Genomic DNA, 142,995 nt, shown 5'->3' with positions numbered 1-142,995 from the left:
GTGCCGCAGCCGTAATGAGTAAAACCTCGTATTAGTTCTTAGATCAACAACAAATAACTTTATCAGAAACTCTGGAAACAAGGCCGTCAGACTTCCTGCTGCTGCACTCGTTTTCTTTTTCTTCTTTCTTTATCTGTCTGCCCTGATGACTTGGGTTCAGTGGGAAGTTTTAGTCTTTTTCTGTGCGTGAATATACAAAATAATCTTAACTTTTAACTGCATCCAGTGCAGTTGAAAGCTCGGGAAGAAGGCTATTGAGTGAACTGGATCATTCCGTCAAGATACAAAGTGGTAAACAGAAAATGAAGCGTGGAGTGAAATAAAATACAAACACAACTGAGCTGTATTAAAATTTTAACGTAAGGATGCAACAAGATAAAGATAAAGCTGAAACAAGAAACGATTAATTGACAGAAAATTAATTGGCCAACATTTTGATAATCAATTAATTGCTGTTTTTAAGCAAAAATGCCAAAAACTTAACCAGTTCCACTTTCTCAAATGTGAATATTTGTTGGATTTTTTTAATATAATTTGAATTTTTCTGGGTTTTATACTGTCGGTCGACATCACCTCAGTATTTCCTGACGTGTTAAAGACTATATGATAGAAAATAAAACAATTTTAGAGAAGAGAAGTCACAAATAATGTGTTTTTAAAGATATTGATATGAAGGTAAAGAGGCGGTTTACGGGTTTTTGGCATGAAATTGTCCAGATTCAGCAGAAAATGCCCCCACCCCATGAGCCTTATCACCACTCAAGTGTACTGCAGGGTGGAGGGACACACCCACTTCCCTTCAGCGTGAAAGTGTGCTGACCAACACTTTGCAGACCAGACTGAAGCCTTCCTTCATTCCTTTGCTGTTATTAACCGGCCTTAAATCTCTTCCACAGACGTATCCCGCCCGGCAACAGGAAACGACCAAGCTCAACAGGAAGTACAGCCTGACGGAGAGGTGAGCCACTTCCTTTCTCAACCGCAGAGTGCAAACGCAGACGCACACATTCATATAAACGTCTCGTTTCTGACTTGATGATCTTCTAGATTTGCGACTCTGCCTCTCTGACATGTCAGCGCTGACACACACTCGCTCCATCTCTGTCTGATTGTCTCTAAGTGAGTCTCCGGAGACGCTAGGTGGGGTCGGCCCATTGTGCACTGGCAGGCGGAAACCCCGCTCAGTCATGCCTGGCTGTGATTTGACTATAATGAGGTCTAAGTGTGCAGAGCAATCATCCATGCTTAAAATGTGACCATAATGATATGTGGTTGGGTGGTGATTCCTGTACGTTAGCATGCAGGGGGGCTTACGGGACATGCATGGCTCGTAAAGGGGGCCTCCACTCATATTTGACCTGAGACAGAAACAGTTGACTGAACCTGGGATGCAATAAGGGAAACACAGACTGTAATTTAACCACTTTCTCTAAAGGAAATGTTCTGCCACTCATCCATCAAGGCCCTGAAAACCCAGCTGTGTCCTGTGAGCGGTGGGGTCCTACGTGAATACACAGTCACCGGCCAAAATTAAGAACAGTTTTCTTTACTTTGAATGAGAATTCTGGGTATTTTGTTATTTTTCTGTGCTCAAAAGGTGATTGCCAGTTTTTGACTTGTTTTAAACCATTTTGACTCTGTCGCTCCATCACAGGGACTACCCAAGCTGGAGACGGGAGTCCAGACCACCAGAGAGTGTCAGTCAGCACCAGCAACCCCCCCACCAGAGCCGATGGGGCAGCGGCGACCGCAACGGCCACGCGTTCGCTCCGCCGCCGGCTCCTCTTGCGCTCCGGGGGCGAGCCATGTCCGAAAATGACCTCCGCTTCGACAGCAGCCACCGCTGGTCGCCGTCGATTTCCGTAGCGACCAGTCAGACCCTGAGCGAGGTGGAGGAGGGAGCGGGCGGGGTCAGGGGAGGAGAAGCAGCAAGCACTGCCAAGCAAAATAGGAAGAAGACGCCGCCTCCCCCGAGACCGCCGCCCCCGAAGTGGGAGCAGTTCCACCGCAGGCGCGCATCTCACCACACCCTGTTCCCCTCCTCTCCCTCCTCCACCTCCTCCTCCTCTTCATCTACTGCTCCTCACGCCATCCCGCCCTCCTTCGGCGCCGCAGACGGACACTATCCGACTCACTCCTCCTCATACATCCCTCCTGCTGATACGTCCAGGCAGAGGTCGTACAGTCTTCCCCCGGAGCGGCAGGAAGTGGCGGAGGGTTGCCCCCGCTGCAACTGCCACCAAACCCAAACCCAAACCCAAACCCAGGAACACCCCTTCCCCCACGCCCCGTCCAATCAGGGCGAGGCTCAGTTTCAGGAGCCGTCCTTTACTGTTGCTCCACCCAGTCCTATGTTCTCCAGACGGTCCTTCAGACCGGTGGCCCCACCCCAGAGAGAGAGGGAGGGGAACCCGAGGAGCTCGTACGGAGGACAGCAGGAGAGGGTGGAGTTTATTTCATCCTTACCGCCACCAACAGACACGAGCAGGTGAGACGGGAGGAAAATTTCAACAGTTTGTCAATTGACACGTGTTATTTTTGTACTTAATCAATTGATCGTCTGTGTCTCTGCAGTTTCTCGGAGGTTTGCGTCGGCCACGGTCCAGACCAGGACCGGATAACAGTGAAACCTCACAAGCAGCAGCACAACGTGAGACCTGGGGCCAAGTGGGAGAGATCCTCATCTCCCAGAGTTCATAGTGACACAGCACTTCCTCCTGAACTACAAAACGGAGGTGTTGGTGGGGTTTTCCCTCCTGAGTCCTACTTCTCCATGGACTATGAGCAGCAGCAACAGCTCCGTATGAGCAGAGGCTTCCAGACCGAAGAGCGGCAGAAGATCCCAGAACCAGGAACCGAATCCGAGACGACCCTCAGCCCGAGTCCCGTGCACAGCCTGGAGGCCGACCTGGACGTCCCGATGGAGACTGACATTGACGATTTCCAGGAGGAGGATCTCCCGGCAGAGGCCGAGCCGATCACCAGCGAGCTCCCGTGCTTCGCGCTGCCGGTCACCGTCCTGGAGACGGACATCGACACCTTACCGGATTCTGAGGCCTCGCCGTCGCGCCGGACCAGGGCGGAGAGCGGCTCCCTGGAGGAGGAGCTGGAGACCGGGGAGAGCGGCAGAGAGAGGCTGAGCCTGGAGGAGCTGTTCCCCCAAAGCAGTGAAGGAGAGTCGGGCACGGAGAGCTGGAGAGGAGCCTACCAAACCATGGAGCACAACACGGACAGCTTGGACAGGTGAGGAGGAGGAGGAGGAGGAGTGTGTGTGTGTGTGTGTGTGTGTGTGTGTGTGTGTGTGTGTGTGTGTGTGTGTGTGTGTATGTGTGTGTGTGTGTGTGTGTGTGTGTGTGTGCCGTGCATTAATTACACACACCATTTGATTTGTACAAGACCTAACTGTTCTTGTCACTAATCTCATTCCTTCTTTCCCACAACCTTTCCAGAGCACCTCACTGCAGCCAGTTCTCTTTTCTTTTTTTGTTCTCTTTCGGATAACTTTACAAATATTTTTTTTCTTTCTGCAGACACAGGTGCCAGATATGTAGCTGCTGCCAAACAGGACAAAAAGACGGGGCTCAGTTTAGATGATCAGTGGAAAACGACTTTATATTCTTTGTGTCTTCACAGATGTTTTTTGTTTTTCTCCTGATCATCTTCACTGTAAACTCCCGCAGTTTCATCACGTCTTTGTCTTTCCTCTCGGCTTCTCGTCTTATTTATTTCCTTGTTTGGAGTTGAGATGTTTCCCACATGCCCCTTTGTTTTTCTTTTCACACTCACTTCACGTCACACTTTGCCCGGATAATTGATTGCATCTCTTATTTATGTACTTTTGTAATCGCTGTATTTTACAGCCGTGTGTCTTGTTTTTTGTGTTTTTATCGTTGTGTAAATAAAATAAACTCCCCCCCCCAGGCGGTCTGGTGCGAGCTCCAGCTGTTCGTCCTACTACAGCACATCTGCAGCCAAGGCTCAGCTCCTGTCGCAGATGAAGGACTTCACCGATAACAGAGAGAGGGACGACGACGAGCTCACGTACAAGGTAGCGCCGGCGGCCGCTGTCTCACCGCTTTGTCAGAGTTACCGTGACACTTTCTCAGACATGTGCTGCGTGTTGTTTTTCATTTTGCGGCGTTGAAACAATTCTCCGTTTGTGTCGCGCAGAGACAGCTGATGGAGAGCCTCCGCAAGAAGCTGGGCGTGCTGAGAGAAGCTCAGAGGGGGCTGCAGGAAGACATCAGAGCCAACGCTCAGCTGGGGGAGGAGGTGGGGAGACACTTGCCGTGACAGACACACCTCACATACCGGCTCTATTGCTTCCTCATTAGTCTATTTTAAGAGCTACAGCTGATGTTTGTTTACTAAATGAGTATAATTCTTATAGATGAACAACATTCATCATTTATTCTATGAAATATGAGAAAATAGAAAAACTCTGAGAAAAGATCTTCACATTTTACAAGTTGATATTTCTGCTTGATAAACAACTTGAATGTTGAAAATTGTGACCAACACGTCGTACTGAACTGTGTCCCTGTCGGCGTCCTCAGGTGGAGAGCATGGTGGTGTCGGTGTGTAAGCCCAACGAGGTGGACAAGTTCCGCATGTTCATCGGCGACCTGGACAAGGTGGTCAGCCTGCTGCTGTCGCTGTCCGGGAGGCTGCTGAGAGTGGAGACCACGCTGGACACGCTGGACCCCGAGACGGAGCACCACGAGAGGGTGAGGAGGCGAGGGACAGAGGGAGAGTTAATACACAACGTTTGAAATTATCGTGAGCTTCATCTAATCTTGATGAAGACTTGCAGTCGCCACATCAACTAGGACTGAAATATTTATGATGTCAAGGGATCAAAGGGGGCAGAAGCTGGCACTTTATATAATACTAAGAATACCAACATAGTAAGAATGGTTGTGATGATCAATAATAGGAGGGATTGAAAGTTAAGAGACAAAAAAAAAGGGAAGATTAAAAGGTCTTTCAAGAAGAGTCAACAAACTCTCTCTCTCTCTCTCTCTCCCTCTCTCTGCGCTCTAGCTCCCCCTGCTGGAGAAGAAGCGTCAGCTCATGAGGCAGCTGTCGGAGGCCCAGGACCTGAAGGACCATGTTGACCGCAGAGAGCAGGCCGTCAGCCGGGTGCTGGCCCGCTGCCTGTCCCCCGAACAGCACAGAGACTACAGGTAGAAAAAACACCACAACGCCATCGTGCACTGAAGTGGAAGAAGAGACGCACGTTTTCTAATGTGTATCTCTTCTCTTCTTTCCTCCGTAGTCACTTTGTGAAGATGAAGGCCGCTCTGCTGGTGGAGCAGAGGCAGCTGGAGGACAAGATCCGGCTGGGGGAGGAGCAGCTGAGGGGGCTGAGGGAGAGTCTGGGGCTGGGGCTGGGAATGGGTATGGGGATGTCGATGGGATACGGACATTATTGACTTAAGATATGAAGAAGAAAGGTCCCGTTTACCGTGTTCTGAATCAGTTTCACTGACCAACTTTTGATGTGATCCCACTCTCATATCTGAAGCTACAGCAAGCAGCTGATTAGCTTAGCTTAGCACAAAGCATGAAAACCAGGGGAAACAGCTAGCATGGCTCAGTCCAAAAGCTAAGAAAATCAGCCCAGGAGCGCCTATAAATGCTCAGTTTAACGTGTGTATTTGCCAGACTCTTTGTTGGCTGGTCACAGTGACATCCTGGAGTCCTTATGCTAAGCTAAGCTAACCATCTCCTGGCTTTAGCTTCATATTTAGCATCCCCAAAATGTCCAAAACAGTTCCTCTTTAGGATTAGCAAAGATAACGGAGACCAAAAGAAGCACAAGTCCAGCGCTGGACACTAAGAAGAAGAAGAAGAAGAAAGTTGAATCCGAGCTCTAATCTGAGGAGCAGAACATGCTGTCTTCATCAACTTGAGACTTGAGCAATCAGATAAATCACCAGCTACAACAGAAACATATCGACGGCTCGTCTGCGGAGCTGTGATCAGAGAGCAGAGAGGACGTTTGACGGACGGAGAATGGCGACGATCGGATCGCGGAGATCTTTGTTTGTGAGAAACCCCGAGTTAAAGACTGAAGCGATGTTTCCACACTACACCTTTCACCCTTTGCTTCACATTGTGTGCCTGAAACACGTACTGTAAAACTGTGCTCATGCCTTACCACACACTATGTTGCCAAAGACATTTTCGCTTGATGAATGTGTCAGTAAGACGCTGCTTATTTTTTTTTAAATTTTTTTGTTGTTGTTGTTTTCTTTTGTATTTAAATCTCCTGATTCAGAGAATCGAAGGAGAGCTCTTTTTGTTTTTCTCGGTGCTTCACACTAAGAAAGAGTTTCCGTTAACAACACTAAAGTTTAACGACATGCCGTTTGCAGCATTATTAACTGTCACTGGGAAGTTAGCTACATGTATAAAGTCTCTCGCTGACACCTGCATTCAGAAACACATATACTGTATTATCTAGCATCATATCACTTTGTATTCCTTGTTACTGTAACGTCTACGGCTGTAACATGTCTTACTGTGTGGAGTTTGACACTCCACCAACTCGTTATACTGTCACGTAATGATTGTTATGTACAGAAGACACTTGTGTTTATAATGTATACGATGTGTATATAAGGAGTTTTCCTTTTTGAAGTGACTGGAATCGGTTGTAAAAGATGAACGAAAAGACCGGGGAGAGTCGAAGTTTACTGTATATTTAGATCGGGAATGAATCCTGAGGAGTTGCAGTTTTTTGTTTTTGAGCTTGTTCCAGTGTCCGGTGAAATTTAAAAAATGTTGTTTTGTTTTGTTTGTTTTTTTTAACAGTTTTTGCCCCGAACTCTGTCTGACATTTAAATCCTGAAGTTCATATTCACTGAAGACTGATGTTTGAGTTGGACGAGAAGCTGGACATCACGCTCAATATGAAGCTACATCCGGCAGCTGGTTAGCTTAGCTTAGCATAAAGAGTGGAATCAGGGGGAAACAGCTAGCCTGGCTCTGTTTAAGGGTTAAATCTAAAGCTCACTAATTAACATGATATATTTCGCTTTAAAGCTGCAACTAAAAATCATTTTTGTTTTTGATTAATCTGCTGATTATTTTCTTAATTTATTCGATTAATCATTTGCTCTTTAAAACATCAGAAAAGATAAAATTGGAAATACGTTTTCTTTACATCAGCTCATCTATTAATTGTTACAGCTCAATCTTGTTTGTTTAATCCATTCAGAAACCAAAGTGTAAAAATGACAGACAGGCTAGCTGTTTCCCTCTGTTTCCAGTCTTTATGCTAAGCTAAGCTAACTGGCTGCTTCTCGTCCAACTCTCAGCAAGATAGTGAATAAATTTTTATCCCAAAGTGCCAAACTGTTCCTTTAAAACTTGAGTTAAATAGTTTTTTGAAACTTGATCATTAACTTTACTGAAAAGGAATTTAAACACAAGGGCAGATTCCTGTCATTCGGGTTAATTATCCACCATCACACCCGTTCCATTAAACTTTAAATAACCGCTATCTGCTCTTACCTCCCATGACGTCTTGTGATTTGTGACCTTGCCAAAGTCTCCCGAGCTTTAACCGCTATCCTAAACCGTGGGGCCGGGACAGAGTTCAGCTCTGCCTGTCTGAGTAAATCAAGTTTAAAAACACTGCAGCTCAACGAGTGATGGGAGGGATTTGGAAGAGGAAACGTGTATATTTTGGCTGTTGAAAGGTGAAGTTAAGTGAAAAAACAGACACCTTTTGTCATTTTCTGCATTATCAGTGTCACTGGTTAACCGCTATGTTCAGAAGCAACACATCTCCCGCTTTGAAGTTCATTAAAAGTTACAGTTTCACACTTGGTTTTTGTTCATTCCCTCAGTTTGTTCGTGAGGTGATTCCTGCTGTTCTAATACCAAACGACCCTGAACATGAGATACCTGTTAATTTTTGTTTTGTTTTGTACATACTATGTGTATTCTTGTATTATAACAGCCGTTTTCTAAACCGACTGGAAACTTATTGACTTGAGAGAGAGAAGAAGTTGCTTGTTGGACCAGTAACTGTAACTTTTTGTAACTGCAAAAACACTCATGTGAGAAAAAAGTACCATAAATAATAATAATAGTATTTTAAACTAGCTTTTCGTCTCCTGTTGTGATTTACACTCTCCTGGGTGAACGGTCTCTTTATGCTGCTTCAGTGTCCGGTGCTGAAATGTATTCCCTTCAGGGTGGGGGGGGGGCTGTTGTTTGGATGTGGTGGCGCGGTTAAATAAATATGGCTGAGGGGTAAATGGAGGTTGACATGATGAGTGTTGTTGCTGAGAGTCGTTGAGCAGCTCTGCGGGAGCTGGGGAGCTGTGGCGAACACTGACTAATTTAAGGCAAGTTAATGCTTGTGTCATTAATATGGATGGTGGTCTGCGTGGAGAGGGGGGGGGTTCACTCGAGCTGTAGAGGCAGGGGACATTAAAACATATTGATGTTCTTGCGGCGTGGGGATGATTAGGAGGAGGCCGGAGACGTTTAAAGCCTCAGATCAGAGATTAGAAGTCAACAAAGTAAAATGGATGGAAAGGTTTGATTTCAGTGGAGGTGCTTGAGTAAAAGTCGCCACCAGACTAGTTTCAGGTTACATCCCTTTTTATCCAGAGTCAGAAAATATGAACCAACTGTTGTGTGAAATCTTGAGTAATGGCTAAAAACTCTCACCGTGACCTTGAGCTTTGATTTCTAGTCTTTTTACACACAGAAGAGCCATAACAACGTCTCACATTTAAATACAGGTTAATTTACAATATTTACATATATGACAGTTTTCTGAGACTTGTAACAGATGTTGGAGGGAGAGACTCAGGTCTTGACCCGATGCTCTGACTCATTCTGACAGACTTGAGGGTCCCGTTAGTCCTGATGGATCTGATCCAGCATCGGCCCCCTCTCTCTGTTGGCATGAAGACAGTGAGAGAGGTGAAAGGTCAGAGGTCAGACAGGGTGTGCTGGGGAAAACAGCCTCATGGCTCATGGCTCTTTGACAAACAGAGCATTTACACTGTTAAAGAAAGGTTTACCGTGTCATCGGATTCAGCTGACGACTATAGGCACAGCGGAGTTTGACGAGTAGAACTGCTATTGCTGCTCCTGCTGCTCCTGCTCCTGCTGCTGCTGCTGCTGCTCCCGCCGCCAGTCCCAGTCCAGTATAGAGGCCGATCCTTCCCCGACTCTCTGGTTTTGGTCTCACAGTTAAACTCTGATGTTTGGGCTCAGAGTATGTGTCAGCAGCTGCTGTAAAGGACATAAATATGTTGTTTTTTCTCTGTTTAACATCAATGTAAATGGAATATTTTTGTGTTTAATGTTTGAGGATTCTAGGAGTTGTAACAACACCCGAGCTTCACTTATTCAACTTACCAGAAACGCTGAGTTGACATTTGCCAATGTTTGCACCATAATATGTGTTGACCTCACACAGGTACAGTCCTGAATCCTCAGTCCTCAGTCTGGACACATGAAGTCTGATTCGTCCTTCTCTGAGGACGTCTTTGTCACACTGGACTCGTCCTGAAAACTGTTCATCCTGAGACTCTGGGACCTCAACACCCTCATGTAGATGATACAGGACTTTTGAATCTTTATGGTCATCAGTTAACAGCTCACATATGATAAAAAGGGAGTCAGGTGGAGTGTGAGGTTTGGTTGTGAAGCTCCACTCCAGTGTGATGTTGTGGTTCTCCTCTGCCTGATAGGAGCTCTGTGCCACATTCACTACAAATGTTCCTGTTGAGGAGACAGAGAGGGAAAGTGAGGAGCAGACTAACTGAGGACTTGTATCAGTTTCTAGATAATAAAGTGAAGGAGTAAACTAACCACAGACACAGGAGGTCAGTGTGAGGAGCAGCAGGATGCAGCAGATCATCTTCTCCCTGTGAGAGGAGACAGAGCTGAAGAGTCACAAACACATGAGACCAAAGAAGGAAAATCTACAGTCTGACTTCATTCAGTCAGTACGATGCTGCTTCCTCTTTATGATCCTGCTCATTACAAACAGCTGATCAGAGGACAGGACACCAAGCCTCCATGATGATGTCAGAGACAATGTGAGCTACAGTCACTGTGATGTCACCTTTGTTTTGATGTCTCACATTTAGAGAGAGAAAAAGCTGCAGTCATGTGTTTCTGTCACAAGATGGCGCCAGAGTTAAACAGTCCTACTGTGCAGGACTCACTGTGGTGCTCACACTAGTGTTATACTGTATAGTTATAGTTTTATCAGCTTTTATCATAATCTGTCTCTCACTGCACTAATCACGTATGTTCAAAACTGTAATAAGTGACTTCTTCACTGTTACACGTCATTCAAAATCCAATTTATATTATCCTTGACTGTCTCATATCGTGAGCAGACACCTGTCAGTTCTCTGCACAGTCACCGCTCTCTGCTGGGTGCATTACCAGCTTTGCATACCTGTGGGTTTTGGGGGAGTTTTGGACAATTAAAGCGAAACTAACCGAGACATGCCTCATCGTCTTTTGTAAGTCTCATCAATGATGATAAATGATCTGAGGTCTGTTGGTGTATGAAGGTTTAGAGTCAGCAGTGTTTCGTCAGACTCAGCACAGCAGCTTTCTCTGCTTAGAACTGATCTGGAATCTGCAAAGTTTCACGAGTTACATGACTTTTTCAAATGTGAAACACTGAATGTGTCAGATCCTCCTTGTTCAGTCAAAGTCTATACAATAAAGATCGATATGAATATTAATTATTGAACTCTTGAAGAATCATGAAGCGACACAGAATCATTTAGTTCAGCATTTAGATTAATTCACTATAACACAAACAGTCTGATGACATCACTCCTGGAAAATAAACCAAAAAAAAGGTTTCCTTACCAACAAGTATTAACACACCGTATCTCAAATAGTCCACAAAAACCTTAACGCCGTGCAGGTCGTGCCTTTTCTCATGTCGGAGAGATGGTGTTGTTTATTCACATGTTTACAGTCTGACGCGTCAAGAAGGATGAGGCTGGTTTTTACTCCTCCTGCAGCTGTTTTCTGAGCTGGCAGGAAAAATTGTATTCAAGGTGTGAACAGTCTGACAGGTTAGAGCAGGAAATTAATCTTAATTACTCTACACCAGATGAGTGGATTTACATGTGATATTTGAAAAGCCCCAACAAAACAAAACAGGAAGTTTGCAAAACGTTTGCAGGTCTAAATTAAGGCTATTTTTCCTTGTTTCCCGGACAGTGAACCAAATATTGCCAAACCTAGACTTCTATCATCTTACTGTGATGGATCTTGAAGAATCAGGGGGGGAAATCTGTTAGTTACCTCATAACGCACCAACATTATACATGAAACATCTTTCACCCGAATGAGTTATCATGAACATATGCAGCAAGTAACTGGATCAATCCGTTTGCAGCAATCCAATAAAACTGTAGAACTGGGTGGAGATATGTGTGTTTTAGGTGGTGATGTTCAGCGAGAGGTGGGGGTGGTGGTCTGTGGATATAATAAAGAAAACAGCTGTCATAAAAGTGAAGCATCTGCATTTTTAGGGAAGCGAGGGAGTGCATTCTTCTTCCCTGACCCAGTTTGAAAAACAGAGGACTTAGGGGAATGAAAGGAAGAAAAAAAGGAAAAAAGATGGACGACAAAACATGGAGGTGTGAATGAGTGCAGAGGACAAAGTGATAAAGCAACTAAGTGCATAGAAAAGCAGGAAAGGGAGGATACAAACGAGTTAAAAATGATGGTGGGATCAGTTAGAAAGACAGTTTTAATTATTGCTCTGTCGCTTCAACAAACAAAGAACTTGAATGAATGAGTTTATATTAGGGGAAGAAAGGAAGTGAAGAGAAACAGAACCACTCAAACAGAAAACACCATGGGAGGCAGGGTGGAGGGATGTTTATGTTGGGCTGCAGAGAGCGGAGTGGTGGAGTGGAGGAAGAGAAGAAGACGAATGAGTGGGAGGTGTGCAGACAGAAACAAGATATCAGGGGAAGTAATGAAGTAAGAAGCTGTAATTAATCAGAGCTATACAGACATAAACCATGTTGCCTGCACACACACACACACACAAACTGCAACACTGGTGGTTCCTGTCCTCATTAAATGCCCTCATTTATTTTTACAAGTGACCACAAGGTGTCGCCCTTTAGCTGCTTGACGACCATTAAAATGGGACACACAGGAACTTCTGGCTGTTATGTTGCAACAAAAACAAACATGGTTCTTCCACTTCAGCGAATAAAGTAAAACATGTTTCTACACAGAAAAACACAACAGAATGGAAACATCTTACAATAAAAGAAGTTTATACAACACATTGTTTCTCGGTGACCAGGCATCGTCCAGCTCTCCAGATGCTCCCCTCATACAAAACATCTAATTCTTTCATTATTTAAGCTTCCCCCAACAGAAAGTATATTTTTCCAATTCTACCGACTAACTTCTTTCCTGATATTAATGACAGTTCAAAACAAAACGCAGTTCATTTTATGTTTTATCTCCATCACATAACTGCCAAAGCCCACTGTGCTCATTAATACCAACATAACATCTGGTTTCCAGATGGAGACAATCTGCTCTGGCTTGGATTGCACCTCATTCACCTGATTAATAAATGGGTAACACTAAACTGTAAGAGGCCCTATCATTTATAAACGGTATATAAACATGTAGATTATAAGGCAGTTGTAAGTGTTTATTACTCCTCCTGTTGTATAAACTTGAAGAATAACAATACAGTAAAACACAGCATGAACAATATAAAAATATTAATATAGTCTTCATACAAGTTATAGTTGCTGATAAATAATTTATATTAATAAACTATTAAAATATCCTTACAAATTATTTACAACTACATTATAAATCATCAGACTTTTATTCCAACCAATATTAACTTTTTCATATATATATATATATATATATATATATATATATATATATATATATTTATTACAGCCCCATAATTGATAATAACATTGCAGTCAATGGACAGATATTAATATTGATAACCGATTAATCGAACTGCTCCACTGACCCAGTTGGAGAAGCGATAGCTCTTGAATCGACTTGTTTTTCTGGCTTGCAGCTGCTCTTGTCAAGGCAGCTTAGATGAGGCAGCTAAACCGGAACTCAAGCACTTTGGCCTTCAAATTAAAACAACCCAATTTGTTGTATCACAAAAAAACATTTAATCGCCTATTAACAAATTATATAGATGTGGTTGTATTTAAATGAAGACGTAATTAAGCTCTGACTTTGAAATCGTAAAATGTGTCAAGGTAATGATTTGGCACTCTGGCTTTAGTAAGTTCGTAAACGGAAGTCGCCGCTAATTTTAGCTTGACGCTCGCTTTGCGTCTTCTGTTTAAGTAACAAAAACAAGGCATAACTGTGGTCGGTTTTACTGCATTTCTCCAAATCTTGCATCCAATTAAGATAATTTCCTATTGTGGCTTTCTTTAGTATGCCTCCCGGGCTTTTTAAAACCGTCGTTTGTGTTACGGAGAATGACGCAGGATTTTCTCGGAGCAGCCGCTGCGGAGCTTTAAGTTTACCTAGGCTACTGTTGACATAAGCAGCCCACGGTAGTAGGAGACGGCGGCGGCGGCGGCGGGGCAAATCCGAGTCATAAGACTTCTTCACTGAGCTGCACGGCCGCTCTTCTTCCCTCACAGGTAAAGTTGGCGGTTTTGCCTTCTTTATTAGTAAAACTCCGCATAAATGGTAACGGTTGACTAAGTTAGCACAGCGGGGGTTGTGCTGTAATTTGACATTTTAGTTTGACAGGTCGGTGCTGGTCTCGAGAGCCGTTAACGGCTAAACGCTTACGCTAGGCTAATAATCTGCTTTACGTCGGCCGCTAGTTTTTTTGTTCTGCTGTTTTCGTCTCGTAACCACAGAGTTATAGGAAGAGTAGAAGTATAGAGAAGGGGCGGAAATGGTTGCAAAAAAAAAAAAACTTCCCTGTAACTGGAGATGTGTCATTGCTGTGTATCGCGATGAAGCGGGCGATAGGACCAGCTGTGGGGTGTCCCAGTTTGGGCTGAACACTTCACAGAATTACAAATACATTACAAGGGTGGGGGGATAAGTAGACCGGTGCTTTGGCTTTGCTGTGTTTCTTTGACAATGTTTCAGTACAGGAAGAGCTGGTTTAGAAAATATGCAGGTGGCAGAGGTAACGTCAACTCAAGCTGAATTTCACCCTGCAGCTTGTGGCGGTGGCTGATTTTATTTATTTATTTATTTATTTATTTTTAATGAACGGATGCTCTCCTCTTGTTGTGCTGTAAACAGGATTTGGAGGAATGGAAAACCCCGGCTACTGCACCGGGAGCTTTGACGGCCTTCATCACCCCAGTGACGATGATGATGACGAGATGGTGGACATTGCAGGAGCGACACTGGACTTCTCCACCACGGACGACGTCCCTCCTCTCAGCACAGGTAAGCCTCATTTACAGCTGGATAATGGGATGCACTTCATTCAGATGTTGTAAAGGATCAAATTAAGCTTTTGGCACGAGAGGATTTGTCCTTTTAAGCCAATACATCATAGCATGCAAAAATAGATTAAATACACTTCTGTTATTTTATAAGTGTTGCAGGAAAACCATGGCGGATACCATCAAAAGCACCATGTCGCAATCTTATGTGTTCAGTTTAGGGCTGCAACTTGCAATAATTTTCATTATTGATTATTCTGCTGATTAGTTTGACTTTTAAAAATGCCAGAAAACAGTAAAAACTGCTCGTTATAACTTCCCACAGATCAAGGTTGCATCTTCACATCTCTCGTTTTGTCAGAGCAACCATCTAAAATCCAAATATGTTCAATTTACCATCATGCATGATCATGCAAATCCTCACTGACCACGCACTGACCATGTAATCACAACATCCCTGATTCAACTCCAGCTGGAAAACTCGGTTGCATGTCCTACCTCATCTTTTTGTCCCCTCATTTCCTGTCAGCTCCCAACTATCCACTGTCTGAAAATGGCATTAAATGCCCCAGTTTGAGCTGAAAAGGATTTAAACTCAACCCCTTTCTTTCCTCTGGTAAGCTTTTTGGCAATAAACAGTCGGCCATAGTTCTTCATTGTACCAGAGTTTGTTGTTTAAAAAAAAAGAAAAAGAAAGAAAGAAGCTGTTCCACAAATGCTGGTGTGGTTAAACAGCTAATGTCATATTTGGAGCCATGGCACCGGAAATAATGAATTGTAGGATTGCTACAGAGTTGGCAGCCTTGCCTTGCTATTATCATCTCAAAGTATTGTTGTAAAATATTGTCAAAGCAGAAACTTCATTGACATGTGACTGCGTGTGAGATGAGATCATTTCCACAGTCCAGTGTGTGTCTGTTAGTGCCCTGAGGCAGTTGTCTACTGATAAGATATATCTGTAATTGCAGAGTTGTGTGTGTGTATGTGTGTGTGTGTGTGTGTCACATGCTTTTACTAAGTCATGGTCACACATCTGAATAATCCGTTAATACACGCTCTCTCTAGCCCCTTCTACATTGAGCTCTGGCTACACTGCCGCTCCCGTGTGTGATTTTTAGATAACATGTCAGCGTTCCAGAATCAGAGGCGTGACGTGTAATTCGGCAGCATGTGCGTCTGTCCCGCCATGCCCGCTCTCCCTTTTACACAGACGTCCGTTTGGCTCTGTGTAACACACACACACACACACACACACACACACACACACACACACACACACACACACACACACACACAAACCTGATTTACTGTATTTTGTTATGGTGCCCCACCAGAGCAGAAAAACAACTATTAAAGTGAGTTATAGTATTAGCCGTGTTTGTGGTAGTAGCTGGGCGACTTCCTCTAATCTGTGACATTTGTACCCACTGTTTCTACACCACAGTTTCCCGGTTACTGATGATGTCATCTCCAACGTCAAACGCTCTCTCTGATTCAAAAAAACTCCTCGTGGCCTCATGTAACTTAACACATGTAACACAACATGCGGCGCCCAGAGAGGAGTTAGATATCTGAAATGAATTATTACTGATGACTGCTCTGCTGTCATCTTTGACGTCATGTAAGACCTCAGATAGTCGCTGTGGAGAAGCCTCAAGTTACGTTAGTGCAGCAGAAATCCAACAGCAGCATCTAGTGAAGGGAGAAATATATTAACATGTAGATGAGAGAGATAAAGGCTGGTTTCTGATTTGCATTTTTGGCCTGAGAAAAGAGGTTTTTTTAGCTTTTGTTTGCAAAGCCCATAGTTCTTGGCAAAGTTATTGCTGAGTCACTGGTATCGATTAACAACCTTATTAACCTCCTCCTACTGCAGATGTAAGTTTAAATCCTACTTTAGTTCCCCAGAAAGTGAGTCTGGTTCCATATGTGTTTTTTTGGGCAGACTAATAACATCACAGAGAGCCAGTGCAAAGAATGGGACTGATTTTGTCAGCTTTCTTAGAGTTAGGTAACGGCGCAGCAGCAGCTTTTCTGATGAGCTCGGAGGCCAACAACCGTCCTCAGCTGAAGGAAGCATGATCGTACCACCCTGGATACCTGATAAATGATAGGTTTGAGTCAAATTTAACCCTTACATCATGAAGAGATTCCTTTTTTTTTAATAATAAATGATAAGCAACCAAGATTGAAAAGTAGAGGAGCTGATAGAGAAGGTGGAACAAATAAAAGCACTTCTGATTTTAGTTGCAGAAAGTTCTAGAGGTCAGAAAGAAAGAACTAACACTAAACAATAAAGCGTATTTGAATTTATCCCATGTTGCCATAGAAATAAATGGAGTAGTAGCTGCTCAAATGTTTTCCTTCCCTTGTCCAAACAGAAAAAAACCACTGCCTCTTCCTGTAGTTTTGATACAAACACCCTGACAGTCTCAATTATTTCTTATGTGGAAAAGCTGCTTCAGTTGTAACGTATACCTGTGGCCTTATTTGTAAAAATGCAAGTGTAAACATTGTAGTGTTTCCTCTTCGCTAATGTAATTCCAAGACTCTTCCTGATTTTTTTCTCTGCAGACAGAGTATCATGATTTTTTTTCCAGCACATTGAAAGTAATTTGAAATGGAAAATGCGGTGTCGGTTATCGAACCAGTTATTGCTGATGTCGTTGTGACGTGGGTTAAAAGTCGGTCTTTTTCTTCTGTTAAAATGAAACGCAATGAAATGCAAAGAATAAGTCTCCATCTGTGCTTAATGTTAAGACAAGGTTTTATGAGCATTGTCAGCCAGTGATCTCAGCTCTGACTGGTTACTAGTGATGTCACTGTTACTTCACCAACATTATATCCTCCCCACTAATTGAAACTGAGAGATAAGACTGTGCCAATAGGAAGGAAGTCTGGAGACGAGATTTTCTCTCAGTGGATGTAACTGCTGCTGCTGCTGCTGCTGCTGCTGGGCTGAACCACTGTTTGAACCACTGTGTCAGCCTTTTAAGGGGAGAAGAAATGCAGCCTTGTTTTCAAACTGTCAACCATGTATTTTCAAAAATTACACAGCGGGTTGTGAAAGAAAATCATAAGCCAGAGAGCGAGTCTTGTTGTGATTCAGCTCAGGCAGAAACTCAAGAATCAGCAAAACCGGAGTAGTAATGTTTCCGTCAGACAGTAGTGCTTCGCTTCGCGGCCTCAGTCTGATTATATAATTATGTGTCAGGCTCTGGGGAAATCAGGAGGTTTTCGGTTGGGAAGGCTGCTTAATTTCACCCACCACGGCGCAGAATTGATCATTAAAAGTTACTCTGCAGCCGTTTTTATCTCTGATGCCAGACATCGGCTCACGCAGACACCCGAAATTTAGACAATTATTTGTGTCTTGAATAGCATAAAGCCTTTTGTGACCATTCAGATTAACATCGACTGAACTTGCATTTTATTTCCTGCCATTTTTTTTTTTTTTTAGCAATTCAGCTCACACTTCCTCCTTTTCTTTTTCCTCTTGAGGCGAGTGTTGTTGAGTTCCCTAACTGCTCATTAGCGTGCACTTCAACTTGTTGCCAAGCAAGTCTTCTTAAAAGCCATTCTCGGTGCAGCCGTAATCATTTAGCCGTGTGCAACCTGTCACTCAGGGACTCATTAGCCTCCGGTGTTTGTGGAGAGGAGAGTTTGGGCCAGAGAGGGATTAATATCAAGGTCCTCTGATCCCTCGGTTAACCACTAGTGTACAAAGATGGTTCTGGAAAAAACTTACCAACAAGTTCAACAGTAGATGCTGTACCCAGTGAGGGAAAGAAGCATTTTGGTTAACCAGAAGGTTTCGACCTTGATGCCACATGTGGATAAATGTGGGTTCCAGGTCCGGCCTCCCCCACTCCAGCAACGTCTTGTCTTAAGGAAGTGAGCGTGTTGCTGCTTGTCCCTGCCGAAGAACACAAAGATAGAATCTATGTGATAACAGCAAAAATGCATGAAGACCAGACTCGGGAATGGGGGGAACGGGAACAAACGTGTGTTTTGTATTTATGGCCGTTAACTGATGGACCATAATTACCGTAGTAATTTATTGGGCTTAAACTGCTAAACACTTCACCTCCTAGTTATCCATGCTGATTTCCTCCAGTTCAATACTGCACCATAATTTTCCGATAATATCTGAGCAGTTAACATTTACAAGTGTTGATTGTTGCCACCACTTGACCCCCGTCATCTGCGTAATGTTTTATTGACGAGCGGGAACAGATGGAGAGATAAATGAAGAACTGCAGCCTGGAAGAAACAGTGACACACACATCTTGTTACGCTTTCCTGTGTTTTATTTGAAGGTTTGAAGATATGTTTGTGGTTTTTATGAACCAGAAACCATCCCAGTGTAGTTTTATATCTCCTCTCTGAGGCTTTTCTCTGGCGCTCTAGGAACAACAGGTCAGTGAGCCAATCAGAAGAGAGGAGGCTCTGAGCCTCTCTTCTGATTGGCTGCCTGGTTTCTGGGTAATCGAATAAAAATAGAGCAGATTTCAGGTAAAGACTCAGATAAACCTAATCCTTAAAGGTTGGCTGGTGGGTCCAGGTGGGCAGGGCTTGGGGCATGACTGAGAGCGAGCGATGATTGGTTCGTTGTGACATCAGCTCAGTTTCTGAATATAGGCTGTGTGCATTTATCTGTGGACTGAGCGCTTTGACACTCTCACAGTATAAATATAGAACCTAAACCTGCTTTATAATCAAAAAAGACATGGGAATTTCACTTTATACAATATGGGACTTTTAATAATGGCTTCACAAAATCATTATCAAGGGGAAAAAATTGTTTATAGATGAAACTGGACCTCATCCAGCCTTGAGTAGGAGGAAACGTTCACCCAAAAACCACATCAGGAAGAAGACTGGAAGAAATTATGGGTGCAGGGAATTCCCTACCAAGATGACAAAGCAAAAAGCAACCTGAGGTGAAGAACACTTGTACTACAGTATATGTTTTATACTTAAGCTTCATTCACTGAGTCGAATCTGGCTTCCATGTTAAAGTTCATCTACTTTTTCTTGTTTTTGTGCCGTGAATTTGTTTGTATCTACTCCTTTGGTTTATCACAGGAGTTGTACAACTCAGGATTATTATTATTATTGCCAATAATGTTTCTATTGCTTGGTATATTGACATCACATCCTCTCAGTGTTGCTGTTGTAGGCAGCTTTGTGAATCAGGCTGTCAGCGCTTTAGCTGGTGTTGACAACAGGATATAATGATTGACAGGGCATGAGTCACAGCTCTGGGTACAGTGTGTCTAACTGTGTGGAAAGGGTGGAGCAGGAAATAGGGAAGGTGGAAATAATAGAAAAGAGATGAGTGAATGGTGAGATGAATAAAAGGAAAGGCGGCCATTTTTGACGTGAGGAATGTCGAACAGATTTTTTTTTTTTTTTATAGACCAACAAGCTGTAAAATTAAACATTGACCTGTGGTTATCCCGGCTCTTTTCTGATGGGATGTTTCAAAACTCCGCCTACAGCACTGGTTTCTGCAGAACGTGGGTCGACTGGAGGTCACCCGGGGACATTTTGAAAGCCGTGAATTTGATAGCAGCTGTCAATCGGTCACGGCTCTGCCTCTTACATCCACGCAACGAAGAAGGGATTTGCTGAGTCCACATAGTCTTCCTTTTTACTGCAGTACCCTCCTTCTCATTCATACAGTTGGGAGCTACCAGTGCAACCACAGAGCTACTCGTAAACCTCAAGATGCTCCACCGGTTCAGTTAGAGGTGAAGTGCTAAATTCAAACGCTTAGTCACAGCCATCACCATTGAAAAGAGCCTTGAGAACTAATGATTGTTTTAGTCTCACATTATGCTCAACAGGTTTTGTTTGAGATAAAACATCATGCATCAACCTAAATATTTTCAACCCAGTCTTGTAGAGCTGGGTATCCCGTGGGATAGGGCTTCAAATAATCAATACTTTTGGTATCAATTAATCGACGAATTGTTTTCTAGATTAATAGATTGTTTACTGTATAAAAGTCCATTAAATTCAAGGTAATCTCATCAAATTTCTGCTTTTATGTAACCTAACCCCAACCGTCTGAAAGCTGAAGATTCTCAATTCACATAACATCAGACTTTTGAGAAGCTGGAAGCAAAAAATATTAATTAATTTTGTGCTTAAAAAATTATTTTAATCATCCAAACAGTTGCTGACCCGAATTTTCTTTGACTCATGGATTAATTAACTACTGATTAGAACGTGATCAACATCAGTGGTAATATGAGACATTACCACGGCTAACCAAAGCTACAACAATACCAAAGCTAGTTCCTTGACACCTGAATTTATATCTAATATTATGTATAAACACATAAAATATATGTATATATCATCAACATTGCCTGTAAATCCAACTTTCAGGACCTAAAACATTTGATACTTAATGCTGCAGTCACGTTTCGACTGGTATTCAAAATGTATTTAGGTTAAGTACCCGGCCTTAAACGTATGTTGCTAAACCGTTTTTTAGAAGCTGCTTTGTACTGATAAAAAGCCATTCGGCTCTTGGCTGTACAAAACGCTGCAGACTCTCTCGTTCAGTTTATTCTGTACTGCAGTTTTTCGCATTAGTTCAGGCTGTATTATCGGCTCGGTCCAACAAAACACCAGTTACAAAATTTCCTCAGAAGTGTTTCCTTTGCTTCCTTTCCTGTAACATCTGAGCCAGATTTCTTGTGAAGTCGTTCCCTGTAGTCTTCCAGCACGACAGTTGTGTCATATGATATTTTAAAGTTTCTTTTCCCAGCATGTGGAAACCTTTATGAAAATTAATCGAATCAACTGCAGAGACACACATTCCATCTTTATTCAATTTCCTCCGACCCAGTAAATATGATTTAAAATCTTCCACTTTTCAAACCGACATCAGGCCGCGATACCAACATGTTCCAGAGATGCTTGTTTGTAGTCGCCAAAGCGTCACGGGGGTCACATGAGATGCCACTTCCCATGGCAACCAGCCCTCAGGAGTTCAAAGTTCAAACCTTCGCTGGAGACTGTGTGTGTGTGTGTGTCTGTGACTGTCTTGCCTTTTTTACTCTGTGTGTGTGTGTGTGCGCGTAAATCACTGCCACAGATAACATACTGTGTAGGTTTTGGCAGACAGCGCCGCGGTCATATGACAAAGAGTGTGTGTTGAATTTTCTCGAGTTTTCTGTAAGGAATTAAGGATGTGTGTGTTTGTGTGTGTGTGTGTGTGTGTGTTGCTTCTTCTGTAAAAATGTAAGATTATAGTCATGTTCAGCCCCTCAGGACAAACACACACACACACACACACACACACTCCCACACACATAGACACAAAGTGAGTGCTGAGCTCGGCACGGCACCTCTTGCTGTGTTGCTGACGCATTTTATAAGAGGTGCGGACACCCGATCGGCTCACACAGTGAAATCTTGTTTTTCTTTCTGCAGTTGAAGTTGTGGACATGATTCTTGTGTGTTTGTGCCGCAGGTTTCACGGCACAAAACACAAGGAAAATCCAGTCTTATTTTGTTAAGTCTCGCTACTAGAAGTCAGAGCTCTCTTCCTTTACTTGACGTTACATTATTCACATATTATACAGGACGGTGGGGCAACAGTAATGCAGGGGTTTGCTCTGCTGCTGGGAAGAAGACGGCTCTTGTTTTCCCTTCTTTCTCTGACATGATCTTCTCTTCAGTTACTGACTGTTGTGGGCTTCTTGTACAGTCCGTGCGTGCGCATAATGCAGCTTGTTCAAGCGTAGTAAGAGTTGACGTTGGCCTGGCACGGCTTAATTGTGTTAATGGAACATAAGTAAGTCAAATTTTGTCTTGAGCTCTTTTTATTTGTTTCTTAAAGTGGCAGCACGGTGGCTCAGTAGTTAACACTTTTTTATCAGTGTGTGTGGTTTGTCTGTGAACTTCCTGATGGGCTGGTAACCTGCGAATGAATGAAATTGGTACATGCCTCTCACGCTGTGCATTCTGGGTTGTCCTCCTCAACTCCCTGCATGGTCAAGTGCATATAAAGAGGATGGAATAACATTTTCTTTTTCTTTTTTTTCTTCTTGCTTGATTGACATTTTAAAGGAAACTCTGTGTAGCACAACTGCCTGTTTGGCACCGGCTCACCACTTCTATTTCCTGTTAATTTGTCATGTTGAGAAAAACACATTTGGGCTGGTGGCTTTTCATCAGGTGTCTCCAGGACCACAAACTGAAACATGCCACAGTGAAGTTTACTCTCAATATTACAAGTTGTGACTCTCTCAGGCTGTTTCCTCTCTTTGTGCTCCTTTCAAGTAGGTGAAGCTGTGCCAGAAACGCCTCCACTACTTTCATTTCATTCATTGTCTTGTCTCAAAGGGCCGAGTAGACGCGCTGTTGTGTCCGGTCTGAAATTACAAGTCGAGTCACATCGTTCTTTCTTTTCATTTTTGCTGTAAAACATTACAACTTTGTCTTTGGCTTTTTCTTTTTTTCCCCAGACAGAAAGTAAAGAGTAGAAAAACTGCCACAGTCCAGTCCCAACTTTTCAATGTAAGCAGTCACCACGGTCCAAGGAATTTGACTGTGGTTCAGCTCTATCTACTTTAGATATACAGTTTTGTATATCTCACGTAGACCTTTTTGTGTGAGAGGATGTAAAGTAACAGTTCTCCTGAGGTCACAGCAGAATAAGTGTTACTGAAGTCTGAATTTAGGTTCATCGTTTCGGGATCTCTGAAATATTAAAGACCCAGACGGTAAACAAAGGTTCATGGTTTTTATCCACAGAGTTTAGTTTGTTCAAACTGTGCTCTTCTGTGCTATTCATTTTGTGAACTATATATATATATATCAAAAAAATATTACATCTGATTTCTTTCACAGCTTTCCTGATCAGAACAAGAGCTTGTCAGTGTTTGAAATGTAAAAAGGTTTCACTCCCTGAATGGGCTGAATGGAAAGAAAATGAACCCACAACCTGACCCTGTCACGAAGCACTGTGTATCACACAATCTCTCTTCCTGACAGCCGTCAGATTCCCACAGGATTCAAAAGGTTTAAAGACCTTATAAACACGTTACCTCATTTTTTTACACAGTGACCCACCGTGGCCAATCAGGGAGGGCTCACAAACGCTCTCAGCCTATTAAAACCAGTTCCCACCAGCTCAGCAAGTCATCATCTACTTCCCAGACACATTAGCCAATCAGTACTCATCTTCAGAGCTTCGTGGGAGTGCTCTGGTGGAGTCCACTTCCTAGAGGAGTCCAGAGGAGGGAAGAGGTTCCCAGTTTGAGTTGTGTCATTGACTGTGGATACTGGGGGGTGGGTTACTGGTTTGGGTCCAGGAATGAAAGATGGTCTGGGAGTTCTGGACTAAGCAGCTGGATGAGGAGGAGCTGGTTGAAGATGGTGAGTTTGGGACTGAGTTTGTAGCTCTGGACTTTTTTTTTTCAGCTGTCTGATAAAGTCTGCACTCTGCTTGCATGCTGTCATAAATGAGAAGCAAGTGTTAAATACGCCAAGGATTCAAGGAAAGACTGTTTTCATCTCTTGGCAGACACACTTGCTGAGTTACTGATTATATTTCTGCAGCGCCTTCACTGCAGCTACCTGTATGTATGTATGTATGTATGTGTGTGTGTGTGTGTGTGTGTGTGTGTGTGTGTCGTGCGTCTGCTTTAATGTGCATTTAAATTGTGATAAGTTTTATAACAGAAAGTGGCTTTATTGTGTTTTTGCTGATCAGTTGAACTCTAACACAGTGGAGTTTAATCATTACGATCATTTACAACCCATCAAGCTCTGAGTCATATGGTTAATGTTAGTGTGCTGCAGCTTGCATGAAGGAAACAGAGCTGTTTGGTGCTTGCCTGTGTGTGTGTGTGTGTGTGTGTGTGTGTGTGTGTTTGTGTGTTTACAGCTGTTTTAGTCGCTGGATTTGACACACAGTTCAACAGCAACGGATACATGATGAATTCCAAACACTCTTATCTGTGTGTGTGTGTGTGTGTGTGTTGCTGTATTTCCCATTTCATTCATGTTAGAGGTCACAGACTGTTTCGTCTCTTTATATTCAGTCGTGACCTCACAGCTGAGGTCAAACTCATAACCTTACCACTTGTTTTCTTTTGTTGCCTTTGCTGCTTTTTTTATGGCAGTGCACGCAGTGAATATTAACAGCTTTAGTCTGAAGTCCCCTCTGTGTATTAGGGCTGTGAATATTTTAATTCCTGGATGTGATCCTGTAAGACTCGGAAATGACAAATTCCTGTTGGTGTTATTCTCTTCAAGTGTGTTTGGGTTATTTCTCGAGGTTTTGTTTTGGCTGTCGCGAATAAGTTGAAAGGGTCAGTCACAGTTGTTGTGTTTTTAATGGGGCAAATCCATCATGAAGAGCACAGACCTCCGCCAAGGCAAATGTCAAACGAGATACACCAGACTTCATAGAGAAAAAGAAAATTCTAATTCATGCTAAATGATTCGGATCTGCCCCAAAATTTAATGGGTTTTTCCTTGTCCCGTGACCCGTCCCTCCAACAAGTTCTGTGCAAATCGGTTCAGTCGCTTTTGACACAGGTGGAAAACATAACCTCCTGGTACACAAATCTTTTAATGATAGCAGTGGCGTTTGGTAAGGCAAATAGTCTCAATAAGATCTCATGTTGTATAATTGCTCTCTCAGAAAAAGTGATTGTGTAGTATTGTTGTTATGCTTAAATGAAACTTTAAACTTTAGATCCAAAGAACAAGTTATTATTGAGTTTACATTGAGCGGTTAAAAGTTTCCATCAGGAAGGAAAGATCAGGAGACATGATGTAAGACATTGATCGAGATAATAGGTTTAAATCTAATTTCTTCTGTTCAAGTTGTCTTACTGTTACTGCTATTCACTCTGCTTAATAACAATATTTATATTATAATGTATATTATTCTATAGTGGATGATTTTGAGGGTTGAGCAATGTATGCCAGATATAACATCAGCCCAGACAAGCTAAAAGTTTTCCATCCATTCATTCTTCAAACTCACAAACAAATTGCTTCTTTTTAATCCAAGCTCTTCTTGTTAAGACCTGGGTCGTGTTACATTGTAGGTTTCCTTATCATCAGCTGACTGCTGTTTTTCTAAAGTTGTTGACGGTGATATGTTGCGTAACTTGAGATGGAGAGTTTTGTAACCTAAAGACCGAATGACCTGGCAAAGATATTAACAATAAACATGTTTTGTCACCTTGAGTCACATGAGATACCATCAGTGTCTCTGTGAGCGAGGCACTTTAACTCCCAGCTCCTCCAGTACACGTCAGGCTCTGGGCATTCTGGGTATGCATGTGTACATATATATATACTGTATATAGTGTTTTGCAGTGACTTTATGAGGAACTGGAACTTTTGTTGGGTTTTTGGTTTTACTCAGACTTCCCTGTCTTTATCTGATTTATAGAAGGAACGCAAAAGTGTGAAAAACTGCAGATTGTGCTTGTCTGTGATCACACATATAATATACTGCTTACGTACAATTCACAGTTGATGTCACGGATTACTTATATCAACCTCATCTGTAGCTGCGACGGAAATAGTCATGGAACATTGTGTTTGTCCAGTTTTCTGCAGAAATCTTTGGGGGAATTTTCTTTAAAGATGCTGTATTTTAAAAGAAACTTTGATATAGGTCAGTTGGACTTGAAACATGTCGATTTCAGGTGACAGGTTTTCTTGTTTCGCTGGTCTCTAACTGACAGAGAGAGAGAGAGCATTTAATTCATTCACTCACGACATTCTTGGAGCAAATTCATGTTTAAAACCAGTCGAACTGGTCGGCTCAGGTGTGTGAACGCTTGTTTCGCGTTAATGCATGGCAACGTTCTCCTCCCTCAGTGTCATGTCGAAAATGTGTGAAGATTTAAAATAGAAAATGTGAAGGAATCCTGAATGTGTGGATGCTTTATGGTCTCCTGCGGCAGCTAGCTTTACTGTGGGACTGCTACAACAAAGACTCCACCTGAGTGACACTTTTCCTTTTTTGAAATATTGTGAAAGTGATCGCTACGTTTTCGTCTATCATCTGGGTTTGCATGTAGATCCCCAGCAGCTCATTAAACGTCTGTTTCTCCACACAGACAGGAAGCACCGCTTCCATCTCCATTATTTACATTCATATTATGACTTCCATTAATGCTCAAATGAAAAGTCTTTATTTCTGCTCAGCCGATTGTTTTTATCCCACAATGAATCATCTCAAGCCTCAACTCTGTTGTTGGTTGTCGTTTCCTGTTTCTGGGGAGCGCTGTTTGTGATTGGTCGCTGCTGTCTGGTATTTGCAGGCTTGACTGCAGCTCAGACGCTGCCACGTACTAAAGCTCCTTTGTTGTGGGCCACATGAGAGAATGCAGCTGGAGACAATCCCATAGCTTTTTTAAAATTTTTTGTGTGTCTTTGCCCTCAAATGCTCATCAATACACTATTGTGAAGAATGGTGTTATCAATATCACATCTACAGGTTACAAATACTCATTTTCCGCTTCTCTTTTGTGCAATGTTCTGCATCAACAGTCAGCAGTAATAGTGGGATTGCTGCTGCTAGCACTTTCTCAAGACTGGTGTGTGTGTGTGTGTGTGTGTGTGTGTGTGTGTGTGTGTGTGTGTGTGTGTGTGTGTGTGTGTGTGTGCATGTTCTTCGTGCATGAGTTGGGGTGTCTGAGAGAAGAAGGCATCCATATTTCTGCAGCTGGAGAACAGTGTCTGCTCTTGTTAAAGACATTTCTGTCACTCTCATAAATGCTCACACTATTAAAGATTTAAATATAGTGTATGAATTTTAGATGCACTGAATTGTGAAACACTTTGATTATTGAAGATCAGTCTTGAAAACAAATGACTGCACAAACTTTTATTTGTCTATGACTCTAAATAAAGTGACAGGCTGTATTTTGTGACTTGCTCTTGGCTATATTTGTACCAATCTTTGATATTAGACTTATTTGAAATGTGTGTTGCAATATGTAGAAACTGTGCCACACTGGGCCTGACTTATACTAAAATAAATTCAATATATGTTCATTATTGTTTTAATGTAGCGTACTGCTCATCTAAAACTATGTGTTCTGACTGCACAAATAAATAAACAAAGTAATATCAAAGTTAAAAAACAAACAAAGTGATTATAAGAGCATTTAAATAACTCTGAAATGACGAGGGAAGAACAGTGTGGCAGCAAACAACAGGCCGGTGTCTGAGTGTGACGATGTTGTTGTGCGTCTAAAACGTATGTCTCTCTTTCTTCCCTCTCTCTCTCTCTCTCTCCCTCCTTCTGACTCCCGCTTCCTCTTTCCCAGGAGGTTACGAGGAGTACGGCAGCGGCAGCAGCAGCGGGAGCAGCAACAGCAGAGCAGCCGGTATGAACGGTAACGGCCCCACTAAGCTGGTGGACCCACTGGAGGACCCGCTGCCCGGAGTGGGCACCTATGAAGACTTCAACACCATCGACTGGGTCAGAGAGAAGAGCAAGGACCGCGATAGACACAGAGAGGTATGAAGAAGAGCGGCTTGTGTGTCGTTTTTTATTTTTAAGGGAACTGCAAACTCCAGTCATATTTGAGTCATAATCATTCAGTTAGTTAGAATCAGTATGACACGATAAAGCTCTTATCGTATGAAACTGTACATGCAGATTAAGATATGACACAGAGATATGAAAAGGTATATGTCGAGTCTGACGACCGGCATGTTTAACCACTGTTTATGCAGAGAGAGATCATCATGCTCTTGCTCCTCTGTCCCACATTTTCACACATGGAAACTGGAGAACTAAAGCGTGCGTGCCGTCCTTTGTAAAGTAGCTGATGAAGAAGTGGATGTGTTTGGACTTTGTGATCCACTTTCACACCCTGATGGATGAGATGCTTTATTAATCCCATTGCGGGGGAATTTAAGTGTTACAGCAGCTACAGGAAACAGGTCAAAATACCTGAGATCAGTGTGCTTAAATGGGACGTTTGTTTTAGCACTGAAGCAGCGACATAGATATAAAGTATCACTGATGATATATATAATGTAATATAATACAGGATAATACATGAACAGAAACAGCAACATGATGACCATGATGATGACGATCACTTTTATAATATTGATCTCTGTCCATGCAGATCACCAATAAGAGCAGACAGTCCACTGTGGCCCTGCTGCACAGCGTCAGTGATGCCTTCTCTGGGTGGCTGCTCATGCTGCTGGTGGGACTCATGTCAGGTAGTCCACACACACGCACACACACGCACACACACACACTATATTTCTTTAACCTTTAAAGCTCGAGACACCACAAACCAAATTCCACTCGTCTCATTTGAATGTGGGCGGTAACTTTCAATAGCATGACATTTAAAACCCACAACAAATAAAACACCAAAACTATCTGTGCAGCCAGATATCATTTTGTCCTAAAAATTTGAGGCACATTGAGTTGCACTGATATTCACGGTGCACATTATGTATGGTGACGAATTTACACTGCAACACTGGCACGGGATGATAAATCTAAACCACATTAAAGCCCATCTCTCTACCAGGTGGTTTATCTCTACATGATCTGTTATGTAACATTCAGACATCTGGTACTGCAAATCCAAAGGCAGTTAGAATCTGGTCATGGAAACATGTCAAACTGTACTATACACTGTTCTGTGTAAAGTACAGAATACAGATTAAATAAGATTTACTTGCATGGCTTCTCAAAGACAAAATGTCAGTGCTGTTTATACCTTTCCTCTCGTTTCTGTGCTGCCTGAATCAGCTGAAAGTTAATTCCCATGTGGTGACAGACGGCAGGTGTAGAGCCACAAAATAGCACAAACATGGCACTGAAAATAGGCAGGGTGACATATTTATAAAGAAGATTAATGTTAATTACATTGGTTAGAAGCCTGGCAGGTAATTTTCTTAGTTTTTTTTACAAGGAAGCCAAAAAGTTCACGTCAGAAATTGGACAGACCACAAGGATGCACATTTAACAGAGGCAGAGTTAACCTAAAAAATCAGCTTCTTACAGTGTTTGAATGGAAAGAAAACCTTCTGTTTTCCTTCCTCCGCCCTCCAGGTGCTCTGGCCGGTGGCATCGACATCGCAGCCCACTGGCTGACAGACATGAAAGGCGGCGTGTGTCTCATCGGCTTCTGGTTCAACCACGAGCACTGCTGCTGGAAGTCCAACGAGACCACGTTCCAGGAGAGGGACCAGTGTCCACAGTGGCAGAGCTGGGCCGAGCTCATAACGGGAACATCAGAGGTAGAAGAGCGTGTTAAAACTCAGCTGGAAAAGCAGATGAATCCATTGTGAAAATGTTTTTTCTGCACAATTAGATCCATGAAATTTACACGTAGTAGCCAAGCCTTCTCATGCAAATCTTTCAGTGGACTGACGGAGCAAAAGTTGGACTTGTAAACTGTGTAAATACACAAACTCCTTGGCTCCAGATGTGTGAATGAAGTATGAGAACTGGGCACTACTGTTGTATCGTGTCTCACTATTTGCAATCAATCAATCAGTCAGACTTTATTTGTATAGCACCTTTCATACAAACAATGCAACACACAAGTGCTTTACAGAATAGAAGCAATAAAAAAAACAACCCCACACACACACACACACACACACACACTAACATACACAGAAAACACAGTATAGAAGAGAATAAAACCAGAAATAAAAGTAGGATATTAAAAGGAAACCAATCCTATCCTTAAAATATAAATAAATAAATAAATGTACTGGCACTGCTGCACACTGAACACACACTCACAGTTCCCATTACTCTAGTAATCGTTGTAATGGTGCTCTGGTTCCGTCTACTGGTTGTTAGCTGTAATGACACAATAACACCAGAGCTCAGTGAGGAAGGAGAAGTTGATGTTTTCTTTATGATTTATAACTTTGGATTTCTGCCTGTTGAGAAATCATATATATATATATATATATATCTACCTACTTCATGTGTGTGTGTTTCCCCCTGCAGGGTGCGTTTGCCTACATAGTGAACTATCTGATGTACATCTTCTGGGCTCTGCTCTTCTCCTTCCTGGCGGTCACGCTGGTCCGGGCCTTCGCTCCATACGCCTGTGGCTCAGGAATACCAGAGGTGAGGCTGCACTTCAAATGATCACGGGTCGTAAAAAGCATGATGATGATGATGATGAACAGGATTTGTAGCTGTATGTAAATTACATGCGATTCTTCTTCTTCTTCTTCTTCTTTTTTTGTCTGTTTTTATGCTGGGGAGTGTTTGTAATCCTGCTCCAGCTCAGTTAGCCTCTGATTGTCTTTAGCTTTGTTTTTCATTAAAACACATTTTGTAGATACTTCTTCCCTGTTCCTATTACAGCGTCTATTTCCGCTGATTGAATAACATCCAACTCTCTGCGATCCCTCTGTCAGTGTTTGTTTTTTCCTCTCCTCTTGTTTCTTTGACTCATTTTCTGAGGAGGTGAAAAGCTGAAGAATTTTTATTTTTTTTACATTTTTCTCCCTCTGGAAATACAAGTGGAAAACCTGACCGAGCACAAACACATCCAAACTGATTCACCCGTTTCATATATACAGCTGAAAGCACACAAACACACACAGCTCCTTCCTGCACACGCAGACGCCGTTCCCTCTCACTCTTCCTTCATTCTCGGGGAACTCGAGTCGCCTTCTCCTAACAAGCCTCATCGCTGTAAGGTCAGACGGCGGTCAGCAGCCTAACGAACACCGGATTAACCGCTAATTAAAGAAAAATATCCAGAACACAAACTTCACTTTTCGCTCCTCCGCTTCCATCGGTGTTTACACTCTCCTTCTCTCGGCTATACGCTCGCATAAAGCATAAACAGACACATGAGTGCAAACACATCCTGATCCGCTCTGCGCACACAAACTAATCCGTGCGCAAACAAACACTTTCTCTTTTTCTTTCCCCCCTCAGATTAAAACCATCCTCAGTGGCTTCATCATCCGCGGCTACCTGGGGAAGTGGACCCTCATCATCAAGACCATCACCCTGGTTTTAGCCGTCTCCTCCGGGCTCAGTTTAGGAAAGGAAGGCCCTCTGGTCCATGTAGCATGCTGCTGCGCTAATATACTGTGTCATCTGTTCACCAAGTACCGCAAGAATGAGGCCAAGCGGCGAGAGGTAGGCCAAATGACGAGGGATGTTATTTTCAGCTCGGGATTTAGTTTTGCATTTTTTGGACAGATGCTGATGAAATGGAGTTGGAACGCTAAGAGACGTTCAAACAGTAGATCAACTTTTTAGTCGTGGTCGTCCGCCTGAAAGGAAAGTGTGATAAGTTATTTATCAGTTTGTTTTTTTCCAATAAGAGAAAGATAATCAACCATGTGTCAAAAAACAAACGACAGGGAGAGAGAAAAGTCAAGAATATTCATAATAAAAATGCCTTTATTTCTCATCTGCAGCTGTGAAGCTGTTTTTCTCTGTTGTTAATGGAATATCTTTGTGTTTTTTTTCTGTTCGTTGGACACAAAAAACAATTTGAAGACGTTACGCTCGGCTCTGGGATCTTATTCTGGCCTTTAGAGAATAAATGATTACACAATTGCACGAATGCACTGCTGCCAAATTTTGCCTTTATCACAAAAAGAACTGGGAACTGCCTATTTCGATGAAACCGGCCTGTTCTGACTCAGCTGTTATCCAGTAAATCTACTGTCTGAAAGAATGAATGTTCAGTTAACAATAAAGACGACGCAGAACAAAAAGTGACTCACACTGATAAAAGGCGAAATGAAACGGTTCCTTCTAAACAGGAGTGAGATAACTTAAATCCTTTACTTGATTAAAGTCGAATTTTTCTACACTGACACACAGAAATCAAATAATAAACTCCTGTCATGTCATGAATTTCATCTTTGTATAAAGTCTCCGTTGAACTTAATTAAGATGCTTTTTCTTTCTTTCTTGCAGGTGTTATCAGCAGCAGCAGCGGTTGGTGTGTCAGTGGCTTTCGGTGCTCCCATAGGAGGAGTCCTGTTCAGCCTGGAAGAAGTGAGCACAGTTATTTACTGACCGATTAACCACTTTTCAACCGGTAATCCCCTGTCTGCATCTGTGTAGACTGATGCTGAGATCTCAGACAACATCAGATGATATCTGCCGCAACACCAGACCGAAAACCTACAGCGGTTAGAGACAAAGTTGATTTGATCGCAGCGAACAAACGGAATCTGATTTTTCTTGTGTCTCCTGCGTCAGAGCAATTCGCTCAAGTGCCAGTTATTTTAATCACTGCCAGATAACAGGGCTAATCTGAATGGGTTTTAATTGCTCTCCAGTTCTTGTTTAGTTTTCCTGTGAACACATGACTCTGTGCTGGAAACCGCACAGCGCTGGCACCTGAGACGAATATAACAAACCATGAAGAAATGTTTGCATCTTGGCAGCTCTGTAATCCGTCTTCAGTAAAACACCCGGGGAGCTGTTGGATGAGGACACTGGGACTTTTTCTGTGGGCACTTTGACCACATAAGTTTGGATCCAAAACCTTTCAGCTTTCGAGAAGTTCAAAAATGAAAGAACTATGCATGTAATTATTTTTTTTTTAAGCGAGTGAATTTATCAGATTTCTTTTTATTTATTCTGGAAAAGAAACATGATAAACGGAAAAAGAGATTGGGAAACCATAAAACATAATAGAAGGACAATTTATGTAGAATTGTCCATTTATACTTAATTTATAATCCAGATTGTTGTTTATACCACTAAGTAATGTTATGAAAAAGATCCTAATCTTAATCTACAGTTTTTCACATGTAACTGTTTATAGTCCTTTGTGAGGTTTTTATGACACTACTCGCAGCTCTTGCCTCCTTTTTCTAATATTATTCGTGTGGTAAATCTTCAGATTGTAAACATTTATATTGTCAAAGAAAAACCAGGTTTCTCTTCTTTATCATGTTAAGGTGTGATGTGCCTCTCTCTCTCTCTCCTCCAGGTGAGTTATTACTTCCCTCTGAAGACTCTGTGGCGCTCGTTCTTCGCCGCTCTGGTCGCAGCCTTCACCCTGCGCTCCATCAACCCGTTTGGAAACAGCCGCCTGGTGCTGTTCTACGTGGAGTTTCACGCCCCGTGGCACCTGGTGGAGCTGGCCCCTTTCATCCTGCTGGGGATATTCGGCGGCCTCTGGGGGGCGCTGTTTATCAAGGCCAACATTGCCTGGTGCAGGAGACGTGAGTGGTGAAGACATGGTGAAGTCAGAACTTTCTTTCTAACCCCACATCACCCTACAAATCAGACAACTCTCTCTCTCTCTCTCTCTCTCTCTTTTCTCCAGGTAAAACCACTCGTCTCGGTCACTACCCCGTCATCGAGGTGCTGGTGGTCGCCGCGCTGACCGCCCTGCTCGCCTACCCGAACAGTTACACCAGGATGAGCGGAGCTGAGCTCATCTCGGAGCTGTTCAACGACTGCTCCCTGCTCGACTCCTCTCAGCTCTGCGGCTACGAACAGGTTGGCTTGTTGTGTGTGTGTGTGTGTGTGTGTGTGTGTGTGTGTGTGTGTAACTATAAATCGAAACATTTCAAATCAACATTTTGCAAACAGATCAGACAGTAAGTGAAACGAGGCAATAGAATATGTAAAAACAATAATTATGGATGAAACAATATAAATAAAACATGTATCAGCCATTACCAAAGACAAAGAAATTTCTTGTTTCTGCCCGTCCTCTTATTTCTCTTTTCTGTTTCTGTCTGTCCGTCCTTCATCTCTCCGCACACCTCCAGCCGGCCAACACGTCAGACACAGGTGTAGGTAACAGCCTCGCAGACCGACCCGCGGGGAAAGGCCTTTACACCGCGCTGTGGCAGCTGGCTCTGGCCTTAGTCTTCAAGATGATGATCACTGTGATTACCTTTGGCATGAAGGTTAGTGGAAACACACTCGCGCACACATGCAAACGTTATAAGTTTTGTGTCCCCGCGGTGCAAAGTGTCAACACTCTCCTCTCCTCCTCTCTGTCTGACGCTGGTTTGAGTTTCTCACAAATGCGGCATTCTCTGTGAAATTACTACACGAGCAGCTGTCTCAGAAACGACTGGAACCAGTTTTGTGGTCCAGTCGTAGTGTAACTGAACCTCCTTTCTGCGAGTCTTCGTGCACTGAGCATCACAGCAACATGACTCATCATCATGTGGCTTGCTGCAGGATGGAGGTATCGGTAGAAATTAAACGCCTGTGGGCTTCACATCCTGATTTTAAGAAAAGACGTATGAACAGAGGTCACATTATAGCACCCAGACAGTTTAAAGTACCCGGAGTTATCTGGAGTTCATCTTGGATTTAATAACATCCACACACTTTCTGAAGCCTGAAAATAGAGGCCCCGCCTTTCTACTTGTTGTAATGAGATTCCCAAAGATTCATGTCCCTAAAAACCCAAAGCATCTTCATCACTTTGTGTCTTATTTTGTGCATGAGAATCAATAAATCTCATTAGATCTCACCACATCAGTGTTTCACTTCCTTAACTTCTTTTACAACAACATTCCTCCCTCCAGGTCCCCTCCGGTCTCTTCATCCCCAGCATGGCCGTCGGAGCCATCGCCGGCAGACTGCTGGGCGTCGGCATGGAGCAGCTGGCCTATTACAACCACGACTCCTTCATCTTTAAAGGGTGGTGCTCGCCGGGAGCAGACTGCATCACTCCGGGGCTCTACGCCATGGTCGGAGCCGCCGCATGTTTAGGTGAGACACGACTAACGCGAAGCTCATGGGTTGAAAGACGCCCTGAGAGGCGTGTCCCCGCTTTCGACTCCCTGTCTGCCAGACCGTTTGCTGCATGTCTTCCTCCTACTCTCTCCCTGAATTTCCTGTTTGTAATAAAATGGGACAAAAACAAACAAAAAAACGAAAGATGGGCGATGCACAATAAAGACACTTGAGCTTGGTCACGATTAGAGGATGAGATCATTTTGCCCGAGTATTTAGACGGAGTTTATCCCGAAGGTAAAGCTCCACAAAGTAACCAGAAATCTACCATCGTACACGCAAACAACCCAAACATGGTGTCATGGCTTCCCGCCTCAGGGGGAGCGTGAGGAGCTCAGAAGCAGCTTGGAATAGATGAAAGGACGCGGCGCGGTTGTTTTTGGGCATTTGATCAGGATATTTTGTGCATGCCTCTCTCCGCGGCGGTATCCTTCACACATACAAACGGGAACATGCCAGAGGGATTGAGATTACATGTTCAGTCTAACTGAGGAATGTCTTGGGATGCCCAGGGAGCAGATGGATGTGGGTGGGGAGAAGAATGGCTGGACCACTCCGCTCACTTTGTTCCCAGACTCAGTTAAATGGTCTCAGATCATTGGATGAAGGGAGACCTTACACTCATTTTGAATTATATTATTAACTTATCCTGCACAAACATATATATATATATATATATATAGAAAAACAGCAACAACGAAAAAAATCTTCTGTAAAACACGTGACAAACAGGTTTCACTTATTTTATAAAATCAGATTTCCTTCTCCTTAATTTCAGTGCAGAGGTATATATTCACTCATTTCTTCAACCTTATAGAAACTAATTCATCTCTATAGGAAACTGGTTGAAATATTCTCACTGCACTGACATTTTTCTTTCCATTTGTTTGAGGAAAATAAGATTTTTAAGAGAGAAATAATTATTTTTCGGAAATTAGTTTTTCTGCCGTGTACAAGAAATTCAAATTATTATTAATCATTTCCTTCTTTATATTCTTTTTTTTTTTTTTTTTAGAGTTAATTCTTAGACATCACATGTCAGAATGAAATGTACACATTGTCTGAAAGTCTGTGTTAAATTAAGTATCGCACCATGCCGACCAAAACAAGAGTTAACTGTTACCATTCCTTGTTATGGGTGTTAAATCCCTGAAGTGTTAATGGATGAGGAGAATAAAGTGTCCACTTCTACTTCTAAGAAAACAGATAGATGGTGTTTTATATAAGAACAGATGACTTTTAAATTCTTACCATGAGGAGAGGCTTTAAATTACTCAGGGTAACAAGCCAGATTGATCCGCCTCGTACATCTGGGACAAAGTTTAGGGAGGATTTTTATTTATTTATTTATTTATTTGTTATTTCTGAAATATGTCGCTGATATGTCTGTCTTAGTTTGTTGCAGTTACAGTACACGCTGTGCTTTACAATAGCCTTTGTGAATCACTTTTAGTGGAAGTGGCCAAAAAAAATCACTTCCAGAAAGGAGCAGATCTCATCTGATTTTAGCAAAGCCCAAATATCTTATCCACTTTCCTACAGTATGTGTCCCTCTGTTTATAATTTCCTTTTAAAAAAAAAAAAAAAAAAAAACTCCCAACAGTATTTAACCAAAGGCCATTTGTGTCCTTGACTCCTAAATTACAAAAGTGCTGTTGCTATTCTGGTCCACGAGACACTGTGATGGTATTTATATAATATATGGTTTGTGGTGCTGAGAGCATCCCGAGGGGAATACTTGCTCTTCTGTTTGTTTATTGCATCATTCATTCACGCTTAAAGGTTTTATTTTTGGCACTTTTGCTTCATGTCAACTCACCAAAGCAAAATCCCGCCTCGGATATTTTCTGTAATAAATTTAATCTCACGTTAGATTCAAGATTTATGACGTTATTGCAGTTTTAATGTAGTTTAATGTCCTCCTCTACAAGCCTTTTAAACAGGCAGCTCTTATTATCCAGTATAAGGGACAAAGATAGATGGAATACTTTTACATGCGGTGAGTAATTTCAGGCTTTGTCTGTATATTTTTCTTTTGCTTTGAAAATGTTGATTCTAAAATAAGAGACAACTCTGTTAGATGCGGTCGGACAAGATCTCCTAAATAATCTTAATTCTCTTGCTGAAAGACATGTGAAGGCAAACAACAAACATCAGGGAACAATTCTGAGGAAACATAATCATCTCCATTTTTGCTTTTTTTTTTTTAGATACAGAGCAACATACAAAAAGGAGTTTGTTTTCCTCCCTTTAAAAAATAAAATGGGTATTTAGCTGTGACGATGAAAGTCTTTCACAGAAGGTCACAGAAGAAGAGAAGCGTGGCATCAAGTTAAAAGTGATCAGTGATCAATAAGAAGAACACAGACTAAGCGTATAACTTTTGAGTCACCTGCGGTTTGTCTCCCTCCAGGTGGAGTGACTCGTATGACGGTGTCGCTGGTAGTCATCATGTTCGAGCTGACTGGCGGGCTGGAGTACATCGTCCCCCTCATGGCCGCCACCATGACCAGCAAATGGGTGGCAGATGCTTTCGGGAGGGAGGGGATCTACGAGGTGAGGCGGACGTGGTTGTTGAAGATGTATAACGATGTGTCCGCTGGAAGGTCTGTAAAGATTGATATTTAATCGTGCGTGATCTGCAGGCTCACATCCGGCTGAACGGTTACCCGTTCCTGGAGCCGAAAGAGGAGTTTGACCACAGCAGCCTCGCCGTGGACGTGATGAGGCCCCGGAGGTCGGACCCCGCGCTCGCCGTTCTCACACAAGAGGGCATGACGGTCGGAGAGGTGGAGGTATGTACACACACACACACACATGCATGCACATAAAAGATCCTAACACGCTGGAACGCAGCAGCAGAAAAGGCATAAAAACACACGGAAAGTACATGTGGTTATGATAAACAGAAAACGTGCAGATATGAATACAGATAAATACACCTGCAAAAACATGTTATCTGCATTTACTGTGAAACGACGCCGTGCCACAGGCCACGTTGTAAACTTAACTGCTGAAGGTCCATCCTTCCTCACTTGTAGTTTGCAAGATCTGAGGGGACGTTTGACGCATATTCCAGTTTTATTTGTAGACGTTGTGTTGCTTATAACGTGTGTATTTGTCCTCAGGCCTTGGTGGACAGCACACACTACAGTGGCTTCCCCGTGGTCGTCTCCCAGGAGTCCCAGAGGCTCGTAGGATTTGTCCTCAGAAGAGACCTGCTCATATCAATCGGTCAGAACTGTGTCTCTATACGCTGCGATGTAATGTTGTTTGCCGTTTGCTTCGCTTTAATCGATGAACGTTACCCGCCTCTCCCCCTCAGACAACGCCCGGAAGCGCCAGGAGGGCGTGGTCAGCGCCTCCCAGGTGGTCTTTACCGAGCACGCTCCTTCCCAGGCTCCCGATGCCCCGCCTCCGCTCCGCCTCAGAGGAATCATGGACCTGAGCCCCTTCACGGTTACCGACCACACACCCATGGATATCACTGTGGATATTTTCAGGAAACTGGGGCTACGCCAATGTCTAGTTACACATAACGGGTGAGAGCAATCACACACACACTTCATTTTTCACCATAGAGGAGAAACCCCTATGTGGTCGACAAAAGGGAAGGCAGGCGGGACTGATGGATGGGAGGAGAGACGGGAGGACCACACTCCCGCTCTCAGGGACATGAAAGCGAGACGTCTTCAGGAAACGGCGCTCGCGGAGGGATAGGAAGGGGTGACGGATGAATGTGTAGGAGAGCCGTGGTCATGCATTAAAGGAAAAGCAAAGGAGGCGGAGAGGAGTCGAGGAGGAAAACATGGACGGTTAATGGAGGGAGGGAGAGTGTGAGAACTTTACTCAGGACATTTTTTTTCCGAGCGCCTTTCAGACGTGGTATCTGTAACGTTGCTGGGTTCATCTGTCTGTTTATGTAACGGCTTTTGGGCTTTTATAGATAGGTCTTCCTAATGGAAAAACTTCCATGTTGACCTGATAGAGACGTTACAGCGGCAAAGCTTGCATCATTTTCAGCAACTGCACAAGACAAACAAGCAAGGAAATCTTCACATTTGCACATTTCTGTAAAATAAAGACGTATTTTGAGTCGTTTCAGCTCCACAAATGTTAACGCAGCGCGGCGTGAGCTGCGCAGTTGGGGAGAAAACCAAAACTAAAGCTCCTGCGTTCACTTAGTCATTCGAAAACAGAGATTAAACTCACATTAAACATTTACCAAAACTTTCTTTTTCCCTCCTTTTGTTTGAAATCATCCTCCATCCACAAAAAGCACCTCCAGCTCCACCAAGGCCAAACATTTCACACACACTCCAGCTGTCTGTCAGACTTTATATTTGTCTCTCCGAGGACAATCAAACAATGTTGGTCGGGGGAATTAAATTCAGACAGAGCAGAACAAAAGATAAAACCCGCTGAGAGCAATCGTAATCAGTGTTTCATTCATTTTTCCACTTTGTTTCCCCGCTGTCTGTTATGCAAACACACACCCGGGGCGTCGCTTGTTTAGATGGGAGCTCTGACATGTTCAAACACTCAGCTTTTAGGGATTTGGAAGTGGAATTATGTATATTTTCACGAGTGCAGAGAAACAGTGTCAGTTACCCGCACTGTCAAACACAAGCCTATAATGATCCAACCTGTGGTTTCTCTTTGTTACTTTCTCTCCCTCGTGTTTACATATACATTTATATATCCATTTTTCAGCAGGAATGTCGCCATTAACTCGAGCGGTGACAGTTGGACGCTGATGTTTCCTGGAAGAAAGAGTGAAATCTGAGAAGAAAAAGAAAACAGTGAAAAAAATTCAGAAATCAAACATTCACCTTATTTAGTTAAATAAGATTATGGGGTTTGGTTTGATCAATAGATCAAATGAAAAGCAGAGAAAGCCTGATGATACATTTTTTTTTATTTACGCTCTTTATCTGATTCCGTGTGCACTGTGTGTTGTGTTAACTACATCAGGGCAGCTGTGTAATCAGAGGGTCGCTGGTTCGATCCCCAGCGCCTCCAGTCCACGTGTTGAAGTGTCTCAAACGGCCTTTGAGTGGTCGATACAAGTAGAAAAGCGATATATATAAGTGCACGCCGTTTATATAAGGAATATGGTCTCCCCCCTGATGACATCACCATGACATCATCAGGGTCATTTGTTCAGACTTAAACAGGCTCCTTCCAGAGCCACAGAAAACATTACGCAGCTGTTTTCACACAACATCTGTAAACCAATCACATTCTCAAAACTGTCGCCCCCTGCCACCAGTTGGAGCTGATGTGTAAAGTTTCCCAGTGCGGCTTTAAAGTGTGTGTGAGTGTGTGTGTGTGTGTGTGTAGCCTCGAGGTGATGTGGACTTGTTGTATCAGCAGTAATTCAAACCAAATCTTTGAAAAAGAAGAAGAAAAAAAAAGAAGAAAATAAGCCGCTGTCAACAAAATCCTCACAAGCGGCCTTCAGTTCTTTTGGGGCGTTTGGATGCTCCTCACCACCAGAGCAAATGAGCGATTTAAGGTTTACTCACTGCCTTGCCTATGGGCACTTGTGACAGTCTACACCACTGCTGAAAGGCTGTTGACAGGCACAGCGACTTCTGCGGGACTCGCACATATTTGCTTCAGCTGGGCGGCTCGTCGGCCAACAATAGATCCCGAGTGAATCCACGTGTGACAGGAAAATACTTTTTGAAGAATCACACTTTCTTTTTCTTTTTTTTTTTAATGGGACAGAGGGTAAATAGGAACAAGGGGAAGGGTTGGAAGGAAGAAGGGATTGAAAATGGCTGAATAAAGTTATTGTCTGTTCTGCAGAGTTTGTGTTTTCACGCGAAGCTTTAAAGCCGGTGAATCACTCACCGTCTGGGAATGAAGATAGTTTCACACACACACACACACACACACACACTCACACACTCAGAAAGGAGAGACCTTGAGGCTACGTGAAGTGCAGCGCGTGACCTCTGCGGTCATCTGTATAAGATGGGTACTGTTAATTTCATCGCTCTGACTGGCAACAAAGGTATTTTCCCAGACTGTGAAGTTAGTATCTTTTAGTTGAAGGTCGACTCGCCGTCTAGATGACATGTCGCTGTTTGTTCTCGGAGCTTGAAAACCCTCCTTGTCTGTTTTTAAAAAAAATTAAGTTACAATTCATTTTGCTTTAGTCAGAAAACCACGACAGACATCACGAACACATCCTCCCTGCCTTGAAAGTTTGTTTTTCTTTTGTTTCCTATTTTCACTCTCTGACTCTTTTGATCCCGCTCACACTTGTCAAACTCTCATTTTTCAGGCTTGCATGTGCGAACAAGTGTCAGTTGATGTGCATTCGCCCGAATTCTTCCCTGTTTCACCAACAAATGCCTGCAGGAGAAACTCTGGGTGTCTTTTTATTTGTCCACCTTGCGGATATATTTCAGAGTTTGTCTTTGTTGAAGGAGGAGGCTGGTGATATTTTACGTTTATGTTATTGCTCAACAAAATCCCATGATAAAAGAACAATGACCTACTCTGTCTTTCAGCAATTTCTGACTTCCTCGCTCTGTCTGCGGTTTTCAGCCCCAAGCGAATTGGCTCCTGTCAGGCTGTAAATCTTTAAAATCATAAATATATACTTTCATTTTTCTGCCTCTGTGCCGGCGACAGCCAAAGCCCTCCGTTCGTCCGTCCGTCTGTCCCTTTCTTGTGGACACGATATCTCAGAAACGGCTTGAAGGAACCTCTTCAGATTTGGCACAAACTTCCACTTGGACTCAAGGATGAACTGATTAGATTTTGGTAGCTGAAGGTCAAAGGTCAAGGTCACGGTGACCTCAGGAAACACACAGCAATTATGTCAAAATTGTATATGACTCTGGCTAAACAGGATGTAATCTGAAACTAGTAAATTCTACAGGGACTATTTTCTGCGGTAGACAGTGATGGTGCAGCAGGACAGAACATGTTGCACTGACTCAAAATGAGCACTGCAGCCTTTAAATTCTTCTTTTACAGCTTTTAACCTAAAACCATATTGCTGTTGCTGAATTACAGCCGCTGTAGCCACAAGTGATAACCGGGTAATTGTTTATGGTAAAATGCGGGTGCTAAGGCTTTAAGGCAGCACCGCTCAGCTGCTCCTTCAGCTCATATCTTCCTGTGTCGAAATATGAACACTTCCTTTTCTTGTCCCCACATTTCTTCTTCTCGGAAGTCCTTGGAACGGCCGGACCGCGTTGAAGCTGTCGCTGTTGTTGAATTGGAATCAAATGCTGCAGGAGTGTTGCGAAATTAATGACTTGCACGTCATAAAGCAGCTTCTACCTCCCGCTCCTCTGGACGTATGAACTCCAGAGGAAATAGATTTGACTTTTATTTAAGTTGACGTAGGTATTTACTTTAGTTCCTGACCCTCCTGGCCGCCGACGTGGACGTGGTTAGCGGTGAGGTGTCAGCTGTGATTGTCTCCGGTGTGATCACGGCCGCTGTGCTTTGCCTCCCTCGCTCTCTTAACTCTTGTGTTTTCATGTTACTCTCCTCTCCTGCTGCGAGCCAGGTTCCCTGTGGGACTGTAATGTAACTTAACGCAGCCAAAGTGTCAGAGACGAGGCCAGACCTTGGCCCGATGTATGTGTTTCTGCTTTCTGTCACTTTGACTTTTCCATGACGAAGCAAACAAAGTATGATATGAAGTAATCTGCCTCCCACCCCTCCTCACGTTTCCTCTCTTTTCTCCCTCTCTCTCCCTCTCTGTGTGTCACCAGGAGGCTGCTGGGAATCATCACTAAGAAGGACATACTGAAACACATGGCGCAGATAGCCAACAGAGACCCCGACTCCATCCTTTTCAACTGAACTTCCTCCCCCCTGCCTCCTCTTCCTCCTCCTCATCCCTCCATCCTCTCCTCTGTAGACCAGAGGAAAAAGAAGACACCAGCTCGAACGGTCGAAAAACAAAAACGCACCTTTTACCTCTTCAACTTTAAAAAGCTGTTTAGAGAAAGCCAAGTAAGTCGAGCTCCATTTGCACAGGTGACGAGAGAACATTGAATTTTTCTTTTTTTTTTTTGAGTTGGAGACGTTTTTTTTGGCTTTCCATACGTGAGTGCACCACTCAGAAACAATGACTCATCCTCACTGACACCACTCGCCCCAATTTCATGCTCCATACACATGAGGAATAAGTCAACGGAATATTTCACATACGCTGCTCTCGGCTTTTTCTCTTTTCAAAAGAGAGAGAGAGAGAGGAAAAATTCTCCCTCCTCCATTTGCCGTCTCGTTTCTCTGCTACACCTGAGAGAGAGAGAGAGAGAGAGAGATAATCCTCTGTTATACACGCTGACACGAGGAGACGAGGTGGTGGAGGAGGAGGAGGAGGAGGAGATAAAGACGTTGGGGAAGATAAAGAGGAGGTTTGGGGAGCTCCGTGCCTGCCCTCCGGCCGTCACAGCGAGCCCAGGCAGAGCACTCCGAGCTGGGCTGATGGATGCTCGGACACCTCCACCCCCACCACCCTCCTCCTCCTCCTCCTCCTGTGAGCTTTCCTGTTGCCCCGGGGGGGTGAAGAAGGATCCAGGAGTGTGAGAAGAGGCTCTAATACACACATACTTACACTCCATAAAGACGTGGTGACAGCCTGGGAACCCTCCACACAAATGTCTTTTTCTTTTTCTTTGTCATAGACGCTTCAGATTTGTGTGATACGGCGTGAGACTGCAGCCTGGGAACTGCGCAGTGTTGTCTTGCCATACAGACTCTCGGACTGGCAACGTGACAACCACGCTCTTCACACATACACATAGACAATGCTGCAAAAAGAAAAAACCATGTCGGGCCTTATGGAAGTATTTCTGGGCTGAGCTGTGGAAGGGCTAAACAAAAAAACAAAAAAAAAACAACAAGAAATGAAAATAAATAAAAAGAGCGAATCATGACACATGAATTAATTTATGTAAATGTAAAATTGTTTGTCCCACTAAATTATTTCACTGACTTAAATGGGTGCTTTGTCTTTGTTTTTGTTCGTCTTGGATCCTCATCATGTGAACTAATCTTTAGTGCTGGGGCGTTTTGGTTCCAAGTAGAGGAAACATCTGGTTTTATAAAGCACTTAATCTCTTATTGAATATTTTATCTTCAGCAACTATTCTAAAAGTTATTTATTCCTTTTCCTTAAGAAAAAAAAACTAAGCCTAAACAGATCCAATGAGGAATCTGGGCTACAGCTGAAACAATTAGGTGATTAATCAATTAGTTAATCTACAGAAAATGAATTTTGCAACTTGTTTAATAGTCACTTAATCAGCTGATTCATTGGTAGATAGTCATTAACTGAATACAGCTGTTTTCAGCTGTTGGTTGGACAATACAAAGGATCTGAATACGTCTTGTTCTGGAGTTTATAATGGGCATTTTAACATTTTCTGACACTTGACGGACAAAATGTCAAACAATGAATCCATAAAGAACATTAAGCGATAATGAAATTGACAAGTCGCAGCCTTAATTTGAGCAGATTTAGAAATTAGTGGTTTCAAAACGGCATCTGGAAAAAACTCCTGTTTACACATGTGTTAAAAACATGTAAGATCAAGGAGGGAAAGAGACAAAATGAATAATAATGTGATACTAAATTAATGAGCTTCAGACTGATGGAGGAATTCAGTGTTTTGCTGCTGATCACGCTGCCACCCTGTTTTAATGATAGAGAGAGAGAGAGAGAGAGAGAGAGAGAGATCGATCTCAGATGTTATATCACAATCCAGTTCCCTGCAGAGGAGAATAATATTATTCTTCTGTATTTGAACACATTAAAGGTTCAGCAGGTCAGCTTGTCTGGGCCTCATCTGGCTACCAGGGGAGCGCTTACATTTTTATTTTTAATATTTTCCCACTCAGGACTCATAAACTTTCACCTCGTCTCTGGAAGCTTTATTTATCTGCTGAACTTATTTTCTTTCCTTTCTTTTTTTTTTTGTTTTTGACTCTGTCACACCTGAGAGCTGCTTTAAAAAAAAGAAACATGTGGGTGATGCTGAAATTTGAGGATCTAGCTTAATTAATTTTGGTGATGTTTGCTGACCCTGGAGAAGAGGGCGTGGTCAGCAAGGGGGTCAAACACCCGGCGCAAATACTGACCTTGCCCGGGTTAAACTCGGCTCTGTTGAGCGCTTTAGCATCTTTAAGCTAAATGTTTTGGTTTTACAGCCCATTATTTACTGTTTTTATGCCTCTGCGCATTGTGGGGGGGTCAAAGGTCACGGTCACGGTGACGTCACTAAACATATTTTTGACCTTATGAATGGAATATCTCCAGAACTCCTCAAGGGAATCCCTTCAGATTTGGCGCAGACGTTCACTTGGACTCGAGGGTGAACTGATTAGACTTTGGTGGTCAAAGGTCAAAGGTCACCGTGACTTCAGAAAAAAACTTTTTAGCCGTTACTCAAGACTTCACAGGGCAATTATGAAAAAAATTTCACACAAATGTTTAATATTTTATGTGATTCTGAAACTCGTCTGAGTGGCGGAGGGATACAACCACGAGCTGGTGATTCCAGTTGTCGGGTGTCGTTTCCAGCAGATGTTTTCAGCCAGAAAAAGCTCTTAAAAGCTCAATGTTCACCAACTGCGTGCAGCCCGCAGACAAAGGTCGTGACTTGCTGGTGAACATGGTGGAGGATTTAGTGGCTGTAAGAGTCGTATGTTTCCCTCAGGAGTTGCTGTAGAACAAAGACAGACAGTATCTTTCTACTTTGATGGATGTAAAAGCTGGTTTTATTTTGACTGTGGCAGCGGCTCGAGGTTTCTGAAGGAGGAAAAGTCAGAGAAGCCGTTTTTCTTTTTCGGTTTGTCCGTTTTCAGCGCAGTGATTGATTCTGATTGAAGATTTATCATCATGGGCCAGCTGGCAGATCGTCACCAGGACGCTCCAGCACTTCAAAGAGGATTTAACCTCCAAAAAATCGAGCCCGATTAATTTGATTCGACTGCATATAATCAAATTGAACGTTATCAGCGTCCTCTCTCTCGGTTGTGTCCCGCCTGACTCTTGTTTTTTTGCACACTGCGCGCCGCCAGCATTTTGTCATGTCTTTATCGATGCATCTGTTTCCAGTTGACAGCCGTTGCGAGACAAACCCACTTTATGAATTAGTTTCAGCTTTCAGTGTGATTTATTATGTTAAGTTGGTGCCAGGGAAGTGATGCCTTCAAAGTTGTTTTCATTCGTTGCAGATAATTGGCCCCAATAGTCACAGAGGATTAGATTCAGTGTACTCTGAACCAGAGTAAACAACGGCCACGTACAGGTAATTTCTCAATAAAAAAAAAACGCTAATTGAAATACCATGTGAATATGATTTGATTTAGTAGATTCTAAACACAGATCCATCAGTCTGTCTTTTCAACTAAACCCAAGACTTTGTCAGCAAATGGCTCCCTCAGTACAGACCTGAAGGATATGACGGGAGAGCGGGTGTAGATAATGGGTGGATTGATGAGCGTGCGGCATGGAGAGCAGGAATATGTAATGTATATATTTTATTTTACTGTTGGAGAATGTTCTCGATGTTATTGATTAATACTGTTAATACACTTGTTGTGACCTGGAGCGCCACAAAAGATCACAACGTCAATCCGAAAGAAAAACGGAAAAATCTCAACGGCTCAATCTTGTAGCTGACAAAAAGAATATCGACTCAAAGTCCACTTACTGGCATGTTCTGGAGCTTTTGACCTATTCACACATGGTCTTTATCAGCTGATGAAGATGATATTTCCCGATGAGGACAGTTGTGATACGGTCGAAAGCTCTTGAACAAACCAATAAATGGGCTCCTGCTCCTCCTGAAGTATCTGAGTCTGATCCAATATTGATTTTATTTATAGATTTAAACCTGAGTAGATGAGGTTTGGTAAATATAATCTGTATATTGAGTCATGCTGTTGGTTTGAGTCGATCAGCAGGAGACAATTAAGCAACTATTTTTATAATCGATTCATTCTTTCTGTCGTTTGTCTTGCAAAGAAAAAAAAAGGCACAAATCCTCAGATGTCAGGTTCTTGAATGTCAACATTTGCTGCTTTTGTCTGTTTTGTATCATTATCAATTAAATATCTTTGGATGAATTGGACAAAATAAGACATTTAAATGTGTCAGCTTGGACTCAAAATGCAAATCTTTTACCAGTTTCTGACATTTTATAGAAGAGGAAAAAAGGTTAACTCTTAATGAATAAGATCATTAGTGGCAGCCTTAATTTCCTGGCACACACTGTCTATGTTTGGGGCGACTGGTCAAGATGACTTCTGGGCGCTTTATCGTGGAAACGGCGCCACACGGCCCTTCTTGACTCACCGTCTCCGTCGGCGAGTCACAGCTTGTTTTCTGGCCACATAATCTCTGTGAGAAGGAATATGGACGAGCGAGGCCGGAGACAAACCAGCGTCTTAATAAGCGTGTGGGTGTTTTTGCATATGGCTTCAGTTTTTGCATGTGGGTGGTTGACATCTCTGTATCACTGAATTAACTTTTTCTGTGTGTGTGTGTGTGTGTGTGTGTGTGTGTGTGTGTGTGGCTGGACTTGATTAAGTGTGTGTGTCAGGGAATGTGAGTGCATTGTTGCTGCTTAGTAATGACTCAGTGTATTCCTGAGCTCAGTTCCTGTGGCTGAGTCTTCACATGGGGCTCGAGTTACCGACCTGCTCGTGGCTTCTGCATTCTCACACTTCAAACACACACACACACACACACACACACAGTATAATATTTTCACAATGTGCACTTGTCTTTGTTTCCTTCTTTTACTAACTTTAGTTTTCTTGTTTGTTTCTTTTTATTGTCCTTCTTCTTCTTCTTCTTCCTCTTCCTCTTCTTCTTCTTCTTCTTCCATACTTTACCTCATTTGCTTCTCTCCCATATCAGTCATCCTGTTCCCAGGCCTGCCATTGTCTCGGTGCACATTACAAAGCAGCAAAAAAATTTGGATGTGGTAATCGGCCGACTCGAGGTGTCATCCTACACCCCGAAGTGTCAAATCTCATTTCTGCAGTGTGTGTGTGTGTTTGTGTGTGTGTGTGTGTTTGTGTAGAGAAAAGAGAAAGCACAAGAACAACATGCAAAGAGATGACGTGTGTGTGCATTTTTCCTGAGGGCGAAGCCAGCAAATATTTTGGAGCAAGCACTGCCCGTGTGTGTGTGTGTGTGTGTGTGTGTGTGTGTGTGTGTGTGTGTGTGTGTGTGTGTTTGTGTTTCAAGCATTGCAATCCAATCTGCTCCACAGTGTTGCGTCTCTGCCCTCTTGGCCTCACCTGAGGTTAGAAGGTGGAGGTTCCCACAGCTCCGGTCGCAGCCGCTCATGTAACACGGAATAATCTCGCTGACCTTTTAACCACCAAACACGTGAATTAGACCGAAAACGCAGCTTCTGAACCTCCCGGGCAATCAACAAAAAACAAACAAGTAGTCTGATAAGATAATGTCATTAATTTATCACAGTAAACATCTGTATTTTTATTCCTCAGAGCTTCAGTTAACCTGAATAAACAACCGGCTCCTGGTTCATGTTAGTTGATCTGTGGCGTCGTGTTGCAGCTGAAGATCTGAAACTACCTTGTTTCCTAAAAATGATGTTTGTATACAACTCATTTTCTACAGCAAATACCTTTTATGAAGGAACATAAATGCAACCAGATTACGTTTTCTATTAACATAACAAGGGTATTTTGTTAGTTTATGTGCAATCGTCAGGTTTGGTAGGAAACAACTCTTCATAATCATAATGTGTATAATTATAATGGATTTTAGTAGCTGTAGGTCATGACTTTAGTCAAGTTTAACTGTGTGACATTTGAAGCCAAGATCGCCTTGACAAGTCGAGGCGATCTAATCTAAAAACTCGACCTTCTACATTTGAAACAAGGTATTTCAGGGAATTGATTTCTCCCAGTCGGCCGCGTCTAACTGGTAATCAAATAGTTTGAACCCTTTCTGAACTCAGCATATTAATGAAAGGTCAAGAAAGGCGTATCTGAAACTTCTTAAGGAACCTTAAAAATATAAAACACCGGTTGGACCCTTTGCAAGAAGATTGCGAACGCCTGATCAAACTCACAGTTTAAAGAGGTGAAAGGAGTGTGATTGAATCCAGAGAGGTAGGAAATGGAAAGAAACCCTCCATAGGGCCGACGCTCACTCTGGGAGTAATCTAGAGTATATCAGTCCCACATGAATCTATATTCTCTGTGGTGGTTTTGGTTTGACCCCAGAAATATATCGCAGCGGGGGTCCGGAGTGCCAGATGCTGAGATCAGACCACCCCTCTGTGTTTACGCCTATCGCTGACCCCCCAACAACACACCCACACAAAAAAAAAAAGAAAAATGATCTGTAGTTGCAATCAGATTGGTTTCCATCCAGCTTGTTGTTCCACTGCTGAAGAAGTGGGTTGTAGCCCCCCCCCCCCCCCCCCCCCCCTCCCCTGTGGATGCTGGAAACTTGCTTGAGGTCAGCAAAAGTGACGCAGCCAATTTACGTCCCTGAGCTCCAATATAATGGTAGTTCTGCACCCGAACCGGCACACTTTCTGTAACTCTGTGGAACACATGCTAGACATTCAACACACTCAACCACATCCATTCTTTCACAGAAGCTTTCATCTTGCCCCCTCATGTGATCTATAATGTTGACTTGTTTTTCTAGCAGCAGCTAAACCCACATAAAGATTTATATTCGTTTATTTGTCACGTTTCAGTGTTTTTCTTCCACTGCTGATAGTTGGTCACGCTGCCGCAAAGAGTTGCAAAACAGCCGGGTCATCGGTGTGATTCAGCGGACGGAGACTTCGTCAGGAACTGGCAACACTAATGTTTTTTCCATGGCATGAAAGTGGTGAAATTAAACTATGTTACATGTTTGTTTTATTTATCTCAGGCGACCTAAAACTGATTGTTTCTAACTGGGGAATCTGAATGAAGCTTTCACCTGCAAACAGTGAAACAGATGTACAGACTGTCACATCCTAACTCCTGGGGCCGGGTCCTCAAACACAGACTTGGACTAGAAAAGGCGCAGGTGTTACTAACGACGTTAACGATGGCTCGTTAACTGCACCAGTGTGTCCTGTGGAGCAGCGTGAACAGGCCTGTGCAACACCAGCACCGTGACGCTGCAGCGGCTCAATGTCAATGATTGATTTTACTACGTGATCTTCCTCGTGACGTTGACAGACACCGAGCTGCGAATCACTGCAGGGTGATGGTGAGCAAATGAGGATTTCTGTTAGGAGTCATGAAATGCTAAAGTTACGTAGCGTACGTGCATTCAGTCAAACTTTATAACTGCAACCAAAATGGTAAATATTACAAGTAAATAAAACTTGAGTTTCTGCAGAGAATAATGCTATGACTTAAATTTAGCAAAGCAAGGCCACATGAGCATTTTAAACTCTGTTGACAGTGATGCTGATTTCAAGGTGATTGTGTGTGTGTGTGTGTGTGTGTGTGTGTGTGTGTGTGTGTACAGTTAATCAAATACTGAACAATTTTATTTTACTTTTACTTTATTTACAGCTTAATACCAACTCCACTTCAATTCAGAGGCAAAAATGATAATAGTAATTATAAAGTTTAAGTCATTTTGCATAGTGAGTACTTTTAGTACTTATATATTTTATACTTATGTATATATATATATATATATATATATATATATATATTACGTATATATTTTGATGGCAGTATATTTTGTATTTAAGTAAAAACTTTTCTTTGTAACTCAATATTTCTAGACTGTGGTGCGACCGCTTTCCCTTGAGACACTCTCCGAGGACTCGACATGTGGACCACGAGAAGTCTTGAGCTCTATTTCAGGTAAGTAAATTATATTTATGTAATTTCAGCTTTTCTTCTTAACATTTAAAAACAGAACGGGAAGATATGAAATGGAAAGTTTCCCACATGGCACAGCTGAACTCTGTTACATAATAAAAATCACAAGGTTTAGCTGAACGTTTGACCGGGGTGATGTGATATGAAGGTGAAGTGATAACATCTCGGCCAAATGTAACACATACATTTTACACACTGCGAGCAGAAAAGCAGAAACACCTGTGCATAGTTTGGACTGGTGGAGAGATGTTGATATATCTTAATACTAAACACCTGTATTAACTTGTGTTGTGTTTATTGTACTACAAATATTCCATATTCCAGTATTAATTCGCGTTAATGTTACCCGGTTGCTCTGTGATTTTATCGCTGCATGAGCTGAAACAACATGTTTTCAAAGTGCGTCTGTATTAATTCATATTTCCATTTTAAGACCCTGCATACCTCCAGGGTGTTTCTGTTATTCTGGCTGATTAGATCAGTCTTCGGGTTGAATTTGGACAGAGCTAAACTGGGTATTGTGTGAGGTGATTGGACTCGATGTACCTACTTGATAAACAATTTGTCTCAATCTAACAGGAGAGTCAAGGAAATGTCAGTTGGGCCACTTCCACACAGACCTGACGGGAGGTTTAACCAGCTGCAATAATTAAAATAACGTGTGGGGGTGTATCATGTGTGTGCAGGACCTTTTTAAAGTTTGTATTTATTTTTATTTAATTTCTTAATATAATTTTTAGATACATAAATTTGCATCTAATAGTTTTTAAAGGAGCTATTTGGGAGTTTTTGCTTTTGCTACGTAGCCAGCGTTAGCGTTAGCATTAGCAGCTGTTTACTTACCAGTCCTGCCAAGAGCTTCATCCATCGTTGTTTACAGTGTAAGAGGTTATGACACGTCCTCTGAGCAGCGCTGCGTCTTCAGGGGGGAGACTGGACGCTACAGTGACTCGGTATCGGAAAGTGACAAGACGGGCCGGGGCTAGCTGGTTAGCATGCTAACTTCAGTAGAAGAAAAGAAGTTGTAGAAATAGAAACAAAACAAGGGGGTTGCTTTCCACCTGGAATGAAATTTGATGCTGAACTCGGACTTTTCTTCTACACTAGTAAGTAAACAGCTGCTAATGCTAACGCTGGCTATGTAGCAACAGCAGAACTTAAGAATAGCTACTATTTTTACAGTGATTAAGGTAATTTGATGACTCCACTGTACTGAACCATGGCGCTGTTAACATATACTGACTAAATCAGCACACCTTTCTTTATGATACGTGCGTGTAAGTTGAATATACTGTGGGTTCATCTCTGATATTCGCTGCCTCTCTCCTCCTCCTCCTCCTCCTCCTCCCAGCTCACTGCTCTCTACTCTATCGCCTGGTTGCATCTTTAGTCCAAACACTGTTTAACTGTCTTGAATTTACTCAGGCTTCCAGTTACAAAAACAACCAGTGGACTTAATTCGTAGCAGAATCGGTCACGCCTGTCACTCATTTAATGAACTGTGCCGCTGTGACCAATCCGCTCGACTACTGTGGCGCTTCGCTGCCCTCAGCACGTTTTCCACATCCATCACATTTGTTTTTTAACACACCCGACATTCATACTGTAACAACCGCCCGTCGAAGTAATGACAAGAATTTTAATTATACTTGATTTGTTCCAATGCAGCTGAAAGTCTACACTTGCATATCTTTCATATTTTTGACTCGGACCGTTTTTTCTCAAACTTTCCATAACGTGGCCCAGGTTGCTATCGCAGTAAACTCCCAGTCAAGTTTATTTTCATACCTAATGCCACGCTGCAGAAAATTTACATGCACCTCGCATATTGATCCCATTCCCAGCCTGGACGTTTCTTAAGCCTTTCCAAAACATCCCGCAGATGTGATGTGGTTTTAGTAACCCCGGAATCCAGTTGATATTTAGAAGAGGTTTATTCTCCTTGTCATTGATTTATTGAGTCTGTGTGACTGGTTAACGGCCATGTCTCAATTCCAAGTCTCCACCTGAACAAAACGTTCCCCAGGTCTCCATCTGTTTCGTCCAACTCATCTGATGTTTGATTTTCAGAAAAATCCCTCACACTTTCTCCCTTTTTTTTATCAGACAGATGACGTGATTTAAAGTCTCTCCACAGGCCGAGCGTCGGTCTGTAGAGCGGGAATTTGAAGCTTCTGTTCACCTAAAAATAACATTACAAAACGTTTCTCTTCCTGTGGCGTGTGTTTCCACTTTTCCATTGTACCAATTTAAGCGTAATAGTTCATCTCACTTCTCTGTATAGCATAACCAATACTGCATTTTTCAGAGTTTAAACCTGTATTAATTCTTAACATTGATTTATTATCACCTTATTAAGCTTATATGATCATGTCGACATTAGCATCCAGCTGAAGCTGTGTTTGGAAACCGGCTTCGTCTCGGATAACTCCTGAAACTTTTGGCTCGTTTCCCAACTGGTGACGTTTGTTTTCTAAAAATGCCTCAAACTAATTTTTAATATTTCTTTCCCGTCACTCACTGTGTGAACAGACCGACACAGAAATATCAGAAATCTCTTCTTCTCATATCACTTCCTTTGTGCTGATAATCTTTGAATAGTTCCTCTCTAAGCTTTTCTCACCACGACCACATGAATCAGCTCCTCCACAGATTGACAGTTCACTGTGTTGTCCTTGGACTGGGAAGCATCCTGTCAACGGAAATGGAGATTTTTCTAAGGGAATATTTGTTTTGAATTGTTCTGCTCCCGATCGATGGATGGACCCTTGGTGCATTCATGCGTTCTCATCCGTTATTTGTTGAAGTTGGGCGCCACCACATCAAATTGGCATGCGACATTTCATTTCTAGGACAAACCTCGACAGCCGTGTGTGAAAAGGCAACGTCTCCGAGGCACACGGCTTTCCATTTTCTCATTCTCCGCGGGCTGTTTCCTTCAGCTTCCTGCGACAAACCCTTTGTGTACCAAGGAGAGCTGCTTTAAAGACCTTATCAAAGGCCTAATAATGTTTGTTGCTTTATTGTAGGAATAACTGTATTGTTTAGGTGCCCTGCAAGGTATTCTGACAAGCACCACTCCCACCGATTCTGAAATTCCCGTTTCCAATGGCCGGTAGTCCGTGCAGCAGGGTTGAAACACGGGTATTGTTCTTCTAAAAAAGCGCGTGTGTGTCAGGTTGAGCGCTTGTCTGGCCCCACTTAGTCTCTTCAGGATGTTTTGGGCTTTCTGTGTGTGTCTGCGTGTGTCTGCGTGCATGCATGAGTGTGTGTTTGTGTGTGAGTGTGTGTGTGTGTGTGTGAGTGTGAGAGTTTGCTTTCCAGCTTTATAAAACTCATTTCCTGGCTGGCTCTTAGGAAAACAGAGAGTATGCTGGGTAATAATGCAGGAGACGAGGGGAGAAACGGCAGCACTGTTGATATGAAGGGTGTGTGGCAGCGCTATGATGGATGTGTGTGTGTTGGTGTGTGTGTGTGTGTGCGTGTGTGTGTGTGAGAAAAGGGAGAGGGAGGGAAAGCGGGTGCAGTATGAGGAGAATGCTGATATGGAGATACTGTAACCGTTGTATGTAGGTGACTGAGTGCTTTGTATGTGAGTGCGTCAGGAAGGGTGGCGCTGTATTGAGGGGGCAGGTTAAAAAAACCAATAGTTCTTTTGTTAACACGCCTATGAAAACACAGTAGGTCAGAGAAAAGTAGATAAAGTGTTAAATATGACCAGTGGCCTCCATAAATCACAGCGCTCGGTCAACCAGCATCTACAGCTTTTATTTGCATTGTTTAAGTCCATTCGCACGGAGATTTCATGTTCTCTTCTGCTCTGATGAAACATTAAAAAGCCGCCCTGACAGCGCCGACCTCTGGGATGGAGAGTTAAAAATGGATCTCCTGTTCTCTGTTGTAACGTCCAAATTAATACGATGAAGGTTTAGTGGTGGCACACACACTATAGGATGTAAATAATAGATTAGATCTGCATTATTGGTTAATGTCACGACAAGGTCACGCAGTGGCCTTCCCCCGGAAACAATGGGGATTTTAAGAAACTCCCCTTCTACGAGTCTTTGCTTCATTTCATCCGGTACCGACTGTTAGCTCGTCAGGCTAACGCCCTTCAGTCAACATGTGCATCTACTTGACCCCAACCCCACCCGACACATGACCCACTGTCCAAACCCATTACAGGTTCTGGCGAGGTTGTAAAACTCAAAAGAGAAGCATATCCCCCTTTTTATTGATTATTTATGCAGATGATTGCTTTGTCAAATCGTAAAATCTCATTTACGAATACAATAAAATATAATAATATTTGACCGCATTCATATAAACACTCTCTCCTCCTTGTGCCACACACATGCTTTCCCTGTTCCACATTATGCTGAATTCGTCTGGGAGTCTGACGGTATCGTGCGTGGATCTACACGCTGTCCGTCAGAGAGGACGCACATGCATTCACACAGTACGCTTAAATTACACACATTCTTCACCCGTCTGTGCACAGGGGTAGTGAAAGTGAACATTCCTGCACACACTGCCCCTTTGTCCACCGAGTCATGAGGGAATCTGCATGACTTCTGCTGCAGCATTATGTAGCTATCGTCTTTATTTTTCATGTTTGGACTCCGCTGAGATGAACATGGAAACAAGTCTCTTCTCAGTCATTGTATGTTGGGAGTTATTCTAATTGTTTTCTCTTTTTCATGTGGCTTTCGCTCCGGTCCCTTCAGTCTGGGAGTGGTCGAAGAGCTGCTTGAAGTGCATGGTTCTGGTTTATGCTAATACCCACTCAAAACATCAGCAAGACATTAAGTTAAGCCAGAGCTTATGTAAACTGAATGTGAATCTCAGATGTTACTGTGTCAACAGAACTGTCCTTGCTTAACCCCGAGGGTCTGCGAGGATCCACGCCGGGCTCTTTATTTATGGAGCTGGGGAGATGTAAAGCAGGTAGACGCCTCTAAACCGCGCATCAGTCATTATAATGGCCTCATTTGACTCTTTTATTTGAAGACAATGAACTGCTGAATGCCGCTGCCCGGGCGGATCACATACATTAATGATGTATTAGCAACAGGTGTTCCAAAGGGCGAACGGCCACCGGTTAATTTATATCTCTGTCACTGTAATGTACATTACATGTGCGTACAATGGAAACCATATTTCACAAAGAGGAAAAAAGCCCCTGCTGTTTTTCAGTTTAAGTTGTAATTTTTCCTTGTCTCTTTTCATTGCAAAACTTAGGTTTATTTAGTCTTATCCTCACTTTTTTCCCCTGATTTATTTGTATTCTCTTGTTCAAATTGACACAAATCTAACTGATCCAAGGTTTGTCAAGTAATTTCACATCTGGCCGAGAGACAGATGTGAAACTAACAATATCGTCTCATGCAAGCTTGCACCTAATCCACCTTTTTTTTTTTTTTTCTTTTTACTTTAGGTTTCCTCAGTTTATTCATGGGACCTGCTCCCTCCCTTCATCGGTCTCCATGTTGAGGTGCAGCAGTTGTGAAGCGTGCACTCCTGCATCCGTATGAAACTAGATGAGGGCTGAAATATGCTGCCAAAAGCAGTTACTGTGAGTTCAGTTTGCACAGGATCAGTATTACCAGGAGACCTCTGTTTCTTAAAAAAGAAAAGGGGAAAAAAAAAAACGGTATGCAATTTGTGCTGGAAATTTTACTGGACAAATTACAGTCACCGTAGATCCACATGGGGTCAAAATCACTGACAGTCTCAGAGCAATTATTGCGAGTAACTGTATGTCCCAAGATAATAAAATTCCTGCATGAATGTGGCGTAAAACGCAGAGCAAAGGTGAGACTCTGACCTTTTGACCAGGCAAATTGATTAAAAGCACCTTTGTTATTATAAAAGCTTGAGGGAGTAGTTGTAGGTGAAGTGAAAACCAAGTTGAGCCGGCGTCTGTGGTCGATCGCAGCTGCGGTCCCAAATGAGTAGATTAGATTTTTAAAGTTGTTTTAGAGCAACTATTAGTCAGTCGATTGTGATGATTTTATGGGGGGGGGCTAAAATTTCACTGGTTACGTGTCATTTACAAAAACACATCTCTCCCTCCATGTCAACAATGAAAATGTTCTTTGAGTTTTATCATTTTACAACCTCTGCATTGCAGAGACATAAAAGAAGCACTTAGATTACATCTGTCAAGCTAAGGAAACTGTCTGATGTCTGAAAGTCTGATGTTAAAGGTCCAATATTTTACACTTTTCTGTGTTTTATTTGAAGGTTTGAAGATATATTTGTGGTTTTATGAACCAAAAACCATCTCGGTGTAGTTTCACATCTCCTCTCTCAGGCTTCTCTCTGGAGCTACAGTTACAACGGGTCGGTGAGCCAATCAGAAGAGAGGAGGCTCTGAGCCTCTCCTCTCTAAAATGACCAATCCCTGGGAAGGATACTGGGGGCATAGCTGAGGGCAGTGACTGCTTTGTTGTGACATCACACAGTTACAGGAAGTCCTGACGGCTGGTTTTAAGGCTCAGTTTCTGAATACAGGCTGTGTGCATTTCTCTGTGGACTGAGGCTTTGATACTTTCACAGTATTAATATAGAAACTAGACCTGATCTATAATCAAACTACACATGCAAATCTCACTTTATACAATATGGGAGAAGTGTGAATCCTGGTGCATTTAACCTCCTGTTTTTCTGCATTTGTTTATCAGAAACTATTGAAACCTCTAACCTCCTCTAACCCTGGTGATAAATCATACGTTGGATTTCAAATAAATGACTCGACACCGACATCCGTCTGACAACAGGCACTTTATTTGAGCACAAAATAAAACAAAAGGAGCATCATCTTTAAAAAGGCACTAGGCAATCAACAAGAGAAAAGATATGTATTGAACAATATCTACATTCATAGACAGTGTTTTAAAGGAGTGGTGCATGTTTGAGACAAAAAACAAAATGAAGTAAAAAAAAAAAAGTAGAAAGATCTGGAAAAATGTAATGCAGGAAACACTATAAAGGCTGTGCTGCAAGTTTAGTGACGAGAAAATAAATTAAGTGTAAATTTAGTGGTAGAAAGTTGAGACAGTTGCTCTTTCAAAATCCCTGGAACAGATGGGAAAGTGTGGAGCTGCTCAGTCTCCAATGATGATCAACTGTTGCTCGGAGGCGTCGGTGTAAAAGGAAAAATCAGCAGCTCGTCTGTGCGTCGTAGTCACTGTGTACTGTACATGAGCTATTTTATTTCTATGGTTTTAGCAGTTACAGTCCCCTAAAGTGTGGACAATTTGCCTGTCCTCACCTTTTTTCAATGGTTATATTTATTCATGCTTGTGACTTTGATTTAAGGTTAAAGTTCAAGTCTTCAAAAGTGGAGCAGTACAATCGTAATTATGTTTTTCTCAAGCCCATTCTGCACTAGAAAGTTCTGGAGGCCGGAAGGTCTGGATTTCATTTACCCTCTTTCAGCTGCTGCATTTGAAAAGTTTACCAAATGCGATTATCCTGCTACAAACATTGTTTTTCATTGTGTCTTGCTCAGATAAAAAAAATTAGAAACAGGAACCCATTATAGTCAATGGAACAATGTCAGTAATCTGGTCCCGATGAGTCGCTATGTTTTTCAATCTCAACGCCAGCAACATGATGTCACAGGGGACGATTTCAAAACAACCATAAATTTCATTTAACAACCATGAATTGTAGATTTTTAAGGCAATTATTTTATAAACCACAGATGTTTCTTGGAGCTGGTGTGGAAGCAGAAGTAGCCTCATTGTTTCAGTCGCACCTCGAAGAGCCACTGAACCATGACGAAAATCAGCTAATGGGCAACAACCAAGCAGGAAGTGTGAATAAATGAGTGAATTTAACTCAGAAAAGGAGAATATTTCTGCCTTTGACTCCTGAGTCTTGAAAAGAACATCCTGCACACTGCTCTGGCTTGGCATCGCAGTTTATTGATCATCCGAACGTTTTGGTCTCTCTCTACGAAGGTCTGGAGAGACTGAAATGTTGGGATGAATCTTGGATATTCTTCTTTTCAAGAACGATATTGACACTTTCCAACGCACCCGCACCGCAGACATCTCAGCTGTGCGAATCTTAATCGAGAAAATTTGCCTTTGACCCCTTTAAATATGTGTAGCACATGCTGCATAGCTAAAACCACAATCTGCAACCACACCAGTGTTATTAAATTAAAGGTACCATGTGGAACTGTGATGATGCTTTTTAAGAGTCGGTTCCTCTTTTGTTAGTATATTGTTTATGTGCTTTTTCGAGAAGGTTGCGTTCAAGATGTTTTCTTATGGCTCAAGAATCCACAGTGCGGTTTGTCCAAGGACTCCATAGAGTCCTTGGATAAAGTATGGCGGACAGACCATCGTAGACAAATCTTGTGGTTCCAGCTACATTTATTTTACCGGCATCTTCACAGCGGATGGTTGGTGGTGTTTCTCCACCAGCGGGGGGTTTCTACCACATTTAAAGCCTCGGAAACTGTTGCTTTTGGACAACCGGTCTGACAAACCGAAACAAGGCTTGTAATGAAATCTATAATTATGTCCAGCAAGCCGCATTATTTTTCAAAAACATGGCATGGAAACTGGATGGGAGCTGGAAACAGAACCCAGCTGGAGACCGGTCTCGGTGCTGATTTATATGAGGTCTATATCTGGGAGTCCTTCACAGCGGACTGCTCAGTATCTCTCTCCAGGTCTAAAGGAGAACAAATAATGGATGCGGTGTGTCCGACTTGTGGTCTGGCAGTTTCCAATACGACCCCTACAAACTGTAGAAACTGATCTGCAGTTCAAAAGGCACTTTGGGCCAAAACTGCTTTTGGGGTTTCTTTTTTTTTTTTTTGTGTGTGTGTGTGTGCAAAACTAAATGCAACAAAAACACACAAGATATAATTACAGAGCGAACAGAATATTCTACACACACATGAAACATGGGCTTCATTCAATGATGCAAACTGAACTGCCAAGTTCAACAGCGCTGGGCTGTGCTGCGGTGTTTTCTTGTTTGGGAATGTAATTGATTAAACTGACCTCGTGTTGGTTTCAGAGCCGAGAGCTAACAACGTGTCAGTTTCAAATGTCAGCGCACACACACATAACTCCTTCTAACTGACATGTAAAACTACAGACCTATATGCTGTTTGTCCAGTCGGCTGATCTGGTTTTAATTGCCCAATAAGTCGTTTTCCTTCGAGACGGACGCTTCAGAGCAGATCTTACATCAATGAAAATTTTTTCCTCTGGGGCCATTTTCTTTGAGTTCAGTGGTTAGCAAGAAAAAACACTCCTCGGTTTGGACCCGACTCAAATGGTTGGGAAATTTTAGTGAGATGTTTGAATTTAATTTAATTTTCTGTTTTTCGCATTGGTTTTCATGTGGATTTGAGACAAAACAGAAACTTCTGTTGTAATATTTCTGCACTTCAGCTCTTTGTATTTGAACTAAAACTGAGTCTCAGCTTTAATTTGAGGGAGTTTACGTCCACATCATTGAATACAACTTGTTTTCGGGGGCTTTTTTGCCTTCAGTCTGTTCACACATTATCATCCTTAAATCTGAAAGTCAGAACTTAAACCTACTGGTGACTGGTGTGAAAGCATTTGGCAATTAGAGCAATATTTTCTTTATAGTAGTGGGAATAGTTTTGTCTGTGTTTTTGTCTTGGACCTGAACTGGTTGAGCTCGGATCAACTCCTTTTGATTTTAAATGGAGCTTAAAAAGTGTTCCTAGAACTGGAATATACACTGTTTGCAATCCGATGGTAAAGTTTGGTGTTTGTATCTCAAAACGCACCATTTGATTTAGCCGTCATCAGTAGTGGAGTTGATTTGGGATGACAGGGCCCCACACTGTGCAGGCAGGCTTATGGTTTTCATGCTTTTTAAGCATAAACAGAGGCATCTAAAGCAGCATGCGCACACATGGCTTATTTATTACCTAACTGAAAAATAAGGGTTGTGAAAGTGCTGAGAGATGAGCACGCTCTCTCTGCATGGTGCCGCAAATGAAAACCATTGAAACTCAGAAAACATTTAATTAACCAACCAGCGGGAGTCTTGCGTTTTTGCTTCCTGCAAAGAAACTTAACAAAATTATGTTTGGACTGGATCTCAGCAGAACGACTGCCAATGATTTAGCAATGACAGTGGGGTAAATAGATCCCAGGAGGTGTTTCTCTACTCTGCGGTGCCCGATTTCTTCAGAGGGAGGTCAAAGGTCAGGGATCAGCCACAGAACAGAAACTGTGGATCGCTTTTTCTGCCTTTCACACAGTGAGTGCATCCCAGTGAGCGCTGACTCTGGGATATGGAAGTTAAATGATGTCTAGAAGTAATTTAATTGTAATGAGGCTAAATTTGGTTTGAAAATTTAAGCTTTTAGAAACATTTTTACCAGTAGCTCGCAACCTTTTCGTCTACTTGCAGCCCTTCATCACAGGTTTCAGATGTCTATGAGATGTGTTATACCTATAAATAAAAAAACAACATAAAACTATCTAAAAAAGAGGCTATTTCCTTCTCACCTTTCCCATTTATCATATTTTAACCCACATCATCAGTATTTAAATGACTCTTCACCACATCTTGAAATCTAGTCATTGAAATGCTGTTGAAACAATGCTAATACACAATTAAGGATGTGCAAAAAACTAAAATTTTTCAACCAATTTTAGCACATTTTTATGTCTGTATACTGTAGAAGTATTTTGACCTTTTTGAATTATCAAGGCCATGTTAACTGGGTTGGCTGCACTGGGGTCAGTAGCTGACTTGATGTTCTCGTCACCATTTCTCCACATTCAGAGGAAAAAGTTCAGATATTTGTTTATTTCCTTCGCAACAATGTGCTACACATGTTCACAGCTACAAAACTGTCCAGTACAAACACTGCTCATACACATTCAACGCAAGAGTTTTCCCAGCTGCTCCAGGGGTTTATATGCTGCTATAACGTGGGTGTGTACGTTACATTATCACCATCGCTGGACCTGGTTCAACAAACTATTTGTTGTGGTTGGAGTGCAAGAAAGAAAGAAAGAAAGAAAGAAAGAAAGAAAGCAAGAAAAAAAGCTGTGTGATAGTGGAAGTTAACCCTGGATAATAAACAGGTTTAGGCTCGAGTTCACAGAGAGCTTGTGAGAGTATGTGTGATGCGACGTAGCGCCCAACAGAAACGTGACCAGGTGCACGCCACCCGGCAAAAAAAAAAAAAAAAAAGCAGCTAAAACAGCAATCAAATACAAAATGAAATTTGCCTTCAATTTTGTTCTTTGTGCAGAAGAATAAACTGCATGTGTTATTGTGTTTTCATAACTTCCCTAACAAACCTATAGTATAACGTAACCTTGCGCAGAGTATATACACAGGTATATGTGAACCACAGTGCCAGATTGAGAGACTTATCCGGGATATCACCTTATTAAAAGTGTCTGTGTTTAAGTGTATGAATCCCATTCTCGTGTCGGTTAGTTCGACCTTGTTTTCTGAATTGTCCATGTGAGCCGAGCCCATTTTGAACACACATGTACTACTAGTGCACATACACACTCTGTCACACAAACACACTCCCTGCAAGCCTCCAGCTGATCACTGACAACTACCAGATGGCAAAGGGAGGCTAGACAGTGCCGATAAATGAGTACACTGGCTGTGACACTGGGTGATGTATGTGTCTGTGGAGCGCAGGCCAGCCTGGACTTAGTATGATGTGATATGTATGGCTGCTTTATGTGCATATACATGTGTGCGTGCCAGATAGAAACGGTGTGTAGGGGTTGAGTCTCTACTAGTTGGTGCATGGTTTATATCTGCAAACATCCTCTGCTTTCAAATCTTTCTTCATTTGCGTGTTATTACTAAATTTGGTCTGTGTTTTCCTAGAATAAATTCACCTTTTCTGTGTTCGCTTGACAAACTGTTTTACTGAGGGACAATGTTCCAGATTCACAACATATGGGTGTGCTTGGCACATAGCTATATTATGCATGTGTTTTTGTCTATGTTATCAGTGTTTCCAGGTGACTGGCAGCCATATTGGATGCACTTAGCTCTTGGTTTGGGCTTGTAAAGGTACAACCCCACTATGACTTTAACAACAGCTTTAGCATTGATATAGCCCTACAATCAATTTTTGTTTTCTTTAATCTTAATCTATAATGTTAAAACACATCTGATTGGCACTTAAGAAGTAGCTGGTAGTTGTACATTAAAGGAATATTTCGCCATTTTGGGAAATATGCTTGATACCACCTTCATAAGTGTCTTTTAAATATGAAGCTAAGACCAGGAGACGGTTAGCTTAACTCTGCGCGCCTTACTGTGTCCAAACATAACAAAACTCTTTTTCAAGCTAGCTGTTTCCAATGGTTTTTAGCCTTAGCTAGCTAAGCTAACTGTCTTTAGCGCAATATATCCATGGCTAGATTTGAAGGTGGTATCAAACTTCTCTTTGATGTTAGTTTAAGTTTTTGTGCTAAATCCATGTCTTAGTGAAATAAGCTAACCTGGGTTAAATTTGGCTAGGTGTTTCAATAAAGTTTCAATGACTATATTTCAATGTGAAACACGTCCTACCTACAAGCTAACGTTCACTTTTCCACCACGCTCTGTGAGACTAGCCTGTTTTCCCATGTATCTGCTTGTTCACATAAGTCTGTTGTTTTCTGGTTTGTTGCTGAACTGATCCGTAAAATAAAACTGAATGCAGCTTCACAGGTTAGACGAGAAAGACGAGATGGATAAAATTCTTTGCATGAAAAAAAAAAAAAGGGGGAAAGTGAAAGAGAGAGAGAGAAGAAGAGCATAACAATACAGACTGGTCAAGCTGCATACCACCCTCAGCTTCTTTCACTCTCTCTTTGCTTTTTATCTTCCACCGCTGGGTTCACTCTTGTAGGAATCTACAAGAGTGATCTCCCTCTTCCTCCCCCTCCTTGTTTTCATTTCTCCTTTTTCCTCGCAGACTCCGTTGTTCAAAAGGCACTTTGTGTCTCCTCTCACAGTCTTATTACTGTACAGTATCCAGTACAAAGAGGCTGCCGTTATCCTCCTATCCTTGGCATAAAAAATAAAAAATAAAATAAAAAGATCCACAGTTGTAGGGGTTGCATGTAGAAAATCCTCAGCAATCTCCAAGTGGTTTAAAGTCCAGTCATGGTACATATGAATTACTTTTAATTACTTTAATCACCACAGTTCATTGTCTAAATCTCATTCTCAGTCATACATATGTACAGTACTCTCATGGCACGTGTAAGAAAAAAAAAAAAAAGAAGTTATATTCCACAATTTTTTTTGCTTTGGTTTGATCATTTGATTTTTCTTCTGCTACGGTTCCACAGTCCCTTCCTCACATCTTCGATGCGGAGGATTTGAGTGTTTATTGTGTGTACATTCTCTGGTCTGCAATCCAAATATGAGGGTCCGATTGCTTCCCACAAAAAGGTCGTTGAATGCGAGATACGTTGGGATTTATGTGGCCTAATTTCTTTCTTTCTTTTTTGTTTTGGGAGGGGGGGGGGCACTTCTGATCGAACAGGAAGATCTTAAATGTTTTTCCGTGGCTTTACTTCTCTTTTTGACATCCAAAAGGTAATTTCCCTCCTCAAAAATCAACAGTAAATCAATATCCTCACATTTATTTTCGCGTGATTGCACATGTATCTCTGAATATCTTGCTCTCAGCGGTAAGGTTTCTCTTAATGGAGAGTAAGCAAGACAAATCCACTCTTTCTTTTCCCCGTCACCCCCGTCCTTTTTATAGCGTTCGTCACTCAAGCGAGGCCTTCAAACCCCAATCCTTCCGTCCTTCAACGTATCCGTCCAAGCAAACACTGTGGATCCAAGATCCAGCCCAACATCGCACACTTCTTGTCTTTTTTATTTTTCTTCCCCCCAATCAACGGATATTCAAAAAGACCCTCGCTCATTGTCTCAAGCCCATCCATCGTCCCATCTTGTCTTTCTGTTTTTTTTTCCTCCTGTCCCTTCCTCTCAGAGGTCCAGGCGGAAGGCACCAAAGTAGCTGGAGGAATCGTCGGCGTTGACCATGGTTGGGGAAGAGACGGAGACGAAGAGCTCGTCGCCGGCCCTCAGCTCGAAGAGTCCTCCCTGGTAGACGGAGTGCAGGGCGTACTCGGCGTCTGGAGCCCAGCACTTAGTTCCCACCCCCTTCAGGAGCTGGAGAACAAGACGGAGGGAGAAGATGAAGGTAAGGAAGAAACTTGATGGTCTGATGATCGTATTGTTTGAGGTTAAAAATGCGATGCTGTACCTGTATGGGGCTTGGGTAGGAGGTTTTCTTGTAGACGCACTGCACCAGCTGGTGGCTGACGCTGCGCTGGTCTCCATCACTGGCCGCTGGGGACGGATAACGAAAATACACCTGGAAGAAGGGGAGGGAGCAAGGGAGGGATGAATTATTTCATATTTACAGAAGCTGCGTGTCGCTATTGTTAAATATTTCTGTTGTTTTGAAGTCGCTTCCGTGTTTCTAAAGTCTAGATCAGTAGCTATTAACCTCGCCGTCAGGACCCCTCGCATGGGACATAGGCCAGGGATGAACCTATTCAATTCTGAGGCAGATCTGGATCATATATTATGAATCAGAATTTTTGGTGTAGTCTGGTGTATGTTGTTTGTTTGTAGGCCTCACCAGTGTGGTTGGACTAAAAGAGAACAAACCAAAACAAACAAACATTTCACTGTGTGGATTTCTGGGAAATTATAAGGGAGAGTATGATCACCTGTGAGTACAGGTAGTAACGCCCATCCTGAGGCACTCGCAGCTTCCCATTGGTAAGGGTCATGTTGTGCAGGTGAGCTCCAAAGCTTTGATTGGCCCATGAGCGGACCACGTGGCGACAGGACTGGTGGAGACCCGGTGTGGGGATCGGGTAGGGAGCGAACCCTGTTGGCGAGAGAAAATAGTGGAAATAGCGGGAGGGGGGTGAAAATAAGATCTCACTGCTGGGTTTACAAAGAGTTGACAGGCAAAGAAATATCATCTTGGCTCATCGTGTGATTCCTATAAAAAGGAAACTCAAGCCAAGGCTGTAAAGGTGCAAAGCATCAACGAGCCAAAAGCTCAACAGCAGCAGCAACTGACACAGTAAACACATGAAGAATAAGATGCATCATTCCCTAAAGCTTCGAGAACAGCTGAAACACTGAGCGACTTGTCTAAAACCGTGCGAAGTGAGGGGAAAAAAATGCGGCGGTCAAAACCTTGGAAACCACCTACCATGCGGCGTTAGAAAAACATGTATGTGTGGAATGGATGCGCTGTGTATTTTCTGCTCAGGGATCAGAGGGAATGTAGAGATAAAGGATAGATCGACGTGCAAATCTTGATTTATCTAAGATGTCGAATCTGTCCACCACATGCCTGAGATAAGCACCGTGAACGTACTGGTGCTGCAGCGTTGCAGGGTTTACATGGAGAGTCCTGTACGAGCTGCGCAGGTAATGCTTTTAACTTTTAAAAATCACAGCTGGCCATTGAACAACGAGTCCCGGCCGGGTTCATCACTTTTTTTTTTTAGTGTCCCCTGGAAACACTTCCTGTCGTTGTTTGTTTATTTGCATTATGTTTTCTGCAGTTTCGCCGTTCACGGTTTCACCGGTGGCCTGTTGCTATGGTTACCAGTGGTTTAACATAACTCGTGCATTGAGTTACAGCAGTTAAAAGGTTTTGTCTTTGGCTCTGTCCCTCAATATTCAACGCACATCTTTTCCTGTGCGTGCATCATTTCCTGTCTCCCATCGTTCTCGTGCATGTTTGCATATTTTTTGCACATGAAATGTCGGAACAACTACAGAAGGGAAATGTTGCACAATAATAAGTTTCCATTGCGGTAACTTTTCAAAAGCTGTAGTACAATAATTGCTTTAATTATAGCTATTGTAGCTCTGTCATATGAGTAATTTGATGATTTCAGTGTGTGTGTGTGTGTGTGTGTGTGTGCGCGCACACTTGCAGTACTGTAGTTGTGTGACAGACCGTTGTTTCCTTCACATTAGTATCATAATGGTTTATTAGGAATAACATCAAAGGTCAACCCTCAAAATTCCTCTCGCTCTTGCGCTTCCTTATGAGAAAGCCAGGCTGAGAAATCCTCTCTTCCTTCTTCCTTCTCACACACACACACACACACACACATGCGCACACACACACACACACACACACATGCGCACACACACACACACACACACATGCACACACACACACACACACACACACGTTCCTTGCCCTTTGTCAGCTCAGGGGAAATAACATCAGGCAGCTTTGCCAGATTGTCAACACCCTGTAGCTTGCACGCCAGTTTCAGATGAAATGATATGGTAACAAACTGGTTAACACACACACACACACGCGCACACACACGCACATACACATGCACCAAAGAAAAACACATTACAACTTTAAATTGCATGTTGAACAACACACATGATCTACGACACCGTCCTAATAAACGTCTGTGGTATTTCTAAGAAGAGCTGTTCCCTCGAGGAAGAGGAATCCTAAACATGTTATATTTGAGATTAAGGTGGAATTTGCGGAGGATTAGTAACTGTAATAAATACAAAAGTAAATTTTATCCTTAATACGTTTCAAGTCCTTGGGTTGTTTATGCTCCTTAGCCTGCCCTTGCATTAATGATTAAGGGATTTATCCATTTAATTTAAGGTATATTTAAGCAGCTTGCACAGTGAGGCAAGATTGAGGTGAGTTTATATTAAAAGGTCAAAAGGATCATTTAAGCAATATGAAGAATATTTTGAATGGATTGTTGTGATCATGTCCAACAGCTGCTCCGCCTAATGATTCATTTCTTTCCGTGTACCTATAAGCCCCGCCCCACGCTCAGCTGTGATTTGTTAATGCTCTCGGTGCCGTAATGTTGTTCCTTGGGAACAGATGTTTGCGTCATTTACATCGAAGGGAGGGAATAAATACAGTTCAGTGTCTTTGATATTTTGATTAATGGTTTCTTTCTCAGCACATGCAAACAATATGGTGCAGTCCAGCGCTCACGAAGCTTCCTCTGGTCTCTAATCTGTACTGACAACACACACACACACACACACACACATGCACACACACACACACACACACACACACACACACGTTCCTTGCCCTTTGTCAGCTCAGGGGAAATAACATCAGGCAGCTTTGCCAGATTGTCAACACCCTGTAGCTTGCACGCCAGTTTCAGATGAAATGATATGGTAACAAACTGGTTAACACACACACACACACACGCGCACACACACGCACATACACATGCACCAAAGAAAAACACATTACAACTTTAAATTGCATGTTGAACAACACACATGATCTACGACACCGTCCTAATAAACGTCTGTGGTATTTCTAAGAAGAGCTGTTCCCTCGAGGAAGAGGAATCCTAAACATGTTATATTTGAGATTAAGGTGGAATTTGCGGAGGATTAGTAACTGTAATAAATACAAAAGTAAATTTTATCCTTAATACGTTTCAAGTCCTTGGGTTGTTTATGCTCCTTAGCCTGCCCTTGCATTAATGATTAAGGGATTTATCCATTTAATTTAAGGTATATTTAAGCAGCTTGCACAGTGAGGCAAGATTGAGGTGAGTTTATATTAAAAGGTCAAAAGGATCATTTAAGCAATATGAAGAATATTTTGAATGGATTGTTGTGATCATGTCCAACAGCTGCTCCGCCTAATGATTCATTTCTTTCCGTGTACCTATAAGCCCCGCCCCACGCTCAGCTGTGATTTGTTAATGCTCTCGGTGCCGTAATGTTGTTCCTTGGGAACAGATGTTTGCGTCATTTACATCGAAGGGAGGGAATAAATACAGTTCAGTGTCTTTGATATTTTGATTAATGGTTTCTTTCTCAGCACATGCAAACAATATGGTGCAGTCCAGCGCTCACGAAGCTTCCTCTGGTCTCTAATCTGTACTGACAACACACACACACACACACACACACACTCTCACAGTTTTGCCCGACACCTTACCTTGAGAGCTGGTGTCTCTGAGAGTCAAGTGGGCCGATGGCCTCTGGGCCACGGAGGTCATGAACTTTGACCCCGAGTTGTTGAAAGGGCGAGGCATGGTTCTCGCCTCTGAGGGAGAGAGGAAACGCAAGAATGTCAGAAGTGATACTTTAGATGGATGGGGTGTCAGTGTGTGTGTGTGTGTGTGTGTGTGTGTGTGTGTGTGTGTGTGTGTGTGTGTGTGTGTCTGTGTGTGTGTGTGTGTGTGAGAGAGAGAGAGAGACACTCACCTATGAAGGTCTGTTTGGAGATGATGTTCTCTGTCACCTGAAAGAAAACATGAGAACATAAAGGTCAAGAAACGTGATGAAAATAAAAATAAACAAACAAACATCATTGTGTAGATTGTGTAGAAGTGTGTAGAAGTGTGTATACACCTGTAGCAGTGTCTACCTCTTAATGACACTTTTTCAGATACACAGCTGATAAATGTTCATGAAGATTTGTTTGTTCCAGCCAAACTACAGTTTATCTAACTTTCATTTTTTATTCTAACCTTAATTTTTTTTTTTTTTTTCTGGTGGTTAAATAGGAAAAACTGGTCGTGAGTATTAATCAATCTGTAATAAATCAATAGTTATCAGCTGTTTTTAACCTTTTATTCTCTCTTGTTCTAATACCAAAAGCTGCACTCGTACCAGAAGTACAAACTTCACTCACTTAAGAGCCAGAGTCATTTAGTTCACTGTCTTGCAGCTGTTAGTAGCTCCTCCCCTTCCTGTCATGCATTGCATCATGGGACAGCCTCGTTTCAGAGTGAAAACGCTGCGTCACATCAGAACACAGAGTCCGTTTGGGTTTGGTTTCTCCTCTCCCGCCTCCACCCGTCACGACGGTAATAAACCATGAAGCACACATCTCCTCTCCTCTCCTGTCTCTGCTTTACTTCTCCTGCTCCTCTGTGTCATCCCTCGCTCCCCAAGTGAACAACCTCTGCTGCCCAGATGCACATATATATATATTTATATATATATATATACACACAGCCAGGCCATAGAAACGTATATATACACACACACACACACACACACACATATGCATTTCCTCCCTCTCCCACACCCGGTAACTCCCCGACTCTCTCACAGTCGCATGCTATCGCTGTCTGTACTGCTGCTTCTTGTTTTTGTCTTTCCCACTTTGTAAATCAGCTCAACCCCCACATTTATGACCTCGTATATCTTCGCTTCTCTGTCTTTCTCTTACTCATCCTTTCATTTCATCTCCACACCACCTTAATCTGCGTCTCCTCATCACTCTTCGTAAATCCTGAATCTCACAGATCATATGTCTTTTTCACTTAGTCCCTCTTTAAGCTATGTATTTACATTTTTCTTATTTTTTCCTCCATCTTTCTTTCTCTACACCTCTGTGTCTGCCCACCTGTTATTAGTGATGTGCCCTAAAGCAAGGCACTGACTGAACTCCCACTGGTATAAATCTCCCTGATTAATTTGCAGAAATGCCACCAAAATCCTGAATATGATTAATGTCACCACAGTTTTTTATGGTCATCCAGCTATAAACCGTGGTGTTGTTGTTGGCAGCGGGCCCGGTTCTCCCACACCGAACCCTCAGTTCAACCTGCAAATTGGATGTGATCGCTCTGGGGTTTGGTGTGTGTGTGCGTGTGTGTGTGTGTGTGTGTGTGTGTGTGTGCGCACACCCAGGGGCCCTCTGCTTGTGTATATTCTATATACTGCAAAACAGTAAAAGTACAGAGCGTGGATTTGGATGTGGCCGCGCTCGTCTCGGTAGGCGTAGCGTGCCATTCTCGGCTTCACGTTCCTCGAATCCTGAAAGCAGAAAATTACCCCCACACACACTAAAAAAAAAAAAAGAGAGAGAGAGAGAAAATTGCCACCAGACTTTCTGCCCTGCATGTGGCTGCAGTTGAACAAGAGCGGGGGGATTTTTCAGACGCATGGATCCACTGTGATCTTGCAGGACTTACGTGAACAGCATGTTTTCAATGTAAGAGTTCAACATGTCTGCTGCCTCTAACGCCTAAACGCCACCATGGGAAACGAGTGGACGACCAGAGAGGGAAATCGGCTGCGGAGGCTGCATGAGTAATTGATGTTCCACGCAGCGGTGGAAGCTTTTCTGTGGCACCCTGAGCAGCTCCATGTGCAGAAGGTGAACGCCGCTGTCTCCCGCAGTTATAGTCCATTTACAGTGTTTTCTTACTCACTGTTTACATCTGGTTCGTATTTGGAACATATTGAACATAGATAGATATTAGCACATTCGGAGCAAAGGGTCAAAACTGCTTAAAATTAGCTGCAAAGACGCTAAATTAAAAAGCCATGAGTGTAACATTGGAGGTGGACATGTTGAGGAATCATTTCCTGATTTAGACCTCCGTGAAACTTTGAAAATATGAAACCACTCAAACTCAGCACAATGAAATATGGATTAAAACTGAAACCCTTAACTAGTAAATTAAATCCTCGTGTTAACTTGATGAATTTTTTCACACTGCAGAAGCTGTTTTTCACAGCGAACATGAACAAATGGCTTCTGGAGGGAGGAAAATGAGACATCTCAGACACAGGAAACAAAGACAGCAAAGAGGCTGAAACACACACACACCTGCAGCCTCGAAAGTTATTCTCAGCAGATGCGATCAGATCACAACAGCCGCAACTATGTGGACAGGGTGCTTTTGGCTCTCAGGTGGTTTCCAGTGTGATAGATTTGTAGGTGCTCTCTCCCTCCCCGCCTTGTTGGGATGATTATGATTACATCTTGAAGTTATTATTGCCCTTAAAATGAAAGGTCAATTACAACTGTGGCATCATGGAGTTAATCCCAGGTAATCCCAGGCTTTAGCTTGTTATAACAGTTTGCTAATGGCAACAGCATGGACTGAATTATGTCAACTTTATAAATCTTTAACCGTTAATTAATAACAATCTAGTTGCATTTATGAAATGGGTTATTTGTACCATTTAGCTCCATAAAATGCAGACCTCATGTGGATTACTGGTACTTTGGATTACAGTTTAAACCAGTGGCGCAGGCTAAAGGCTATTGTGGCTATTGTGAAGTTAGCAAATTATACTAATGTTTTTTAAGTAGCTCTCATATGATTTTTTTTAACCGATAGTGTAACAAAGAAGACGAGTCTACAGCCATGTGGCTTGAGCACAGACGTTTTGAGGTTAATGCTAACGTTAGCATTGCGTAACACGCTCAAAATGACAATGCTAACCTGCTGGTGTTTTACCATGTTCACCACCTTTACTTTTTATAATATATTTTCAATCAGCGATCATGTAATAAACTCTCAGATAATCTAAGAATATGAAAGGATCACTTCCTGAAGGTGTTCTGACACTGGTTCCTGCTGGATATTAAATTGCCAAAAGAGGTGAAAGGTAAAAGACATGTGGAAGTCCAAGTGGACGCGTTTCAGTTTAAAAAGCTCCAAGCAAATGAGCTGGAATGAATGAACGGTGGATAAATAACTCGTCAAGGCTTGAACCTTTTATGTTTCCTCTATCTTACAACTTTTTTTTTTAACGTGGTGGAGTTTTTATGAGGCGGCGTGGGAGCTGTAATAAGTTTATGACGGTGTTACTGGATGTTTTCAGGATGATGTCTTCTCATGTTCGATGTTTGGACATCTCGACGACTCCGTAATGAGTCAGGATTAGTTTTCCCTAAAAACGCCTCTTCATTCCCCCGAGGACTCGATCATTCCCACAACCCAGCCCGGATACTTTGACATCAGCATTTAATACAAGGATTACACTACTCCAGACGAGGGCCCACTAACACTAAGGTGCTGCACCAATTCTATGTTGATTATAGTGATTATTTTTACTCATTTATTTTTAATTGAACAAAAACATGAGATAAATAACCAGAAGATAAAACAATAAACACACTAGGTCACACTAAACAAGCCAAATAATGATCACAAACACATGACATCACAATATCAATCAGGTTTGCCAATGTAAATAAGATATTAAAGGGTAAAATTAGTAAATAAATAAGAAAACAAAAGAAAACAAAGTCAAAATAATTCAGAATCTGCTTGATACTTTTTTTTTTTTTTTTACTTCAATAAACATTTCCCATTTTCTCTCAATGTGTTTTCACATAATTTATTTTTGCAATATATCTTTCCAGAATAAAGTGACTTTGAATATAAATTCATCCCCCAGTGATTGATAGTGTGCGATCATGGGAAAGAAAATATTCTTAACTCATCCAATTATCTGTATCTTTGGTGACCAATCAAACTAAAACTGCCAGAAAAACTAAGACTAACTAAAAACAGCCGCAATTACTCAACGCATCAGTTTCTACTTTGATCAACGTTCACGTTTGATTCCTCTTCCAGAATCACTTTTCCATGGAGCAGACGTGCTGAATGTCGTGTGCGTTTTTAAAAACTTCTCTGTCTTTATTTCTTTCTTGGCTGCAGTGAGCAGTCTGCAGTATTTTGGCTACGACAAAAGGAGCAGGAGATTTAGTGAACCCTTCGTTCTTGAGTCCAGATGGACAACACGGGCTCCCTGTGCAGTTTGGAACCTGCGAAATTCAGATATCGCTCTCTCTCAAAAAGTAATATAAGAAGCAGCGCTGCCGGGATACACGGTACCATTTAGTAAAGCCTCGACAGCGGCGCTCCAGGTACGGCGGTGCATGAGCTTATTTCGTAAATCCAGCTCCTCACTTTAACCCCCGACGTCCCGACCTCCGTGACCTCTCTGCTAGGGGATTCCTCCTCTTTAAAAGAGAGAGGCGGAAAAGGTCACGAGTAAATGCTCATGGCATGCATGCCTCGGGGCAGAAAGATGACCCCTGATAGCACATCATAGGGGCTCCTGCGGCTCCATTTGCCCCTGAAATGTGGTCCTCTCTGACACGTTTAACTCTTTTAACATCATAGAATTGACGTGTCATACCATCCTTTTTATAAACGGGCCAGAAACGTCTGACGTGCACACGCTGTTTAGTCAAGGTGTAACTCGCCGACACCAGGCGCGTTCCTGCAGGAAAGTCTTATATATTTGTCGGGAAAAAAAAAAACCTTCTTGTTGCATAAATGACACCCTGGTGTAACATTAATCTTAACCTCAGCAGCCTGCACTGTGCCGCTCTGCGATTAGCTCTTTTAAAGCAATAAATACTGTAGATCTGATGTCGCCAGGAGGTTAATCACGTCCTCCTCGGGCTTCTGGCCGTGGTTAAGTTTATGTGTTTGTGGGCTTGGTCCTTAACGAGGGTTTTAGGGTTGTGACGTGCAGGTTTACCATGAAAGGCTTCGCTCCCGTCCTCGTTAAGGCCGCCGTTTTTGTTACCAGTAAATCAGCCCGTAGCCCCTGACGTGACAAGCCTCAAATATAAGGTTCACTACCAGCATGACCTCAAGTGTGTGCACGTAGCTTGAGTCTGACACCAGGGCGCTTTCATTGTGTTGTGTTGTGTGTTTTTGCTTGTAGTCTGTGACGGCACAAGTCTAAAAACCCTGAGCAGCTGCCATAACCACAACAGCTAGAGGCTGAACCCCCCCCCCCCCTCCCCCCCCCAGTAGGGCGACAGACAGAGACAAAAATAGTCAGATTTCTTCACTTCGTACTTCGTCTGGCCAAAATCTAAAAATAAGAGAGAAATGAAAGAAACGGAGGGAAAAAATGAAAGGTCACTGGAGAGGGAGAGATAGAGAGTAAATCTTTAAAAACTCCTCTTCTTTTGACCACACCCCTAAATACTGATGTCACAGTAGGTGTGTCACCTTTAAAGGTGAACTCCACCAATTTACTATTACAACTTTCACGAAGATGAAAGAGGCTTGTAAAACTTAACTTTTTAGTCCCTGGTCAGGGGCCAAGCTCCAAAACCCTACATCTTACACTTCCCACAATGCATCACAGCAGAGTATTTCCTCTAACAAGACCCTCTATTAATTCCTGCTTGTTTAATAATCTCCATTTCTATTATTAGATCTCTTCTATGAAAAGTGCTCTGTAAATAAAGTTTATTATCATCATTATTTTGTGTGTGTGTGTGTGTGTGTGTGTGTGTGTGTGTGTGTGTGAGTGTGTGCGCCTGTAAATGTGATTTCGGGGAAGTGTAGTGCAGTAAAAACCACAGCAGTCTGTGGCGTACATGTGCATCAAAGATGAAGAGGAAATACCTGTGTGTTTATGTGGCTAATGGCTAATTTTGCCTCTTAAAGCTGGTGCAAGGATTAATCAGTAAATTAGATTTGTGTTGTAGTGACGGTGGCACATCCACGCAACAGATGTTAAAGCATGTTTTCAGTGCACATGTTGCACCAGCGACTTTCAGACCTGCTGTAGTGTAGGTGAAGCTTTCTTTATGAAGCCATTTGTAAAGAGCAAGAGTGAACACACGGAGTAAACGAGTCTGCAGAGCCAAAAATCAGAAGTCGGTGGGGGGAAGAAAAAACTAAAAGGGGGAAAATCCAGTGAGTGAAAGATGATGGACAATTATGGGAAACGAGAGAAGCAGAGGAATGAGAATGAAAAAAAAAAAGAAATAGTTGGAAAAACACGAGAAGAGAAGAAAAGAGTCAGAGTGGACAAGTATGGAAACAAAGTACAGGAGGACTGAAAGAGAGGAGAGTGAAAGACAGACAAGTATGCACATGAAGGAGCGTTTCTTCTGCAGATTAGCAGTAGCTGTAACCCAATACTTTAATATGCTGCTCGACCCCGACAGGCCTGGACTGGTGGTGTGTGTGTGTGTGTGTGTGTGTGTGTGTGTGTGTGTGTGTGTGTGTGTGTGTGTGTGTCTGTGTAGTTCTTTGAGTTACAGCTACAAACTCTTATCAGCTCTAATCTGGTCTAAGAGTCTGCTCATTCCTCGCCGTGTGTGTGTGTGTGTGTGTGTGTGTGTGTGTGTGTGTGTGTGTGTGTGTGTGTGTGTGTGTGTGTTGTCCAGTTCGCTGTGCATGTGGACATGATTACGGTCGGTCGGCTACATGTTCACTAAAGATGGAGACAAAACAGCAGTGTGTTTGTGTGGCTAATGACTAATTTAGCCTTTTAAAGCTGCGACGACGGTTAATAAGTAACTCACTGTAGATTTGGTGAAAAAAGGAATGTAAATAAAGTTGTTTTTTTTGTTTTTTTCTTGTTCTAGCTTTGCCGGTCAAAGAGAGCGGAGAGATATCCATCATTGTAGGAAACGGGCACCAGCTCCAGAGTGATAGCATCACAAATTAAAATTTCACAGTTGGCTGTTTTCTCTGCATATGTGGTTTAATTCAAACCAAACAGCTCTGCGTCAACAACCTGTCTCCTCCTGCAGTGAGTTATTTGTCTGTTTCCACAGTCTCTTTTCCTTTCTGAAACGCCAGAGCAGTAATTGATGCCTGACAGGGTAAGCCCCGTGGAAAATGTGACCTCAGATGTCCACACACGTCTGCGCTGATAAAGTTTGTTGTGTTGGAAGTCAGGAAGCATCGTCTCCTTCCCGGCGTTGCAATGAAATATTCAGCATTAATCTAGAGTGAGGCTTTAAAGCATGTTGAGAGCAGGGCTGTAACTAATCATTTTCATTATTTTTTAATGAATGAATGGATTGTTATGTCTGCACAGTAACTAACTACTGAAAAATGCCAGTTGCAGTTTCACAGATAGTTGCTCTGTCAGACCAACGACCCAAAAATATCTTGTATCTTGTTGTGCGTTTTATCAATTGTGTTGTTTTTGCTATTGACTGTTTTAATTACATTAGAAGCCCTTTGAAGGACAGGAGTCGAGAGCTTAACAATTAACCAATTAAGAAAATTGTTGGTTAATTAGCACTTTAAACACTATATGAGATGTATACTTACTAATATGTCCATTAATTAAGACATTTAATGGATTAATCAGAGTTTAACGGTTTGTTTTTCACGTGTGTGGTACTGCAGTTTCTCAGCAGTCGTTATCTGGTGTAGCAGCTTTCATTGTTTCTGTTGGAGTCAGTTTTCTAAATAATATCCCCCACGCACAAGACACTCACACGAAATGATGATTTCATGCACTGGACGTGATGCAGAGACGATAACCAGCGCATGCACGCTTCGCAAGTAATGACGGAAACGAAGTTTGTGCTTAACGTGCCAAATGAATGCAGACAGTTGTTGCTCTAAAATGTAATCACGCCATCTAAACACCACAAATGCCACGGTGATGCCAAGATGGGCCGTAAAAAATTGAAACTGAATCAGTCTTGTATTTTGGCCAAATTTGTTTCTGATCCTCGTGAGCTCCACTTACGAGCTGCAGCATTTGAAAGTTTGTGTGGTTTGGAGCCACGTCAGGAGGGTGATCTCCCAGCGGCTCCACTGAAAGGTTTTTTTAAGGCTCGTTTTTTGTTTTTGAGTCCTCGGACCGGCCCGGTCCTGGTTCTGGAGCCCCAGACTGTAATCATGTAATTCTTCACTGATTCCTTCACTTCATCACGTGTGAGGAAGAAGAGCGGCGGAGAAACGCCAAATAATCAAGACACAAACTATCGTTGGCTGCCTTGTCATACGGCTTTTCTCCCTCATTGGTTTCAGCCCCTCTCATATCTGATCATGTCTCCAGAAGTGACTTTCCTCCTCTGCACTTCCTTCATAATAATATTTACTTATTTATTTAGGTTTTTATTATTCTTTTAAATCTAAAATATAAAAAATCCTATTAACATCAACGTTTAGAATACATTTTTTGCTGATGATCTCAAAGGAGTCATCACATCAGAAATTCAAACTTCTTCTCATGCTCCTTCCATTTATTTAAAGCAGCTCTGAAAAGTATGGCATATGGCTCTTATATATATATATATATATATATATATATATATATATATATCTATCTCTGTGTGCGTTCATCACAGGCATCTGACTGTGATTTATTCGCCCTGTGACCAAACAGAAGTCGGCCATTAGCGGTTTATCGCTGAGACGCAGCGAGGGAAAAGGTTTTTTTATGACAGGTAACGCACCAGTGGCTGACTCGATGCCAGCCTCTGATAACTGACCTGTTTGCTGTGGGAGTTTCCTGCCAGAAGAATGTTGTGTACAGACAAGGAAGCAGTTTACTTCACACTCCTGAGAAACAAAGAGGCTGCTATCAGCCTTTTTTATTGAGTTGAGGTTCAGTCGCACATCAGCTCGGTTTTTCTTCTTCTCTTCGCTCGTTTTCTCCACGTCTCCCCTCACACTTTCACAAACAGGATGAAACCGTTGATGCGCAACAAACCGACGCTTTTTGTGTATTTAGCGTCCTCCGTGTGTTTGTTTGCGTTTCTTTCTGCACAAACACATCAGTGACTGTAAAGCTGTCATCAAGGAATCTGTTTCTACTGCATTCATTCTCTCTCTGTCTCCTCCCTCCCTGTGTCTCTCTCTCTCTCTCTCTCTCTCTCTCTCTCTCTCTCTCTCTCTCTGTAACACTTAATCTCTTTCACAATACAGTTTTAACTCCTAAGGACACAAACAGCATGGAACTAGGCCAGGGGCGGGGCTGTTTTGCAGCCTTTCTTGGACTCTCTGTGTTTCGAAGTTTCGCTTGACACGGGTGAATACTGATATCAATAACTGCTGAGTCACAATAATGACGTACTGACACATGGAAAACCTTTATGTTGTTTTGTATAGTGCAAAAAAGCCAGCTCCAAACACAAGATGTTTCTGGTTTTTTTTGCACTTTCTTGCCTTTTTTTTCATCTTCTTTGTTGTCAGTCGTATCCCTGATAATCTGATAATCAAAGATATTAATAAAGAGGAAATCGACATGTCATAGGTCGAATGCAATGTTAAAAATATTGATATTATTTAAATATTTTCAGTCTGTACCAGAAAGAATATTAACTATTATTATTATTATTATTATTATTAAAATGCATTAACATCTACTGGTACTGTACTGAAATATCATTTAGGGTTGATACATGTGATCTGATCTCTTTTTCCAGATTAAAGAATTAATGATTTAATGTCCCAATGTCATGCAAACAGCTGAAGTCATCAGTGCTGATTTCTGTGTGTCTGTTAAACCCAGTTTCGTGGGTGCAGTATTATTAAAACATTAACGATTATTATGTGATAAAGCATAAAAACAAGACCGTCATGGACGCTTGCCTCAGCAGTCCTCTGTGCACGTAAACACAGTCGCTGGCCTCCTCGTATCTCCAATCACAATCGCTTTTTATTGTTTCTACAAGGACTTTGACCTTGTCTGTTGCTGCTGACACAGCACAAGACACGCGGTGGTTACAGGACTGATGTGTAATACCAAACAAAAACAAAACAAAACCGCTCACAGGCCCGTGGTGCAGGAATAACTGCTGTGTACTGCAGGCCTGTGCATGTGAGAACGCATGAGCTCAACCGGTTCCATGGAGAACGTTCTTTGTGCACAGTATATAATGTGGGTCTGTGCTGTAAGAGCCCGTTGGACACACACTGTATTTGGTTAATTGTGTATGTTACCACAGATTGCAGGTTACTGTATGTTTATGTATACTATATATATACTGTATGTATAAAGTTCATACAATAGTTTCATTTATATTTTTAACAGTATCCATTGTTTTCGGGTTGTCCGTCCGTACATCCGTCCCATTCTCGTGGACGCCATGTCTCAGTCAGGCCTTGACAGAACTTCTTCATAATTAGCACAAATATTCGATAGGACTCAAGGATGAACTGATTATATTTTGGGGGTTAAAGGTCAAAGGTCAAGGGGGGTGGTGACCACACAAAACGCTTCAAATTCGTTACAAATGTTCACCCGGACTCCAGGAGAAACTGATTATATCTTGGTGGTCAAAGTTTCTTTTAGTTTTTTTTTAGTTTGCAAACTGGATGGAAACAAGTCTGAGATTAACATTTATGGAGAATTCACCTGCCATGATACAGAGATGGATTATATTCAACAGAACAGTCACACCTTACTGAGTGCAAGTCACTTCATTGAGGAATTTTTTACTTGTTTCATCATTGCAATTTAATTTCAAACTCAGCTCTCCCAGAGAAGCAGACGTTCGATCATGGTGCATCAGGCGTTGGTGTTCACGCGTCAAATGCTGCAGCGTCTCGGCTCCACTGACAATATGATGCGCTGAGTGAACCAGTGATGGAGACACAGTCAGTAGTCCACTGAACCAGATCTTGAGTGGCGTTATTAGAAGATTAGGTGCAACAAAAAAGAGCTAAAACTGATTCACAGCGAAGCGAAACAGCTGTGAATCTGCCGTACTTGGCTCTAAAGAGAAATCCCCAGTGTCCAGACTCTTCGAGTTAGTCAGGCTGAATTTCTTTGGATGTGTCGATCTTCACTGACTGAAAGTGGGATTTTATTCAAAGTTAAAAAGCAGCACGGTTAAAACTTTTCTGGAGTTGTCTGGGGTGAAACTCTTTGATCAGCTGTCGAACAGGAGACAGCGATACTTTGTCTTTTAATGCTTTTAGACCGGGTCCGAGTGTTTTCATGGTACAAGCATTTAGAAATCATGATAATTTATTTTCTTTGTACATTTTTTAAAGGGCTCTCAATTATATTTTTATTTTAGACAGTGATGCTGCAGGTATTTGTACAGTTTTCTTTGCTTTTATTTAGCTTCAGTTGTATTTGCTGTATTTATTTTATGTAGAAAAAGCTCTTTTTAAAGACGTTATATTTTTATTATTAATTAAACTATTTTGTGTGACAGTTGTTGGGTTTGTTTTTTGCTTGACGCTGGCAAATGTACAAGACAGAAATTTGTTCCATCGTAAGAAAAACATTGTTTCATCAGCAGAACATCTTTCAAAACCGTGTCCAATAACCCGCCCATCTGCTCCGTCTGGCAGGTCAAAACAAATACGAAGATTCAGTTTGGCCCTGACTCGTCTCTCTGTGGTTTATAGTAAGTCATCTCTTAAGACCACAGCTTTCTTTGAAAACACTGTAAAATAAGTGAGGCCCTTAAGACATATATTTTACATAAAAACAAATCCGGGGGAACGTTTCCAAGCTCGCAAGGTGGTAAGTCTCAAACACTTATTGTTTAGACTGTCAAAATGAGGCCGTTTATCAAACGTACAGCGCGGTTTGGATTTTGTGCTTACATTGTGATGACTTCATAGGAGTTACATGTTTTTTCTTTTATCTCGCAGTCGTGTTTATGCCAGCTTTTCCATCTTATTTTTCATGCTGACAGCTGAAACAGACTGTGGTCCAGGAAGTCGGTGCACATCTAGAGGATGGCTATAAATAAAAAGAGATAAAAGCCTCGGCCAAGGAGACAGTGTGGTCAAGAGATGATATTAGACATGAACATAACAATTTAAGGATTCACAGAAGCTCCTCTTGTAGCTGGGGATGTACCGAAGGGACTTTTTAAAACATTTTTTTCCCAGAAGGAAACTCAATAAAACCTAATCAACAAAAACATCCTTGACTGTGGTAATGAAACCATGGCTTCATCAGACGCGAAAATGTCACATTTCCAAGGTCGCAACAAAGCCGGCAGTATGTTTTAACAGAGACAATGTTGGGCCTGTTTATCCAAATGGACCTACTGTTGAGTTTTTAGCTGAGGCTAGAAGCCAAAGAGCCAAATCTAGCAGTTGTTATGTTGGGCTATAACAATGTTTGGTCTGTAAATGCACCAAAAAATGTACAAATATGTAAAGGCTGGGGGCTTTCACAGTGTTTCCAAGAGGCTTTACATCCTTATAAGGGTTTCTTATAGCAGTGTTGTCTGTTTTAAACTAGAAGATATATATATATTACAGCAACTCACTAAGCAAACTAACTATCAATGAAATACAATAAATCAAAATAAGGAAATGAATGTTTCAAGTCATTAAAAATAAGTTAAACTCACATTAGATTATTGGGGGCTAAATTTAGCAGCTAACGTTATTGAAAAGGTTTAATTTTAATACGAAATTCATGTTTAATGGTGTTCAGGAGCGGACACCAGAAAGTCAGACACAACAAATGTATCTCCATCATCATGGAGCTTGGTGACGTAGTGGCTACCTGCAGGGCTAACTAGCAAGCTAACCGCTAACATGCAAGCAACCTAGAAACATGCTAGCGATAGCTCCCAGAGCTTCTCTCTATTTTCCTCTGTGCTTTTCTTTTTACTCGCCGCTGACATTTAGTTCTCAGGTTTGTACCGTTTAATTTAATTTAATTTAATAAAGAATTAAAGCTCTAATTGTCGGTTAGCTCTTTAGCTTGTTTGCTAACAGGAAAATTCACAGTAAGCCTCCTCTTTCTCTCTCTAGAGAAAAAACTGTCAGAGAGAAAAAACTGTCACCACAGAAAAAACTGTCAGAGAGAAAAAACTGTCAGAGAGAAAAAACTGTCAGAGAGAAAAAACTGTCACCACAGAATTTCAAAAGTGTGGATAAAAGGTTTTCATCAAGATTACAAACAGGAATGTTTTTAAAGTCAGAATTAAACTTTTCCTGCTGATCTCCAGTTGCATAAGAAATAGATTGTAATACTGAGAAGTCTAGTTCAGCGTTATTATCCTTAAGCAGGTGTGAGCCGAGTGTGTTGCAATCTGGCGTTTGTCATTGCTCACACATGTATCGTCATGTTACATCAAGAACAATAAAAATCTTGTCTCCCCCTTTTATTTCTGTTTTTTCCATTCTCACTTCTCCTCCCTCCCTCTGGTTATGGTTTATCCACTTTTTCTTTTTTAACCCTTCTCCCTCTTTATTTCCTTCACTTTACAGATTTTCTACGGCTGAATTCAGCTTTTTTTCAAAAGTTTTTTAAGGTCGTTTATCAATCTGATAAATCATTGACTCAGACACTCAACTTATTCATGTAACAAGGAAACAGAAGTTTAATAATGAGGAAAGAGGAACATCAAATATTCAGGAGTTAAAAACTTATCAGCTCTTTCAACGCTGAATGTTATCTTCTACATGAAAGACTGAGCACATGAATCCTCAAAGAAGTCAGTAACAACGAAAGGCTTTCAAATGTTTGCCAGGGCTGGTCAGCGAGATGAAGATCAAAGAGCCGAAGCCGGTACGAGACCTTGAGAGGAAGTAATAAATCTCATTACGAGCTAATAAGCGGTGCCTGGCTTCCGTTGGTACATCTCCATCTCTCCGGTACTTGTACCAAAGCAGCAATATATTAATACTTTATTAAATTAATTATGACGTTGAGCTGGAAATGAGGATACTAAATCGATTGGTGCGCCCTTTTTTAACATTGCTCTAGCAGCAGGAAGGAAAGTGTCTGCCGGGCTTTGAGCAAGAGAGAGTTAAAAGTTGAAGTTGAAGACTGTGAGCTTCTTTATATGAGTTTTGAAATGCCCTGGGAATATGCTGTGCGTATATATATTTTACATTTTACAAGTGAACACATTGTATTGAAGAATCCTGCTTTGGGGAAATCCCCCAAAGCTGATGAGTCTGGAATTCAGCCATTTAACACATGTATCGTGACAGAGCTGAAGCTTCTTGCCCTCTTGCATTAAGTGTTAAAGGATCTAAACTCAGCGACCTTCAGTGTCTTCGGTGAAGGAGCTGTGGTGTGGAGACGGAGGGAGGTAGGGGAGGATTGTCGGGGGGTTGCTGGAACCCGGAGCCTGAGGGCTGAATGGAAAGAGGCAGGGTGGTCGACGCCGGACACAAGGGGTCTTTTGTGTTTGTGTATCAGTTGGAAATCACTAACAACACTGCAGCCCCTCCACCTCCTCCCTGTGCGCGTGTATACACGGCATGTCATTGACTGACATTTGTTTTTCAATAGCCAACTGTAGAGCAGAATAAGATAAGGCTTCGCTGAGGTCAGGGGTCAACTTTGGTTTTGTCTCAAGCCAAAGAAACAAGTGGTCGTCACTCTGAATGACCACGTTGTTATGGTTACATAATGCTGACCGCCATCTCTTCATCATCGGGGAGTGAGATGACCTCGTTTGACGTGGTTTTGGGCGATGATATAAAGATATAAAATGTAATTAAAGTCATACTTTAATGATGGGCGATCCCACAAATTACTAAGTAATACAAAGTCCAGTATCAGTGATGTCAATAGATACTTTTATTTATCAACCAAAGATAATGTATCACTAAAAGGCTACAGCAGAATTTGTTTTCATTATCATTATTCAGTTTTCTGCACAGTAGGCATTTCTCTTTTTTATTCTCTGTTTATTACTGCATCAGATAACAAATGCATGTAATTTCAGTTTATATTTTTAATAATCTTGTGAATTAATAAAGTTTTAAGTGCAGCAAACACTGGTTGTTCCACTTATCAGATAGAAGAAGTAGCTCGTGTACAGTGGCCTGGATGTGACGGACCGTTGCATGGGCGCACTCATTTCATGTTGGCAGAGTTATTTAAGGATCATCTTAGAACCAAAGTCTCGCCTGCCGAGCTCATGAGTTTTTAAAAATCCATAAAGATAATTAAAAGTTCATGCCTGATAAATTGCAGAGTCATGTGTCTCTGACTCTTTGATTTCAATCAGAGCTTTGTGAGTTGAAGTCCCGTTCCCCTGCAGTTCCAGGGTCACTTCGGTACAATCCATTTCCTTCATGTGTAGATTATTCTTGGACGGTAAAAGGACTGATTTTAAACTGTGCACTTGTAAAACACAAGCTCTTTGATATGGAAAAACAAGAGACAAACAGAGGGAGAGATGAAAGGCACAGACTCTTACTGTGTGATGTCAAAGTAAAACAAGAGCAGATTTGGAGGCTAAGACAAATTATACGAGTCCACAAAAATGTCACTGAGTAGAACCTAACACATCCAAATGCCCGTTTCGTTACAGAACACAGAGCCTGCTGCGTGTCTGTCCACGCCCTGACCAAGACAGCGATCAAAACAGCTGTTCTGCATCACAAGTCAAAGGCCAAATATTTGCTATGACATCAGCGCTTGACATGGAGCAGATTTACTGATACAACACCTACAATACATCAGAGTCGGACAAAGAGAGGCCAGAGGAGCATTGTTCCTCTACAGGAACTGACCTCTGATAAGAAATAACTCACTGCGGCGTGACGGGGTCAACAGTCAACGGTAAAACCGCTTCTTCTGCTTTCCATTATTGTTATTATATAATTTAAAAATCATACAACAAGATAATAAACCTGTTCTCAGTTTGTGAACTTTCAGTATTTTATTCTTCACCATGAAAATTGTTGTTCGACAGAACAAATCCAACTCCAGGGATTCAAACTTTCAACCCTATCACATGCTCTTCATTAGCTACCCAGTTGCCACGGAGATGGGTCTCATGTTCATTTCTGACCCTGGCAAATATCAGTTGACAGTCGCAGTTAACCGAGTTCACGTCATCCATTGATGAAGATCAAGGTCGGCTGATCTCGCATGCAGAGGTGCACTTTTAGGAGGATCCCCCAGGGGGAAAAGGGGGGCCCCCCCCCACCCCCCTTCAGTGGGGCCCCTGATGATGTGAGCAGCAACTAGCATCTGCTGATAGCCTGCATGTGAGGCGTTTAGGGGACATCTGTAAATTGTAGCTACAGGAAGTAAACTGGATTACACTGTGTCCATCTGAAGTGCATGAGTCTCTGCATGCACATCTGTCACACACTGTGCCACAATTATCACCACAAGCAAATTCTCAGCCTTTAAAAAAATAAATAAATAAAAAGTCATGATGGTTTTCTTCTACAGGGGAGAAAAAAAATCCATCCATCCATCCGTTAACTCTTCTCCTTTTGAGGGTCGCAAGGAAGAGAAAAAAATCTTACTTAGCAAATCTGTAGATCTACAAGCGGGTGTGGTTTGGGTTTCACTTGCTATTTCTAAGCCTCGTCAACCCTGGCCTCCCTAAAACGAAAGGTAAATCCCTTTCCTGTAATTGGCTGAAGGTGAACGAGTGCATGGGGAGCTGGTGTTGACCCTTCGACCTAAACCGGAGGAAGGAAAGTCATTCCTCTCCAAAGAAAATAACTGCTACCCAGCCACTGTAGCATCTAGTCTGCAGTGCATGTGCTAAAATAGAGCAAACCGCCGTCTCTGCTCATGCACGCAGCCGTTATTGACCACGCTGGTCTTTAAGTTAGAGTGGCGGTAAAGACACGCAACAGCTGAGACGCAGGAGAGAACGTTCGAGCGAGCGCATGTGTGAATTCCTGCCCTGGATGTGTTAACCCTGACCCCGTCTGCGAGGGTGATCCATCACCGCGACTGAAAGCTGCGAGCCGACGCATTGGCAACTTTTCTCAGCAGGTGCAGACGTTTCAGCGCTGCCTCTTTAACCAAGCACAGCGGGGTGCAGCGGAGGAGGAAAGTTACTCCGGCCTCCACTGGGGGGGGGTGAGAGCTTAAGACTCGAAATATCTCAGCTTAGTCACACACATGCCATAAAATCCTCCTGCGCTGTATCTCCCCTCTCATCCTCCCTTTCCTCTCCCCTGCTGGTCTCCAGCCTCTTGCACTTTCCCCCGTCTCTCTTTAAATCACCCACACGGCAGCGTGTGCATGCAAGATAATACAATAACTTTACATCTGCGAGATGGAATGGACATCGCTCGCTGCATGTGTTCATGCAGCAGATTGATGAGCGGGAAAACGAATTCAGACAATTTTAGTATATAAGGCTGCAACATAACAAAATGTATATGAAGGGGAAGGGGTCTGAATACTTTATGAATGCATCGTATATGTCAGAGTCTATTCCACATGGTAGCAGAGTATCGAGCCCCGTGGAGCTGAATTCTCCAGGTGGAGAGATTTTAAATCTGTAACAGGAGGAAACTCTTTATCTTTCGCCTCCTGTCGTTTTCTGCTTTTCTTTTCTCTCTTTAGAGAAAGTAAAGTCTATCGATTCTAACGATTGTACATTACAATCTGCTTCTAAATTGATTTCCCACCTTACAGTAGGTCACTGATTTCAGTTCATACCAGAACAGGGTTCGACTCCCAACATGTCAGGTGCTAAAAGATGCAATAAAGTTTCTTTCCCTGCCATGATTATGTAAAAATAAGCCGACTAATCGCTCAATATAATAGATTTAACAAAGTTTCAAGCATCTGCAAATTGATTTTCATACCATAATGAACTGAACTGGAACCAGTTGCTCCTTTATACTGGGTGTAAATTAATTTAAATGCTACTCAACCGTAGTGTTAAGTACATATGACCGCAGCTAATGAATTAAATTTCAAATTAAACCCACCAGTGACATTCTGGATAATTCCTTGGACATATAATTGAATATTTCTTGTACTTTTTAAATAGAGCAATAGAGATTTAGATAGAAAACAGTGATTTTTCTTTTCTTTTTTTTTTAGAAAAGTCAGCAAAACACAATTGAAAGGTCTGTTTCCACTTTTTGTGACATTTGAGAGCCCTATATCAGAGTTACATTTTTATAACATCAACGCTGACATGTTCTTTTTTTTGTTTGTTTGTTTATAAAAGTCACATCAACTCTTTCACAGTTTCCATATGTGAGTTTGATTTTCCACAGCGTGCAGCGGAAATGTCTCAGCTGTGTAAAAAGAAACAGGCCATGACGGATCCACTTTACACCAGGACAGTCTGAAGATGATTTTCATACAATAATGAAACAGTCTGAGAGGAATTGATTCCTAAAGGGGAAATAAACTCAACTGAAATGCTAATAAATACTGAGCAGTAATGTAAAGTGTGTCTGATGTGTAGTAATGAGCTCAAACTAGTGTGGTCCTTTGTATTGTTCATTTCATTTGAACTTTCGGATCATTATGTGGTTTTTAAACAAGCATTTCTTTGAGGTTTAACTCAGCCAATACTATTTTTTTCTTCCACTCCTCCACTCTATAATCAATATCTCATTGTGATATTTTTTTTCTCTCTTGGTTGCTCGCCACATTTTTTGCTCGTTTCTCATCTTTTTCCTGCGTCACCTTTTTTATTCTCCGCTTCCCGCTTCTTCCCCTCCGCGTCTCTCATCTCCTTCCTGTTGTATTTGTTCCCGTCCAGCTGGGTTTGCCAAGCGTCTCCTCCTTCCTACACTCTTTCCACTCTTCACCCCTCCTGTTTCGATCACGCCGCTTCACGCCTTCAGCACCATCTTCATCACGTCATGCCAGCACCGCCATCATCATCATCGTGGCTTTCCTCCCGTCATCCTCTCACGCACATCGTCGTCGGAATCGCTCGCTCACCGGTTCCATTAAACACAGCTCGTATGCGTGTGTGACCCGCAAAAATGGAGTCGCCATGCCAACACATATCATAATACTTTCCAGGAAACAAACTGCGGTCAAGACTGTTGTAATGGCCCTCTTCTTATTACTTTTCCATTCTTCTCCGTCCACCTCGTTTTAATGCTCTGCCCTCCTCAGACTCATCGCTTGTCATTCTCTGTTTCATGCAACCAGCGTGAGCGGGCGATGCTGAGCGCACATCCAAACCGCATAGTTTAAATCTATCAGTGAAGCAAATCCAAGCATCTGTTTTGGACTTGTTGGACTGTCAGTTATGCGCCAGAAAGTTTGTGTGTGTGTGTGTGTGAGTCAGTGCGAGTGAACTCTGTCTTATTTCAGAACGGTTAGGCTTTTTACACTTATGAGGATAGCTAAAACGTTTATACACCTGACGTCTAAATCCAAAATCAGTTACCCAGCAGTCTTCATACCATCTGCCTTCATTTACATCTCCACTTGAACGGACACGGATCGCTGTGTCATGATTCTGTCCGTCGCATTTAGACTTATTGCAGAAGAGCAGTGATTTGCAATAAGGAGCCGCAATCAGCGTTTTCCTCCGGACACCTGTTGGCTGCAACAGCTGTGATGCCAACGAGCCGACGAGCCAACCAGCCGGCCGTAACAAGTGGCTGTGGTCAGACCTGACCTATATCTGACCTCAGGAATGCTGTTCGTTACCAGCTGTGACAGCACGGCTGGGATTGTTTTCAAGAGAGAGAGAGAGAGAGAGAGAGAGAGAGACAGAGAGAGAGAGAGAGAGAGATAGCATCACACCTGTGAAAGATACAGTCAACAAAGCACTTTGAAAACGGGTGTGGTGCCGAGATCCAGATCAACTTCTGGTCTGAGCGTCACAGCTTCTCTCTCTCCTCTGGAAAAGATGCTCCATTTAACATAAACACAATGGAGGTCAGTGATTGGTCAATGGTTGGCCTGTTCACAGTTAATCCACGTCTTTGTCTGGCTCGTGATTGGTCAACTGATATGCTCCAATTGGGGAGCGACCGTGGACGTCTACGTCATCGTTTCCAAATGGAAACCCCCCCAGAGTTTTTCAAACTAAAACGGGGTCAGCGGCGTTTCCCAAAGTCTCTGTCTCCGCTCACCAGTGAGGCTCAGCAGAGGGAAAACCACCTCGCAGAGAGTTTGGCGCTCGGCGGTTATTTCAACGGCCAATCCGGTGATTCGTGTGATTTACGGCGTCTGCAGGTGAATCAATTAGCGGAGGAAAACTGCCTCTGAGAGCTCCCCCCCTGCTGCCAGACAGCTTATCACACAGAGGGATGAGGCTCGTTTTCTCTCACTTTTCTTTTTAATTAATAAGCATTTCAGGGTGTGAATGTTGCGTGTAGATTAGGTTTAAGTTCATATTTAAGTGTCATATTTCTCTGATGAGGAACATAAAGGACATGATGTCTCTGCCCTGAAAGGTAGTTAATTACTACATAAAACCAAAGTGATTCACGCTGCTAACCAACCTCAGCATTCATCTGCACAGCATTTCTTTACAGTGCATTGCGGGATTGTTGGAAAATCTGGACCTCCAGTACTGTCACTGAAGCATTTTAGGAAAGAGATGGATGGCGCCTGTTTGTTCTGCCAGCTCAATTTCAACCACCATTTTCCGCTTTTTGGCTTTTTTCTTTTCTTTTCTTTTCTTTTCTTGTTTTTTTAAACTTAATCCATTGACTTAATTTGACAAAGAACACAACACAGTAACAAACAGCACACAGTGCAAACCGCCATGTTGAACTGTTTACCGGAGCAGATAGAGGTTACAATGCCTTTTTCTTCTTCTTCTTCTTCTTCTTCTTCTTCTTCTTTTTCCCCAAAACCCAAAGTGCTGACAGAGAAATTAAAATTAAAAATTGGATTGGCCCTGGTGACGAGAGCGTCCGCATGTGACAATGTTTGGAAAATGAGCGACGCTGGATGTAAATTTTGTTTGGACGTGCGCCGTCAACAGTTTCATGCACGTTCTCACTGTATAAACCCATTTGCGCTGGAGAGGAGAAAAACTAGACATTCCTGTTCCCGTCCACTGAAGACCACGGGGGCATGGAGCAGCACTCTCCGATTGTATCATACAAGTCGAGCAGAGAGAGAGAGACAGAGACAGAGAGAGAGAGAGAGAGAGAGAGGTAGCCTTGAAGAAAAAGGACGAGAGGCTTAAGAAAAGGTTGTTTGTGTGGAGGCGGGAGGGGCTGAGTGGGCAGGAGATGCTGTAAGAGGGAGAAGTCCTTTTTGGAATATGTCTCCGAGCAGATGACTTATATCGCCGGAGCGTCTCTGTGGGTTTATGAATGACTGCATGTGGGTGTGTGTGTGTGTGTGTGTGTGTGTGTGTGTGTGTGTGTGTGTGTGTGTGTGTGTGTGTGTGAGAGAGACGGGGGATTCATTTAACCACAGCTTCCCGGAGTCGTTGGTAATTTCATGCTGATTCAACATATGTACTGACCCTACTGTGTGTCAGTCACAATCGTAATGTGACCGACTTGTGTTTGTCTAGCGTTCGTTCCTATCTTATGTGTGAGCGTTTCTCCGGCCATGTGACTCAAAAACGTTTAGACCCACAGGAAACCGCAGACGCTAATGATAGCACAAGTACTGTTGTACCACCTGATCAGATCCCTCCAATCGGGGGGGGGCCGAGTGATACCAGGTGTTCATGAACCTGAACTCGGCTGAAACAGATGTCTACAGTTCTACAGCTCAGTCTGATGAGTCATCTTTAATTCAGCACATAAAAGATTAGTTAGATTAGTAAACTGCGATATTACATTTCATTTGTAGACAACTGAAACTGGAGTTGTACAGTAGAGATACAGTATGTTGAATTTGAGTTGTTAGTAGTCTCAGTATCTCTACAAAGTGAACAGACATATTTAAGTCATGGTTCAACAGTGACTCTTTGCTCTCTTGCTAACAGATGGACAGCTGAGTGTTAGCTTAGCTTAGCTTAGCAGAAAGACTGCAAAGGGGGCAAGTTCTTTAACACTTTGTCTTGCTTGTTTAATCCGTACATTTCGCCTTTTTACAGGACTCAAGCTTTTATGTATTTTCTTGCTAGTTGAGGCTGATGATGGGAACTTTGTTTGCTGTGGAAAAGGAGTCGGTGAATGAGAGTAAACACAGCTAAACAGACAGCTGGAATCAGCTTCTCCTGGTCTTTATGTCAGTGGGCATGACTCAGTCTCTTAAAAATAGCAGCAGATGATAAAACTCAAACGCATCTCTCCCACACATGTAGTGAAGTCGCTGGTTTGGCAGGATTGGGGATTGCTCAAGACTCGTTTGTATCATCCCTGAAGTGACGCAGCGACAGCTGTAAGTGGGCGCTTGTGTTTATTTACTTGAACATTTTTTGACTGAAGTCTGGCACAGGATCATCAGGGCATCAGATTCAACGATGAAGCCGATAAAAGTCAAGTAGGTTTGGCATGCAAACACACACACACACACACACAAAGCCAGAGGTGTTTTTGTAAATGTGTGTGTGTGCTAACGTGCCTAATAACGCCCAGGGGTGCAAAACTTTCAAGTTCAGACTCATGCTGGTGTTCGTAAAAGTGAACTTGTAGCACAACAGTGTTTACGCTCTGTATTCTGACAATGTGTGAGGAATACAGATGCACAGGTACACACAGTTAATTAGTTTTATATTGCTTTTCCTGCATCAGAAAGTCATGTTTATATTTGCACACGCTCTCGCAGGCAGCAGGGTCAAAGGTCGAGCTTGGCCGCATTGCCGTAAACACTAAACACAACACCGCCGCCGCCGCCGCTGCCTACGTCTCCACAGATGCTAAAAATAAAGGAAACGAAGCCAAATATAAAAATCTGTCCGTAGAGAACAAGTTGAGTCGTCGGTCAACATTCAGTGTGTCAGGTACAAAGTGACACAAATGAGCTGCCTCACTTGTAGCTCTCTCATTTCCGATACTAATAACACTTGTCCTCCACTCAATCCGTCACGGGTTACAGTACGTTTCCAAGACACATTCATATGATTAATACTTACTGTCTTATTATTTATTTTACTGTTGTTTTAAGGAAACATTTGAGTTCATGGCTGGAAATTACCAGTAGATGATTGTAGTGAAAAACATTACTATTACTGAATATATAGTATAATTATTATTAACAGCAATGTGATGTTTTTAAAGATAAAAGAAATGGTACCAGCTGCAAACAACTTTCTATAAGCCGTCGGAACAGTTCAGAGTAAAACCCCCACCCGTATAAAATACAGGGTATAATGAGCGTTACTCCCTCACAGCTGATGGCTTCTCCATTACAATGACAAATCACGGCTAATTAGTCCCACCCAGAGGTTTCTCTCCCCACAGATGTTTCTCAGCTCACTGTGACTGAGCAGATTCCTCCGCTGAAACCAGCCTCCATCTGGTCCCTAACCCAGGGTCAGCAGAGCGGCCAAACAGGCTTCATGAAAGGTTAATATAATTTGGTGTGTGTGTGTGTGTGTGTGTGGGTGTGTGTGTGTGTGGGTGGGTGGGGGTAATAATTACAGTCTGGATTTTATCGGTTCACATAGAGGAGATATAAAGTGGATAATTGAGAATGTAGGAGTGGTATTTGCTTGGCAGCCGTGCCTTTAATTGACCTTTGGTTCTGTAAAACGTACATTTAAAATATTTTCTTATCCCCCTATTTTCTAAACTATGAACTGATTTTTTGGTTCTGATCCACAAAACATCTCCAATAAACTCCATCTTTCCATCAACTACTACAACGGTGTAAAGAAATACTCAAATGCTCCTTTAATATTTCATTCATGCGAGTGTGCATGAGAGTTTCCGCCCAAAAATAATGTCCATCACAGGAAAACTATTAAAACCACTTTCTTGGAGACTGGACTTAAACCAAAACCAATATTCAAATCATGTCGAAGTTATTAACTATTAAAAGCCATTTACAAAATAATCATATTTTAAGAGATTCAATCATAAATCGGTAATTACTGTGTCGGGTTTCATTCTTTAAAACTAATATATGAGGATTTGTAATGTGTTTACTGTGCTTATCCTCAACGTCAGCGGTTTGTTTTCTTACCTTAGAGATGTATGCTTTGATGCCTTCGGCCAGTTTGATGCAGGGCTCTCCAAAGAGCTGGGCCAGCTGGTCCGGGATGTCCTGGTCCTTATCCAGAGCATTGAGTAAACTCAGGCACTTCAGCTCCTCTGTGACGCCCTGGCTACGCACCTACAGGACAAACACACATGGAGCAGGGACTTAGATGCTGACATATAGCCAGGGAGGTTTAATGTACATATATAAACAAGTGTCATAACAATAAATACAATAAACAGACACATAGAGACAGATTCTGGGTAAATGATCCAGTCGGAGAATGAAAAAACTTTGGTCAACTGACTGAAACACCTTGAGAAAACCGACATTGGGCTCAACAATCTCACATTAATCTTGACATGACGTGTCAAATAATAAAAACTGAAACAAGCTGAGACCAAATGTAGCTGAAACATGTTGGCCCCACACAGAGGGCTGGGTCTCTCATCTGAAACACAACTTCTTATGTAACTGGATGCATGCGTGGTTGCACTGAAAGCTTTCTCCTGGAGTGAACCGAGCTGGCACACGTGTACGTATGCGGCGCGTTTCATATCGAGACATCTAATAAGAGACGATTAAATGAACAGTTCCTGTGGGGCCAAAAGGGGAAACTGTTTCTTTTCCCTTTTGCCACGCCTCCTGTTTGGCAGCAACTTCCATCTAAATAAGAAATGCTTTTTCTGTAATTTTGGTCAGCACGGGTCGAATAAGACATGTTTGGGAACTGAAGGCTTTCAGGCTGTGGAGTTGTGTGTGTGTGTGTGTGTGTGTGTGTGGTGTGTGTGTGTGTGGGTGGGTGGGGGTAATAATTACAGTCTGGATTTTATCGGTTCACATAGAGGAGATATAAAGTGGATAATTGAGAATGTAGGAGTGGTATTTGCTTGGCAGCCGTGCCTTTAATTGACCTTTGGTTCTGTAAAACGTACATTTAAAATATTTTCTTATCCCCCTATTTTCTAAACTATGAACTGATTTTTTGGTTCTGATCCACAAAACATCTCCAATAAACTCCATCTTTCCATCAACTACTACAACGGTGTAAAGAAATACTCAAATGCTCCTTTAATATTTCATTCATGCGAGTGTGCATGAGAGTTTCCGCCCAAAAATAATGTCCATCACAGGAAAACTATTAAAACCACTTTCTTGGAGACTGGACTTAAACCAAAACCAATATTCAAATCATGTCGAAGTTATTAACTATTAAAAGCCATTTACAAAATAATCATATTTTAAGAGATTCAATCATAAATCGGTAATTACTGTGTCGGGTTTCATTCTTTAAAACTAATATATGAGGATTTGTAATGTGTTTACTGTGCTTATCCTCAACGTCAGCGGTTTGTTTTCTTACCTTAGAGATGTATGCTTTGATGCCTTCGGCCAGTTTGATGCAGGGCTCTCCAAAGAGCTGGGCCAGCTGGTCCGGGATGTCCTGGTCCTTATCCAGAGCATTGAGTAAACTCAGGCACTTCAGCTCCTCTGTGACGCCCTGGCTACGCACCTACAGGACAAACACACATGGAGCAGGGACTTAGATGCTGACATATAGCCAGGGAGGTTTAATGTACATATATAAACAAGTGTCATAACAATAAATACAATAAACAGACACATAGAGACAGATTCTGGGTAAATGATCCAGTCGGAGAATGAAAAAACTTTGGTCAACTGACTGAAACACCTTGAGAAAACCGACATTGGGCTCAACAATCTCACATTAATCTTGACATGACGTGTCAAATAATAAAAACTGAAACAAGCTGAGACCAAATGTAGCTGAAACATGTTGGCCCCACACAGAGGGCTGGGTCTCTCATCTGAAACACAACTTCTTATGTAACTGGATGCATGCGTGGTTGCACTGAAAGCTTTCTCCTGGAGTGAACCGAGCTGGCACACGTGTACGTATGCGGCGCGTTTCATATCGAGACATCTAATAAGAGACGATTAAATGAACAGTTCCTGTGGGGCCAAAAGGGGAAACTGTTTCTTTTCCCTTTTGCCACGCCTCCTGTTTGGCAGCAACTTCCATCTAAATAAGAAATGCTTTTTCTGTAATTTTGGTCAGCACGGGTCGAATAAGACATGTTTGGGAACTGAAGGCTTTCAGGCTGTGGAGTTGTGTGTGTGTGTGTGTGTGTGTGTTGTGTGTGTGTGTGTGTGTGTGTGTGTGTGTGTGTCTGTGTATCCTTCAGGGAGGTTGTCAGCGTCACGGTCTGAAAGACCCGCTAATGACTCTATAACAAGCACTGATGAGCAGAGAGAGATTACAGCGCTGCACTCCTTCACTCCTGTTCTTTATTTGTGTTCATTTCTTTCTGCTTCACCCCCGTTTTCTAATGAAGCCCATTCCTTTTGTTTTCTCTCTCTCTCTCGCTCTGTGGTTTCTATTCTTTTTCTCTCTTTACTGCTTTCTTTGCCATCCCACTTTCCTTCCCCTTTCTTTCTCAGCCTCTTTTTCTCTTTCCTCTGTGATACAGTTCATGTTGATGCAAGAGCAGATCTCCCTGTTCCTAGTCAAGATAGCAGTGTGTGTGTGTGTGTGTGTGTGTGTGTGTGTGTGTGTAACTGGATGTGTGTGTGTGTGTGTAAATTAGTTCAAACCAAGCGGGAAGGACAGGGCATTTACGGGAAAAGAAACGGGGCCACATCTCAACAGTCTCAACATGTTGCCCGGTCCTGAAAAGCATGACTCACGTCTTAAATGGCTTGACATTCGCGGACGAAACATAATGAGTCTAATTCGATACACATGTCATTATTCCAGTCGGTGCACATTGGAGGCCTTTAATATAAAATGAGGTCAAATTTTTTTTGCAGAGTGCATAAAGAACTTTTACATCCTCCAAAAACCTAAAAACTGTGTCAGTAAACTACACACAACGTGCTCAGGCATAAATCTAAAACTGTATTCAATGCTTTTTAGCCATTATTTTGGCAAGTACTTTTTCCTGTGGGCAGCAACTAGCTTGTCCCTAAGTGGCATACTTGAATAAATGCACTGAGTGCCAGTGACTTGGCTTAAAAACCTGTTGCTTTGGCCACGCATATTCACGTATTGTTCATTGTCTTTCGGCATGGCGATGAGAGAAGAGGAAGCACAGTAGGTTGCCATAGATCATCTGCATACAATCAGGACACATCCACAGCAAAAACTGCTGACAGTGAAGTCTGGGCAGAGACAGTTGGACTGTTGTGAGGGAGCGTGTGATGACAGCTACCACTGTCAGAAGTGTTGGGGAGGTTCACACATGCATGACTGGATCTGAGCTCGCGCGGCGCAGCGAAAGTCGGCCTCGTTTCTTCCTGGCGCCTCTGCCAAAACACACTCCCTGCTTTCGGTGGTTCTGGTTGAAGGATTGATTGTTATTGAGGAGTGTCTTTTGTATATGAGAATGAAAGGTTGGGTTTTACGGGGCATGCATGCATGCATACGTGTGTGTGTGTGTGTGTGTGTGTGTGTGTGTGTCCATTAAGATTTGACAGGGCTAATAGGGAGTGTTTGATCCATTATGGGAAACAGTCCTGTCCATGCTAGCGAGCAGATAAAGCTGAAAACAAGAAAAAGAAAAAAAACTCTTCTGCTCCATTAGTGCACGGAGACGAGGCCAGAGGCTAAATCAAGCTATGCACACAAGCATTATCACCACCTTAATGTACTCTCCTTTCTCTAGGTTTAAAGTGCATGGGGAAACTTCTCCCCGAGCAGGAGATAATTCAATTTCAGAGATAGATCCAGATATCGTGCAATATACAGTCATAAAACTATATATCCACTTCCTGTTTCAGCTCAGTCCAGGTTTCTTTGGATTAAACACTTGCTGCTGTTTTCTATTTCACTCCTAAAATTTGATTTTGTACTTCCTCTGCTCGGAGGGTTTTCCTGCCAGTTTTGGAACTAGTCGTCCAAATAAGTCAAATCTACATTATATCACTCAACAGGATTGTAGTAGTTATATAATATTTAAAAAAATGCCATTCTGGGTGTTTTTAATCCCAGAATGTGTGTTTGAATCATAGTTAAGCATGTTAGCATGCTAGCATTTGCTAATTAGCACTGGACACAAAATAAAGTGGAGGCTAAAAATAAATCACATGCTTGTGTTTCTTCTGGTCCGGCATATTCCCAGTTCCACGGCCCCAGTCTGGCCCATGCACAGCATGATTATCATATGCTACTTCCACATCTGGTCCAATTTCTGGCACACACACAGAAAATCCTCTGGGCTGTTAGCCACCACCAGAAGATAACTGCCGGAATCTGCCCAGATGTGGAAGTATATGGGCCAAACTCAGACCGAGGGCCCAGGCCAGAAGTTTCATTCTGCTGTCTGGGATTGGACGAGGTCAAATTTTGACCTGATGTTGGCGCTAGATCAAAAGTAAGGGGAATCACCACAGTCATTCAGGTTCATCCTCTATGGACCGTGAATGTCCCGCACAGCATTTCATGGCAATCCAATAGATGTTAAGATATTCCAGTCTAGACCGAAGCAATGGTCCAACCGATCAACAGACCAACACGCTCCAGGCCTGTTTGGGTTTTATCACTCTGAACTTGCTACTGAGAGAATTAGAGGTCAGATAAACTTGTTTTTTATGTCAGGATTAGTGTTCACTCTTCTCTCAGAAGCTATTTCTGCATTGAAATGTAACTGCTCTCCTCTACACTGAACAGTCTGGCCGGCTCTGTTAGCACCAGCGCCGACGGAACCAAGCTGCTTCTTCCTCCTTCCAAGTTTGGTCTCCTAAAATGGACTTTTCCTCCATTTCTTATACACTTTCCTCATTCTACCATTTGCTGCGAGCCAAACTGTGCAGCTCTGTTGGCTTGTTGTATCAGTGTAATTCGCCTCTCATTCCTCTCACATGACTATTCTGTTACATCGCCCTGTCATTGATTTGCATTATAACAATATTCTTTTCTCCTTTTGAGGTCAAGGAACTGAAATCAGATCTTCGTTTGAGTGATTTTATCAGCTTTTTTCCTGCGCTCATTGTGTTTCTGGTTGAGCAAAAACTGTTGGACAGCAGAGAGGAAAATGTGAGGGGATTTTCTAGGCCAGTATAGACATGCATGCCTCCTGAGATATGGGGGGGGGCGACTCAGCCTCGACATCCTTACCATGCAACTGGAACTGCCCCTTTTTTTTTTTTAAAGATGAACAAGAAGACGCCTTCTCCTGAGTGCTCCTCTGACAGTAGTTACTCTCTGCCAAATCCACAGTGTTTTTTGCCAAATCCCAAAATTGCAAAACCATTAGCTATCATTTCAGGAACAAGTTACACTGATTATTGAACGTTAACAAATCAGTAAGACTGACATGAAGTCAGTTTTGGGTCTTCAAGGTGAAAAACCTCATGTCGACTTTGTGTTGCAATAGAAGTGAAATCTGACAGAGATTTGATTAATTACTTTTAATTCCCAAACGAAGGTCTGAAGAGGATCATTGTCTTAGTAGAACTGTAGCCCCTCGATCTGCTTTGCAGTTGAGCCGCTCTTCTTTAATAAAAAAATTTACAAAACTCCTCTCACAGGGACTATTTCCTTTTTTGGCAAGTGACTCTTAAATGCTGGTCCCTGTGCACACGTCCCCTGAGCGACATATTTTGTCAGTGCGTTGACATCGATGACTCGTCCTTCCCATGGCTCTTAAACAATGAGGCCGCCCGGCCCGGTCGAGCGGCCAAACGCAGGCTAACACATGCTAAAAACATTCGTAACACACGAGATCTGATGTAACTCTCTGCTGTATTGTTAAACTAAGTTGAATAACTATGCATGATCTTGGCTCAGGTGTCAAAGGAAAAAGGGGAGTGGGTGAGTGTGTCTGTAAATATGATTTTCACCGGGCGTTATCAGTGACAGATGTTTGGTCACGACACCTCCACATCTCTACATCAGCACTATACACATAGGATGAGCTGAATTTCAACATATTTGGCTCAGAATTATTTCTGTTTATCCGGTGACAGAACAGAAGCTTTCAGGTGATGAGAGGCGACAAGTGGTCATACCTGAACATCAAAATACGTGGATTATCATAGCCGTCCACAACACAACACGTCTCTGTTGTAGTTAAGTTTATGTAGCTGAAGTTGTGTGGTAATGTCAGTTAAAGATTACTGTTATGGCATCATCATGCGAACTGTGATTTCCGGTGTAAAGCTGTGGCGGCTAAAGCAACATGCTGCATTCAGGCTTGCTAATAATCAATCATCAGTATCCGAATGACCACAACACGTCACTTTTTAATAGTAAATAGTTTGAACGAACAACATATCCTGATGTTTTTCTTACAAAGACAGTTGGGATTTTTCATTATTGTTAGTAAGCTAATCACAAACTTTGGTTTTTTTGTTAGCTAACAGGCTAGTCTGCTAGCTAGCAAAACCATTCTGCTAGCTAGCAAAAAAACAAAGAAGTGGCTACACCTGGTAGCTAATGTCAGCTAAAGTGACTTTTCTCCTTTTTTTAAAATTAAACAAACAACATGAAGAAGACTTTCAAGGAAAAAAGGGCCTGTATCTGTGGATGACACCAGTGATACCAGAGGACATGCTGTGTTTAGGTGTGTGAAAAAGTAAATCCCACAAGACCAGAACTAAAGACAATTAGCTGTGCGTTGGTTATGTAAATGTAAATCAAATCTAACTTCAAACCGACTGAATTCAAGTCCTTTGACCTCAAACACATTTTAGTTCAGGCTGAAATTTGCTACAAATTTGTGAGATTGAGCTTCAAAAGCCTTTTTAGTGGCTTTTCATGATTTAAATAATTACCTTGCTAATTTTAGACTTAATGCTCTTGCACTGCTTCCTGTGTTGACATCATTTAATACTCAGTTCATTCAATATTGACAGAAACCTCAAAACCCAGCCATACTTAGCAGAATTGTTCCTTTAAAATATAATAAATGATAAATTTACAGAGAGATTCCGCTGCATGTTTACATCCTAGAAATCTGTTTTTCTTTCCAGATTAGATTCTTTAGTGACGCAACTGCAGAGCGGCTGAAGCCAAAACAGCAAAAGAAAAAAAAAAAAGATTAGAAAATCTTTCTCAGACTGTCATAAAGTTATTTCAGGGTTTTCAACCTGAACTTGAGTAATTTATATCTAACTACTGTTCTCCAGATACAAGGGCTAAACTGGGATAGTCCCTGTTGGTCTGCTTTTGGAAATCATCATCGCTGAAGCGAGAGGAAACACACACACACACACACACACACACACATATTTTTGAGTGATCAATGCGCTTTTTATCCCTCCTCAGCCAGAGGACATGTGGTCTCTCATGGCTGTCCATTTGAATTGGATGACTGGGCTCCAGAGAGAGAGAGAGAGAGAGAGAGAGAGAGAGAGAGAGAGAGAGAGAGAGAGACAGAGAGAGAGACAGAGAGAGAGAGAGAGAGAGACAGGGAGAGGAAGGGTCCAGGCTGACATAGCTCCTGTGATCCTGATTCCGATTCTCTCAGGAAGCAGCGAACAATGCTTCACTGTTCCCTCCCTGTGTGTGTGTGTGTGTGTGTGTGTGTGTGTGTGTGTGTGTGTGATTGAGTGCATGGACATATGTATTGCGTGTGTGTATCTGTGTGTGTGGCCTGCCCTCAGTGTGTATGAGAGTGACTGTGTGTGTGTGTTTGGCTGGCCCACGATGGACACCAAACCCTGAAAAGAATATCTCAGAGGGCCACTTGGAAACCTGGCTAGAATTGTGTGTGTGTGTGTGTGTGTGTGTGTGTGTGTGTGTGTGTGTGTGTGTGTGTGTGTGTGTTGGTCTGGGAGTTCCTTGGCAGACCAAAACTCTCATTTGAAGGGATTAGGAAGAGGAGAAGGCGACCACGTAACTCAAATCCAGCAGGCCAGAGATCTGGACCAAGAGTGTGTGTGTGTGTGTGTGTGTGTGTGTGTGTGTGTGTGTGTGTGTGTGTGTGTGTGTGTGTTGGGGGATGAACAGTGAACACAGAGGCAAAAGACAGGCAGAGAGTTGGCTGTATATCAGTACACTTTCTCTGCTTTGCAGCGAAACAGATAAGACAGATAGTAGGGTGAAATAACAGCTGAGACCTCGCTTGCTTTGGCACTGCAGCATAAATCACATTACCCAAACACAGAGGCAGGGAGCTACACAAGTACAGAGGTCAAATACAAAAACACTGAGCGTACGGCACGGTGGAACCAGCTTCATCATGTTGAGTTATACCCCTGCTTAGTAAACCGCCACCCATGCATTAGGCGTCTGAAGGAGTGAAGCATTCTAGCCGGTTTTCAGAGACATGCATCATTGCAAATTATCATGGAGCTTGTGTGGGACGTGTCGTCAGAGTGAAAGAGTAACAGAGAAAAAAACGGCTTTTGCAAAGGTGTGTAATGTTTTAACTTATAACTGAAACAATCAAACAGCTGCAGTTCTTCACTGAGGAAATGATGGCGGGTATTGTTACTGTAGAGCACCTGCATGGGTGGAACTGTTGAGGCGCTGATTGAACTTCTTCTCCCCTGAAGGCGATTTCATGCTACACAATCTCTCCTCTCCAGAACCAAACTGACAACATACATAGCTCCTCAACAGGGTTTTTTTACCTCCAGCTGCTAAAAGTTTGCTGTTGCTAAGTTGCAACAACAGCCGTCGCTTTCTGATCTAGTTTTTGGCTATGTCACAATAAAAGACTTTCCTCTGCCTTCAAATTAAAATACACTTGATTGTGAAGCATACGTATGCAGGAAGTGGTGCAGTGTCAGCAAAATCTTTATGCATCAAAATTACCTCAAAGCTGCAAATGAATTAAATAGATTATGAGGAGATTAATTAATGACTTGATCAGCACCCACTCAGTTAGGTTGGGGTTAAGAACATCATCTTTCTAGGTAGTTACCATCTGTAAAAAAAACCCCCAAAAAACAGCTTCTGTTCTGGATGTCAAAGGAATTTAAATATTATTCTTGGCCGAGTAGTTACAGCAAAAGGAAACAAACAAGCAAGAAATGGGTAAACATGAACACGATGTCACGCTGAATGTATGAACTTAAAAGAAACACAAACATTCAGACTGATTATCGAGCTTATCGTTGATTCCCCACAGACAAACGCTGGAGCCCGGACACATGGAAAACAAAAGCAGTGGTAACAAACCGACGTCTATAAATGGTTTCATTAATTTGCAAACAGCCTCATAATGTTGTTTTTTTGTTTTTTTTTGTGTTGCAGAGCTGAGATTAGCAGTCATGGTGTTGGAAATAATGAGACCTGTTGAAAAATATATGCAGAACTAATTTAGAGGAGGTCTTATAACAGTCATAAACACCCAGTGCATTGTATTTATTATGAGGTAGGGTGTGCTGGTGATTTATTACCTTAAGTAACAGCTATTTGACTGTTAAGACGAGTCTTTGGCAAAGTCCGTTTGGCTCTTCATCTGCGCTCAGATATTTGCACTCTGACTCTCTGCTGTAAAAACTGGCCCAAAGCGATCGTTAAAAGCTGCATTGCTTAAACTAGGAGTCGTACAGTATGTTTGCAAGGTAACAGTGTGCACTGTGTGTGCAAGTTTTTACGCATGCACGTGTGTGTTTATGTACTTTTAAGTGCGTGTGCATGCATGGGTTTATATTCATGATTTGTGAAGGTATTTAATGTGAATGTATGTGTATGGGTGCAGGTTTATGTGCAGCCCCTGCGTGTGTGTGTGTGTGTGTGTGTGTGTTTCTTTTGGACTTTATCATCCCTTCAGGGCTTCAGTGCATCTGGCAGAAGGCCAGGGTGGTGCCGACATTGACTCATTTGTTTAGAGCAATCCGATTCATCCCCGCTATATGTTTAATGACCAGCAGCCTTCTCAGAGATCAGGAGTTTCTGATTGCCAGCCGTGCACAAAGGTATTTACGAGGAAAAAATAAAGACCATTTTCATTATGAACAGTGAATAAACTGTGAGTTTCTAGCTCACGGGCCAAGTTTTTGTCTGCAGTGAAAAGACGGACACTCCCCCCGCAGGAGGTCTGCCAGACCCCAGCGCACATACAGAACAACTCTCAGCAAAGGATTTAGAAAAGCGGAGCCAAAGGCACAATCATTAGTGGACTGGAGAACAGAAACCGCTGCTTTTAACATGGGTTCCTGCAACCACCAGGCCTCGCCTCACATGCCGGCATCACTGAAGGAATCAAACTGCAGAGTCAAAGGCGAAGACGGAGACATTTTACCAGCTGACACTGTGAAGAATAAAAACACAAAATATCCTCAAATCTCTGTTCATCACGAAGCATGAGGAAGTCCTGGCTCTGGCCTAAAAGTGACTCTACCTCTTCTTTCATTTCTCAGTGACTCACTTCTCCTTTCCTTGAAACGCGGTTCATCTAGGAATGTGTGTTTGGTCTTTATAAATTTCCACAGATAAAAACAGCAGCAGGTTTCTTTATACTGTAGAGATAAGTCTGATGAATTGAAATGAACTGACTCACTCATGCGCCGTGACAGGGAGATATTGTTATTTCCCACCACATTTTAGGTATTTTCTCAACCTTCTCACTCAAAGTGCAAAACAGAAAGAGCCTCAATGGGTTATTATTACTATTACAGGTCTTTGTATCTGATTTCTTTCATCTGTCCTGCTTTAAATTCCTGTGACTAAGCTCTGAAGTAACTGCAAATCAGAATCAAATCAGGGATCAATAAGTTACCATAACAGCGATTAAATCTCAATCACAGAATTGGAATTGCTCAAACGCTCTCTCTTTGAACTCTGACTTTAATGAGCGTGTATCTAGCTGATAGCTTTGACGCAAAAAAAAAAAAGCTGCTCTAATTGCAGCTTTCAGGGTAATTTTAAATTGATGAGGGAAATCTTGATTTTAATCACCCGAACACAACCACGGAACAAGAATTCGTCTCGGTGGCATTGACGTGGACACTTAAGGGCAACTCGAAAGTACGTGCGGATCATGTGAGTATGACAGTGTCATGTATCATGTGCAGAGCTGAGCAGAGCAGACGGACAATGCAGCATATTAAACACTCACTACATTCAAACAATCGGTGATTTATCGCTGCGTTGCTGAGCTGTTTGCAGCTGGATCAGGAGGTACAGGCCTTGTCGGGTGAGTTGGTGTGGAGGGAAGTGCCAGATGTGTTTCAGCTGTAAATGCAACCACTTGGTTTTATGTCACAGAATCGAAACTGTAATCTATAACATGAAACACAGTAAAGATACCATTAAAGGTCCCATGTTTTACTCTTTTCTGGTGTTTTATTTCAAGTTTTGACATTCATAAGAAGATATATTTGTTGTTTTAAAAACCAAAAACCATCTCAGTGTAGTTTTACATCTCCTCTCTCAGGCTTCTCTCTAGAGCTCAAGTAACAACAGGTCGGTGAGCCAATCAGAAGAGAGGAGGCTCTGAGCCTCTCTTCTGATTGGTCAACTGTATTCTGAGTGATCCAATAAAAATACAGCAGATTTCAGGTAAAACACTCAGAGAAACCAAATCCTGGAAGGTTGGACGATGAGTTCAAGGGGGCGGGGCTTGGGGCATGGCTGGAAGTGGTGACTGCTTTGTTGTGACATCACAAAGTTACAGGAAGTCCTGATGGCTCGTTTTAAGGCTCAGTTCCTGAATACAGGCTTTATGTATTTCCCTGTGGACTGAGCGCTTCGATACTGTCACAGTATTAATATAGAACCTAGACCTGCTTTATAATCAAACTACACATGGACATCTACCTTTATACAACATGGGACCTTTAAATACTCAGTCTGTAATAGAGAAGATCGCTTTATTTCCACTCAGTGAGAAGTCATAATTGATCCATTGGACCAAATTAATTTCTGGTGTGAGACACTGGAGTCAAATACAAAGCAAACTCAGAAACTGGAAAAACAACTCCGCAGTTTGACACGCTATGATTTCTCTTTTGGAACTTTAAATCGCAGCCAACAAACCAGATACAAAGTATTTGTTAATGAGCTTAAAGTAGAGATTCTTCCTTCTAGAAAAAGACAAGAAAACCCTCCATATGGTCCACATATTTAAAGAAAATCAATCCAGACCATAGCCTGCTTCTGCTTAGAGACATTAATGACATTACTGGCAGGCAGTCAATTCCTTTGTGTCCAGTTCAGTGTGTGTGAACTATGCTTCAATCAAGAATGCTGCAAGTGATCTAAGGAGTGTGTGTGTGTGCTATAGATACCTCCGTAGGTAATTGTTTTACTCGTGCACTTGTCTGCGAGTGCCAGTGTTCGTAATGGTGTGCACAACCCCACAGCGAGACGCCACTTACCACTCCCAGTCTTTGCGTGTGCAACTTTGACCTCTCTTTGTCAATTTTGCTGTTTTGGATTGCGTCCAGTTTAAATAAGGTTTAAAGACATACAAAAGCTGGGTGGACCTGCCTGCAGATATTCTGGTTGTTTCTTTCTTTCTTTTTAACTTCCTCGTCCCTTAAAACAATTGAGAATGTTACTGCTGAGATAAAAAAAAATAATAAAAAAAAGCTGTTAAGATTAGTCGCGATAAAGACAAAGACTTTATTGTAACTTTATAGGAGTGTGACTTTATCTGAGTTAAGCCCCAATAAAGTTTTGCTCTCGTTAAGTTTCTGGTTCTCGTCATCTGGCCGAGAAGAAAGGGGGAGAGAAAGAAAAATAAAAAAGTAGAGGGAGGATGAAAGAAGTAAAGAAAAGAGCAGGAAGAAGTGAGGACATTCCAGTTTGTCTCTGTCACCTGTGCACACATACCGACGGTAACGGAAGACGAGAAAGAGGAGGAAGCTGCGTTCAGAGAGCGGATCTTTCCAAAATAAGACGGTGCATTCAGGCGAGTCAGTCATTTCCAAGGTTATCACCAGGAAGTTGCTCTCAAATACCAGCAGTGAACTGAACTGGCAAACTGTGCCAGGTGAAAGGTAAATACGTCTCTGAGACGCCGTGTGAACAGCAGCATCCAGGATGGTATCACACTGCTGTGGTCACATGATATTTCCTCACTCTGCAAACACGTGAATCTTTGTCTTGTGAGTCTTCCCAACAATGTGCTGGCAACACAGTGGATGATGGGATTCAACAGCAAAGAAACATTGGTCGGACCCGTTTGGCGCACTATCATTGACATCAGCTGTGGACCCACGATGCAACTGGTGATTTAAAACGAGCTTAATGGCGGCTACGTGGCAACAAATCTAAATGAGGCAAACAGCTGGAGATCATTGTGTAAACCTGACGTCACCTCGGATTATTTAGCTGTAGTTCTCATAAACAGTTACTTTAGCAAAAGCCTGTTTCATGCAATTAAGGCTAAATTCAAGGCTAAATTCGTGACTGGATGATTTCATCGTGGATAAGATTACAGTGAAGAAAATGATGTAGCTGCAAACAAAACTCAGGTTCAATAAAGGCCAACGCTGGACCGAAGGACACGCAGTGATGGAATGAGTGTTAAGCTATGCAGTCTGGGTCTTTGTGCTGCTGCTGCTGTGGGTGGGCAAGGACCAGCATGGGTGGGCAACTGCGTCTGTAAATGTTTTTGTGTGTGTGGAGGTGGTGAGCGAGAGTGACTCAAGCGAGTGGGGCCTTAGCAAGTGTCGGTGAAACTGTAGCTGACGTGTGTTTTCTCTGGTGGGGTCCACACCTCCCCACAAGAATGAAAAACAAGGAACGTGAGCACTTTGGAAAAGTATTATTAGGATGGAGGTTAGAATTAATTTAGGGACGGAGTTAGAGATTTGAAAATAAGGCTGAATAAGACCTTTTTCTTTTTTAATATAACGTCCTCGACCAACAGAAGACAAAAACTGGTGGAGAAAATGAATCTCATTGGACGACCCGATAGCTGAGTGGTTAGGGCGGATACCACGTGAGCAGCGAGCCCCTGGTTCGACTCCTGATTCTCTTCGCTGCATCTCATTCCCTTTCTCTCCATCCATCCATGTGTGTGTGTGTGTGTGTGTGTTTGTGCTTGACTGACTGCCTGACTTTCAGAAGCTACTGTTCTGGCGGATGAGTAGTTTGTGGTTTCACCAGCGACCACAACAAACACACTGCACTCTCTGCACTTTGAAAAAACACAACTCCCTGGACGGTGAATCATCTCCTGCAATTTATGCCGAAGATACAAAACATTATTATAATTGTCTCCATCGCTGCTACGTCCTGCAAATCATACTGTAACGCGGCTAAAAATTTTCATTCATTCATTCATTTTCAGTGTATAAAACACATTTCTACACGTGGTGGTTTGGACTACAAACATGTCATCCCTTCATCATCACTCTGTATTCATAGCTTATTGAATACTAACAGTGAAGGACGACACATCCTGCGTATCTTTCAATACGAGGCATCAAGAGGTTGTTCTTTACTTCTGCTCTCAAAAACTGCGAGGATGCGAGGCGGCGTGCCGTTATGTTCAGGGGAATGAAAACATGGTTCGCCATCAGATATTTCACATGATCATTAATGAGGAACTTGGTTGGTTATAGTTTTAATGTTGTAGGGAGAAAAGACAGTTTTTATTCCACTGCAGCGAAAGGTTTAAACTTTTATTAGAGGTGCCGATGTTACAGGCGGCACTGGAGACGCTCACATGTGAACCCACTGAGCCGAGGTCAAAGGTTATCACCAGCTGCCGTTACCGCTGTGACTGATCCAGAGGCTGCAAATCCGTGAAATGGAAGCAGATGAAAGGCTGGGATTATTCACTGAGACGTTAAAAGTCGCGATGGCGGCGTGGCGAGCAGGATTCAAGAATCTGACAGAGCAGGAATGTTGAAATATAATTTTACTCTAATGAAGAATCAAAACAAACGCACGTACGTACACGAGCTTGACAAAGTGCTCGAGTGTGTGCAGTTGGTTCAGAATTCATTAGCATTTCCCGATGACAGAAAAATCCTCCAGAGAATGGATCCCACATGTTTTGCTCAGAATTTTAAATTTTCATTGTTACATTATTCACAATGTGGTTCTCATTCCAGCTGTGACTTGGATGGATGCAGCTTTGTTTGGTACCGGACTTGGAATTCAAAGCCACGCCGACCTGACCACACTTTAGAGCCTTTTCTGTTTATTGACATTTGTTTTTATTTGTGCAGCGTGCTGACGAGCGTTCAATGCTGTCAACACCGCCGACTCGCACATTCGCCAACCCCGAACCTGTTTGCGATCTGAACTGATGGGATTCTTTGCCGCTGTTACGTTGCTTCTGAGAATCTGAAGCAGGATGGTGAAGTTATTGGAAATAAGATCTCAGATTTTCGTTATTTCACACCAACGTTTTGCAGATTTTTAGCCAAGCTAGCGGGAAGGCTCTTCGGGACAGCAATGTTGGTTTGAGTTTGGTTCAACACTTTGGTCCAGACAGAAATATATCTCACATTTTAGTTTTTTATTAAGTGTTTCAACAACTATTGGATGGATTCAAGTCCCCAGAGGATTAATTATCACCTTAGTCTTCTTCTGACATTTTTATCTAGCGCCATCATCAAGTCAATATTGTCCAATACTTTGTCAAATGTTAGCACGCTAACTCTGTAAACTAAAGTTGGCGGTAAACATTATACCTGCTAAACATCAGCCTGTTAGCTTTGTCATTAGCATTAGCATTTAGCTCCAGCCCAACAGAACAACACATGTCTTTTTAAAACATTTCTGTCCCGTAAATACTGAAATGCTGCAATTTAAGGGACAAAATAATGAAATGTACAAAATACAAAAAACCTTTTATTCAATTTCAACTGGGATTCTGTGTCTCTGCTGTTTATATTTATTTTAGTTATTTCTGTGCCCAACCTCAACCTCAATGTGACTTCCTGATTAAATAAAGTGATTTTGGTCTTTTCAACCTTTTAAAATCTCTCCAAGTCGAACTCTAGATCTTTCTCATCTGTCCCATAATATTTTGGAAGCACCACGGCCTGGGATCCCTATTTTTATACTGGCAGGGAAACACAATCCCAGATTGGACACATGTTTTCATAATATTCTTGCAAGATTTTTATCTCCTCTACAAGAGACCAAGACATCCAAAACAAGACTTCTGTGTTTCTGTCCAAACAACTACAGTATGTTAGCATTTCTTTACTGGCTCTGGAAAGTCCTGGAATCGCTTGATTTGATTTAGATCCTTGCAAAAGACAACTGAGCCTTCAGTTACGATATCGAATTCCACTAAGATTTTAATACATACAAGAGCCAAGGATTTACGTATTTTAAGATGACTCACCGCGATGTTGATCTCAACATAATCAGTTTGGTGAGTCCTTCCTCCAAAGTCTAATTTCCTCGAGAGCTAAAATGTTGGCGTTACGGTGCCGTAACTCTCGCCTCCCAGCCAACGTCTGCTTTCGTAACCTTTGCTCGGCTCCAGCTCTTAACAGACAAAAAGTCTACCAAAAAAAAAAACGACAACATTATTTAAAAGTCACAGCCTTGAAGGGAAGCTTTAACCGGCTGCTTGACAGGTTCATGATTTCACCTCTGTTCCAAGAGTTTTTCTTATTAAGGTTTTCCGTTCAGCGGTTGCAGACAAAGCCAAAATCCACGCTCAGAGTTTGATTCATCAGTTCATGGATGACCTGTGATCACACATGTACAAGATTTTAATGAGCTAGAGTTGTGTTATGGAACACAGAGCCAAACATTTGCTTCAGTTTTGAGCTCCGTGCAGCGCTGAGATATTGGAACATCGGCGATAATGCGTTTGTGGTTTTTTGATCTTACGAAAGGAACGATGACGGGTTGCAACGCCCCCGCACGAAAAATGCCAAAACCGCCAAGTGTTCCTCGAAGTCAATGAGACATGAAAGAGACAAAGGGACGGCCAACACTAAGGTTTATGGAGGAGGGAACTGTGGTGGAAGTGGGCGGAAAGATAGAAAAGATAATTGGGGAGAGATTAGAGGAGAGAGGAGAAAAGAGTTCACTGGTTGTTTAATTGGTACAGAAATGAGAGCTGACAGAGGGACGGGAGGGTCTCGTTACCCTGTTCGGAGTCAAAACGCTGATATCAGAGGGAGAACAAGAGTGTGTGTGTGTGTGTGTGTGTGTGTGAGGGAGGAAAACATTGGACTAGACAGACTTCAGCTGACACTAACAAGCCCTCCTTCTTGTGCCAGGACAGAGATGTCGGCCCATTCCCAGGGTTAGATCATGTCAGACCAGCGAAGAACTTTCCATCCAATCAACCATTGGCTAACCAGGTGACACACACACACACACACACACACATTTGCACACAGCGGTAAATGAGGTAACTTCACTTTCATTTTCTTTGTGTCTATTACATTCCTCTGCCTGACAATGGCCATACACCAATTATGTCTACAGTTACACACAGTCACAAAGGTTTTGTGCACAAATACAGGATATAGTGCACACACACATACAGTTTACACAAACGTTGGACAGACACACTGGCTTCCAATATAACGGCCTGTTATTGCCCCTTTTATTAACTACTGGATTGCAGCCATTCAAGAAATCACTTTCCATGACAGTTTTAATAACTAGCCAAACTATAAATGGAATAAAAGAAAGAAATAAAGAAAGAAAATACTTTTCTTTAAAGGGGCAGTCAGCTCTGACTGTCCTGTATTACAAAACATAACTGAGGCAACTTTGACTTGTTGTGGTGTTGTGGCTGTCGTGGTGACCATGGCTGCACCTGACATTTATTGTCCTTATCCATCAATCAGCAGACTCTTTTAATCGTTTGGTTTATAAGTTTTCAGAAATAGAGAAAAATAACTTTCAGCAGCTGATGTCTTATCTTTGATCTTCCTGTTGATCGACTAAAATCAGAACAGCTCTACTGGTGATGTTGGGGATTTGTGAGCCGACAGTTTCACTCATTATTCAGCTAATTTAAAACATTTTCCACAACATGAATGCAACATAAACAAATTCCAGGTTTTTGGGTGAAGCCCACGAGTGTGTGTGTTGCCTCAGAGCTGCTAAACCTGAAGGGATTTCAGGAGATTTCGGTAGTTCTGTTAATGCCATGATGGTTTGAAATGCAGTTTTGATAGGATTTTTTTTTAGTGGAAAAGAAAAAAGATGGTAAGACAATGGTCACATTCGAAAACAGCATCTACTATAAGCGATTTATTTTTGCAGCCTGTCCATCACTTGTACTGATTGTTTAGCTACATCTGGTACAATAAAGGTATTTTACATTGTCCCTCTTAAATATAAAATAATACATAAAATAAACCTTGAAAACCCATTTTCTTTCTCTTTTATTTCCTTTTCTCTTTTCCCCCCTTTTCCCACTTTTGTCACCTCCCACCAAACTCAAGGTTTCGCTGTGGTTTGACTGGACATGTTCCAACAGAGCGAAGCGGCTTCTCTTCTGCCCCTGTCTTTGGTATGATACATGTGTGGATGGAGAAGGATGGGGAAGTATGGCTTTGGTTACCATGTGATGGGAGCCACATGCTGCCCTTACAGTGGAAATGAAGGAAGATGGATGGACGAGAAGAAGGACATTTTGTTGTAGGGAGGTCGACGCTGAGGAGACCTTCCATGCATTACGTCTTTATCCATCTGTTTCCTAGTAACGCTATAAATTACAAAATAGTTTGTAAAGCCTTTTATTTACGTCAGCTGGGCAATTTCGCACAGGAACCGGCATCATTCTTTCATTATCGGATCATATATGGGAGTAAAAGCTCAAGCATGGACTCCATTACTCTGCAAAGTCTGTATCATTTAACAAGCACACACTAAAAAAAAAAGCTGGACTCTGATCTGACGCCAACAAACTCTTTCTCAGGTAACTAAAAGACCGGCCTGCTGCTCGGTCGTGGCTTCGGTATTATCTTAGCTTTGAATTGATTTCTTCATTATTCTGATGAAGTTGTTGAACTGATATGAGAATGGTAACGCTGACCAAAGTAGCTGGTAGCTGTTATATGCAGATATTGAACAACAACATGCTACTTTTTGTTGCTTGTGTGCCTTTCTAGAGCTGAAATCATGAATCAATTGATTATTTAGTTGATCAAAAACAAATTAATCCTCAATAATTTTGATTTCTTATTAGATTCAAAAGCAAAAAATGGTTTAAAATGTTTTGTATTCTCTCAAGTCACCTTGAGTTCTTGGAAGCTGTGATGGGAATTTTCCTCTATTCCAAATAATCAATGGATTATTAGAGAAAATAATTGTTACATTAATCTATAATGAAAATAATTCTTAGTTGCACCTTTTTCTCCTTGCCTCAGTAAAAAAAAAAAGAAGCTGGTTCAAAAACACCTTCAGAGGCACAAACACTTCATGAAGTGGATGTTGAATAGCTGCTGTATGAGATCAGCCAGCAATAATGGTAATCAAAGTTAATGTGAAAATGTGGATTTAAGCCTTTAAGTCAACGGGAAACCTGCAAACTCTGCAGCTCGACATGCTGTGGAGACGAGGGAGCGGTGAGGACGCGACGCTGCTACCAGGTTTACAGGAAAGTTAGCTGCGCTGGAATCAGCTACCAGATGTGACGGGGGCTTCATTAGGAGCTTCAATGCCCTCCAATCATTTATCAGCACTTTATAGCCATGTTGACTGAGCAAACAAAGTGATAACACACAGCGCGGCACCAGCTGTTGGCACACACACACACACGTGCGCACACACACACACACACAGCTGTAGCCACATCCTAATGAGCATTCCAACATGGGAACGTAAATATCCTGTTTTCACGTGTCAAGCTGTTAAACCAAGGTTGTGTGTGTGTGTGTGTGTGTGTGTGTGTGTGTGTGTGTGTGTGTGTGGTGGATCTGTACTCTATCAGATCAGCAGACTCTTCTCCTGTTCTGTGATATGATTAATCTTTTTCCTCTCCATCTTTCTTCTCTTTCAGTTTCCCTTCTTCCTTGTTTCTGACAATTTATGTGACTTCAGAGACGTTTTTTTTTTCACGTGTTGCGGTGAAGACACTCGACATGGTTTATAACAACTACTGTCTTTGAGATCGAGCTCTCAGGAGGCCTTTAAATTTAAGTCACGTGGGCAGCTGCAGTGAAGTGGAGTAGTGTATTTAACAATTGCTTTGTGGTGTATCTCCTTTATCCTCAGAGATAAACAAGAAAGACTCCATTGTGAAAGCTCGCAAACCCTTGTCCAACACACTTGCACAATTTCCCAAAGAATTGTGGGATTTAAAGGTGCATTTAAAAATCACTTAAAATTGCACATGGAGATATTTATAACCTGGTTATTTTGTAATTTTACAACGTTACTGTTGGTCTTCTTACTTCAGCATTTTGCAAAATAAGCTTATTTGCCTTCTTGTTGATAAATGTGAAGCAACTAGTTAGCTTAGCTTAGCATAAAGACTGGAAACAGAGGGAAACAGCTAGCCGGGCTCTGTATAGACCTATAAATACAACTAAAGCTCACAAGTTAACTGGTTATATCTTGTTTGTTTAATGCATGCAAAGTAAAAGCAGCATGTTGTATTTTTCACCTTCTGAAATTGGGCAGGATTACACAGGATTAATTGTAAAATAAAGGGTATGCTTTGCTAAACTCCAACATCTTAAAATCTCATTAAATCTGTCTTTAAGTTTATAAAAAAATTGTTTTAGAAAACATCCACACTGTATCAGGGTATAAACTACACAGTCAGTATTGTTCAAACCCAGGATGATAGTAGCTGTAACATTTCTTCCCCAGAAAATGTTCCAGATTTCACACAGTTGCTCAAAATTGAAACCGACATATTTGGTGTTTTTGCAAATTTCGGGAACTTGACTAGAATTTTCAATAAAGTTCTGTGGGTTTGAACGGTGCTCAGCTGCACGACAGTACCCACAGAAAAATCCTGCCTCATCGCCAATTCATCATTTAAAGGGACAGTCCACCATTTCTATCACAGTTTATTGTTTTTGGAGTTTGACCCACAGTAGCTGAAGTTGGGATGTCTCCGCCTCTGCTGCTATAATTTGGACTGTTGTTTATCTCTGTCTACATCCTGCTGTGCAACAGATTAAAACCCACATGCGGAGTATTTTCCAGACCTCATCTCTTTCATGCACAAGGCTCATCCTCCTCCTCATCATCTCCGCCTGTCCTCTCCCTTCACTTTTGTCTCTTTCAACTCTCAGTCCCACTTTCTCATCTTTTCTCTGATCCCTGTCTTCCTTTTCATCTTCGTCCAAATGACCTGGTCGTGAAAACACTGGAGCGTGCGTGCATGAATGTGTCTCCGTAAGTCTCAAAACACATGTGTGTGTCCCTGACAGTGTTTCAGTGACTATATTACCTGGCTGGTAAAAGAAAAATCCAATGGGGAACGTCAGGAAAGTGGGTCAGGAAACTTCTTTCTTTTCTATGTGTCATATTTGACTGCGGTGTTTTTGGTAAGCACGAAGAAACAAACCCATTAGTGTCAGAAAAAGGCCAGGATTTGGTCTCTCTGTGTGCGCCAGCCAACAGAAACTGCAAGATATTTAACTGACTTCATTTCGGCCCTGTCATCGTCATTTACTCGTGAAGACACACAACAAAACGCAACGCTCTTCCTACTTGGTTTGCACGATGCTCATTTAAGCCAACCATTTTGCGTGTTACACCCATATAAACACCTTACGTAACTTTGGAGACATGCCCAAGGCCTGTTTAGATGCACACACACACACACACACACACACATACATTGGCAGAGAACCATTTAACTTCTAAACTCCTGCCTCCTAAAAGAAAAAAAGAAAGAAAAAAAAATGCTTGTGTCACTCCTGAAAAATTCGTCCCCCCTCCCTCGAGCCCTCAAACTGACTGTAACTGGATTCTCTAACGTGGACTTGAACCATAACACACAGAGACTGCAGGGGGGCGGGAGGTGAAAAGACAGAGAGAGAGAGAGAGAGAGAGAGAGGAGTGATAGATAGAGTGAGGGAGAATAGTGTATTTTGGCAATGGAGTCTGGTGTGGGATGTTTATATTAGTAGCCTCGAATTAAATCCAAATATTTGAAGTGATGGATTTGATTTTACACAAAACTGGTTGCTAATGATAAACAAGCATGCACCTGTATGCTATGGTATTCACACACACACACATACACACACACTGATGCGCAGTTATCCTTGTAAGGACATGGCGTTGACTTCCACTGATTGCGGACCGGGACCTCAGAAATGACGTTTTGCCTCATTAGGACCAAGTCCCCATTAGGACTACTGGTCCTCACAAGGTTGGTGTATGCACCAGAAAAGGTCCCAAAGAGGTAACAACACATACACACACACACACGACACCAAACCCCCTGTGATGCACACGTGTCACACTCCCCCACCCTCACACCCCCCACACAACACACATCAGAAACACGCACATTGGCGTTCTTGTTAGGGCGTTCATTGATTCTGTAATGGTCACCTCAACCTTGCCCCTTCCTAATAAAACCTGATCCGGTGTGAACGTTTGGGATAAACACAGAGAGGATTTATGTTCTAATGGAACAACCATCCCATACTGTTCTATACCGCCGCCATAGGAGGTTATGTCAGAAACGTCTTGGCAACAGCAGCTGAGGCCACACAAGGAGGCCGGACTGGAGAAATGGTTATGTGTGTGTGTGTGTGTGTGTGTGTGTGTGTGTGTGTGTGTGTGTGTGTGTGTGTGTGAGAGAAGGGGGTGAGATCGACTGATATTAAAATGCTGATAACACTATTTTCTACTCGTTATCTTCGGACATGCCCACAAACCAGAGAGACTTCTGGTAACTTGTCTAGCTGTGTTCCACTCACTTAAAGTGCCACACGTTCCTGTGATACCACGCCAAGTGGGCGACTCAGTCGTTCAGAGTTCACATGTTTGATTTCCAGCAAACGAGTCCAGCCTAAATCTGTAAGCGTGAGCGAGCAGTTACCGACACAGCTGAGATTATGTAACGCCAGCTCTAAAATTCCACTGAAATGTGGCCGTGTGGTTATATTTGTTTGGGAACATTGTTGACATGTCCACAGATTGTTTTCCTACTTGCCGTGGTCAGATTAAGGCATTCTTCTCTTGTTTTGACAGTTAACAGTAGAAACATACAGGCAGAATATTTGCGGAGAGAAAGTCGGGTGTCAGGTGGAACTGATCTTGGGGACAGTGTGATTACAACCACTGGGACATGTTGATGCCACCTGTTATTTGTTTTTTAAAGAAACCATTAATGGGAGTCTGGAGAGTCAGCAAACAAATGTCTGTTTGATGATTCAAGCTTAAATAAGCCCTATAACAGGGTTGTGTAGCATCAAAGTCGCCTCGTACACTCGTAGACCATTAGTTTCTTTATCAGCGAATCTGCTGATTCATTTCTCGATTAGTCGATGAATTGCTTCATGAAAAAATCCCGTTACAATTCCCCAACAATAATGGAAGCAGCTGATTCATTTTCTGTTGATCGACTCATCAGTTAATTTGACTAATCGTTGCAGACGTGCCTGTATCTATAGCGATTTTTCGTCCATTCTCCACGGCAACAGTTGTTGCCGAGGCCAAACAAGCTGAAAATGATCTAAACACAAATCTGAGGAGAGCAGTTCCAACTCTGATCCATGTGAGTTGTGAGTTCAGCGCTGTCGACTGTAAGCTCTCAAAATGTAATTATATGGTTCTCTGACACTGAGATCCTCTGTTATGGCTGGTAGGAGGAGGATATTTTATCTGAATACCATATCTACTTTTAAAGTTTTCTAGCTTTACTGCAGCAATAACACCTAATCCAACACCGAGACTGAGATCTGATGCTGAAACTACAGCAGGTCCCTTGTGGGCTGGAAAATGTTGAATGTTTGGAGGGATTTTCCTCTTTCTGTGATCGGAGGTCATCAGGTCATCACACAGATTTAAAAAAAAAAAAAAAAAAATTCACACAAAGACACAGTTAAATCACAAAAACACAGACGGGAAAGACAAAAATTGGTGATTTCTCTGGCAAAGTGGACCACACACATCCACACACACACACACACACACCTAACAAACAGCCACATTCTGTCTGAATCAGACCACACACACACACACAGACACACACTCATGCACACATGCAAACAGAGCGGGAGTATTGTTGCATGTAAGGGTGAGTCAGAGTCTGTCAGTGACCCCAAACAATAATCAAGTGGACCAGTGAAGTGTAAGGAAAGGACACACAATCAGGGTAACTGCACACTTACGCCTACAAACCCATACACACACACACACATACACACACACAGAAATGAGTGTGTTGTTTGTTTGTCGGTGGAGTCAACGAGTGCAACAAACATCAAAGACTCAGTTTTATACAAAATGAAATAGTGGAATTGTTACAGATCTGGAGCCTCATCTGACGCAGATCAGGGAAGTCATAAACTATGAGGACATGAATCAGGTTTTAATCCAGATACGTGACGCAACATAAAGACTTTCCTCATAACTGCAGCTGAAACATGGTCCGTGTAGTTGAATCTTGAGTCCAGTTTTTCATCCACAGCGATAAAAAAGAAAAGGATGTCCAGATACATAATGTATAAACAATCTGCATCTGATATAGTGTTAAGCTTATAAAATCCACCTTTGACTTCTATCAAACAACATGCTCATACTTTATAAATTTAAAGGTCCTATATGGTATAAAGGTAGATTTCCATGTGTAGTTTGATTATAAAGCAGGTCTAGGTTTGGTATTAATACTGTGAAAGTATCAAAGTCCACTGAGTCTTAAAACGAGCCGTCATGACTTCCTGTAACTTTGTGATGTCACAACAAAACAGTCACCACCCTCAGCGATGCCCCAAGCGCTCAAAGAGTGTTACATAGGGCTGCATCTAATTTCTATTTGTCATCAATGAGTATTTCTTTTTTTGATTCATCTTTTTTTTGGATAAAATGTTTGCAAAAAGAGGAAAATCACCCATCACAGCTTCCTAAAGAGCAACAGTTTTGTCTGAAGTCCAGAACCAAAAGTGTGAAGTCGGTAGCTTATTCACAGGTGACTGAATGTTTGTATAGCTCAAACTTGATATACCCCTAAGTTCTGTATATTTGTGTCTAGTAGCTTTGCACAGTGTGTCTCATCCAGCAGCAGCAATGGAGTAAAACAAAAACCCCACAGAGGTCATGCACCCACGGGACCAGGATCTTCTGTATTTACATGTGTGTGTTTGTTTGTGTGTGAATGCGGCAGCGCTGAGGCAACACTGGAGCGTTCCTCATTATATGATGTTCATTGTTCCCAGTATTCCTTTGTCTTACCCAGGCTGGCATGGGGGTGTTAACTCCAGTGCGATTCAAAGAAGGGCCTGTTTCCAGATTAAAAATAGCTGGCCTTCGCATGAGAACCAGGGGATCCCCCACATGCAGACACAAAGCTCCATGTTTTCCATTTCGTCTGCGTCCAGTATCAACACTAAACTATTCCTTATGTGACTTCCTGCCACCTCTGATGTGTAAGAGGAGAAAAACTCAAATCAACGCATTATTCAAGTTGTAAAATAGCTGTTTAATCCATGAATAAGTCATGATTCATTTTATGATCTCATCAATAAAGTAATAAAGTCAGTTTTAACACGTTTCTACAGACGCCTTTTGCCTATTCAACATCGGTGCCAATAAGTCAATTGGAAGCAGACATGACCAAAGTCTAATATAGTTGCCTTTATATTTTTTTCCTGTCATGAGAGGCAACAAGGGGTCAAATATGAAACAGAAAACTGGGCCTAACATACACTGTAACCAGAAACCATTTATCCTTCACTACATTTCTAACGTTGCTGTTAAATTTGCCTTGAAATGTCACTCAAACGGGTGTTTTCCAACAACTGCGCCAGAGGGCTGATATGTTAAAGGTCCCATATTGTATAAAAGTAGATTTCCATGTGTTGTTTGATCATAAAGCAGGTTTAGATTCTATATTAATACTGTGAAAGTATCAGAGCCTCAGTCCACAGAGAGAAATGCACACAGCCTGTATTCAGAAACTGAGCCTTTAAACCAGCCGTCGGGACTTCCTGTAACTTTGTGATGTCACAACAAAACGGTCACAGCTCTCAGCCATGCCCCAAGCACCGCCCACCTGGACCCATCCTTGCAAATCTTGCAGGATTTGGTTTCTCTGAGTGTTTTACCTGAAATCTCCTATATTTTTATTGGATCACTCAAAAACCAGTCAGCCAATCAGAAGAGAGGCTCCGAGCCTCCTCTCGTCTGATTGGCTCACTGACTTGTTGTTACTGGAGCTCCAGAGAGAAGACTAAACGAGGGGATGTAAAATTACATTGAGATGGTTTTTGGTTCTTATAACCACAAATAGATCAACACTTTAAATAAAAAAGGAAAAGTTTAAAATATGGGACCTTTAATTTATCATCTAATATAAACTTTGACCCTCTGTCTTCACATAGTCACTCGTGCCATGAATGTGCCTGTTCTCTGTGAGTTTAACCAGACCAAAGTAATTTCATTAATCAAGACAAGAACCTGTATCTCAGCTATCCTGAGCTATTTATAGCAGCGTATCATAAGATTATACACTATTTCTGGCCTGGATTTCCCCTGCTCCATGAAACGTTGTCAAGGACTTTAAACCAAAACCTCAGCATCTGTCTTCCTTCAAAAAAAAAAGAAGAAGCAGCTTTGATCAGCTACATGATGACCACTACATCTGCAATGGGAGTTTTCCCAAAGGAGGTTACAAAGGCTGAATTGTCAGACATGATGGGGATTTTAAAATACACCAAGCAGCACAAAAGTCTTCTGGACTCATGTTTGCACTTGTTGCTCATTTAATGTCGTCTATGCGAACTTGCTAAAAAGCTACAGATTTGATCCTTTCGGTTTACAAATGCTTTTCCATCACAGTGGACAAGAAAACGTCAGATGTCATATCTCCTTCTTCCTCATTCCCAAGAGGACTTGATAAGAAAGATAAGCCTCCATTTTCAGCCTCTTCCCGCTCAATGAAAACGTGGTAGAGAGATTCTGAAAACTCAAGTTTTTGGATTTCAGGATGAAGTTCTCCTCCGTCCTGCTGAAAGCTGCAGGCGACACGTGTTCCCCGGTGGAGGTCTTCGACAACGCACACCTGTGTAACTTATACGAACGTCCACCAGAAGCCGTGACACGTTTCACATCTCCTGACAGACGTTGGCTCTCGTGTGGCAGAGGCTCAGCAGCACGCCTGCCGAAGCCGGCTTCCTCTCTCTGACGGGGTATAGTTACAGTTTAAATGAGCCTCTTGCTGGGGTTCACACATCAGCTTCCAACTTCATCCCTGCAGATTTACCAAATGACCAATATGTAACCCCGTCCCCAATGTAGAGTATCAGCTCACTGTAGAACTCACCTCAACTCATGCCAAACTCTGTGTGTGAGCTTTTCCTCGGAAACAGAGAAAGGAGGAAGCCACAGATGGAGTCATGGCTCTTTATCTTTATTATTGCACCTATATCAGTCTTAAAAAGACTGATAAGCGCATTTCTGCCTCCCTGCACTGAGCGCTTATGAGTTCATCTGTAATCACTGTACTTTCAACAGCATCTCTCACCAAGTAGCAGATTTAACTCCAGGACAAAGAAACCCTGTCCGTTTTGACTTTGAGGAGCTGCAGCAGTGTCAGAGGCAAAGCTGAACAATTTCAATAGTGAAGGTTCAAACCTCAAATGCTCTGACTTCAAAATGTGTTCATTAAAACACCTTTTAGCATCACTATACGTTCACAGCTGACAGCTACAGGCGCGTGAGAGCAGTATCATGTTTATCTAAAGAGATAACAATGGCTTGGGGATGTCCCCCCTCCATCACTGCATATTTCATCTCTGCACACCACATCTGTAACCTACTTCAAGGCGATCCTGCTCGACAGCTTCTGACTGCTCTTTGCCTGTCACCAAATGGCTCCAACATGTTTCCCTCACGCACGCAATTTAACCCGTTTAGTTCAATAAACGCTGCCGGACAGACAGACGCGCTTATTGCCCCTCTGCCTCCACTCGCTTGGAGATCCCGGATCACATTCTTTGAAGGAGTTGGAAAGCGGGGGCGAGCTTCTCCAGAGCTGACTTACTCCTTAAAACAAAAATGTCACTCCAGCTCCCGGGAAACGCAAAATGATCATTTCTATGAAAATCTGCTCTCAAGTCTTACTTTTTATATCAGCTATTCCAGCGTATAACCTCCTATTGTGCACAAATGTGGCTATTTGTTCGTGTTTCTCAGTCATAGTGAGAGTGTATGTGTGTCATTCAGCTGTAAGTTTAACCTCATGCTGATTTTACTTGTCAGTTCAATGCCCAATAGAGAATTTCTCCAGGTTTTTATGCTGTGAAAAGTTGACAAACTTCCCACAAAGAGCCGCATGAAACCCAGCGTGCAGCACACAAACTCGTAAAGCGAGTGGAAAGCGGCTCTTACCTCTGATATGGACATGTTCAGGTAGACAAAGAGCCCCGTGGTGGAGGCAATTTGCAGCACCACCACCACTATGACCACCATCGCCACCCACATCTTGGACGGCGCTTCCTTGCGCCTCGTCCCGCTCGGCCCGCCGGCCGGGACCATCATGTAGGTGGTGGACTCGCTGCTCACCGATCTGAAATAATCCTGGTGCTGCTGCTGTGCGTTCGGAGTGGCCATGGCATTCCCGACGCATGAGGAGACTCGTGAACAAACCAACAGCAAAACAACGGCAGCCACACAACAGCCTCCACGCAACTTGACCGACTGACCGAAAACTGGAGCAAAGTTAGATCTCCATGCGTCCGCGGCTGCCAGCGGAGCTTTTCCCCCGGAGCTCAGCGGGAGAGGCGAGGAGAGGAGAGGGAGAGAGAGAGAGGAGAGCAAGCTGGAGAGAGAGAGGGAGAGAGAGAGAGAGAGAGAGAGAGAGGCGAGCTCAAAGTTAAAGCTTGGACGTGTCCATGTCTGTTCAGCTACTCAGCTGCTGCGTAAAGTGGGAGCTGTTGCAGGAGGCAACGCTGGACCGATGAGCAACAGAGAGAGAGAGAGAGAGAGAGAGAGAGGGAGCAGCAGAGGGGCTGGGCTACCCTCCTCATCACCCTGGAGCGGTGGAGGAATGCTCTCTCTCTCTCTCTCTCTCTCTCTCTCTCTCTCTCTCTCTTCTGTCTAGGCTACAAAAGCATTCAAACAGTTGTTTTTCTTTCATTATTTGCCAATTTTCACTTAGTGGGCAACTAAAAAAATGCAACTTTTCTGCAGCTCATATCTCAAAATGTTTATTTTTCTTTTCAGATCTGGGGTCTTCACATATTTACAATGTATTGTATTTTTTACCTCATTTAAGAAAATGCAACTCCTGACTCTTCATGTCACTGTGGAGCGGACAGTGAGAGTTCAGACTTCCTTCTACAGTCACACTGTGTCCACTCAAGATTTTATGCCTTTACACAGTCTGTGTTAAAGGCTTTTATCAGTTCTCAGCCACAGATGTGAGGATGTTGACATCGAGGCTCAGGTTGAGCTGACAGAGGGCGCTGTCTCTCTGACTCTGCTCAGATTTTAAGAGCAGCTGAAGCAGAGATGAAATATGAATCAGTTAATAGTTTTTCTTTTCATGAATAGTTTTTACAAAATCACAGGTTACAGCTTCTCAAATGTGAATATTTACTAGTTTGGGACTGTTGGTTGAACATTTATACCAAACGATCAATATGTTAATAAAAAGCAGATTAATCAATAATGAAAATAATCATTTGCTGCAGCTGTAGTTTGAAGCTTTTTGTAAAAATTGATGGTTTATTCTTGATAGTAAAAAACATTGATGCAAGCAATTTCTTTTTCTTTGACCTCCCTTTAAATCTTTGTGTTGTGAGCTGCTGTTGTCAGTGTGTGTGTGTGTGTGTGTGCGTGTGTGTGTGTGTGTATATGTCTGTGGTCTGTTGTAGAGATTTACACTGTTTGAGAGCAAATATTTGCTCAGCACCCTCCAGTTTATCACTGTGAAACAAGTGCAGTCATGGTTAAATATTTAAACTTCAGATTCCAAACACATCACAGAGCTGCACTCAGGCCACAGACCGAGGAGACGTTCAGTCCCCAGGTGACGGACGCAGCGTCTAGGTTTGATTGCTGCTTGACAAAGAAGAAAAGCAGAGATTTGTCAGCTTCATCGTCCGAGTTTGTTTTTGGACACAGACTCTCGTGATGCAGCTCACATTTTTCTCTGAATAAGAACAAAGGCTTTATGAGAAGGAGACAGGCAGAAACTGTGTTTACAGCTCAGCTCTAAACAACGACCCTTCCTTTGTTTCCTCTCCATCACCGCAAACAGCTGGAAAGCAGCGTGTGATGCAGTGTGTGTATGCCCAGCGTCAGAGCTGTTTATCGAGGATGGGCGGCAGATGAGCTTGGGTCGCCGCCAGTCCAACAGCTCTGCACCATCAGAGGACCACCGTACTTTTCTCCTCCTGGTTAGAAGAAGCAAGTCATTCTCAGGATGAGGCCCAGACTGGGGTTGGAACCAAATCAGGAAACCAGGATCACGATCTGAGGGCTTTTTTGTCTGCACTCGCTGCCTTTTGATTTGTCAAAGTTGTTGTCGAATGCGAGTGGGATCCAAGCAGATTCTGGCACGGTCCCTGGAGTTTTTGCACCAGATGTGAAAGCCATCCATTCCACTGACTGGGACTTGACATGCCTGTATACTCTCAGTACAAGTCGCCCAACAAGAATGGTTAAATCCACAGCATTACTTTCCATGTCAACAAAAACGGTTCTGACAGAAAGTGGGTTTGAAGTTGACTCCTTGAGGATGCAACGTTTAAGTCTCCATGATATTTCAGCACTGCATCGTCTTGAGTTCGACCTATGAAACGGCCAAATCTCTACATCACTCCACACCTGCTCTGATGCCTCTAGTTAAAAGCCTTAATGTGCAATTATCTCAGAGAGATGTGGAAGAGATTAAATATCTCTGTTTGGTAATAGTGTGGCTATTAAAGTTGCTTTGAAAAAGTTTTCGTCCAATCTCTTTTGTTTCTTTTTCAGTCCAGAATCCAATATCTTTCTTACCAGAAGTTCACCACAGGCAACATCCTCTGGGAAGGCCTCCAGAATAGAGATGCCAAAGCCTGTTGTTTTAAAGTGAAACAAAGCCTGGGCTCAGTTTGGATTCAAAGGTCCAAAGAAATGTCCGTACGAACTTCTCAAACCTCACCTGATGAAAATAAGTCTGTTTGAATCATACTGGGCGAATGGAGGAACCGCAGAGACGTGGATTATGATGCAGGAAAGAACCAGTCGGCACCAGTTTGTAGCGCTCATGTTTTACCATTACAATCACAGTAACAGAGATAAGCATCTGATTTGCCAAAACAGAAACACCTGGTGATCTCTGCAGGGTTGTTTAACAATGCTCGCCACTGATCTGAAGGTTTTCCCAGAATCCTTGAAGACTCTTAAGCCTTTGGATGAAAAAATAATCCATCTGTTCTCACATTGCGACTGCCAGAAATAAGCCCTTACTCTTTTTAGCTGCGCTGGAAAAAATATATGAAGCAGCTCAACAAGATGAATTTGTTGGATTTGATGGACTGTGATAAAAGACAAATTAAAAAAAAAATTCCCCATTCACTTTTCCTCTCGTGCCCCCATGAGGTCGACATTTTAGTGAAACTGCTCAACAACAATCAGATGAATTGCCATGAACTTCAATACACCGGTTCATGTTCCTCACAGGATACACTGTAATAACTGTTGATGATCCCCTGACCTTTCACCTGTAGCGTCATCAATGGGTCAAAAATTGAAGTTGTCCACTACTTTGGTTTATGACGTTACCTTCAGCTGACACATTTTGTCACGCTAACATGCTAAAATAAGATGGCAATATTAGCATGTTACCAAGCTGATGTGTGTGTTTAGCTCACTGCACTGCTATAGTACACATGACAGATGCTAGCAGGGCTATTAGCCTTGTTGTAAAACACAAGCAAAGTATTAACAAGTTATTTTGTAAGAAATGATAAAATATTGGAAAGAAACATCAATATATACCAATATACATGATTATAAAGTTTTAAATTTTAGTTCACGTTGTACAAATTGGACAAGAAAATATATCATTTCAGAATAAAGCGGTGCAGCTGACAGAATATTTTTCCCTCCAGATGGTTAGAAGAGTCTTAGAGGATTCTGTAAAACAGCATTAAGTGTTTGTAAATGATCTTCTGGGTTCTTCAACGATCATAAGATGTTTATTTTTCAGAAAACCTGACTCTCAGCTCTGTAATTTTGAATGTAATGTTATCGTATGAGAGGCACAAACTGTGGCTACTGAAAGCCAGTATTGTTCTAAGTCCAGACTTTGTAGTGAAGTAAATAACTTTCTGTGGAGGTGTAACGACAGTTAATCATTGTTCTTTATGATCAGTAAGCAAGGTAAGAAAATAGAACAGAGCCTCTTGTGACCCATCGCTTAAACAGTGTAACACAGAGTTTCGTCTGAGCCGGCTTTCTCCGCTCCGCGGGTGTGCTGATCCCGTCTCACTCAGATTTATGAACTCACAACCAGTAGCCAATGGTCGTCTCATAAAATAGTCTGACTGGTGAACTCAACAGGCTTGAAATACTGTTCTCTATGTATCATACCTGAGACAAATTGTATTTCCACAGTTTTGTTTTTCAGTCTCTTTCTGTTGTTTTATTATGTAAGAAAAATTCAGTTGAGCACATGTGCTTTCTTTTCTGGTGACGGCTCCCTTCACATTCAAAACTGGAGGCTGCATGGAGCATTTGCTGGTTTGGCAGGACACCTCTTTCCCAGACAGTTGAAGCAGTGGAACCAGCAGTCCTGTAGTATCAGGCCAACTCCTTTAATCTTAAAGTTATTGCTGCCTGAGATCAGGTCAACATAAAACTCTACAAACATATTTAAACTTTCAGAAGTCTAGTGTTCAAAATCATTTTAATCTGACCTGACATTATATGAACTGCTCAGTATATCAAACTCATCTGGAAAAGAAAATGGAAACAAATGCTAAAGTTATGTCCAATGTTTCAAGCTAGGAATGATGAGAATTTGTGTCCACGTAAAAAAAAAAAAAAAATGCAAGTCTGAGCTGTGAGATCCTGAAATACAGTCTGTTGGCGAAACACAGCCACAAGCAGCAGTGTCATCAGGAGTGAAGAGAGGAAACTCCAGTGCTGCAAAATAAATAGATAGATAAATAAAAATGAATGAAATATTGTGAAAGTGAATTTCCTGCTTTCAAAATGGAACTTTAGTTTAAGTTTTTAGCCTCTTAAATGATCCATTTGTACGTTTTGCTATTGCTACGTAGCTAACGTTAGCATTAACAGCTGTTTACTTACCAGTCTAGAAGGAACGTTGTGTGTTCAGCATCAAACTTCACTCCTTTACTCCCCGACAGTCTCCAGAGGTGGAAGGCAACACCAATGTTAACTCTTGTCACTGAAGTTAGCAAGCTAACCAGCTAGCCCTGGCCTGTAGCGACTCACTGTAGCCTCGTAGCGCTGCTCAGAGGGCATATTATAACCTGCAAATATCCCCTTTTAGCGGTTAGCTGGTAATCTCTAAAGAACTAAATATTTTCATAAGGAATTGGTTGAGACCAAAATAAAGCTACAAGGATGAATGAAACTTACATTGGACTTACTGTATATTCATCAGGTAGCCTGAAACAGGACTAAAAACTAATGCTAATGTTGCTAATGTGGCTTTGTGCTGAATGTGTAAATAAACCACAGCTTGCTAACACATGTTGCGTTTACAGCTTGTTCTGCTGCCACTAAGTGTCAAAAACAAAAATCAATACTGCTTTAATATCAGATTAATAACTATACTCTCTTGTATATGGACAGTATGTGTTTTAGAGATTCAAGTAAAGTTATATATGTTAAAATTGCTGTGAATTCTGTTAGGCGGCTTGAACTTAATAATATGTCAAAAAGTGCTAAACCTTTCTCAACAAATGAACAAGGAGCTTCAAATATCAGGTAAATGAAGTGAAAACAGGAAAACCCTTCAAGCAGATGTGCCCCAAATTTGTATTTATATACAGAAGAGGGGTGAAAGCCTGATGCTGATGCATGTATTTCCAGGACACAGATCTGTACGATGAGAACTGTTTCACTTATAAATGGTGAATAAATAGAATTTCTGTGGATTTACCCTCCACTGGGGCAGACAGAGATTAAGTACCTCTGCCATATATTTCCTATTATACTATACTGTATATATAGATATATATATATCCGCTTCTGCTATACACCCTCAGTGCTCCCTTTTCCATCTCCCTCAGTCCATCTCTCTTTCTGGCAGTCAACCACCACCTGACAACACAACAAGCATTTCTCCAGATGTGTGTGTTTGTATGTGCGTGTGTGTGTGTGTGTGTGTGTGTGTGTGTGTGTGTGTGTGTGTGTGTGAGTGTATATGTCCCCTCTGACACTACAGCTGTCCACCCAGCCCTGCAGCTTATCTATGTGCACGTGTCTCAGAGTGTGTGTGTGTGTGTGTGTGTGTGTGTGTGTGTGTGTGTATCACTCAGTTAGGCTCCTGTGGTGAGAAAACATAATGGTGATCAGCGGTGGGAGTTAAAAGTTCAGACTAAGCATTCCATGACATATTATGTATCAGAACCGAGGGACTATCACACACACTGCAGCCAAGGCAACATGTGTGCATTGTTTGTGTGTGTATGCAGCTCTAATTAACGGCAAACTTTTGCGATGTTTAGCTCCAAAATTCTTTAACACCCAGAAGAGTAGTTCTAAAAATTTTGAGTGAAATGTGTACATTTCTTTCTGTAGGTAGCCGTAGCTGTAAAAGACGTTTAAATGTGATGCATAGATGGTCGGATAGCGTCGGAAACCAGCGACCCGACACCTCTCCGACAGTGGATTGAGGTTTTGTTTCCAAAACTGATAGTCAGGTCAGAGAGAAGCCAAGGATTGAGCAACATCATTCAGCAAGGTGGTACATTCACTGATCAAATACACACTGGGCACATTCCCTGTGTATGGCATCCATGTCTGAGTATTATAAACTGCTTTGTGGTGTTTTCATGTCTTAGAGTCAAATTTACGACTTATTCAGACTGGACCTCCTTGATCGTATTTCATTGTACCAACATTACCATTACCCCCTTGTTTTAACCCAGGTCTGATGAAGAAAAGTCAGAGGATCACCAAACTTATTACAGTTCATCCTGAGAGAGACTTGACTGTCTGTACCAAATTTTACTGTAATCAGTCCAAGAGTTGTTGAGACATTTTCCTTCAAACCAGAAATGTGAACTTCATGGTGGCGCTAGAGGAAAAGTCAGGGGAGCACCAAAGCCAGTAGGATTCATCTTCTGCGTACCATGAATGTTTATATAAAACTCCACTGCAATCCATACCAGGGGTTTTAAGATATTTCAGTCTTGCCCCAAGTGGTGGGCCTACAGATCAACATTGTCCTACAGCCATGTTGAAATTATTGTTTGGCTGGTTTATATGTCTTTATTTGATAGGTAAAGTGGAGACAGGAAATATGGGAGAGAGAGAGAGAGAGAGAGAGAGTGGGGGGAGAGACAAATAGTAAAAGGTCACACAACCGGGAGTTGAACCGGGGACTTGCGGCCCGAACCACTCGGCCATCAGGACGACTCAAAGTTAAATTTATAATCTAAATGTTGACTCTAAATCCTGATTCTAAACGGAAAGATACGAGTTTGTGCTCAAACTCCTCGTTGACCCATTTGTCCCACTCAGATTAGGTCGTCAGTGATTACACACACACTCCTATTTGTGCACTCACTGACTTTGTCTTCTCTCTCCCACTCACTCCATCTGTGTCGGAGAGAGAGAGAGAGAGAGAAAAGTCCTTTGTATGATTTGCAGATCGGTGTGTGTTTGTGTTTCCCTGCACAGATGCAAACATAAGAAAGTAAGCCACCCTGATCGCTAACCCACTTTCTACAAGATAAGACGTGCGGGTATTTGAACAGGCTTTTCAGAATAAGTGACCAATAAAGTGACGGCTAAGGAGAACAATAAAACTCTGTCTTTCGAAGCGTCTCTTTAAAGCTTCAGCAAAGTTTTTCTTTCAGTGATTATGGCATTCTCTGACAAGCTGGCGATTAAAAAGAAAAAAAAAAACATGATTTTTTAAAAGATTTCTTTGCAGCCTGTCGTCACTGTTTGGTTAAGCACCATGGCTCCCTCTTCCTCCAGATCTGACCTCAGCAAGTAAGTGAGTATGGAAATGAGTTTCCTTCGAGCCAGAACACAAACTCATCCCAAATGCCAATATTGAGTTGAGCTCAGGGGATGAATGGATCACTCTGCCTCTAACTTTCCCGACACTGCACTCGATTGTGAAGCTGAGTATCGCACCATTTACTTGTGGTAGGGTGCAAATTCATGAAACATCTACAATGCAATATCGTCCTTTGTTGTAGTTGGATTTAGAAAAAAGTTACATCTTGATGGTGATACTTGTCCAAAAATAAAGTCTTTATTCTAGGTATTGAATGTAGCTGCACTGGGATTAAAACCTTACCAATGAAGCAAATAAAAAAACAAGTTATTAACAATGCACAGAGACAATTAAAACTTCCACAATATGATATGCATATTTATAGAAAAACAACCTTTTTTTCATATATTGTAAAGCTGAATTAACTCCAGTTGTTGTCAGGTACTTTAATTTAGGTTAACCTTGCTGACCTCCTGCTGAAAAGACTCAGGAACATTGCTCTTGTGCTGCCATCTAAAGGACATGTATGGCACTTACTGTTGGAGCCCAGTCAAAATTTGCATTCACATCCATGAGCACTTTTTTTATCCATCTGGGAATTAAAACCATAAATGGCTGATGTTTTAGGATTAAAGAGCAGAAGATAATAAAGTGTCGCACAATCTGGCTCCATTTGTGTTTTCCTCCTTGAAGATCTTTAGGAGGGCCAAAACCTCATCTGTCTCGATAAAAGAAAAACACGTACGGAGCCAGAGTGTGTGACACTTTCTTAACTCTGTATCCAGTGATCAGCACTTCATCCCAACCCTTGGTGTGCATTACTTTTCCAACAAAAATAGGATTAACATATTCATCTGGATGATCTTTTATTGAGAAATAAATTAACTTCAGATTATTATTATTATTGCAGTAAACCACACTGCACTGAAAAGGTCAGGCAGTGGTCGTGAGCCTGAAGGTAACACGGGTGGATATCAATATTGTTGTTCTCTTGTGTGTGAGTGTACATGCCAATCATCACAAATATGATCCTGTTTATCACATTTAAACTCTAGACAGTCATTTTGGCTTCATCGAGGGAGGAGGTGATGATGGTCTCAGCCAGTTGGTGGGCTAGTAGATGAAGATCGCTATCGCCTGCTATCTGCTCTCTGTTTTTGCTGCTCAAGACCCAGTCTATGATGTTACATGAAAGAGCCTCTGCAAAAGCCTCCATCGTGGCTCCATGCTGAGCCCCGACTTCAAAGGAATCTCTTGCCAGATCATCCGTGGTCAGTGAGTGCATCAAGTGTTCCATTAACTCCACCCGGTGGCTGTTGACAGAGCCAACATCGTCCTCTTTGTCCTTCGGCGTTGGCGGAGGAGGTGAGGGCAGGAAAACCTTCGCCAAGCCTCCTTTCAGCTTCCGGGCGAAACTGTGTCTGCTCCTCTCGAGCTCGGGGAGGAGCGGGGTGGTCGGAGGGGCGTCGGGGTAGTCGAGAGATCCCACGACGGGGAGTCCTGAGTGGGACAGAGGCGGGTGGTAGGGCTGGATGTCTTTAGAGGTGTGCAGTTCACTAACTGGATCCATCTCTGTGTCCATGGTCAAAAAGTCTCTTTCTCTTCCAGATTCATCTAAGAAAGCCGCGTTCTCAGCCTGTTCATCATCCATCTTTACCCCAGCTGATCTTGAACTCTGGAAACCCTCCACATCGCAACCACCGCAGACTTCCCTCAGAGCGATCTCAATCACTGCTGACGCTAACTCCTCAGCTAACGTCTCCTGGTCTCGATTAGAACCGGACACCTCTGGTTTCACCATTTCCATTTGGTTTATAAAAGACTGGATTATGTTCTCTGCCATATTTTGAGCAAACTTCTCAAGAGCCCCAAAGTTTTGGTGGTTTCTCCTGCGGCCTGCAGGAACGCCAAGGTTTTCCAGACTGGGCTCTGGCATCCTTGAATCTGCACTCATTGCCTGCATCTGATCCTGTGAGAATAAAAGCAATGATCTAGGTAAAAGGAAAAGAAATATAGGCCCTATTTTTTCCTTTAGCCTCTTTTTTTACAACAAAGAATGTGGTGAAGGCCAGTACAAGGTCCAAAGATGGTTTGAACCACTGCCTTGCTTCCTATAATTAGTTCATTTTTTTGTATTTTTATTAGAATATTTCTTGCCAACATGCTGAGTTATTGTAAAGCCAAGCAGGACATAAATATTTCCCTTAAATGGTGCAGCAGTTCAGCTCTAGGTCTCTGCTCTGCGCTATTTCTAGATTCCTTGCCTGTTTCAGATTAGAGTAGAAATAGATAAGCTACAAATTGAAAGAATGTTGTATGTTCAAGAAACAGTAAAAGAGAGAAAAGGGTAATCAGGGCTCATGTATAAATAGAGGAAGAAAACAGAGGCAAAGAAAGAACAGAAAGTCCCCAGTGCAGTCTCTGATGGAAAGTAAGACTGAGGCCTCTGACCACAGCCTGTCACCATATGAGCTGTCAGGCAGCCAGGATGTGACAAGCAGGAAGTTCGGCTCGGTATCAGATTAGCACAAAAATACAGCGCTGGCCCCCGTAGCAGCAACCTGACATTTTTTCTATACTTAGTTTGTACACATCTGTAGTTGATGTAGGTAGAGTTTTGCTTAATAATCATAACTTCAAGTTGGATAAACCAAATGTTAACTGAAGATTTCATACTGTTGCTTGCTGATGAATAAATGAAATAATACATCTGTATCCATTTCAATATAATGAAGAAATAAAACATTGGACGGATAAATTAATGTTTGTTTCACAAGGATTGATTCAGCAAAAATGAAATACTAACCCTGCAGGTGTGTTAGTACAAACATTCATCAATATGACATAACATGGAAACTCATGCAGCTACCATTATTCTCCAGGGCATGGATTCACAAAGCTGTATTGATAAGTTTTGGTACTGTTTTAGTCAGTTATATGAATGAAGTTTAGATCGTCTGATTATTTTTGCTGCAGGATTCTTGAAAACTGTGTTTTTCAAATGTGTCCTTTGTATCTAATGTTAAAAGAAAGTTCAACATTTCTGGAAATAGACTTCTTCGTATTCATGCTGAGTTACATAAGAAGACTGATAACATGGATAGTCCATGAGATAACCCATAGTAAAACCAGAGTGTGTCGTTTTTGTAGGGTTTTTGTACAGGTTAAAAGATATAATGTCTTCATTAGTGGAAGGTGGGTGTTTTTATTTTTGTTTGTTTTTTTTACCTGTAGACAGATCTTTTAATCCGACTCTTGGCCAGCGTAATAGAAGTTAGCGCTTGCTAACAACATTCCTGCTAATTGTTGACCTTTTTGGCCTACAGTTTGCACGAGTTTTGAATAGTTGTCTAGCCTAACAAGAAAAAAACGTATTAAAGTAATCAAATTTATATATTTTTTTACCTGTAGACAGAGCTAGGCTAGCTGTTTAGCCCTGCTTCCAGGCTTCATGCTAAATTCAGCTATCAGCTAGCTGATGAGAATGGTATCAATCTCATAATCTAACTCTTGGTTTATGTAATAAAAGTTAGCGCTTGCTAACGACATTTCTCCTGACCAATTTTATCTACAGTTTGCACAAGCTGTGAGTCTTTGTCTAGCTACCCTGGCAAGAGAAAATGCATCAAATATTGTTTAAACTACTATATTTTCCATTTTTATGCTTGCATGCATCAGCTATGTAAATTATAGCTATTTTAGGAAGCTGTCTTGCTGAGAAAGAGAAGTAGATGAGGCAGACTTTAAGAAAGTAATTTGAAATTGAAACTAACTCTTTAACAACTTCCTGATATTCTTGGGTTTTGCCCCTACTGTAACTTCTACTACTACTACTGTATCTACTCTTACTGTGAAAAGACTTAGTCGAATCCAGCCATGGATTTCAGGATTATTTGCAGCCATGTTGTAATCGAAATGACAGTTGGATTTTTTGCCTCCCCAAGAATAATGTGATATGCGATTTAAATCTAATAAAAATGTTACTCAAAATCAGGTTATTGTTGTGTCTTTCCCAAACACACACATAAACACAGAGTTTCTCTTTCCTCTCTGAGCTTCAAGCGAAGCCAAAGGGAAAGATGCTCTGAGCGACAGCGGGGGAATTCACTTCACCAAATGACTGCTGTCTCCCTTGGTGTGCATGTTACAAACTTTGTATGATGTGTCACACCTTTAACCTGTCACTACTCATTGAGTGAACTACAGCTTGGGCTCAAAATGGAGACAGCCCAGAGGGGGAGACAAGATAGAGACTGAAGCGCAGATGTGGAACAAATTACAGCTAAAACAAAGAATGTTTTCTCTGGGCAGACTGGCTTGGACATCCTGATGGGCAGAGGAATGTGCATGAGATGAGGATGCTACTTTATTCCTGGATGTTCTTGTGTTACACAACCCTGTCTAAACAAATGCTCATTTGGTAACACCAATCCTTCACCTCCAGTCTGTTTTAACATCTGAGCAAAGTTTCTACATTGGTGCGCAAAGGAACCAGCACAAAGGCAATTCAGTGCATTGCAAAATATTGTTGGAAATGCAGTGCCTCAGTTGACCTTATACAAAAAGTGGATTTCTTCCACACCCATTCTCACTCTTTTTAATGAAATGTGACAAATCCAAAGAGGAAAATTCTGTAAAGAAATATTAAGGGCTTTCAAGTCCACTTTGTCTGATGAATTACCAAAATATTTTCACAATCGATTATTTCTTGTCCTCTGTATTGCAAGAAATCTTTGTCAGCCCGCCCAGATAAGAGATTTAAAACTACAAAAGTAGTTAAGGCAAGAGAAGACAAGGGCATCTTCTGATTTACTGCGATAACTGGCAAGACTGGGGAGGAATCTTGAGGGCCAGTTGGACGGGATTAAAGCCAAAAGTTACATAAATGTTATATGAAAAATATGAAAAGAAGATACAGAAAACATCAGGCGGCCATACTACCTGCAAGTAGACCAACTTACCAGTTAGCGACAGGGTGGCGGTTTGCTCCTTGGTGTTTCCACTGCAAATGAGTTTATACGGAAATGGTTTGACAAATGAGTTCACAAGGTCCTCTCACTTCCTCTGTGTGTGTGTGTGTGTGTGTGTGTGTGTGTGTGTGTGTGTGTGTGTGTGTGTGTACAGATAGAGAAAGTAGCTGTGTGTGCAGTGTTATCTGCACCAGTCTAACTCCTTGACAACAAGACAAATGTGTATGTTCAAACCCAAATTGAGTTTATTTAAAATTATTCTCTCGGGCAGTGGAAGAAGTATTCAGAGAAGTAAGTATAATGAAGTATTAAAAGTATAATGCTTAAAAATGGTCCATGTGATTATTAGATGGCTCATGCATTAAGCAGCATTTTTGTTTTGTAAAAGTAAAATCAAAAGTGAAAAATATTTCTCTGCTTGATTTGTAAAGTATAGTCTCGAAAGTTAAAATAATTGTGGATTAAAAAGTATTATATTTCCCACTAAATAGTGGTGTAGAAGTATAAATTGAATGAACAGAAAGTACTTAACCAGGGTATAAATATCTTAAATATGTATCTAAGTACCCTGCATCACTTGAGTAAATGTAGATAGTAAGACAGTCCAACAAAAGGATCGGTTTCACATAATTGTTTTTGTGAAACATGACTTCCACGACCCTGAATTTCACGGCCAAACCCCACCCATGAATATTTCTTATATCAGCTTCAAGTAAATCCTGAGAATTATAAAACAATATCCCCTCCCCCAGCGCTAATGTAGACACAAGCAATCTGGAAGAAAATGCTCTCATCTGAAAGCTTTTTGTCTTGGTGTTGGATGAGGACAACAGGGAGGGGCGATGAAATAAAAGCAGAGTTGTGAGATGATCTCTCCCTGCAGACCTCATTAGACGCCGGACTGCACTGCGTGAACTGCAGGGGTTGAAGTTGCTCAGGGACTTGTTTGTTTTGTTTTTGTTAAAACTTTTCATTTTTTAGTTGAATGATATTGTGTGCAGAGATTTAATGGTGTGATTGGCAGGTGCATTCAGAGATGATGTAGATCTATATGGCATTATCCCCAGGTCAATAGACGATTACAATGAGTTCATCCCAGATTTATTTTATTCTCTTAACAAGACTCAGATACACTTTATAGCTTCAATTCCCGTCATTCAAGATGACCCTCCCATACTCCTGGCGGCTGGATGGATGTTAGCTGCCAGCTTCCCCTGGTGTCCACTCTGAACCTGCCCTCTGGGTGCTTGAATGTGATCCACAATTTTATGACTTTCTACAATCCAAACTGTACTCAGTGTTGTGAGCCCCAGTAGGCCTGTTGTGCTCTTCCCCAACTTCAGGAAATACTAATCGGTATGACTGAGAGCTGATTGCTCAACATAATTTGAATAGATTTAAACAACGATTTTAAGTGTGAACCAGAACCACATAAACATTTAGGTGCAGAAATATAACCTCCAGTTAAATGATTATTATACAACCAGTGCTAATTAATTAAATACATATACATATACATATAAATAAAAGTATTTACAAAAACTGATAAAAATGTAAACTATTTTTGTTCTATTTTTGTATTTTGAGACTATTCAAGGCTTCATATTCATATTTTTCCAAACATTATAGGACTTTGACTTATTATTTACATCTGCTGCACTTCTTTTATGGCATATTTTAGATGTTATTAAATAGAATAATTATATGTGTGCCTTTCAACACATCAAAATTTGAACACTTTTAAGTTGTTTTAGTGAAACACAGTAAAAAAAAAATATGGTATGGTATTCTATGTATGTGCATGCATGATACAATTAAATAACATCAATAGTAAAACACAGAATGCATGGATGGAAGAGAGAAAATTGAATGAATGCATGAGGTACTTGACAGAGTGCTTGTGTTTGATCACGTGCACTAGTCTACGTAATGTATGTCACATGTATATTTTCCGTATGTCGGTCCTGAGTCATCAGTTAAACTTCCCTAGCGAGGAAAACATCAATAAAATCTCAGACGTTTAAACTGCTACTAGTGTCGAGGACGTTTCAAAATTTCACACACTCCTCCTCTAGGGATCGTTGGATTTAAGTTCAAGGGAGCGAGGTGGGCGGAGATGATTTTCTAAACTCACTTTAAAATGTTGAATGGATTTTGCTTTACTAAATAACACACAGAGAAAATTACATGACAATAAAGTTGAATAATAACATCATATCGTTTACATGTACATTACACATAATTTATTTTTAACGCCTTTGCTCTGGTAATGATTGTTTTCCTCCTCGACAAACCGGGCGGACCCGTTTATGTGAAACTAACGTTCCCTAGCAACGGCATCCTTAGCGACTCTCTGATTGGTCGGCCCGGATCAAATTCCAGCCAATGAGAGCGAAGCTCTGCAGATTTGGATTCGCAGCTGAACCACTTTTGTCTGACCTTCTGTCTGTGAAACAACGCAGCAAACCTGGACTATTTACAACAGTCAAAAAGCTATATGCGGAGTTTGTCGTCCCTAAACCAAACGTCTGGACCCAGCGAAGGAGAATTATAGACTAACGTAAGATAAAATATTAATTTGAGTGAGTTTTGTCTTGATATTTTCAACGTACAACAGGTTCACGTGCTGATACTCTACCCAGCAAACGTAACGACGCATGAAACTCTGTTTACTTGCTTTAACTGGTTTTATTTCTTATTATCTACAAGCTGAAACCGTTAAACGTCGAACACAACAGCTAAAACGCCGCATTGTTTCATATATTTTTTTAAAAATACCACGCCATTTATATGTTTTTCTTTGATATGAACAGATCACGGTGCAGCCGCTGCAGACTTTGTTTTTGGGAGAGAAAGGATGCCTTTACCGAGGGGAAAGAAAGCCACAGTCACGGCTGGGAGCAGGATACCCAAGCTACATGCAACGAAAAAGGAAAACCAGGTAAAAGAAACGTGCATTCATGTGTTTTCTCTGTGTACTTCGTAGCAGGGAATAGGCTGGAAACAAAGCAGACACTGCAGCAGTTGTTAAATGCACGGTGACGTTTAAGTTCATGAGATTTGGGATACAGTAAAAGTAACTTTATTTTAATTTTTTTGCAATGCGTGCACAGCTTTAGTACATGGTTTGGGTGTAATGTGTGGTTTGTGTTTCCTGTTTGTGTGTCTTGCAGGAGGAAGGCTCACAGGGGAAAAGGTCCTCCTCCCCTCCTCATGGAGCTCCCAAGAAGAGGACTGCCTTCATCGACATCACCAATGTAAGTCCTGTTGTGATGTTTTTTTGAGAGTGAACAGTGTTCAAATTCAGGGTCAAAGCAAAGTAAACACACTAGATGAAGCAGTTGGGTTCAAGTATGGAGACAGTGCTTGAACTAAATCTCCTTTATTCACTCAAAACGAAACCAACAAGATGGGGTGGGAATGTTTGGTCTCAATTGATCACAGAGGCAAGTTTAATAAAGTCAGTTTCAGTTTGCCTCTGCAGTAGGAATCCACCCTATATTGGGAAATGCTTGCACAAGATATTAATCTTGGTATTTCTTTTTGTTTTTTTATGAAAATTATAGTGCATGTGTGAAGGAGCTTATGGTCATTTGTGACAAGTTGATAATCTAGCTTCATCCGATTGTCTCTCTTTATTTATTACAGTACTGCAAATTTGCCTTGGTAATGAACACACGGTATAAAAAAAGGAAAAATATTGATTTGTAGCTAATTTTGAAATACAAATTATAATAGAATAGAAATTACGATTTGTTGTAGACCTGTATTGACCCATAGAAAGGGGAGCAGCTTTCAGATACATCAGCACGCTGCAGTGTCTTCACGAAGCTACTAAGACTGAGGCTAACTAGCTGCTGTCTTTAAGCAGAAATGAGTCTGATTGACTTCAGCATGTGTTATTTTGTCTTAACTGCTCGTCCCTCTTGATGATAGGCGTTCGGTCTGGGTCTGTCAGATTATCGGCCCAACACTGAAAGCAGCTCGCGGACAGTAAGTGGGATACGGTACCGATCCAGCACTTTTTGTGGCAGTGAACCAGGGTCTGAATGTAATACACATGGAGTACCTAAGTAATCCCATATTCATATTCTCTCGGAAAAACATCTTTTGCTGATCTGGATGATGATTTAAGATATCAATTGAAAGCCTTGGACTAACTTCACCCTAAGGCAAGTGAAGTGAAGTGTTGTTTACATATGGGAATTACTTTTGTGCATGGATGCGTTGGTGAACACCACCCACGGCATCAGTGGACATGGTGTTTGTTAACTGTAATTCCTGAAAGTGTGTCACTACTGGCCACCATGCACTCTTAAGTTTAAGTGAGTCAAAAGCCAAACAGTTCACTGTATCTATCCGGCTGCTACGTGCTACGAGATTCAAAATGAATTGGCTTTTGTTGAACTTGCAAAATTAACAGATTCAGACGCTGAACAAATGACACATGAACTGTAATGTGTGTGTGTGTGTGTGTATCTGTGCGCATTTACGGCTGAGCGATGGAAGCACTGCATCCCTGTGTTTTGGTGTGAAGGTGTAACTGGGCTCGTCAGTAGTTCTGCACTGTGGTGTGAACGTGTGTCGAGTGCGATGTCACCTGGCTGTGAAACTAACATCATGTTTGGTTGCTCTCGTCACAATCTGCAATAGCTCCTGCAGTGAAACCAGCAAAGAGCCAGAGATGTGATTCACTGCTGTGTAATTTGAGTCGGTTTCTTTCCCCAAACACATCCTGGCTTTGATTTTCAAATATTTACAAGTCTGATTAGATCACGCTCGAGAGGCAAATTCTAAGATTTCATTGTGTTTTCTCAGTGATGTGGAAATTTGAAATTTTATCAGACTAAAGAGACATGAGGGTTGTTTTTTTCTGGCCGCTGGGAGAAATTCACAGTCCCTTATCTAATGAGCTTAAAAAGCTTTATAAGATTGGAAAGCTCAATTAAACTAATAGAAATTAATGGACCACAAACGTAAACATTTTCCATTATTTTCTACTGGAATTTCCACATCTTTCTTTCCCCTATTAGCTTTTTGGCTTTTGGCTGCAGTTATGTGGAATAGTACACCAACCTTTTTATTATATGTATATTTCCAATAATGCCCTTAAGAGAGTCCATCAGTATCAGTAATTGTAATAATTAAGTACAGTTACAATAACTTATGACATTCAGAATGACTGCTTGTTAAAAACAGGATTAAATCTACACTTTAAACTGTGTGATTATTGCATGATAAATATACAACCATGATTAGAGCCTCATTACATTTGCTCTTGCTCTGTATTGTGTTTGTATAAATTTGACCGGACTTGACTCTGTTCTCAGGCTCATAAGGTTCAGATCAGTCTTCCAGGAAGGAAGAAAGAATCAGCGAAGACCACGGCGAAGAAAACGAGCTCCAGCTCCGTGTCTGCCAAGAATCAAGCCAACTTGAAAAAGTAACCACTCCACTTTTCTCCAGCTTCTTGTATATTGATTTTTTTCTTGATTTGTCTTTATTCCCAGCTTCCTCCAGAGCACATCCCAGTAATGGATGTCTTTTCTTCCCCTGCAGGTCGTCCTCGGTGAGCTCGGAGGGAACCACTCCTGAGACAGAAAGGGCTGATGCAGTGGAGGAGAAACCCTGTGAGGAGGAGGCACAGAAGGATGCAGCCGCTCCAGTAGAAGAGCTGGTGGCTGTTGCGCCCCCTGCTGCCCGTGAAGTGCCAGCACACCTCCAGAGACAGCAGGTAAAGGAGAGGGATACATTTCCAAAAAATAACCTCTTTCTTGGACAAATTGTTTTAAAGGAAATCTGTAACCCCTGCTTTTCCTTTTTGTTTTTAGATCCCAGAGGAATTTGACATCGACTCTGAGAACTCTGAGGACAGTTATATGTGTCCGGAGTATGCAAAGGACATCTTTGACTACCTGAAACGGAGAGAGGTGAGCCAAACCAAACTCCTGAAGTGCTTTAAAGCGAAGTAGCTCCTCCACAGTGGTTTTTAAATTTTTTTTTTAGAAAAGGTTATTTTCGGTTCTGAACACATTCTGTTTTTATTGTCTGCAGGAGAAGTTCGTCCTCTGTAACTACATGCCCAAGCAGCCCAGCCTCAACCCAGAGATGAGGGCGATCCTGATCGACTGGCTGGTGGAAGTGCAGGTGAGTTTTCCCAGCAGCTTGTGTGGTTGTGACTTTGTCTTGATAAGATATTTCAGTGGTGCTGAGTGAGGGAGGCGGTGTAGTTAGAGCTCCAGCAGGATCAAATAAAGTTGAGCTTTGATGCAGGTAATTACAAAAATCAAGATGACACTCATGTTGCTGCTCAGTTGGATGCCAGAAACTAAATTACAGCAAATTAAAGTTGTTTATGTTGGGTTTTTTTTTTTTTCTTCCTCAGAATTTCTTCCTCAAAGAGCTCAGACCTGAACTTTGTGTCCGTCTTTGTGTTTGTGCCAGCACATCTGACTGACGACCTGTTTGTGTGGTTTGTTTAGGAAAACTTTGAGCTGTACCACGAGACCCTCTACCTGGCCGTGAAGATGACAGACCACTACCTGTCCCAGACCCCCGTCCACAGGGAGATGCTGCAGCTCGTCGGCTCCACCGCGATGCTCATAGCCTCCAAGTTTGAGGTGAGGACACACGTGATGAAAAGTAAAGTTACAGCTAAATTTAATCTTTAATTATAAAAGTGGGATTTCGAGCGTGCTGTTGTTCAGTTGACCATGATGAGGGTGAGTTTCTTCCTAGATTAAGGTGTTTCTGACTCTGGCTTTGTGCATTAATGTGTGCATGGCCAGAGAGTTTTATTTTGAAGGGCACAAGTAGATAAATGAAGGTGAGCGTTAGATCAGAGGCTCACAAGCTCATTATGAAACATACCTGACATGATAAATCAGACCTTGACCATGTTTAGAGAATTAGACTCAGGACTTTATAGTAAATAAGTGATGGTTACATTTCTAACCTTGTACATCCTTAAAATTGCTCAGTTGACACTGATTCACGTTTGATTTTTATCATCCTGAAGGAGCGCAGCCCGCCATGTGTCGACGACTTCTTGTACATCTGCGACGATGCGTACAAGAGGGAGGAGCTTATCTCCATGGAAGCCAGCATCCTGCAGACGCTGTCCTTTGACGTCAACATTCCCATCCCCTATCGCTTCCTCAGACGCTATGCCAAGGTGTGTGTGTGTGGTGATTTCATTGCCCGAGGTTAAAGTGGACAGTCGACTCTGTGACACTTTACAAATCTGTGTCTCTTCAGCTCCGATCCTCCTTCCAAAAATCCAAACTGTACCTCTTCTATAGCTGCATTAGAGCCTCTTTATTTGTGTGGTTTGGACTCGGGCATCGCGGCGTGTTCTTCACAATCTCTGTTTTCTTTGCCGTCTGCCGCAGTGTGTGAACGCCGGCATGGACACGCTGACCCTGGCTCGGTACTACTGCGAGATGAGTCTCATGGAGATGGACCTGGTTCCAGAGAGAGGCTCTCTGCTGGCCTCAGCCTGCCTGCTGATGGCGCTGGTCACCAAAGACCTGGGAGGATGGGTAGGTTACCTGAACACGACTACTTAACATTTTTGTTGTCAGTTTATCAGTTCAGTTTTACTCTTACCAAAACTGATTGTAGCCTCTTTAGCTCCATTTAACCAGAGGTAGCATCACTTCAGTTACTGTAAAGGGTTTTGACTTTGTACTATTGGTTTTTCATATCAAACTTAGTATTTCTGTGCGAGGCTGTTACAGACAGAAAGAAACATCAGTATTGACTCGCCTTATTGCAGTTGAGTTCAAAACAGAGGAGCGGTCTTGATATTAGCCAGGTGTCCGTCTCTTGGCATTTCCCTCCAACAATGATTCAGTACAGCTGCACAACACTCATGGTTTTTTTTTTGTGTGTGTGTGTGTGTAAAATAATGGCTGTTTTTAAACCAGATGGTTCCTTAAACTGTTTGTATAATGTTTGCACTTTCATCAGGGTAGAAACACGAACCCTCAGGCACTAAAGGAACTTTTACTCGATGGCCTGTTCCTGTGACTCCATCATTGAGAAAAAGCCACTTCTTTGCTCTACAACCAAAAACTAGTTTAGCTAAGTTCTGGCTCCAATGCTGCCCACTACCTGATGTGGACTTTGTTCCAGTTTATGTTGCGGCGGACTGTGTGACATTGACTCATCAGGATCAAGAGCCAAACAGCAGCTCTGTCGTGATGAACCCTCCTCCTTTCAATTTAAATGTAAAATGTCTTTCCATGTAAATTTCAGTAATCATTGCAGCAGCAGTTTCGGGATGGTGGGTAATTTTATTTCGTTCTAGCCTGGCTCCAGAATAGGCTCCACTATGTTTTTACAATTTAAAATAGATATGTTTATGCAACACCGCAGAGACTGATTCGTGAACAGAGAATACAATTTGTTTTGTATTTTATTGTATTTTTTTATTTTGTTTTTTAAACATGGCAAAATTT

General features: G+C 42.1%; 7 protein-coding genes across 15 annotated transcripts in view; 3 read left to right on the top strand and 4 right to left on the bottom strand.

The window, feature by feature from the left end:
* Nucleotides 1–8,117, top strand: part of shroom4 (shroom family member 4) — a 61,944-nt gene extending 53,827 nt beyond the window's left edge. For all 3 annotated transcript variants that reach the window (XM_056369366.1, XM_056369365.1, XM_056369367.1), the window contains 8 exons: nt 897–958; nt 1,655–2,488; nt 2,575–3,243; nt 3,922–4,048; nt 4,171–4,272; nt 4,557–4,727; nt 5,044–5,186; nt 5,279–8,117. In XM_056369366.1, coding sequence (XP_056225341.1) covers nt 897–958; nt 1,655–2,488; nt 2,575–3,243; nt 3,922–4,048; nt 4,171–4,272; nt 4,557–4,727; nt 5,044–5,186; nt 5,279–5,435 — 2,265 coding nt within the window. In that variant the 3' untranslated portion in view covers nt 5,436–8,117. The remainder of the gene's footprint in view (nt 1–896; nt 959–1,654; nt 2,489–2,574; nt 3,244–3,921; nt 4,049–4,170; nt 4,273–4,556; nt 4,728–5,043; nt 5,187–5,278) is intronic.
* LOC130164569 (uncharacterized) lies at nt 6,882–14,042 on the bottom strand. Of its 5 annotated transcripts, none has more exons than XM_056369373.1 (7): nt 13,557–13,675; nt 11,314–11,487; nt 10,870–11,039; nt 9,847–9,902; nt 9,391–9,756; nt 9,051–9,264; nt 6,882–8,923 (listed from the first exon to the last, which is right to left on the bottom strand). In XM_056369373.1, the coding sequence occupies exons 4-7, from the start codon at nt 9,893–9,895 to the stop codon at nt 8,884–8,886; spliced, it is 669 nt and encodes a 222-aa protein (XP_056225348.1). In that variant the 5' UTR covers nt 9,896–9,902; nt 10,870–11,039; nt 11,314–11,487; nt 13,557–13,675; the 3' UTR covers nt 6,882–8,883. The 5 variants fall into 5 exon arrangements, with proteins under 5 accessions (XP_056225348.1, XP_056225352.1, XP_056225349.1 ...); XM_056369377.1 differs by having other exon boundaries at nt 9,051–9,261; XM_056369374.1 differs by lacking the exon at nt 11,314–11,487 and having other exon boundaries at nt 13,557–13,672.
* Nucleotides 13,535–44,181, top strand: clcn5b (chloride channel, voltage-sensitive 5b). 3 transcript variants are annotated; one of them, XM_056369370.1, is made up of 17 exons: nt 13,535–13,676; nt 14,299–14,448; nt 27,776–27,969; nt 28,589–28,688; nt 29,536–29,723; nt 30,451–30,573; nt 31,399–31,605; nt 32,398–32,478; nt 33,425–33,659; nt 33,764–33,939; nt 34,215–34,355; nt 34,989–35,175; nt 37,613–37,755; nt 37,845–37,994; nt 38,328–38,433; nt 38,525–38,741; nt 42,945–44,181. In XM_056369370.1, exons 2-17 carry the CDS (start codon nt 14,310–14,312, stop codon nt 43,033–43,035), a joined length of 2,478 nt encoding a protein of 825 aa, XP_056225345.1. In that variant the 5' UTR covers nt 13,535–13,676; nt 14,299–14,309; the 3' UTR covers nt 43,036–44,181. The 3 variants fall into 3 exon arrangements, with proteins under 3 accessions (XP_056225345.1, XP_056225343.1, XP_056225346.1); XM_056369368.1 differs by lacking the exon at nt 13,535–13,676 and adding an exon at nt 14,031–14,179; XM_056369371.1 differs by lacking the exons at nt 13,535–13,676; nt 14,299–14,448 and adding an exon at nt 23,724–23,849.
* Nucleotides 44,182–57,839: 13,658 nt separating this feature from the next.
* On the bottom strand, nt 57,840–93,511 carry LOC130164984 (tumor necrosis factor ligand superfamily member 10-like). The gene is made up of 6 exons (XM_056370008.1): nt 93,355–93,511; nt 69,352–69,388; nt 69,083–69,190; nt 65,817–65,980; nt 65,345–65,455; nt 57,840–65,250 (listed from the first exon to the last, which is right to left on the bottom strand). Exons 3-6 carry the CDS (start codon nt 69,177–69,179, stop codon nt 65,065–65,067), a joined length of 558 nt encoding a protein of 185 aa, XP_056225983.1. The 5' UTR covers nt 69,180–69,190; nt 69,352–69,388; nt 93,355–93,511; the 3' UTR covers nt 57,840–65,064.
* On the bottom strand, nt 91,137–122,371 carry LOC130164900 (uncharacterized). The gene is made up of 5 exons (XM_056369894.1): nt 121,757–122,371; nt 94,642–94,882; nt 93,677–93,684; nt 93,355–93,504; nt 91,137–91,145 (listed from the first exon to the last, which is right to left on the bottom strand). The coding sequence occupies exons 1-5, from the start codon at nt 121,976–121,978 to the stop codon at nt 91,137–91,139; spliced, it is 630 nt and encodes a 209-aa protein (XP_056225869.1). The 5' UTR covers nt 121,979–122,371.
* A 7,428-nt stretch (nt 122,372–129,799) lies between these two features.
* On the bottom strand, nt 129,800–134,564 carry si:dkey-171c9.3 (uncharacterized). Its single transcript, XM_056370007.1, has 2 exons — nt 134,525–134,564; nt 129,800–131,532 (listed from the first exon to the last, which is right to left on the bottom strand). Exon 2 carries the CDS (start codon nt 131,524–131,526, stop codon nt 130,615–130,617), a length of 912 nt encoding a protein of 303 aa, XP_056225982.1. The 5' UTR covers nt 131,527–131,532; nt 134,525–134,564; the 3' UTR covers nt 129,800–130,614.
* Nucleotides 134,565–136,952: 2,388 nt separating this feature from the next.
* Nucleotides 136,953–142,995, top strand: part of ccnb3 (cyclin B3) — a 7,040-nt gene continuing 997 nt past the window's right edge. The window contains exons 1-10 of the mRNA XM_056369349.1: nt 136,953–137,093; nt 137,347–137,474; nt 137,707–137,790; nt 139,864–139,976; nt 140,093–140,267; nt 140,365–140,463; nt 140,588–140,680; nt 141,016–141,153; nt 141,552–141,707; nt 141,925–142,074. Of these exons, the coding sequence (XP_056225324.1) occupies nt 137,391–137,474; nt 137,707–137,790; nt 139,864–139,976; nt 140,093–140,267; nt 140,365–140,463; nt 140,588–140,680; nt 141,016–141,153; nt 141,552–141,707; nt 141,925–142,074 (1,092 nt within the window). The 5' untranslated portion in view covers nt 136,953–137,093; nt 137,347–137,390. The remainder of the gene's footprint in view (nt 137,094–137,346; nt 137,475–137,706; nt 137,791–139,863; nt 139,977–140,092; nt 140,268–140,364; nt 140,464–140,587; nt 140,681–141,015; nt 141,154–141,551; nt 141,708–141,924; nt 142,075–142,995) is intronic.

Source organism: Seriola aureovittata, chromosome 23, assembly GCF_021018895.1.
Source record: "Seriola aureovittata isolate HTS-2021-v1 ecotype China chromosome 23, ASM2101889v1, whole genome shotgun sequence".
Classification (NCBI taxonomy): Eukaryota; Metazoa; Chordata; class Actinopteri; order Carangiformes; family Carangidae; genus Seriola; species Seriola aureovittata.
Note: the sequence above shows the minus strand (reverse complement) of the source record. Positions and strands in the feature narration are given on the sequence as shown.

Bases quoted from the DNA above. Each gene is read 5' to 3' on its own strand.
- clcn5b (XM_056369368.1), top strand. From the start codon at position 14,131: ATGTTTCAGTACAGGAAGAGCTGGTTTAGAAAATATGCAGGTGGCAGA. The intron at 14,449-27,775 runs GTAAGCCTCATT...CCTCTTTCCCAG, and splicing joins CGTCCCTCCTCTCAGCACAG to GAGGTTACGAGGAGTACGGC. The intron at 31,606-32,397 runs GTAGGCCAAATG...TCTTTCTTGCAG, and splicing joins ATGAGGCCAAGCGGCGAGAG to GTGTTATCAGCAGCAGCAGC.
- si:dkey-171c9.3 (XM_056370007.1), bottom strand. From the start codon at position 131,526: ATGCAGGCAATGAGTGCAGATTCAAGGATGCCAGAGCCCAGTCTGGAA.
- LOC130164984 (XM_056370008.1), bottom strand. From the start codon at position 69,179: ATGCCTCGCCCTTTCAACAACTCGGGGTCAAAGTTCATGACCTCCGTG. The intron at 65,981-69,082 runs GTAAGGTGTCGG...TCTCGCCAACAG, and splicing joins CAGAGACACCAGCTCTCAAG to GGTTCGCTCCCTACCCGATC. The intron at 65,251-65,344 runs GTACAGCATCGC...CTTGTTCTCCAG, and splicing joins CCTACCCAAGCCCCATACAG to CTCCTGAAGGGGGTGGGAAC.
- LOC130164900 (XM_056369894.1), bottom strand. From the start codon at position 121,978: ATGGCCACTCCGAACGCACAGCAGCAGCACCAGGATTATTTCAGATCG. The intron at 94,883-121,756 runs GTAAGAGCCGCT...TTTGTCCTGTAG, and splicing joins TGAACATGTCCATATCAGAG to GTGCGTAGCCAGGGCGTCAC.
- LOC130164569 (XM_056369376.1), bottom strand. From the start codon at position 9,895: ATGATCTGCTGCATCCTGCTGCTCCTCACACTGACCTCCTGTGTCTGT. The intron at 9,757-9,846 runs GTTAGTTTACTC...TCTCCTCAACAG, and splicing joins ACTGACCTCCTGTGTCTGTG to GAACATTTGTAGTGAATGTG. The intron at 9,265-9,390 runs GTAAGTTGAATA...TGTCCTTTACAG, and splicing joins ATGTCAACTCAGCGTTTCTG to CAGCTGCTGACACATACTCT.